This window comes from Megascapheus bottae, chromosome 24 (assembly GCF_031878675.1).
Source record: "Megascapheus bottae isolate mThoBot1 chromosome 24, mThoBot2.hap1, whole genome shotgun sequence".
Classification (NCBI taxonomy): Eukaryota; Metazoa; Chordata; class Mammalia; order Rodentia; family Geomyidae; genus Megascapheus; species Megascapheus bottae.
Window position 1 is genome coordinate 6131745 of NC_143532.1, and position 109614 is coordinate 6241358.

General features: G+C 44.3%; 1 protein-coding gene across 1 annotated transcript; it reads right to left on the reverse strand.

Moving 5' to 3' along the window:
• Positions 1–1744: 1744 nt before the first annotated feature.
• Positions 1745–92810, reverse strand: Vat1l (vesicle amine transport 1 like). Its single transcript, XM_090357253.1, has 9 exons — positions 92470–92810; positions 73496–73625; positions 69581–69796; positions 44365–44507; positions 39204–39307; positions 36906–36961; positions 34847–35041; positions 5805–5888; positions 1745–4403 (listed from the first exon to the last, which is right to left on the reverse strand). Exons 1-9 carry the CDS (start codon positions 92709–92711, stop codon positions 4305–4307), a joined length of 1269 nt encoding a protein of 422 aa, XP_090213379.1. The 5' UTR covers positions 92712–92810; the 3' UTR covers positions 1745–4304.
• Between the last annotated feature and the right edge of the window lie 16804 nt (positions 92811–109614).

Genomic DNA, 109614 nt, shown 5'->3' on the forward strand with positions numbered 1-109614 from the left:
ATGCTTCATGTCGAGTTCTCGGAAGAAACCGCAAGAACGCCTTTTTTGTGCTGAGAAGGCTTTTGAAAAACAGGGAATGGGTGATCTCAAAAGTGTTTTTTTAATTTTTATTGATTTGCAGGTCCTTCGTATTGAACTCAGGGCCTAGGCACTATCCCTGAGCCTTTTTTTTGCTCAAGGTTAGGGCTCTACCACTTGAACTACAAATCCACCTCTGACTTTTTGGAAGTTAATCAGAGATCAAGAGTTTCACAGGCTTTCCTGCATAGGCTGGCTTTGAACCATGATCTCCTCATCTTAGCCTCCTACGTAGCTAGGATTAATGACTTTAACCTTTGAATGATTTTTTTTCCAACTTGTGAAGCTGGGAATATGTGTTCTCAGTGACTTTGTCATAAGAGAGAGCTTGGCTTAACTTTCTGGGTCTAAAAAAATAAATTTTTGGAGACTATCGCTGGCTGCCTATTGAGAAATAGCTGGAGCAGGAATTCTGTGAGGTTCCAGCCACTGGAAATGCTTTTCTACGGGCTTTTCTGCTTGTTAACTTGGAGAGTGTTAGGTCATGGAAATTGTTGAGATGTATGTTTAGAATCAGTACTTCACAAAACACTTGGATGGACAGTCAGCTACAACTACAACAACAAGCTCCTTGACATACCCATCAGATGCTACAACGTAAAACCTTGGGACATAAGGCATAACCTTGAGATCCAAGGGAAATAAGAGTATGAAAAATTTCTAGCGAGCCAGGGATGATCCTTTGAAATACTCTGCGTTTCTGCCATCATTTGAAGTGAGTCTGCCCGTGCAGTTGGAGGTAGGATCTTGGATTGGACAGCTATGTAGCACACACCTGTAATCCCAGCACTCAGGGAATTCATCAGCGCAGACTACCGAGTGAGTTCCAGGTAAGACCCTGACTCTCAAGAAACAGAAAAACAAACCCATGTATATGGATTCTGGGGTCCCAGGTCTGGCTTGAGTTTAGCGCTGGCTCTGCCACTAACCAACTTGGTGACCTCAGCCAAGATTTTTTCAGTCTTGCCACCACCTGTGTCAGCTTCCTTAGCACCGCTGGGATGGGCCGTGAAACGTACCACACACGCATGGCTTTTAGTTACATATGTCCGGTGCAATAGAAATGTTTACCACTGATTGTTACTGCTTTATTATTGACAATTATACTATTACCATCATTGTCTCAATTAGCATGTGATGTGATATATAGATAGATAGATAGATAGATAGATAGATAGATAGATAGATAGATTTTTTTTTTTTTGTCAGTCCTGGGCTTGAGCTCAGGGCCTGAGCACTGTCCTTGGACTTTCTCAAGGCTAGAGCTCTACCACTTGAGCCTCAGCACCACTTCCAGCTTTTCTTCTATGTATGTGGTACTGAGGAATCGAACCCGGGTCTTCGTGCATGCTAGGCAAACACTTTAACCACTAGGCCAAACTCCCAGCCCCATGTGTGATATTTTTAATGGACAAAAAATTGTATATATGTGTGATGTACCAATGCTGTTTGGACACACTGTGGAATGCTTTGAGTTAATTACTACATTCATTGCCTTGCATGCTTACCCAACGGAATGTCTTTTTAAAGACTTATTTCATCATTCTGGTTTTCTCTTTCTCCATAGGGTCTTCCGTTGCCTTTAAGGCATTCTTTTTTTTTTGGTCCACCCATTCCTTGCTTCATCCAGTGGCCACTTGTGTGGAATAAATTCTGCCAGAGGAAATGATGCTATGCTGAATACTTTATTTATATATATCTTTTTATGTAAACATAATTTTTGCTTTGTAGGCACAATATAACAAAAGCTCTGAAGCCACAAACACATTAGACGATGTTTCAGTCCGACACCAAGAAAGCTAAACCCACAGAAATGAGTCTGCAGTTCCTTTAAGGCCAACTGAGACCTTCCCTACACTTCCTTCAGCAAACAAGCAGGGGATGGGACAGGAGGGAAGATGAGAAGGAAGGGGGAGGCTGCCCAATCCACTGGCCCCCTCTTCGAGGCTCACGCTACACAGGCTGTGGTCATGCTCTAGTTTTCTCCCCCTGAACTCAGACAGGAGAGGATGAGAGTTTAGCCAATGGTCTTAACAGATGATTACTGGATTAACTCTGCTGATTTAAAATAAAAGACTAGCTATAGGGCCATTGAATTGCAAATGTTCCCCTCCCCACCCCCCCAGGGCCTCTTCTACTTGAGGAAATGATGGTTTATACGCTGCTCCCCGGGAGATAATGTTAAGTCAGTGGCTCTTCAGACCTTCCTTTATGGAGAATGATAACAAATAATACAATATATAATAAAAGTAAGCATGCTCTCTGATCGCTAGATGACCTGGAAGTAGAATGTTAGTGTGTCCCGGGAAGGAAGAGAAGAATGGTGGATAAAATCCTTGGCTTTCTGGGTAGCTCCATCCTTCCCCGCCTTCCTATTTTATGGGTATATTTCCAATAAGGAGAGACTCCCCTCAAATAAATATTTGGCATAACTAAGTCATGGTGACCAGCTTACCATAAGAAAGAAACAAAAGCACAAGGACATGATGAACGAGGGGGTGTCTGTCACCAGAGAACTGTGACAAGCGAAGAGGTTCTTACTGGAAATGCCTTCTTTCTCATCTCTTGGGCAAAGAGTCAGGTCTGCCTCTAAAACTTGGTGGTGAGAGGCCAGGCAATGTAGAAACCTTCTCCTGCCTTCTAGAATGCAAAGGAAGGGAGCAGGGGGTGCCAAGCACACAATGCAGGAATCCTCTTAGGTCTTCCACAGAAGGGTGCGGAATGTTTGGGTCCCTGGTATTTGCAGGCTGATTTGTGAGGGAGAGGTGATTTGCTGATTTGTGAGGCCACGGGGGTGGAAAGGGAACGAGAGGCCTCTCTGTAGAGACACTGAGATGGCAGAGCAGCTCAGTTCTCCTCCCAAGCCCAGTCAGATGGAGTTTTCTGGGAGTTGGAAAAACCAAATGGGATGTGAGATCAAGCAGTTTGGACCTCGATTCCCTAGAAGCCCTGCAAAATCCAGTATCATGTCTGTACACACAGCTGGAAAGACCTCTCTTGTCCTCATATGCCTGCCAGTCACTTCCTGCGTCCTTGCGTTGGTGATATGCTGGAACATGTTTTGGCAACATGAAAGATACTCAATGACGGTCCCTCCCCCGCCCCTACCAATGTAGACCACAAGGGAGCTCTTTCAAAGTGGTTGCTTGCTTGCTTGCTTTCTTTCTTTCATGTCAGTCCTTGGGTTTGAACTCAGGGCCTGGGTGCTTTCCCCGACCTTGCTAACCCAGGGTTGCCACTTGAACCAGAGTGCCACTTCCTTTTGATATTTCATTGGAGAGTAGAGTCTCTTAGACTTTCCTGCCTAGACTGGCAGCAAACCTCAAATCTCAGCCTCCTAAGCAGCGAGGTGTGAGCCACCAGTGCCTGGCTTTCTAAGAGGTTTCTTGGCCACGAATGGAACAGAAAATTGGCCATGGTCATGGTCAGTATGCAAAAGCACAAGCGAGTTTCGGTACTGACCTAGGAGTCGTCCCGGCGGGGGCATGTGTTTTGTAAGATTAAAACAAAATACATATGGCCAGGGGAGGATTTCGCTCACAGAAGGCTTCGTAGGGAGGAAGCTGTGGCTGTTGTGACCCATCTTCTATGCTAAGAAACAATCCTACACCGGTTCCATGTATCCATGAAAAAGAACAAGGGGAAGATCCAGCACTGAAGGGGGGGCTCAAACCTATGGCCTTGAGACTGTGGCATGAATGAAGAACAGTGCCTGGCAGAGAAAGAGAGAGAAGCATGCTATAGGAATGTTTCAGCACACCAGGCAGACCTTTCGGGCCTACTCTTTTGCTGCCAGCCGAACTGTCCGAGGCCTGGCTGGCTGGTGGCTGGATGACCCACTGGGACCACATCTGGCCTGCTCCAGGCCCTGTCTTTCAGGCCTGTGGGACTTGTGTTTCATTTGCAAGGCTATCCTAGGACCAGCAAGAAGGTGGGTTGGATACAGGGCAGAAGGGAAGAGCATGTGATACACAGGCCGGAGAGAGACATAATACTGCACAAAATGGGACTGGCACTTAATTCCTCCCTCCCCCCCTTAAAAGAAACAAAAACAAAACAAAAACCACAACAGTAATCACTAGCTTCTTAGCTCGGCTGACTGCAGACAAATGCAACACACACTGGACTACAGCATTTGTTCACTGGGGCACAGAAGAGTTCTCGTCTACCATCCTCTTCTTCCAAGACATCCTTCATGGCTCCCGCGCACACGGGCAGGGCCTGGCTCACTGGATGAAGGGCATGCGCTCCTTGTTTTCCCCGTCCCCTTCGTGGTCCTCCTCTTCCTCCCCTGCCTCGCTGGTCTCCGTGCTGTCGTTGGCCATCTGGAATGGAACGGAGGATGTGACGGCAGACTCGCCTTCCCTGAGCATCCCTTCCAGCTTCCACTCGTGGGGCCTGAACTCAGAGCCTGAGTGCTGTCCCTGAGCCTCTTTATGCTCAAGGCTAGCACTCTATACTGCTTAAGCTAAGAGATAACCGTCTCACAGGGACATTTCTGTGATCCTCAGATCTCAGCCACCCGAGTAGCTAGTATTACAGTGCCCAGCCAGGAGAATTTCCTGACAGTGGTCAATCCCATAGGAAACAGTGGTTACCACAAGGCTTATCTGGGCAATGTTGGTTCAAACCTACCAAGCTAGTGAGAAACCCATTCCTGCAAAGGCCTGAGCTTCTGTTATGTCCAAATCCGACACAAGCGGTAAAAATGACCTCACTGGATCCATCCTCGATGCTCACCATTTAGCCTGACTTTCTCCCCATTTCCCCATCATCGCTTGTTCCTCTGGCTCTCCAAGGTGGAAGCCTTCCCCTCACATTCATGAGAGAGGCCCTGAGCTCTCTGGGTTTTTCAGCCTCTGAGAACTAGTTCATGGTCAGGTAGATTTCCAGCCATTTTACTTAAAAATAATAAACTGTACAGAATGTCTCCAGAGCTGGCCTGCCTTCTCCCAGTGGGGCTGTAAGAGACCTGCGCAGAAGGTTAAAGGTCACAGGATAGGGGTACAGGACAGCAGAGACTCCACCCCCCTTTTCTTTCCTAACTCCCTTCCCTCACCTCCCTGCCTTCAAACACATCCTAGCACCTCCAGAACATTTTACAACCTATATCCATGTTATTCCCCATTCCCTCCCTGCACATGAAACTGTGTGGGTGAAATGGCTGTTACACCTGAGCTCCACCATGCTATAAAAGCCGAGGAAATATTTTTTAAAATATATACCAGGGACTAAAACATGCACATAATTTTAGTTTTTTTTTCATGACCAGAATAGATGCAGCTCTATAATTTGCATGCTAAACATCCCCATCCCCAAATAAACTAAACGTTTTCCCCCTCTCAGTCTGAAGGAGTTTGAATTCAGGGCTGAATTCAGGGTTTGAATTCACTAGGCTGATGTGATACCAAACCCCCAGCCCTGTTTTTCGTTGGGTAATTTTAGGGCACGGAGCACACAAGCAGCTGGCATTATCCTGTTAGGAACGCGAGCAGCATGCATCCTGAGAACTTACCAGGAATTCTCCCATTGGTGGCTCCCTATGTCTGATTTTTTTTTCCCCCATCCACTCCTGTCTGCTCACAGATTTTCTTAACCTGCTCTGGGATTCTCTAAAAACCCAGGAGCTAACTGCCTGTGTTTCCTTCTCCCTGAGCTGTGTCCACCACCCCTGACAGACCGTGCATGAATGACTAGGCTGAGTGGTCTCTTGAATCTGTACCTACCAGTGGAGTCGGGGTCTTTTCCACATCCAGAATTAATTTCCCGATATTTCCTCTGTCATGGATACGTTGCATGGCTTCTTTCACCTGTGACATGGTGGGGGGGGAGGGAGAGGGGGAAGGGAGGGAGTAAAGAAGAAGCTCTGATCAGTGTGAGATGTTACCCAGGAGAGGAAAGGGGTCTGGAAAACTCAAGCCCCTTTCTTTCCCACCAGAGGGCGCTGCAGCTCAAGCCTGGTGACTAGAAACTTTTGAGTGTGGTGTGCAAATACAATCTGCCATTCACACGCTCTGCTCTTGTGCAAGAGTCTCCTACGTGTAAAGATGAAGGTGATAGCTTTTGTGACAAGTACATGAAAATTTCTTTAAGGAGGAAAGCAAAACAGGCAAGAAGATTCTCCAGAAGTTCCAAGAGTTACACACCACGGGATTTGGGGGTACATCAGTCAGACTTATTTATTTTTTTTTTTGCCAGTCCTGGGCTTGAGCTCAGGGTCTGAGCACTGTCCTTGGACTTTCTCAAGGCTAGAGCTCTACCACTTGAGCCTCAGCACCACTTCCGGCTTTTTTTTTGTATGTATGTGGTACCGAGGAATCGAACCCAGGTCTTTGTGCATGCTAGGCAAGCACTTTAACCACTAGGCCAAACTCCTGGCCCCAGTCAGACTTAATTTTAAGCAGAGTATTTCTGGGGGACATTTGGGACTCAGTTTCTTACATATTATATACTCTGGATTCATATTTCAGCTGAATAAACCTATTATGCAGGGATGAAATGTGTTTAGAAAAAATCCCCATGGTTCCTGCTTATTGTGAAGAAACTCTGTCCCTACCTTTCGGCAGGTTCTCTTCAGAATGGATTATTATATATCATTGTTATTATTTCTCTCTCTCTAAAATGTCCTTTGGGACACTAGGGGCTTGTAAGACCAGGGATGTCACTTACAAGGCTGTTAAAGGACAAGGGTCTGACACAACCCAGTGGCTTCTAGGCATTCCATTCCATTGCTGAGTAGAAAATGAGCTGCAGGGGGGGCTGTGGGAACTAACAGAGAGAAGGTGGCAAATCCACTCTAATGCTTGGTACGGATGGAACCTCCACATCTTGGTCAAATCCAGATAGGATGCAAGCATCTAATATCTCTTTATTTTCATTTTTTACTTTTTCTTTTTTTCCTTCTGGTCATGGGGCTTGAACTCTGGGCCTGGGCGTTGTCCCTGAGCTCTTCAGAATTGGAGATAAAGAGTCTCACAGTCTTTAGTGCCCAGGCTGGCTTTGAACCTCAATCCTCAGATCTCAGCCTTTTTAGTAGCTAGGACTACAGGCATGAGCCTGGTTTAATAGATTATTTTTTATTTTAGTCTCACATGTGGAGGAATTTTTTTGTTGTTTGCCAGTCCTGAGGGTTGAAGGTAGGGCCTGAATACTGTCTCAAGGCTAGAGCTCTACCACTAGAGCCACAGGACCACTTCAGGCTTTTTCTATATATGTGGTACTGGGGCATGCTAGGCAAACACTCTACCAGTAGCCCAAACTCCGGGCCTGGAGGAAATAGTTTTGTTCATTTATTTAATCCAGACCTATTCAGTAAATGTCACCACTACGCTCAATGCCATGATTTAAAATAATAAATAAGACACAATGCCTGCCTTTGAAGAACTTGGCCTGTGGTGATAGAGCTACGTTTGCTTGCATGAAAACCAAAGCTTTCTACTCATTTCAATATAAATTTGACAGAGTCATTAAAATGTTTTATATTTCAACTGCTTTTCTGGGACTTCATTATAAAGATCTAATTTAATTTATGGGCAAGAAAAGAAGACCACATAAAAGGTACTTTGTTTTTTCATGGCAAAACATTGAAACAACTCACATGTCACGGAGTGAGTGAACAGCTAAGTAAACAGTGGCTCTTACATTTATCTGCGGAGTGGAAATATGCTGTGCCTCTTGGAATACAGATCTACATAGCTAATTGCAAAGAAACACGATAAGATTAAATGAGAAAAACCACAATATACTATTTACATCTCTCCTTTAAAAGAAAACTATGGACCTTCTTTTAGATCTTGAGAATGATAACTTTTTTCTTTTGGCCAGTTGTCGGACTTGCACTCTGGCCCTGGGCGTTGTCTCTGAGCTCTTCAGCTCAAGGCTACTGCCCTACCCCTTGAGCCACAACACCACTTCCGAGAATAACTTTTAAATTAGGTGTCCAAATATTGATATTTGATAATGTAGAACTAAATCAATCTTGACTATGAATGAAACACATCTTTAAATGCATTTGTTCTGGGTGTTCAGTTTGTTTGCTTTATCCTTTAGTTTTTGTTTATTTCTGAGGCACGGTCACACTGTGTAGTCCAGATTGTGAGCTACAATCCTCCTGCTTTCTACTTTGAGTAGCTAGGATTACAGGCAGGACCTACTGAATCAGGGATTCCTTCTTTTTCAGTGGTGACATTGCTTTTTTTTTTTTTTGCCAGTCCTGGGCTTGAGCTCAGGGCTTGAGCACTGTCCTTGGACTTTCTCAAGGCTGGAGCTGTAACACTTGAGCCTCAGCACCACTTCCGGCTTTTTTCTATGTATGTGGTATCAAGGAATTGAACCCGGGTCTTCATGCATGTTAGGCAAGCACTTTAACCACTAGGCCAAACTCCCAGCCCCGTGACATTGCTTTTTGAAGCATTTTCTTACTTGCTTCCATATTAATCTCTGTCCGTGGGGACAGACCTGTTCTTGGAGGCTCAAGTCCCTGGTATAAAATGGTGACATGTGTATTTTCACCTGCACACATTTGCCTATTAACTTTCAGTCATCTCTGTCTTCCTCCTGGTTCCTAAGGCAATATAATGGTATGCTATTGTATGTGGTAGAGGAAATAATGACAAGAAACAAAAAGCCTGTATGTGTTCAATGCATTGTTTCTGAGTATTTTCTGCAGAGGTTGTTTCCATCTGTAAGTGCGGGACCTGGAATGAATAAGGCTCACTAAGAATCTTATGGGACATTGGCCACAAGCTTCTCTCTTGGCTTCCAGGGACCCCCACTTCCTGAGACCCAGGTTAGTGCAGGGAACCTCTCTCCTTAAGCATGGGCTGGACCTAAAGACTTATGTCCAACCAACAGAGCATAGCAAAAGAAACGGGTCTCCCTTCCCAGGTCAGGTTAAGGAAAGACTCTCATGGCCAGGAGTGTGGCCTAGTGGTAGAGTGTTTGCATAGCAGGCACAAAAGCCTGGATTCATTTGCTTGGTACTACATACATAGGAAAAGGCTGGAAATTGGGCTGTGGTTCAAATGGGAGAGCACTAGCTTTGAGAAAGCCCAAGGGCAGTGTCCAGGCCCTGAGTTTAAGCCCCAGGATGAAGGGGGTGGGGAAAGACCCTCACTTCCATCCTGTAGCTGCTCTTCCTCTGACTTTTCTCATTTCCCTATCACGTAAGCTGCCCCGTGGAGAGGTCCACATGGCGAGGTACTGAGGGAAGACTCTGGCCAGAGCACAGCATCAAGAAGGAACAACCTGAGTATGTGGGTAACCAGGCCCATCTCCAGCCAAGCCTTTGGATGAAGCCACAGCCTGGCTGACAGCTATGAGGCCACAAATGCTGATAAACCCACTATGTTTGGGAGGAGTAAATTCAGTAATCGAATTTAACATTTGTTTTTTGCCAGTCCTGGGGCTTGAACTCAGGGCCTGGGCACTGTCCTTGGGCTTGCTCAAGGATAGAGGTCTACTCTTTTGAGACACAGCACCACTTCCAGTTTTTCCTGTGTATGTGGTACCGAGGAATCAAACCATCTTATAAGAGATACATTAAATATCTATTTAAATAAGTATCTGGATGCTAATGGGAAGGGGGAAAGCAAATTTGTTAAAGATTATATGGCCACTGGTAATAAAACTGTGATTCAGAATCAGGACATTCAGCCACCCCTTTAGCCCCTGTCCTGCCCAGTCTGAAGTTTCCAGTGAATCTCCAAGGGAGAAGAAAGGGGAGGATAATATCCTATATGATGGTTTTCCAGAATTCAGTTGTCTGTCACTCTGGAAAGTTATTAAGCACTTGGAAACTCGTTGGAGATGAATGACACTTTTTAAGCTGTTTCTCTAATAAGACAGAGCCCAGCAACATACAAAATCTGCTTTGTTCCCAGTTAAAAGCTTATTGTGATGCTAGGGGGAAATAAAAAGCTGCCCTTACCGGGTTGGCCCCCCTACAAGGCTTCCTCTAATCTGTGTATTTTTAGACATTGCTTTCTGAAATGAACTGACTCCTTGAAGTTTCCCATGTGAAAGAGGCTAGGAGGCCTTTTATGGGATCCTTTAATTAGTTTGATCCTCCTTAGGCTGTTAGAATGCACATTCTCTCTTTTAAGCTTGTTCTTATAGAACTGGAAACCATGAAGGAAAGAAACTACAAGTCCGATCCATGTTCCATTGTTGTTGTTTTTGTTAATCAGGTGTCCCAGGCAGCAGTTTATTTTGGTTGCTATTTTATCTACACACAAAGCCTCTCAAGTGAAAGTCGGCATCTGTTTTTCACAGATGTGAAACGCAAAGACAAAACCATCTTGGGACTGGCCTGGCCAAGTGCTAGGGTTACCTTGTTTTCTCAAGAGTCTGGACAGAAACACAGGACAGCCACTACTAGCCACACTGCAGTTACCCCTGGATTACACTCTGGCAAGGTAAAAATCTTCAGAGTTGTTGCTCCCATTATCAGTTTCTAAATGGTACTTCTGAGGATGGTGTCACCTGGAAGTGATGGCCTCCCACAATGGAATCACACAGGTATAAGAGAAGACTTCCTCCCTTTAGCAAAACCAAACATCCTTGTATCCAAGAGAAGCTTCTGGTCTACCTGCCTTGCTAGAACCAAATGTCCTTGTATTTAAGAGAAACATCTGGTCTACCTGGCTTGCCCAATCCAGTAAATGCTAGTTACCTCTGACCTAAGCCATGGTGGCTATAAATACCAATGCGTTGTCAGCATCAAAGACAAGGCCAGGTGCAAAGTCTTGGTGGGTACTGGTATTTGAATTCAGGGCCTTGCTCTTGGCTGGACTTACAGCTCCTTTTTCAAGACTTGATAGCTTACTGGACTTTTACTGTGAGCCCAATGGGCTCAATGTCAGGAAGGAACTGAGCAGTGTTTGTAATAGAGAAAGCATAGCAACAGATTTAAAAGCTCCCGTCTCCTGTAATTTATTTGTTTATGTATTGTGCCAGTGCTGGGATTTGAACTCAGGGCCCAAACACTATCCCTTATCACAGAGGCTGCAGCTTCCTAATCGAGGTGCTCAGGAAAATTTATTTATATAGTATTTTACTGTGTGCAGCTATACTTATTAATGCCAAGTTTCCAGTTTGTTTATTTAACCCCAATGCTGTAAGCTAGCATAGTTCGTCTTGTGTCACTGGTTCATGCTCTCGATTAAGTCTGGTGCTGGTGTTCAATACTTATAACATGACCTATGGGGAAAACTTAATTGGCTCATACCACGTAAGCAGAGAAATAGTAGTTCTGGTCAAGCTCATGTGGTGGGCAATACAACTAGGAGAGGTATGAGTGTCTGGAAGTCTGAGGGATGAGGAGGGCTTCTAGGCTGTACCTGGGTGTTCTGGGTTCCTCTGGGTATGTTGTTCTCTAATTTAGACTTTTCTGTCTAGCCCTCTAGGGATTGTTAAGTACTTGTTCCCTTGTCATATGGTTTCAAATTGGATTTGGCCACTGAGGTACCAGTAGACAATCAGAACACAGAAGAGGGAGAGTTCAGTATTCCTTTCATCCCCATCAGGCCTGCTGGAAACCACAGATCCTGCCCGTGCTCACCTCCCTTCTAGAATCTGGTATTGCTTTCTTCTTCTCTGTGTCTCTGAAGGCCCCAGGCCAAGAATGTTCTATGAAGGCAGCGATCACTCAGTGTTCATGGTGTCCTTACTCCAGAGAACACCTGTACATCCTACCTTCATTCAAACATTTCCCCAGTGACAGGATACACCAAGGGGAGAACCCAATTAAAGTACCATATATGCATAAATACAGTACGTATATATTATTAAATAAGCATATGTAAAAAAGAGTGGTGGGAATGGGTAATAGATTCTGTTGGAGTGTGGGGTACTAGTAGAGGAGGGAGGATAAACGGAGAGGGTAAAGGAAGGCAAATATGGTCAAAATACTTCATGATCAAGGGTGAAAACAGAAATCAAAGCTTGTAGAGATTGGTTGGGAAGAGAGGAGCAAGTTTGAGGGAGATTGGTAACAGGGTGAATCTGATCAAAGGGCCCTAGTACAGCTCATTGTTGATAGAAATGTGAAAGCTGGGCATCAGTGGCTTGCACTTCGAATCCTAGCTGCTCAGGAGGCTGGGATTTAAGGTTCACAGTTCGAGGCCAGCCTAGGCAGGAACATCATGAGATTCTTATCTCCAATTAGTCACAGAAAAAGCCAATGGTGAAGATGTGGCTTAAGTGGTAGAGAGTTAGCCTTGAGCAGAAAGAACTAGGGACAGAGCCCTGTGCCTATCAGATGATAAAGGTTTTGATCATGAACAAATGAGTGATGCTGTAATTAAGAAACTCATCTAACCAATCTGTCTGTGGGACATCTCACATTATCAGTGCCCATCTCCCAGAGAAACGGATGATGGCTTAAAATCCAGGGAGTGTGTTTGACAGTAACACATTCATTGCAAGCAGCACTGGGCTCAGGACTTTCTGGGGCCTGTCTGCTAAACAGAAGAAGGAGCCCCTCATGTCAGTGAGCCCCAAGATGCTCTCACGGACAACTTTTGATTGTGAAAGTGAAATGGAAGGCCCATGAAGTGATCCACTGATAAGGGATCAATTCAAACATTAAAACCCTTTCTGGAATAGCTGCATGAGGGACCTTTGTAATGAGGCAGGGCAGAGGCCACGGTGTGACCAGATGGGTATAAGCAACACAAGTACAGAGTCAGTACCTGAAATGGAGTACCACCTTAAATCTTGCATGCTAATTGTCTCTCACACATGGCCTAGCCATCAGTCCTTGAAATGGTACTAAAGCTTGAACTCAGGGCCTAGGTACTCTTCTTTAGCTTTTTTCACTGAAGACTGGTGCTCTATTAATTGAGCCACAGCTCCATTTCCTGCTTTTTTTTTGCTGGTAAATTGGAGATACGAGTCTCAGGGACTTTTCTGCTTAGTCTGGCTTTGAACTTCAATCCTCCAATCTCAGCCTCCTGAGTAGCTAGAATTACAATTACTGGTGTGAAACACCAGTGCCTGACTAGGGGACTTATCTGAAAGAAGAGTGTCCACATGGTATCATAGCTCATCTCAATCCCCATAATGGGCAGGGATCTGCTCACATGAGATTTGGCAGGACAAGGATAAGAATGTAGAACACAAGCTAGGCAAGCGCTGACGGCTCATGTGTATAATCCTAGCTACTCAGGAGGCTGAGATCTGAGGAATGTGGCCCAAAGCCAACCTGCGAAGAAAAGTCCATGAGATTCCTATTTCTAATAAACTGCTCAGAAAAAGAAGAGGTACTGTGGCTTAAGGGGTAAGAGCACTAGCCTTGAGCAACAGAAGCTTTCAGAGATAGTGCTCAGGCCAGAATTCAAGCCCCAGGAATGGCACACACGCGCGCACACACACACACACACACACACACACACACACACACACACACACGAATAATATAATGTGGAACACAGCTTGAGTTTTTCTTAAATCACAGATGGAAGATTTCTTCTATTAGAATCACAGGCAGTGCTCTAAAGAGTGATTATGTTAGTTTCACCTTGGGCCTCTTGGTTGAGACTAGATAGGTACTCTGCCCACTCCTATGACCCTGGGGGCCAGCAAGTTTTAGAATCTTTGAATTCAAACACTGCTTCATGTTTGACAAACATTAAATACTCATGGTGAGTCAAGCATTGAGCTTGGCTGGCTCTCTAAGAAAGACAAGCTCCCCCGTCCTTGGCTCAGATCCTCTCTGAGGGAGAGAAGATCAAAATCTGGATGAGACTTAGTTTAATGCTTGGCTTAAAAAAAAATATCAACGCTACGCTGGAAAACAGCAGAGAGTCACAGTTACTAGTCTTTCCCTTCTGGGGCAACAGAGAAGGAATTGGGTTTCAGATTGGCTCTCTGTAAGTCAGCTTCTGTCAGATTTCTTCTCAGTGTGTGAACAAACTGCCAGGATTTTGTTTGATGGTTAATTAAACATACTCATTGACTCCATGTGAACCTTGCTTCATGTACCATGAGGGAAGATTTCCAGGATGGTGGGGTCAAACAACATAAGAGGTAAAATAGTAGTAGCAGGTACTAACTCTATGGTCTTGAGCTGGCCCTGGATTTCTACTTGTTGATGTCTGGGCTCCCAGGTAGCCAGGATTACAGGAATATACCACTGTATGTAGCCCCAAGACATCAGGAGACTGATACGAATGGAAATACCAGAAGAATGGTCTATTGGGCTGTAATAGGTGGGCCCAGCTTTTTTAGAGGGAAGAAACAAAATGAGCTAGTGTGAACCAGTGTCTGATAGAAGCACGCCCTTGAGTGAAACACAAATCAGTGTTCTGCCGAGGGGAAGAACAAAGACAGAGTCCAGAAATAAAACTGTATTTATCTCTAAATATGAGCAAGTAAAAAAAAAATGATCTGCATATCTGTAACGATCTCAACACAAACACCTTGAAGAATTACACGCAGTGGAAAGCTGAACAAATCACTTTGTTTTCCCCCAAGCTGTGAATCATGTGACCATGTTTAGGAAGAACATAAGGGGGGGGGTCTGCTGTAACAAAGTAGCCCAACTTGAGTGGCTTTATTTATTCTCTCTCCATTCTGGAGCCTAGGAAGTAAAATCAAGATGGCGGCCATGCTGCCTCCTACTGCTGGCTGAGGGAGAATCTTTCCAAGCTCTTCCTCTAGAAGAGCTTTCTAGAGGACCCTGCCTTCATCTCCAACTACTCTTTCGCCTGTGGCTTGGTCTTCTCAGGCTATTAAATCTAACCTTGGCCTTTCTTTGCCGACAGCTGTCCTCTACTGCAGCCAGTCTATGGGCTTGGTTCCCACATCTCTGTGTGTGTTGTCTCATGCTCAGCCACTGCTCAGTAGAAGGCCCCACCATACCCCTAAAGAATGCTTTCTCTCACCTTCCATTTGGTCTTGGAAATCCCTACTTTTCTAGTCTCCAGCCTGTCCCCATTGTACTGCTAGAGTCATGGTACAGTCACCTTTGATAATCAAAGATACAGTCTTATGATCTCTCATCTCTCCAGTGCTTGAGACTGAACTGTCGAAAAATTCAGTAATGCTAATGACAAGGGTAAAGACTTGGATGGCTAATCCAGGCTGCTAAGCACCTCAGTTGAGCACATGCTTGGCACTGAGTGTTTTCCATTGGTAGTCTGCTTTCTCCCTGTTATAATGCCAGGATGAATGACCCCATAATGACGCTCACGTTGCACATATACAGAATAGGCATCAGGAGGGTCAACCTGCCTGGGGTCATAGCTACAGCACGAAAAAGGGCTGAGGTCATCTCAACCCAGGCTGTTTATAAACTATGTACAGAGAAAACACGACGATAGCTGAGACTGACCTTAAAATACTCAGGAAAAAAAGTCTTGAGGATGGGAAAGACCCTAGAGGAAACACGAATGCTCATCCATGTGGAAACCAGGTGACAGTTACCCAGTATGGGGAAAAGATAAGTGTGTGCGGGAGGGGGAAGTGAGTCAGTATTCTATTGTGTGTATTCGAATATGTGTGGAATTTTCCAGTAAGTTTTATAAACTGTGAACTTTGGGCCTTCTTTCTCAAACAACAACTGTACAATTCCAACCCCAAATGTTCAACCATTATGTAAGATTGCTAGGAATTAAGTATATGTTTGGTGATTATGTTATGTGTGTGTGTGTGAGAGAGAGAGAGAGAGAGAGAGAGAGAGAGAGAGAGAGAGAGAGAGAGAGAGAGAGAGAGAGAGAGAGAGAGCACTTTGGAGTTGTTTAAAAGTTTGATGCTAGAGAAGCTCAGAGTTACTCCTATTTCTGCAGACAAGGAGAATACATCCTTTCAACCAAATAGCCCTGGCAGAGGTAAAATCTTCTACCTATTCTGAGTCAGGCGTCACATCTAGCCTCTGCCCTGTAAAAGCAATAGGCTGGGAGGGGAGGGGAGAGGAGGCAAGGGACAAGGCCACAGAGACCGTCAAGTCTCAGAGAGCGTGGGAAGAATGATATTCTAAGAATGAATGAGAAGCTATGTGAGCCCAAGGGAGGAAATGACTCCATTTAGAGAAGAATGGCATTCGTGTTGGGTTTTTGAGGAGAGAGGTGGCAATTTTCCCCTCTATGGAAGAGAAACTGTGTGCATTTAGACAGGAAAACAGTCCTGAAAGGGAGCTGATGGCTCATTTCAGAAACCGAGAGTTAGTGTGGTGGCATGGTGTGCCCCAGAGGATATTAGACTGAGCTCTGTCAGCATCTGGGGCTCGAGGGACTTGAGATGGTCTTCAGGGGACCAAGGATGTCTCAGGAAGATGGCCTTGAATGCAAAGCTATCAGGCAGGTGTTAGATGACGAGAACCAGGGCAACAAGAACTTGGGGGTGTTGGTGATATGGAGATGTGCCCTTAAATCTCACTTCATCTTTGAGATCACTGAGGTTGTATGGGAGTCAGATGGTTTCCCAAAAGGGGCAGAAGGATTCTGAGAAATGACCCAGGCTTTGTAAGAGTCTCCGTCAAAGAACAGGGAAATGGGAGATGGCTTCCTTTCCTTCCCCATCCATCTGAATCAGCATGAAAACAGATGGTCTTGCTAAGCCCTAGGTCTTCATTGTCCATTTTGCTAGTGTCAGTGGGACCACTAAAGTCACAAGATAGAACATTCCTAATTTTCTCTGTGTGCACAGAAAATGGAAGTGTGGGGGGGGTGGGGGTGGGAAGGGACACACATAAAAGAATTACCAATTTTTTTTCCCTCTGACATCTTTTCCTGATTGTCTGGAAGCTGATGTTTTTCTCTTATACACCAAGGAACATCTATTAGCTTAGAAGTTGCGTTGCCATGGTAACAAGACCAAACCGAGCCCAATATATCGATAGAGAAGGGAAATGAGCCACTGGAAAAGACCAGCAATTCTGTGGTCAAGGCAGAGGCCAATGAATGACATGCTGAGTGGGGAAAGCCACGGCTGATGGCACACACTCCTTCCACACCAGCCTTCGCCAGTGATCAGACTGGACTGTTTCAAGAGGAACAGCCACTGCACAGTCCTCAGACCCTGTCGTGAGCTGGCAAAAGTAGATCTGGAAAGAATTAGAAATTGGGAAGTGTGTGGTCATTCACCCACACAAAAACAGTAAGACACGGGAGTCATCCACTCTGAAATGAAGTCCTTTAAATCACCTGGGAAACTCTTCAAGATGCTCTGAGCTAGGAATTCTAATTTTTGAGGATGTGCCACAAAGAAATAATTCTCCCAGGGGAATTAAAAGGGGGAGACTTCATATTCAAAATGGACGGCAGCGAAGAAAAAGTAAACTGTCCAGAAACAGGGAAATGGGTCATGAAATGCTAGTATCACCCTTGGTTAAACTCCTTTGTAGCCACTGTCATTTAAAATGTATACAAGGGTATGTAAGAGGAAAGCTAAAGACTGTGTGTGTGTGTGTGTGTGTGTTTAATTTGGGGTAATACTGGGGTTTGATGTCAGCCTCTTATACTTGCTATGCAAGTGTTCTGCCACTTGAGCCACACCCCAGGTCCTTTTCACTTTTCATTATGTTTTAAACAGAACCTCATTTTCTGCCTGGACTAGCCTGGACCACAAATCACCTATTTGCACTTCTTGTAGAGATGAAAGGAGAGGCATATAGCGCTGTGACCAGCTTCATAATGGCTGAGGTGTTGTCTCATGACATTTTTTTAATCATATATTTTTTATTGTAATTAATAGAAGGGTTACATGATATTTGCCAGATAGAAGGGGCATTCATTCACATACATTGATACCCTTTCACATGTCTTGGTCCCCATTTCCCTCCCCCCCACCCCCACCCCTCATCTTGTTTTCCCCCCTTCCCTATCCAATTTCAAATAACCAAATACAAATATATCCGATATATCAGGTAACAAAGTGAGATACTGTAACAATATCTCATGACATTTTTGCAGGGATTGTGATTCTCCTGATCTTAACCTCCTCAGTAGCTGGAATTACAGGCATAAGCCACCATTCCCAGTCTTTCTTTGAGGTTTATCAATCTCTGTTGAGTATGTGTTGCTTTCTTACTAGAAGAAAATAATTATTTTCTACAGTCTGGAATTGGTCATTTTTTTTTCCAGAGAATAGGTTCCTGTTCTTGCTAGGTGCCAATGCCACAAACCACTTACTTTTGGAGGGGCGGGGGGCTCTCTGATATGCTAGGACAGTTCTAAAATGCTGTTATGAGCTATAGAAGCAAACAATCTTTGCCTGCCCCCATGGACTTGAAGACTTAACACTGTTGTCTTCTGGACAGTTCTAAATGTGAAAACTCTGAATGGACTTTGACTACAGGCAGAGGATCTACATGAACATGGTTTCCGTAGCTTTTGTGACTTTCCAGAGGGGACTTTATCTCCCCCCATGATCTCCCATCTGATCCCTGCACTCTGCTTCCTTCAAGACTGCCTAGTGGCTTGAGAAATGTTGACTGTTTGGAAAAACGGGACTATTTCCTTTCCTTTGGAATGGTCTTTTATATTCTAAATGGTCTCTGACACACAGCCATGATTTGCTAGAGCTGAGAAGTGCTGCTCAGACTCTCTTGACAAAGTATTAAATGCTGAAGGAAATTCAGCACGCCTTGACACTCCTTAGAAACAATACAAAAGCATGTACTCAAAAGCACATGCACACTGAGCCCAGGTAGCTTCTTTTTCTACCCATGCTGAAAAATGTTGTGGATCTTCCCCTCCCAACCAATCCCTAAGTAGACAAGTGAACACCCATTGTTGAACTGGCAATGAATCCAAATTAATTAATGAGAAGGACAGGAGGGGCACTGGGAAATCATAGAAAGAGGATCCATTCCACCCATCCACAGAATGCAGAGTGCACAGAAAGCATGCGGGGTACCCTGGTGTTGTGTGCCATGAAAATCACCAAGCAATCCTGTCCCCAGCCATGCAGAAGCCTTCAATACTTGTTTAAAAGAATATTTTGTGCTTTCTTGATTTCCCCATCCATGTAAGACATTTAATGCAATTGTGTGTGTGTGTGTGTGTGTGTGTGTGTGTGTTTATATAAAGTGATTTGGGTGAGTTGTATGAAACACATCATTTAAGAGGGGTTTGCTTTCACATCTTATTGCTTTAATCCTATTTCTTTAAATAAATGTCTCTTTCCATGCCAGGCATTGGTGTCTTACACCTGTCACTGTAACTACTCAGGAGGCTGAGATCTAAGGATCACATTTGAGAGGCAGTCTAGGCAAGAACGTATGGGAGATTCTCATTTCCAGTTAACCACCGAAATGGCTGGACGGGAAGTGATGGCTAGTTGAACGTTAACCTTGAGCACAAACACTCAGGGACAGCAAGTAGGCCCTAAGTTCAAGCCCTAAACACCACACACACACACACACACACACACACACACACACACACACACACACACACACACACACACACACACACACCTCTTCCAGGTCCAATGTGGAGGGATAGTTACCCTTCCAGGGAGACTGACACTCTGGATGAGCCTCTGTGTGTGTGTGTGTGTGTGTGTGTGTGTGTGTGTGTGTGTGTGTGTGTGTGTGTGTGTGTGTGTGTGTGTGAAGGAAACAAAGGCTTAGTTACAAGAAAGATCAGCTGAGAGATGAGTCCTGGGGAATGGAGTGGAACTGGGGAGGGCTGAGATTCAACCTTATTTTTGATTCTGAAATGCTTTTAGACAATCTGGACAAATTTTCATCACCACCACAGCTTTGAGCATTCATACTCCCTCCCTCCCATCCCTCCCTTCCTCCCTCCCCCCGTCATTGTCTAACATCGATGGTCTAGCAAACAAGGATTAAATGAACATGCAGCATTCACTGATCATCAGAGTTCCAAATATATCCTCCAGCCAATTTCATAGTCACAGACTTCCAAAGCAAAACCGCCAGGGAGTGTGGGGGGATTAAAGAAGGATGCTGCTTCTGGCTTTTTATGTTGTTTTACAGATTTCTCAGCATGCAGCATCCGGTGACCACACCACAGCTCTACAGGCCTCTGACACACTTGACTCTTTTAATCTCCTTTAGCCTCTCTTCCCAGATTCACATCATCCTCAGGACCATGAAAGAGCAAGAATTGAAACTGAAAAATGGCTCTGGGTTCACCTCCTTTCCCACCGAGTTCATTTGCTTATACACAGCCGAGAAAGCACGAAAAGGTGGAAAGTGGGAATTTTTTTCTTATACTGACTCCAAAGATGGAAAAGCCATGTTCCCTGAATAAAATTCCATGCACATATGGATCTTTTACTCTTTCAATCTTCCTTGTCAGTGAGGATCTCATTAGCTCAGTTTTATGCCAACAGCTCAAACAATATTTGCTATGGTGTGAGCTGCTCCTCAAAGGCTCATCATGTACTGGAGCCTTGGCCGACAGAGGATTGGGTCTGGACGGCTCTGACTCCATTCATACACTAATTCCTTGATGGATCCATGATATAATGGCATTGCAGGAAGGTGGTAGCAAACCGATGATGACACCCAGGTGTAAACAGTGTCCCAGGGGTGTGTCTTTGTCCCCTGCCTTTTCTTCCCTTCTCTCTGCTTCCTGACTGCCTCAGCCTGTCACCACCATCATGATTCTGTCTTCCCACACACCTACAGGCAACAGAGCGGGCTGGTATGCACTGTCACCTCTGGAGCTATGACACTGAATTAATGTTTCCTCCTTCAAGATGATTTTTTCCCCTCTATCTGTTTTTGTGGTTCTAGGGCTTGAACACCACAGTCACATGACTTGCTTGCCCAGTTGGAGCTCTACTGTGTGAGCCAGGTCTCCAGTTAAGCTTTTGCTAAGCACTAACAGACTTTTCTCTCCAGGCTGGGATGGGAACTACAGTCTTCTGGGTCTTGCCTCCTGAGCTGTTAAGGTGGCAGACACCAGCCCCAGCACCCAGCATGTTTTCTTGAAGGGGCTAAAAACCTAACCAGTAGTTTTCTACACATCCTGAAGCCGACCAGGTTGAAGCAATGTGTAATCTGAAAAGAAAAAACCTAACCAAAACCCAGCCTTTTCTAAAGCACACACAATTACCTGATCATGCCCGGGCTGGCTTTGAACCGTGACCCTCAGATCTTCTTATTTATTTATTGTAGTTAAATGAGCCAGCACAGGAATTGTAGTTTTCTGGCACAGGGCAGGGACTGTGTCCTGTGTACATCTTTCCGGTAGGGATGGGAGGGACAAACAGAAAATGAGGAAAGAGGAAACATGGTTCAAAAAGAACTGTGTTCATTACCTGATTTGTAACTGTAACTGCTCTGTGTATCAACTCTACAATAACAATAATTAATTAATTAACTAAAATGAATGAATGAGACAGGATGGAGCAGGCATCTCGTGCTTTGTGAATTTTCTCTCTGTGAAATCTTGCTCTGCCAATCCAGGGGCTGGGGGCACAGAGGGGGTGAAGGGTATTTCATCGTTGCTTTTTCTACTACAGTCATCCTCCTTCAGCCTTACACAGTCTCGCTTTAGCTCATGCTACTCCCTGAAGAACACGAGATGGGAGAAGGCGGCTCAAACCCACACAAGAACGTGTGAAAACCTCCACGGCCCATTCATCCTACCCCAGCCTCTGTGAAGCCGGGGAAGAGCGGGTGGTGAGGGTGGGTAGTGTTCAATTCCACACCCCACCTCTAATTCATTTCAGATCGGCTGCCTGGCAACACTGTCGCAGAACATTCTCACATTCCAGCTCCAGTCTCCATTTCTGTTAGTTGGAGAATGTTTTGTTTCAACTAATCAGCCCAGCATTCATGCAATCAAAACAGCAACCCAGGCTGGGTTCAGCGCTTATCCCTGAGGAGCCAGGAGCCTGGTGTGATCTGCCAGTCAAGGCGCACAAAGGACCCCCACACCCTTACTCCCGCCACAGGCACCTAGGATGCAGATGAAGCACTGCAGAATTGCAAAACACCACACACACACACACACACACACACACACACACACACACACACACACACACACACCTCCATAGGGACTTAAAGTCTTTTATTCACAGCCCACTAGTTTCTGTGACCGCCCCCTCCTTTCCCCACCTGCATAGGCTATAGTATAAGAGGCAAGACAGATGCCTCAGCATTGTTTATTTAGCTAAGGCTCTCTTGGAGAAGCAATAAACTAGATAGGAAGGGATGATGGATGGTTCTTGCCTTCTAAGAAACTTAATTTTAACTAACAGCCGTGCTAAACTCGTGAGTGAAAGAGAGCTTATCCCACTGACCAGACGTTAACTGGGAACTTATCTTGAGCTGGCTGTACATTTCTGAGCTCTGAGATAAATAAGGGAGTTCTCTGTACTCACAGAACTAATAGTGAGAAGGAAGAAGAAGATGGATAAAGTGGCTGGAAGCATCTCCTTCCTCTTTTGTTATAATTCGTGTGTGTGTGTGTGTGTGTGTGTGTGTCTGTGTGTGTGTGTGTATGCTTGTGCTTGCATTGGTATTTAGGTTTGAATTCAGGGTCTGGCCCTCCTCTCTGAGCTTCTGTACCCGAGGCCAACACTTTGCCACTTGACCCACAGCTCTGCTTCTGGCTCTTTGATGGTTAACTGGAGATAAGAATCTCATGGACTTTCCCACCCAGGTTGACTTTGAACCTTGATCTTCAGCCTTCTTCTATGTAAGCCACCAGCATCTGTGCCTTCCTGTTTAAACACCTCTATTTTCAGGCATGGAGCGCAGTGTTGGAAAACAGCTGGACGAGGTGGTCTTTCACTTTTCCATGGCAGTGGTCAGCCACATGTACCATGGGTAATGACTCTGCTCCCAGCAGGCCTTGGAGCCTGATAGTCCATGATGCATCAGAGCAAGACAGGGAGAGCAGAGTCAAGGAAAAGAGACAGAGGAGCAGAGGGAACAGCCAGAGAAGGAGAAGTGGAGTGGGGTCTACCGGTGGTTCTCAGATGAAGAGAAAGGACTTGAGGGCCAAGGATGTGCGCATTTGTGTCTGCAGGAAGGGAGAGGTTACATTCTCAGTTTCGGATGTGGATGAAAGTGCCATTAACTGGGATGTAATGGAGAAAAGCACAGCTCAGTGTCTGCATGAGTACTTAGCTTATTGAGCTCACCACATCACCTCTTGCTGGCCTCTGAGACCACAGCTGCCGGGCCTGCTGTGTGAGTTCCATACGGGAAGCCCTTTTCTCTTCAGCCAGTGAGCAAACGGCTTAATAACTGAGCTCTGTATCCTGAGGTTCCCCACTAACCCAAGGATATGGATTTCTTCCAAGTTCGTCTCTTGCTGGAGGAGATTCAGTCACATGCACCTGGCTCTCCTGTCTCCTGGCCTAGTTGGGTACCAAATCAATGGAGGTTTCCTAGGGTGATGAGAAGACTGAAGGAGTCTAATGTGTGCAGGATTTCAGCAGCTGGCATAAGCTGGGAGTCTAAACCTGGGGTTTCCCCAGGCACAGGGAATGGAGAAGGCTGGGGATTCAGATTTCTTCCCACATTTTCAGTCCCTGCAGAAGGCACAACCAATCACACTCCTGCTTCAGTAGTCACCTTTTCTAGTTTCTTAGGAAGGTAGATAGAATATTCTTGAACAGAATAGGAATCTCCTCCTTTCCAACTCATGTAAATCTTTTATGTGTGCTGGTATTGGGACTTGAACTCAGAGCTTCTAGCTCTTCCTTAGCTTTTGCACTTAAGGCTGGTGCTCTACCCCTTCGGTCACACCTCCCTCCACTTCCAGCTTTTTTTTCTCGTTAATTGGATATAACGTCTCAGACTTTTCTGGCTGGGCTGGTTTTGAACCACCTCATATCTCAGACTCCTATGTAGCTAGGGTTACAGGTGTGAACCACTAGAGATGAAAGCAGATTTTCTTACCTCTTGCCCTTATGGGACTGCAAACAAACCAAAATGTGACACAATTTTGGCTCATTCTTGGTGCTCCATTGACAAGTAGCTTTGTAATTGCAATGACTTAAAGTTGAATGACATCTCTGGGACTTTATCTCAGGGCCTAAGTCCCTTCACCAATTTTTTTTTAATTTTGCCACATTAAAAGTGATATAATGAAAGGCACAACTTTAATAAAAGCTAATCTCATTGTAATAATAAGCTCCAGTATCTCTTCCGTATACCTGTTACATCACGGAGTTCAAGATGCTTAGATGCCTCTCTTTATTTCTCTTTTCCCATTTCCCTCTTTTCTGCTTCCACTTCTGCCTCTGATCACCTAGGCATGAAGACAGCCTTAGATTTCCTCTAATCCCTTCCCCGACCCACCCCATCCTTCGGAACAGATTCTTAATGAATGAAGTTTGACATCCCAGGAGACTTGAGAATTCGGGGTTATATTTCAGAGTCTCCATGAAGCCAAGGAGACATATTACTCCATCTTCTCGCTTATCTAAATCTTTCACCATGAGAGGGGACTTTTCTGCCTGGGCTGGCTTTGAACCTCAATCCTCAGATCTCAGCCTCTTGAGTCGCTAGGATTATAGGCCTGAACCAGCGGTGCCTTGCAGATCCCTCACCTTTCAACATCCTCCAGCACAAAGACCTAGGATGGACAGATGAAGCAAGTGCTGCCACAAATTCCTCGGCACATCTCAGAAGTCCTCCACCCAACACTGGTGGACCATCCTGGGGTGGATTGATTGATTTGTTTGTTTCGTTTTGTCTGTCATGGGTTTGAATTCTGGGTCTGGACTCTGTTCCTGAGCTCTTTTTGCTCAAAGCTAGCACTCTACCACTTGAGCCACAGTGCTACTTCTGGCTTCCTGGTGGTTAATTGGAGACCAAAGTTTTACAGACTTTCCTGCCTAGGCTGGTTTTGAACCAGGAGCCTCAGATCTCAGCCTGTTGAGTAGCTAGGGTTACAAGTGTGAGTCATCAGCACCTGGCTTTGTAGTGGAATGCTGATATGAGGAAGACCCGTCTAAAACACAAGGATTATAATCAAGAGGAAGCAAACAATCTAGCACCCCCCCCACCCCCTGCCCATACACACCAAGTAAACCAATGAAAACTTCAGGAAAGGTAAATCCAAATCTCCTAAGCCCAACAAAACATTTAGAATAGCAGGGGAAAAAATAGTAGCCACTACTGTTTTGTGTGTGTGTGTGTGCGTGTGTGTGTGTGTGTGTGTGTGTGCGTGCGTGTGCGTGTGCGTGTGCGTGTGTGTGTGTGTGTGCGTGCGTGTGCGTGTGTGTGTGTGTGTGTGTGTGCACGCTGGGGCTTGAACTCTCACTCTTGCTTAGCGTTTGTGCTCTAGGTTAGGGCTCTACTGGTTAGCCACGCCTCCACTTCTGGCTTATGGGTGGTTTACTGGAGATAAGAGTCTCACAGACTTTCCTGCCTTGTCTGGCTTCAAATCACAATCCTCAGACCTCAGCTTCCTGAGATAAATGACTCTGTGGACGATTATTTTTTTTTTTGATGGCTACTTTTAACGAGTAATTTCTCATCCCTGTGGGCCTGTGCAGAGCTCATCAACATATCCAAGGAAGCACAACCATGAGGTATGGATGCTCAGGAAAGCACAAAACACTGAGGAGCAGTGGTCACACCTAAAGGCACTGATGCTGTAAGCAGGGGACAGCCATACCGATCCCTCTGGGAGGGAGAGAGCCATGCCAGCCTCGGGGACAGGGCCTGAGGGAAGCAGAGGACATGGAAGAATGTATCCAAGTGGAAATCAGGGTAGAAAACAGTCACGGAAATGGCTCTGAACCCAAGAATGTCTTCCAGAGATGGTTCTGGTATTTGCTCACAAGCTCTCTCCAAAAACCATCTGAAGAAACTCCTTGTATGATTTTTAAGTGAGGGAAAAAAAAAACACAAAGGTTAGAATCTTGGCACAAAGGAAAGGTCAGTAAGAATAACATCAGCCATCTCCCAGCTGTCCCCTTTTCTTTGATTTGGCCTGAAATTTTTCTTTACAATGAAGCCATGCCAACAAATTTAATAAGTACTTTTCTCTTTCCTCTTCTATTTTTTTTTTTCCAGTCCTGGGCTTGAGCTCAGGGCTTGAGCACTCTCCTTGGACTTTCTCAAGGCTAGAGCTCTACCACTTGAGCTCAGCACCACTTCCGGCTTTTTGCTATGTCTGTGGGGTACTGAGGAATTGAACCCAGGTCTTTGTGCATGCTAGGCAAGTACTCCACCACTAGGCCAAACTCCCGGCCCTCTCCTCTTCTATTTTTAAGCCATAGAAAAATTATTTCCAGCATTTAAAACTTGCAAATCACAGCTAGTAGTGGTGGCTCATGCCTATAATCCTAGCTACTCAGGAGGCTGAAATCTCAGGTTCAAAGCCAGCCCGGGCACTAAAGTCTGTGAGACTTTCATCTCCAATTAACCACCAGAAAACCCGAAGTGGCACTGTGGCTCAATGGGTAGGGCAGTAGACTTGAACTGAAGAGCTCAGGGACAGTGCCCAGGCCCAGAGATCAAGTCCTACAACCAACAAAAACAAAAACAAACAAAAACAAATCAACAATAACAACAAAAATCCCCTTGCAATTGTTCTTACAAATGGCTGAAACAAGGACAAGCAGATGGGAGTCTGGTACAGTGGAAAGTAGAGGATAATTCAACTGGCCTTTTATAATCACCTCAAGCAGGGTGGAAATGCTCATTTACTCTTTGTATTTCCAAAGACTTTCTATGCACACAGAATTTATATTATGGTGTTTTAAATTTTTTTTCCTGGGGTTTAAACTCAGGTCTTCAGTAAAATTACAGCTATTATTTTTGAGTAGCTATTAAAAATGCTAAGATATTAATTTTATTCCCACAGAAATCCATGTTCTAAGAGATTGTATTGTACATGCTTGCTACTTCTTACAAAGTATATTTCCAAAATTAGTTTAAAAAGCAAAAGTATGGGCCGAGAGTTTGGCCTAGTGGTTAAAGTGCTTGTCTAGCATGCATGAAGACCCGGGTTCGATTCCTCGGTACCACATACATAGAAAAAAGCCGGAAGTGGTGCTGAGGCTCAAGTGGTAGAGCTCTAGCCTTGAGAAAGTCCAAGGACAGTGCTCAGGCCCTGAGCCCAAAAAATAAATAAATAAATAAATAAATAAATAAATAAATAAAAAGCAAAAGTATGTGGGGTGTGTGTGTGAGAGTGAGAGTGTGTATGTGTGTGTGGGTACGTGTGTGTGTGCCAGAAGTAAGGCTTGAACTCAGAGCCTTTTGCCTTCACTTAGCTTTTCCTTTGCTCAAGGCTGGCTCTGCAACTTGAGCCACATTTCCATTTTCAGCAAAAAGCATTTTTTAAATCTTAAACTTAAAAGTAAAAACCAAAAGAAGTGATCAAAGCTAGAGCTGAAATTCAGCAGGGAAGATCATGTTTTCAATGTGCTTATTTAACAATACCTGTTGTAATTTATCCAGAACTTATAGATGAGGAAACTCTAATCCAGTGAGTAAATTTCTTGCCAAATTCTCCTTTACTATAAGGTGAGTCTGTGGAAAAATACAGGTGTCTATTAGGACCAATGATGTATCTGGTTGTTTTTTTTTCTTTTTCTAGTTCCAGGCTTTAAACTCCCAGCCTTCTACTTGCTCAGCTGCTGCTCTACCAGTTGAACCAGGTCTCCAGACTGGCTTTTTGCTGGTTATTTTAGAGATGAAGTTTTGTGAAGCTTTATGCTCAGTCTGGTGTGTGTGTGTGTGTGTGTGTGTGTGTGTGTGTGTGTGTGTGTGTGTGTGTGTGTTTATTTAAGTAGTGTTGGGCCTTAAACTCGGGGCCTGAACACTGTCTCTGAGATCTTTGGCTCAAAGCTAGTACGCTACCACTTGAGCTATGACCTTACTTCTGGGTTGCTTTGTTTGTTTGTTTGGTTGATTGGGGATAAGAGTCTCACAGACTTTGCTATCCAGGCTGGCTTCAAATCATGATCCTCAGATGTTAGCCTCCTAAGCAGCAGGGTTAAAGGCATGAGTCTGGCCTGGCTTCCAGACTGGCTTTGAACTGGAAATGTTCAAATCTCAGAGTGCTGTGTAGCTGGAAACATAGGCATGAGCTATAGACTCCCTTTCCTTGCTTGTTGGTGGTCTTGCACTCTACCACATGAGGTGACACTCTTCAAAGGACGTTTTTAAAGAAAGAAAATGCCACCCATTTGAAGTATTATACCACAAAACTTTGGGGTATGATCCTTTTGTTCCCTTGATGTCTTTATTTTTAAGTATTATTACCACTTTTGCTATATGTAGCTTGTTGAGGGCTTACATTTTTTTTACACTAACCATGATATTGTTTGGCATTTTGGTTTTAAATTTCATTTTACAACTTTTATTAGGTTAAAAGAAAAAATAACCTTAGTGATTAATTAGAAATAGTTGCTGAATGCAATCCAGTACTCTCATTATTGAGATAATTATATGATATTTTTATGGAAACGTGATGCAATATATAAATAACTCAGATCAGTATTGTCTCCTGTCATGTGCAGGTGAGGTTAATTACTGAGGTATAAATCATTCATTTCTTATTTCATTTATGGTCTCTGCTTTTTGTCTTTTTGTTTTCTGCTGAAGAAAAGATAGGGGGGAGAAAAGAAGAAGATATAATTTATGAGTGAGCAATGCCAATGGCTGAATCACAGCCTCTGTATCTGTGAGGCCTGTCTCTGTGGATTCAACCAGCCATGACTCAGAAATATTGGAAGAGCTGGGTGCAGTGGCTCACACCTGTAATCCTAGCTACTCAGAAGCCTGAGGTCTGAGGATCAAGGTTTAAAGCCAGCCTGGACACAAAAGGACCTGAGACTCATCTCTTAATTAACCTCTAGAAAACAGGAAGTGGGGCTTGGCTCCAGGGGTAGGGTGGTAGCCTTGAGCTGAAGAGCTCAGGGACAGTGCCCAGGCTGAGTTCAATCCCTATGACCCCAGCCCACATACACACACACACACACACACACACACACACACACACACACACACACACACACACACACTGTATCTATATCTATATCTATATAATACGACGAAACTTGTGTTTATACTGAAGCATACATGCAAGCATACATGTTTCCCTAGCATTATACCTTACATAGTTTAACAACCAATTACGTGCCATTTATATTATAGTAGGGATTACATGTAATCTGGAAATGATTTAAAGTATAGTGGAGGATTTGCATAGCTGTAGCATTTTCATATGAAGGACTCATGTATCTGTTTTTTTGCTATTCACAGTAGAGCCTGTTCCTCTTGGGTGTCCAGGGACAGCAATACAGAATTTGGTTTGTGTGTGGATGCATGTATATATGTTAGTCCTGTGGCTGAATTCAGGGTCTCATGCCCTTTTCTTCATAGACAGTGCTCTACTCATTGAGTCATGCTGCCAGTTCTGTTTTGTGCTGAGGTGAGGATCATATACTGTCTGCTCTTGATCACAGAGTAAGGCTTACTCTTCGTATCCCTATCCTCACCCAAACACATTCAGTGATTATACCTGTGACTATCCTGGGAAAGCTTCAGATGTGCCACAGTTTAGAAGAGAGGTGGAAAGGAAGAAAGAGACTGAAGTTGCAGCATTCTTACCCAGCATGCTGTTGACCCCCTGCACACTGCTTACATCATACTTTTGACCAGGCAGGAAGGCCAAAGTGATTCCATTTCACAGATGAGAAAGCTAGGCTTGAGAGGTAAGGCCACCTGTCTGTAAGGAGAGAAGGGGCTGAGACCACTAGGAAGACATACCCACTCTCAGGAGAGAGCCAGCTCTTATCTGTGTACCATCACCCAGGTCACTGAACCCTCAGTTTCCTCATCTGTAAAACAGCAAAAAGAATCGTTCCTCATTTCCAGGATTGCCAGGCATCTATCTGAGCTAATGCATATAGACTCTCTGTACCCTGCCTGCCTGCCTGCCTCCCGTTCCTTTGTCATTCAACCCACAGGTAGAAGCTTACTTAAATTTCATTAAATGACTAACTGGAGCCTGGCATTATTCTTCAACACCACCCCCAAAGAGCTAACGGTTTAGTAATCAGACAGGCTGGCTGGGGACAGAGAAAAGCAAACACCAGCCTGTGTTTATTGTGGGTGCTGTGAGGAGCTTCTGTTCCCCCAAAACAGCTCCACAAATGCCTTTGGCAAGGCTGGGTGGCACAAGGAAGGGACGGCAGAAAACTACTCCTCCACCTTCCCTGAAGTCCTAAGAGCTTTAGAACCGAGGTCGCTACCTCTCCCTCAGACAGGACCTTCCGATGCCCTTTGGTCCACAACCATTCTTTCCCTTTCTTCCTCTTTTTAGAGCAACTGGTGTGTGTTTGGAGTTTGGAGTTGTTTTGAATAGGGTGTGTGTGTGTGTGTGTGTGTGTGTGTGTGTGTAGTATGAATATATGTATAATCAAGCTACAACTCACATCATGGAGATACAAAAAAAAAGGAGCAATAGAAATTAAGGACCTCTGCATCAAAGAAGTGACAGCACTTGGGCAATGACCTTCACTGCAGCCCAGGCTAAGGGAGCTATACAAGGAAGGACATAAGTGATGTAATCGACTCCGAGGCATCCATGCCAGAATGCTAGCAGAGTCTGACTCCCTATCTTCCAAAAGAAGGATGAGCTCAGCTCCCAGACTGGAACTTTCTGAAGTGACCTCAACATTCTATCCTTGTCCTGGGCAAAGTCAGCATGCCATAGGTGGCTTCTTAACACGTGCCTAGGGTCAGATTTCTAATGTGACCAATTGTAACTAATTGAAATTTTAATAGCCACGTGTAATTACCAATCTCCTACTGGACAGGGAAGTCATAAACCTCTAGGTGTAAATAATAATGATAAAAAAATGCCACATATACCTTCAGGAGACGGCCTTGAAGATTATTAACCAGAACATGCATCCCCTTGGCTACCACAGAGTGGCAAAGGAGTGAAAGTGGTTGTAATTAGCCATGGTGGTGGCCCGTGTGCATCTCTGGAGTGACCATCCTCGGGGTCAAGGTGACCTTGGGAAACTGAGGAAATGAATGGTGCACTGATCCCCGATGTGAACTCAAAGCCCCCTAGCAGCACCTCCCCTTCTTGTGACTTCATTCATTCCATCTTTTTCTCACAGTACCTTTCGGGGAACTCCAACATCACCCCAATAATTTCTGCCTTTGCATCTCATCCTTTGAACGATCACTGAACAATCATCCTTTCTACAGTGTTCTCTCTCAGTTTCAAATCCAGCTGCAGTTGCAACCGATTCTCCAGAGTTAATTATCACTTGCTTCTCTCGCTGTTTCATACATTTTTATCTTGCTTCCCCAAACTAAATCATAGAGCTGGGGTGTGGCTCAAGTCATAGAGTGCCTGCATGGCAGGTCATCGGTTCAGGACTGCAAAAACAAAGCTAAATCATAAACTGGAGGGCAGGAAATATGTCTATGATTTCTGAGTATTGGCACATAGTAGGTACTCCACAAAGTTATAGTTAAGAATACTATTAGCACATAGTAGGTGGATCCAGAAAGTTAATAGTTGACAGAGACGTGTTATTTTGTCCCTTACCCCACTCTGTACTGCTTGTGTGCTTCACCTTTCCCCCAGGTTAATGCACAGCTGCACACTTGTATCTGGATGCAATCCTGAGGCCATGATACCCCTGCTCTGCTTGGTGTATTAAATTTACAGTAAAGTCAAAGACAGATGGCAAAAGGGAAACCTTAATAGCCCCTGATATTATTAAATCTTCCTGTTGGAGGACTGTAAGAGATTTTTCAGAATATTTTCTTTGAGTCCTTGTGGATTACCTGTTCCATAAATGGAGTTATAGAGCTGGTCGGAAAAGCAATTCTGAGCAATCATTTACCAACCGGGAGGGGGAAATGGTTATAGCCCGCCTTCTGAGGATCCCACGTAATGAGCTTGCTATCCTCTCCTCCTGCCACGAGAGCTGCGTGGGTTTGATAAATAGCCCCATTTGGCCCAACTGCAGCTCTAAGCAGATGTCTGTAAATACCACAGGAAAGAGCCCTCAGAAAGGGCCTGTAGACGCTTGTGTTGGCAAATAAGCTGTACCCCACTGTCTTCTTTCCAAAGAAAGTCTGCCTGCTCAAGGACTCTTTATTCCTCTGTGTTAAGTAGCTTGGCTTCTTGAAAGTCAGTAGTTGTTGACTAGGAGACTGTGCTTGTCCACCCACGGGACATGGGGTTTAATTGACACTGCTGGCATTAGGCTGATGCTGTGGCCTTTAGTGGCTGGAGGTCGAAGGTACTGCAAGCTCTCCCACAATGCACCTCACCCTCAACCAACTATTGTCTAGACCAAAGCCAGGTGGCTCCTGCCTGTAGGCCTAGTTACTCAGGAGGCGGAGATCTGAGGATCACAGTTCGAAGCCAGGTGGGCCTGGGCAGTCCATAAGACTTAGCTCCCATTAACCACCAAAAGCTGGAAGTGGAGACATGGCTCAAGGGGTAGAGCACCAGCCATGAGCAAAAAAAAGCTCAAGAGAGGGCAGGGGAACACTGAGTGGAGATGGAAGGAAGCTGATGGCAGCTGGAATCCTTATGCAGGGCAGCGAGAGCTTGCCTGGTGCTGTGGGGAGCACTGCCTGGCTCCTCCTGCTCAGCTCCCTTGGGAGACCGTCCTCAGCTCAGCCCCGGGCAGTGAAGGTAAGTCCTCTGCTGCCTTCCTCGTCCCGCTGCAGAGATCGGAGCTGCCCAGCAGGAAGCTCCCCGGTCTGCAATGCTGTTCTCATTCCTCAGTTAGGCTGAGGTCTCTCTCGAATAACCATCCATGGAGTCTGGGCAGAGGTTTGATCTCTTCCACATACATGAGTTAATCTTGTGAAGAGATGATTCCCAGCTTCCTCTCCTCTTTGGCCACTGAGAACTCCATGTAGCCCAGCTCCACCCCTGTTCTACAGAGATGCCATGGCGAATAACATATGGATGTCTGACTCATTAAATTAAAAATATTTTTATCTTGGCAATTACAGCAGAGAGCATATATTATTGCCTAATTTAATTAAACAGTGAGTACTGGCAAGAGGAACAAAAAAAGACTGGAAGGAAGCAAGGAGAAAAGTTAACCACATTAGCTTTCTCTGGGACATGGATATGTATTTATTTCCCCTTAAGTTCTTCATTAGTTTAGGAATCTCCTGTAATAATCACATATTTATTTTCTATTTCATTTATTTAGGAGCTGGTACCAGGGCTCAAACTCAGAGCCTTATTCTATTGGCTTTTCTTTTTTTTTTAAGCTCACAGCTGGCACTCTATCACCTGAACCAGATCTCAAGTCTGACATTTTGCTGGTTAGTTAGATTTGTCTGCTTGGGCTGGCTTTGAACCATGATGCTCAGATTTCATCCTTCTGGCTAGGTATGAACCATGGGTATCCGGCTGAACATACATTGATTTATTTATCTATTTATCTATTTGTGCTGGTCCTGGGGCTTGAACTCAGAATCTGGGCTCTGTCCTTGAGCTTTTGTGCTCAAGGTTAGCACTCTACAACTTTAGTTCTGGCTTTTCTGATGATGAGTTGGAGATAAGAATCCTGTATTTTCCTGCCTATCCTGGCTTTGAACCCTGATCCTCAGATCTCAGCCTTCTTTGTATCAAGGATTATAAGTATGAACCACCAAGGCTAGTTGTATATATTTATTTTATTATGTATGTGTGTGTGTGTGTGTGTGTGTGTGTTTATTTTTACTATTGCAGTATTAGGTCGACATAGAGAGGTATACTTTGAATCCCTTGATCCAAGCCTGGCTATATTTGATCATGGGAAAAAGAAGACTTTGATGAGGTATTTATATTTAGATAAAAAGACAACTCAGGGGGCCGGGAGTCTGGCCTAGTGGTTAAAGTGCTTGCCTAGCATGCACGAAGACCTGAGTTTGATTCCTCGGTACCACATACATAGCAAAAAGCCGGAAGTGGTGCTGAGGCTCAAGTGGTAGAGCTCTAGCCTTGAGAAAGTCCAAGGATAGAGTTCAGGCCCTGAGCTCAATCCCAGAACTGTCCAAAAAAAAAAAAAAAAGACAACTCAGGGTTGTGTATGTGCTTGGAGAAGCCATTCAATTTGGGCCAACTTAATCCAATTTCTAAAGATATTTGTGATGCCTCAAAGTCCAGAAAACACAAACATACAAAAGGCACCTCACCCGTGAAGAGACAAAAACAGCTGAACCCAAACACACCCACATGTTTAAAAATACTTCCCAGGAACTTCCTGACGTAGGAAGACTTCTCAGCGAGATGTCATGCCACTCAGAGCTCAGGACGCATCTTCCATCCAGTCTCACAAGAAGCCTCCCCAATCCCCTATCCCACATAAACCAATTCAAACAACTCATGATTTAGCACCTTTAGAGGTGATTCTGGGGTTTCTAGTCTTTTCACCAGCCAGGAATGCTTTCAAACACGACAACTTTCGGCAGATCCATGACCAAAGAGAGTCAATCCAACACCAGGCCCAACATTTGAGGAGGGATTACCATGCCCAACAAGATAGCGGATAACGTCTCCAAGGATTTAGCATGCACCTCACTTCCCCCTCTGAGCTCTTGTCCAGCCTGACAATCTCAGTCCCTCATAGACCAGGAGGAAGACGACAGGCACTTTGCTGTGCAGGGCTCATGGAACCAACACTGTGGAAGGGTACACGCTTTGAGCACAGCTCTGAACCCCATTAAGATGACTGTTCTATCCTCAGCTCTCTATCGTTGGAGGCGACAATCTTTAGGACACTCATTGCAAACAAACTAAGAGAAAAATCATGTAGTAAAGATGGCGTTGAACTAGCCAAATGGAAGACAGGAGGTGTGTTTGCAGGGGGATAGCCTTTCTCTTACCTCTTCTAGGGCCCATAAGGAGTCCACCACAGGCTTGATCTTCTTCTGGTTGTAGAGTGCCAGGAGTTTGTCCACTACCCCTCGAATGAGGCCTGCGCGGCCCTGTTTGAAGAGCAGGTTTAGAAGGGAGAAGCCCGCGATGACTTTATTCTCTTCGTATAGTTTGATGGGGTTCACTTTCTCCACCTGCCACCACTGGAAGAGAGACGGGTCCAGGTTACAGAGATTCCACCCAGGGCCAAGAGATCCCAGTGCCAGGAAAATAGGGGGTGACATCTAGATTGGGACTAGTTCTAAAGGAGCCACACATCTGGTCTGGAGCATCTTATCACAAAGCACAGGGAGGAATGATGAAGAAAATGACTTGTACAGTAGCCACAGCCCCTCAGTGAATGTTTGTAGAATTCATGTCACTGAGTCAACCATCCCTGCACAGTGGTGGCTGAGAGAATTCTACAATCCAGGCACTAGTGTCTCATGCCTGTAAAAACCCTAGCTACTCAGGAAGCTGAGATCGGAGGGTTGCAGTTCAAAGCCAGTGTAGGCAGAAAAGTCCAGGAGACTTTCATTGTCAATAAACCTGGAAGCAAGAATATGGCTCAAGTGGTAGAGTGCCAGCCTTGAGTTAAAAAGCTCAGGGACAGTGCCCAGGCCCTGAATTCGGGCCTCAGTACTGGTGTGTGTGTGCACATGAGCATAGACACACACACACACACACACACACACACACACACACACGCACACACACGCACACGCACGCACGCACGCACGCATGCACGCACATTCTAGAGCTGAAAAGCATTAATGATGTAATGAGTAAGTTAACGTAGGTAGGTACAGAGTCTGATGCATGCTGGACATGCTCTAAACACAAGCAACTAGTATACCTGATCATGAAATGCCAGCTTGGTGACAGTTGTAAGATACAGGATAATTTAAGACAGCTGAGTGAAAAATCTCTCTCTGCTTCTAAACATGCCTTTATCAAACAGACATAAAAGTCTTCTTCTATGGAAACCTTTCAGAGCAAAGCCATCACTCTTCTCCTTTGCCTTATCTTCCCATCTACTTATAACCAATCAAGGAGCATCAAACCAGGCCCAGAGCTGGAATGACCTCCAGCTTCAAGGTATAATGGTACCTGGCATGGGATAGAGAATTGTCTCTTCACCCTGGCTATCTTTTACAAATACCTTCACAGAGCCCCAGCTCACTGTCATGGTTTCGTTGGCATGGTGTGTTGAGACTGTGCATGAAGTGAAAATCTCCCTACAGCTGTGTGTCATTCGGAGCCAGTATGGCTCAGCAACAGTCCCCTGTGTATGTGGGGGGAGACAGAGTAGGGCCCAAGGGAGTTGAATTCTAAGTATGGACAGCTCTAGATGGGAAGCTGTGTAGATGCATAGTGGGAAGAAGGCTCAGGAATAAACCTTCTTGATCACAGGCAAAATAATCGCACATGAAGCCTGCATTTCTATTTCTAACTCAAGAGGATGGAGGCACAGCGAAGTCTTAGTCTTCATGCATTAATGCTAATTCTGTGTGTGTGTGTGTGTGTGCCGTGTATTTGTGTATTGAGGCTGGAACTTGGGACCTAGGTACTGCCTCTTAGCTTTTTAGCTTTACGACTTGAGCTACAGCTCTACTTCCATCTTTTTGGTGGTTATTTGGAGATAAGAGCCTCATGGATTCTTCTGCCTGGGCTGGCCTCAAACCATCCTCCTCATAGCTCAGCCTTCTGAATGACTAGAATTACAAGCATGAGATACCAGCACCTGGCTGGTGCTATCTCATTTTGGACTGTTGAAACAAATGCTTACATTCAAGCAATCTCTGTTGAAATCATGATAAAAATGTTTTCTCTTTTGCTTTTCCTGGACAGCATCACCTCTGTGCCTTTTCAAGGCACCAATATCCAAATGCTGGTCCAGCCATACACAATGAACTGGGCAGGAATGCAGACTTTATTGCAAATGGGTGATGCAAATAACAGACAACTGACCAGTTTTTAGATGGAGCTGACCACGTGCAGATCTCATGACCACATGTGGATACTTACTGATTTTGCAAAGCTGAAGAAACTCTTGGTCTCTCCAGTTACCATGTTGGATGAGCCTGCCAAGGAAAGATTCCCAAATCAAGCAATTGCTGATGAAGAATCAGTATCTCTCGTTACCACGCATGGGACCATGGCAGTTGTTTGGTACAGAATTGGCAGAAGCTTAAAAATGAGTTTAATGCAGTGTTGGGAAAGGTAAGGAATTAGAAATATGGAATCAGAGGTTGATTATAATGCTAAGGTGTTCCTGGGCCAAAGGGAAGTGACATTTCTCGTGATGACACTGCCATTGTTTTAGGAAAACCAGGTATGTGGCAAAAGATGATCTAAGTCAACATTTTAATAGACTGCCGAAATGCCAAAATGTCTCCTTGGTTCTGCTCTTTGGGGCTTTAGTATTGACATTCTCTAGTAAGCTCATTTGTGGATCTGAATTTGATTTCTGGGCAAGCAGATGAGAGACTCATTTGCATTAGTGGGTGAGGAATCTGAGTAGGGTGGTATTGATAGATGGAAAGATGAGGCTCAGAAAAAGTTAGATGAGGATAAAAACACACGCAGAAGCCTAAGAAATGGCATGACCACTGAGTCAAGTCCAAAGACCCTGGGGAAAGTGGGGGTGGGGGAAACCATTCGAGACCAAAAGTATGAGAAATCAGATTTTGTCAGCTAGAGCAAACAAGTTTCAAATGGAGATGGAGTTGAGAAAGAGTCTCTAGGATGCACAGAGTGAAAAGACGCCTTCGTGAGTTTTCTAAGGTGGGTGTGTGGATGATGAAAAGTTAGCAGTGCTGATGATTCACCAGTGATTTTCCAATGACTGTCACAACTTGCCCCTGAAAGAGTAGGGAGCAAATTCTTCTTAGAGAATAGTTATTTAATGAACAACAACAATGACAACAAAAGAAACCATGTGCTTTAAACTTGACTGTGTGCCTGCTTACGTTGTTGCCAATTAGTTAGTCACTATGTAGCTACGCAGTTAATCACTGCTCCACTTCAACAAGTGGCAATCATTAGCCACGACAGCATCGGCTTCCATTCCTGAGTCACCAACTCATCAATGCAACCAATTAGACAGTGGTGACACAAGCAAGTTGAAAGGTCGCTCAAATGATGTCATGGGGCAAAAAATAGAAATCCCGGTAATTGGTCAGTAAGGAGGAATCAATTGTCTATCCCCAGTTTGTTAGTCATATCCGACATCCGAACAATGCCCGCAGACTTCCTAGTACTCTTTTCAATAATTAATGTGTTCAATCCCAAGGAAAGCACACCTTCAGGATAGAAACCATCAAAACTCCCCAGAAATCAAATGGTAACTCATGCCCAGTGAGCACAATTCTTTTTCTGTTACAGTGATCTGATGATGGCAAAAAATGATATTTATAGCCATCAAATACCTCTTCTACAAGCTCTATAGCTAATAGCAGTTACTCAGAGTTAAGGCTCAATTTCTCTTGTGCCTGTAGTGTAGTGAGGTGCCAAGAATTTCAGGAACGCTATCAAATCACTCCGGTATTATTTCACTTTGGACTATGACATCTAGCCTTGTCTTTTCTGACACCATACAGGCTGATACACAACTGAGTTGCCTGCTAAGGATGGTGGACAAGGAAGAGAAGAGAAATGGGAGGCGCTAGAGTCTTGACTTTGCTTGAAAAATTGCTCCTGGTTGTTTTCATAAATGTTTTTCACACTCAAGCAAATAGAAGTATAGGAGACAGACAGGTGAGAGAAGACAGGAATAGACACAAGTGCAGAGATAGAAATAGGATTTGAGGGCCTAGCATGCACGAATACCCGGGTTCAATTCCTCAGTACCACATACACAGAAAAAGCAAGAAGTGGTGCTGTGGCTCAAGTGGTAGAGCGCTAGCCTTGAGAAAGCCCAAGGACAGTGCTCAGGCCCTGAGTTCAAGCCCAGGACTGGAAAAAAAAAAAAGAAGAATAAGAAATAGACTTGAATCCAGGGCTCACTTCTTCATTGGGACATTCAGAAGTAGGTTAGAAAAAGGGAGGTGTCTGTACTCAGCAACTTCATCATGTCTTGTGCCCTACCCACTGCCCCCATCCAATGGCTTCTTTCCTTCTAAGCCATTTCCACGTTCTAGAGTTCGAGTCCTTACATGGTTCTACCCATTCTCATTGACCACACTGGCTTTGCTCTGCTTTCACCCAAACAAATACCAGGATTAAATATCCCCAACCCTACACCCCAATGGATCAACATACCACTTCTGGTTTTGGAGCCAAGTAATCCCGGTGGGTCAGCCGGCCCCTTCTGTGCACACTCACCATATAAAATGTAGGTCCCCAGGGGTTTCAGAAGACTGAGCCCCTTGCCAGTGTTTTCCCCACACAGGCAGTCCAACACGATGTCCACGCCTTCAGCGGAGATCCTGGAAGGAGAAAAGATGTTCTGATGTCAGAACATAAGAAATACAGCTTCTCCCTTTCCTGTGTCGTATCACCTGACCTCCAGGATAAGGAAGTTAGAGCTCCAGGGGAGGCCTCGAGGGAGGTTTATCTCCAGAGTGTAGGGACACACACCCCTCGCCTTGCTTTGTGGATCCATCCCAGGGAGCCCGCTGCAAACTGAAAATGGTGTGAGATGGACACGTGTGGGCACCCCCTCATCACAGGTCAGCAGTACAGTACACTGGTCATCCTCATGATTTCTTACATAGACAGCTATGATTGAAATATCCTCCTGTCCAATCACAGAGCTGGGGACAGCCAAGCCTGCGTCTGGGAGCGGGTACCAAGGAGGAAGATGGGGAGAATGAAGTAAGGCATTGAACTCACAGGGCTCCAGTTTCTATCCCTATGCCCCATACAACTTCCCTGAGCCCTTAGCTCTCTTCTTTGCAGAGTGGTTCCTTTGTCTGTGGTAAGAATGAAATGAGGTGACAAAAAAACACACTTACCCCAGGCTTGCCATAGCAGTCATTCAGCCAATAAGTTAATAGCTAAAGGCAGAGAGAAGAGACAACTCGGGCTCTGTCCAAAGTGCTGAAAATGACTCATGGAAAAAAACCCAAACCCAAAACTCAACATTTCCTTGTCTTCACTGGCTGCTGGCCCAGTGGAGGAAGCCCAGAGAGATCTAACTTGCAGGCTTCTGGTACAAACTGGTTGTTACAAAGAAGGAATAAACAGAGAGGCTCTTTCCTTTGGTGATGGAAAAGTGAAAATCCACCTCTGTACTCCACTGGACCCATGGAACAACCATTGTCCTACTCATTTATCCATCCTTCAGTTCACTTGAGGGGGGGCTTGAGAGTGGATGAAGAAGGGACTCAGCCTGTGGCAATTCCTGCTCTGTTCTGCAGTGGCCTTTCTCAGTTCTGTAAATGTGTGAGATCATCTTGTCTTCACCTATACCTCCAGTTTCCCAGCCCCATCCTTACCCTTGGTGAAGTTCAGGCATCACAGTGCATAACCAAGATCTGGACGCAAGATCCCAGCCCAAAAATGGCAGGGAGAAGTGGAGCTGGATGGAGGCCCCACGTCACGGGTGGACCACCAGGCTAACAAGGACAAACGCTGGAGTTTACACCTCAAGAGGACCCTTCTCCCAAATGTTCCAGTCCAACAGCCACTTGAAGAGGAGCCTCCCTCACCACACCCATGGTGGAAAAATACTTGAGAATCACCAGCAGAGTCAGCTGACTGTGCGGAGATACCAGCCCACCCTCACGTCCAACCTCTCATTTCTAGGCGTATGTGGCTGCCTCTTATGTCTGCCAATGACCTCACTGCAGAGTGCAGTGGGGTCCAAGTACAGTGGTTTGGATGTCTACTTTCCCAGCTGCCATAAATCTGCTGATTGAGAAAGCAAACATGAATAGCCCTAGCTCCAGGCCAAGTTCAGCAGCAAGGTATTTTGGAATTGCTGACCCATGGTCTTTGTGTGTCTCCTTCCTTTGCCTGCTCCTGCCAATTCTAGCCCCTATGGGATACATCCAACCCTTGCCTTCCACCCTCACAGGTCAGGGAAGAATGTGCTAAAGAGAAAGTCCCCAGTAGTCACTACTAGAAGAACATCTATCTTGCCAGGAAGTAAACTCCTCTTTATTCCACGTCATTTCTACTAGAACTACTGGCTCCCCTTGCTGTTTCTGAGTGCCCTCTCTTTTTCTAAGAAGTTACCTGTACCACAGATCTGATCATCTTTGGCACATAACAGGCTTCTCACAACAATGACATGCAGTAGGCTTTTTACTAAATGTTTACTATGGATGGTTGCCAGGGGTACTCAGCCAGGCCACCTCCAGGAAATCTTTTCTGGATCTCTGTCTCCCTGGTCTCTCTAGGTGACTCAAGTCTCATTAATTTCCCCTGATGTTTTGGTAAGCACCTACTATTCTCTAGTCACTCAGGGTGAGAAGAGAAGGCAGCAGAGACGATGCCTGCTTTTCTGAGCTCACCCTCTCAGCCTCGCCTTTGACCTGAATTGCAGACTTGGGTACTTTAGTGAGAGAGTCCTCCTACAGGAGGGGGTGCTTCCCTGCAGAGGCTTGGTGATAGCCACCATGGCTCTGTCCAGTCTGTTTCTCTACCTTCCAGGGCTGACAGCAGGGCAGGTGATGCTTCCGTGCCAGTTCCCCCATTCTCTTGCTCTCTTGCTGTGTTTATGGCCTCTAAAGGAGATTATCATCCCTTCCAAGGCCCCACCACCTGACACCAGCACACAACCATCTTGCTCTCTGTGTCACAGGTCACTGTGTCTTCTTCTCTTTCAGAATCCCCATGGCTCTGCCTTTCCTGGTGCCCAGCTTGCCAGGTACCCTGCCTGTGGTCATCCCTCTCCTACTCTCCCCTATGGAGGCAGAGAAGGCCTGACGTACACTGGCTCGGCCCCTGCCTCACCGTTTCACGTAGCCACAGGCTTGAGTCAGGCAGCTCCACGGTCTCTGTGTGAGTGCCTGGGGTGGGAGGACAGCAGATCCCAAGCTGGGAACCTAGGACTGACCTACACCTCAGCTCCCTTCTCTGAACAACAGGGGCAATGTCTACTTTGTACAATGGGTAAGGTGCCAGTGACGCATGCCTGAAATCCTAGCCTCCTCATCGCAGGAGGCGATGTGTCATCTGGGCTTCTGTTTGGATATTGCTGACCTGGAACTCCCCGATGTCCAGGCCTTGAGGGTGAACCCCACTGTCTTGCTCATTAAGCTATCAGTCCCCACAACTTTGGATTTCAGAACATGTGTTTCTAGCTCATGGATGTGTCTGTGTGGTAAATGCAGCAACAATGATTCTTGAATGAATGAAGACCAAAATCTGAAGCCATGCTGTGCACCATTTACCACCAGCTGAAATTTCAAACACATGCTTTGCACACAGCTGTGGATGCAAGAAACGGTACAAGTCTCAGGTGTGCAAGTCAGTGAGCTGTGACATTGGTTTGCTCCTGTGAAACCATCACCGTCATCTGGGTATGGGAAATATCCTTCCAGCCTGCAAGTTTACTTGCGTTGTCTTGTAACCAAAAAAAAAAAAGAGCTTGGCGGAACAGGGAATTCATAAACTCACTTCAGAGGGGCATTTAACATCTGTGAAATGAGAATTTTGTTGTTGTTGTTTTTACCTTTTGTACGCAGGGCTGTAAGTTGCACATAAAATGGTCTCAGCAAGTGGTTTTGGGGTTTTTTTTGGCAAAGAGGGGTAAGCCAACAGAGAAAGTATATCTTACCTGACTTGCTCTGTCTCAGCTCCCCTTGCCAGGGATTGTTGTCCACTTGACCCTTCTGTGAAACCCTTCCTTACCATTCTAGGGCCCCCTACAGGCTTGTTTGCTATGACCTTCTCTCTGATCTCTCTATTTCTGAAGTCCTATTTTTTTATAGTCAGGTGCACAGGACTTGTTTGGTTTTATCCATCATCATCTGTTTCTTCTCCAGCAGACACAAAGTGTCTGGATGTAAAGGATGAGTCTGCATCATCATAACTATTATTCCTTTTATGACGCATGACTACAGGCTGGGCGTGCATTCAAAAGACGATTGAGGATCAATTGGATTATAAGAGTTTTCATCTCAGTAAGGTTTATTTCATTATCTTCTTATTTGCTGTACGTGGAACTATGTCTATAATCCAAAGGCAAACAGGAATTTCTCTGAATAACATGCCAATTGCATGTTAGCCAATGGGTATTTTGCACTAAGAATTTGCACAAAGCTGTGATTACAATGGGATGGAAATTGGTATTCTGCCTTTATCCCCCTTACTATGGTAATTTTTTTTTTTGCCAGTCTTGGGCTTGGGCTCAGGGCCTGAGCACTGTCCTTGGACTTTCTCAAGGCTAGAGCTCTACCACTTGAGCCTCAGCACCACTTCCAGCTATTTCTATGTATGTGATACCAAGGAATTGAACCCGGGTCTTCGTGCATGCTAGGCAAGCACTCTACCACTAGGCCAAACTCCCGGCCCACTGTGGTAATTTTTTAAAAGGTAAACTGCTACATTGTCTTTCTAAAGATCATTTTTAAGGACTGGGCTATGGGAGCAGCATGTTCAATCACAGTTTTCCTTTCTGTTAGTGATGGGTACTGGCCCTGAACTTCCACTTAGGGACCAGGTTGTAATTCACTGTCGGCAGACACTGAGCACTGGTGACCAAGAAATATGACACAGACACAGAGTTGGCTCTGCAACAGGCAGCTCTATATGGGGAGCTTTAAGCTGAAATCTGGGCTGTTTCCTAAAGGAAGGATTCTAGAGTGGGTAGGTTCCTGGATTTCTCTATAGAAGATCATGTACTTTGAACTGTTTGCAAGTGAGTGGGAAAAGAGAGTTGTAAAGAGTTTAAGGCTACAGCACTAGCTAATAAAAAGTCAGCATATTCACTAAGGTAATTACTTGCTTCATTCTGTGGGGATGACAATATCTATTTATCATTATTGCTACTTAACCTTTTTTTTTTTAAATGTATTTATGTATTTGCTGGTCTTGGAGCTTCAGCTCAGGGACCTACCCCTGAACTTTTGTGCTGAGCCTGGCACAGATGAGCCACAGCTACATTTCCAGCTTTTGTGGTGGTTCATGGGAGATTAGAGTCTTCTGGACTTTTAGGGCTGGGAGTTTGGCCTAGTGATAGAGTGCTTGCCTAGCATGCATGAAGACCTGGGTTCATTCCTTGGTACCACATATATAGAAAAGCAGGAAGTGGTGTTGTGGCTCAAGTGGTAGAGCTCTAGCCTTGAGAAAGCCCAAGGACAGTGCTCAGGCCCTAAATTTAAGCCCCAGGACTGGAAAAAAGAAAAAAAAGGTCTGGAATTTCAAATCCAGGCTGACTTCAAACATCAAATCCTCAGATTGCAGCCTCCTGAGGAGGTAGGACAGCGGGTGTGAGTGACTGGAGTAATGGATGTTAGCCATCTTTTATACACATGCAATGACTTATTGAGACGAGAAAGGGCTGGCCTGGTGCTAATGGGAGCGAGCGCCTTACCTTTTCACTTCTTGCACGTAGTCTGCATTTCTGTCAAACAGGTGAGTCACTGAGTCTTTGATTGCTTCGTGCTTGAAAGTAGAAGCTGTCCCAAAGATGGTCACGTTGGGGACAGTGGAGCACAGCTGGGCTACCGCTTGACCCTGCAGATGACACAGACAGGCAAGTCATACCCAAGAGCCAGGATGTTAAATGAGGTATCAGGTGACCCAAGTCAATGATGTGAGACAGAATGCACGCTTCACAGACTCTCAATCAGTCTTCACTATTTCACAACCAGTCCTGTGGAAGGCAGACAGAAGCCCTCGGCTCTGGCACTTTGAATATTTGTCAGGTCAGGTCAGTCTTTGTGGCGTACTGATTGTGCATTGCAGAATGTTTAACAGACTTCCTGATCTCTGCTACAGCATCTTTTCTTTTTCCAGTTGTTAACACCCAAAAATGTGTATGCATGTTGCAGCATCACAAGAAAAGTTGTCTTGGGTAAAAGCTGCTGGTGCTGAGAAAACTCACCAGAAATCAAAAACTCAGCAATAGACTCAACTATTTTTTTTTTTTTTGCCAGTCCTGGGCTTGAGCTCAGAGTCTGAGCACTGTCCTTGGACTTTCTCAAGGCTAGAGCTCTACCACTTGAGCCTCAGCACCACTTTCAGCTTTTTTTTTTTCTATGTATGTGGTGCCGAGGAATCAAACCTGGGTCTTTGTGCATGCTAGGCAAGGACTCTACCACTAGGCCAAACTCCCCGCCCAAGACTCAACTATTTTTATGTGTGTGCTACTGGATTCAGGGACTTGCATTTGCTAAGCAATGACTCTAGCACTTGAGCCACATCGCCCAGCCCTTTTGTTTTTATTTACTTATTCTGAGATCGGGTCTTGCAAGTAGCTGGGATTACAGGTGTGTAACACCAGGCCCCATCTCAGAAAATGGCACAGTATTAAGACCAAATAAGAAGATAACAAATAAAGGTGGTGTTACCAAGTCCACCTCTACCATGGGTAACTCTAGCTCAAACCTTGGGAGGACTTCATGAGAAGGTGCAAGGACACCTCAGGGTGGTTCCAACCAAGAGATGATGAAGCTGCAGTATTATCCAAGTGTTTCTGCCCTATGTTGGAGAAGGGCTACAGTAACCATGCACACATGTACCTTACTCTACTGAGCCAAAGATGTCACATGGCAGAATCTCGGAGCAAGCAACTTTCATCACCCCTTTGTATAATTCATGGACCTGGAATAAAAAAATGTGACACTCCATAGGTACTATCTTTCCCCTTATGAGCTTATTATTTCTGGGACTGAATGAAGGTGCTCTGGCATATGAAGAAAAGAGCAACACAAGGTTTTAAATAGGAAATGATCTAGGAGGAAATGACAAGTGGAGTTAGAAGTCGTTTTCTGTACCCTCATCCAATATGGTAGAAATTCAGGATAGCTGGGCTCTTCCAATAAAAATCATTCAGTTGGTACTGAAGATGCATTCTAAAACCACTGTCTCTGGCATTTCATTTCTCATGATAAAGGAGGAAAATTATACTACCAAAGCCATCTGCCATGTGCCTTTCTGCCTCTCATCTTATTTTCATGTCTTCAATATGGTAGATAATTCCAGTTGGCACGTCAATTTATGGAAATGTTATCTTATTATGGATTGCAATTAGGGGCAACCTGGAGAGACTCACAGAATGTCAGAATCAGTGTCCGTCCCCATCGTTCTATAGATGAGAGAAAGGATACCCAGGAAAGGTGAGAAGCCCCAGTTTTTCAGAGGAGAATTCAAAGCAAGGCCTTCTGATTGAGCCAGTGCCGTTTTCTATGATTCTGTGCTGCCAACTTATCCGGACATTTCAAGCTAAGTAGACTTTCAAGTTGCTGTCTAAAAGAGACATGTCACTGGTATGGTCCTTCGGTAGCCACATGATGAGTGTGAACCTGAGACCTGACAGGTGACGGGTCTCTGTGCTAAAAAGAGTTGGGAAATTCAGAGTAGTCTATTCCTCCTACCTAGTGAGTGTAAATCCCAGCAACCAATGTAAACTCATTAGCCTTCCATACACCATTCATGCAGCTCCAGAGTCCCAGGGCTCCAGCTAACTTTGTTAGTACAAGGGCAGGACATTAGCCACTGTGGGCTCCCTTCTGTGTCTGTGCTCAGGCAAATGGGGCCATTCCTCATGTTCCTATTTTACAGAGTCCCATTATGTGGTACTGTGCTATAAGATGACAGACTTGTTGGAGGTGACTGCAATATCCTCATTACTAAGTCCTGAATCCTCATGCGTGGCTGCCACTTTGGCCTTTAACGCTACCTGACTGTCTCCAAACCTACACAGAAACTCAACAGTTCCAAACCAAAGCCCACAACCATGCCCAAATGGGCTCTTCTCCGAATTCATGTGCTAGAGTGCCACAGCTAGGTTGTTTTAACAATAGAAAGCTCTTCTCCCGTGTGGAGTTCAAAGATCAGACTTAAAGTATAGGCAGAGAGGGAAAAGTGTGTCCCAGGTCTCTTTCCTTGGCGTGGAGATATCCACGCTCTCCTTTCATCTCTTCTCTAACAGTTCCTTGTCTGAAGTTTGTACTCTTATGAGAACACCGGTGCTTTAGCTTAGGGGCCATTTCTGTGTGACATACTTGACTAATGTCTTTCCATTTCATCCATGTTGGTTGGTGCAGATGGTAGAATTTCATTCTTTTTTTTTTTTTTCTGGCCAGTCCTGAGGTTTAAACTCTGGGCCTGGGCTCTGTCCCTGAGCTGCTTTGGCTCAATGCTAGCACTCTACCACTTCAGCCACGCTACCACTTCTGGCTTTTTCTGAGGAGTTTATTGGACCTCAGAGTTTCACAGACTTTCCTGCCTGGGCTTGGCTTTGAACTTCAATCCTTAGATCTCAGCCTCCTGAGTAGCTAGGCTTAGAGGCATGAGCCATCGGGGCCCAGCTAAATTTCATGCTTTTTAATGGCTGGATGTTTTTCCATTTTGTATATGCACCATTTTTAAAAATCAATTTATCAACAGATGGGCATCTTTGTTGAATCCACAGCTCAGACACCATGAATACTGTCCTGATGGGAGGACAGATGTGAATTCAATATATTGATTTCAATCCTTTTAATATAACTGCTGGATCATATAGCATTTTTATGTCTGGTTTTCTTTTTGAGAAACCTCTTTCCTATTTTCCATAAATGCTGTGCTAATTTAGATTCCCATCAACAGTATATGAGAATTCTCCTTGCTCCACTAAAGCATAGATTTAATTAGCAAATGCCACCTCTCTCAGAAGCAGAACTTTACCATTTCCATTTGAAAGAGGGAAAGTCATAGTGAAGAGAGACAGACAGACAGACAGACAGACAGACAGACAGACAGACAGAGTGACATAATAGGTATCTGGGTTGCTGATACATAGTCATATACCACTTAATGGTTGAGATACATTCATTTGATGACTTCATCACTGTGTAATGTTACTGTATGCACCTGTCCACCTGGATGGCAGAGATAAATCACCTGCTTCAGCCTCTCCATGCAATATAGCAATGAAGAGATGACAAGGCCACTCCCCAGGTCCCACAGCATACTGTGTGACAGTACAGTTTATTCCATGGATAGAGTAAACATATACACCAATTCACAGACATTTGTTATCATCCTGTTCTGGTCTTTTTTTTATTTTAGGTCACTCTTTTGTTCCATATATTTTTTATTGTAATTAATAAAAGGGTTACATTATATTCACCAGATAGAAGGTGCATTAATTCTCATACATTGATACTCTTTCTCATGTCTTGGTCCCCATTTCCCTCCCCTCAACCCTGTCCCTCATCTTGTTTGCCCTCCTTCCCTATTCAATTTCAAATAACCAATCAAGCATATATACAATATATCAGATAACAAGGTGAAATACTGTAACAATATGAGATAACCAAGGGACAGCAAAAGAGATGACAGAAAACATAGTACATTAAGGACAACAATCACTCATTATATGGCTTTTGTTTCTATATCCTGGAGGTCCTTTCATTTAGTGTCATACTATATGGCCTTATGCATCTAGATTTTTTTCTATTGTAAATCTCTTCTAGGAGAGCCCAAGGTTTCTACTGATTATGACAAATGAGGGAAACCATTGAGCCTATGTTCCTTTGAGTCTGGCTTACTTCACTTAATATGATTTTTTTCTAAGTCTTTCCATTTCCTTACAAATTCCACCTCACTCCAGTTAGAATGGCCATGATCAAGAAATCTAATAACAACAGATGCTGGCAGGGATGTGGCCAGGAGGGATCACTACTACACTGTTGGTGGGAGTGCAAACTCGTTCAACCACTATGGAAAGCAGTATGGCAGTTCCTCAAAAGACTAAACATAGGGCCGGGAGTTTGGTCTAGTGGTTAAAGTGCTTGCCTAGCATGCACGAAGACCCGGGTTCGATTCCTTGGTACCACATACATACAAAAAAGCCAGAAGTGGTGCTGAGGCTCAAGTGGTAGAGCTCTAGCCTTGAGAAAGTCCAAGGACAGTGCTCAGGCCCTGAGCTCAAGCCCAGGACTGCCAAAAAAAAAAAAAAAAAAAGACTAAACATAGAGCTCCCCTATGACCCAGCAATTCCACTCCTTGGCATTTACCCAATCATCCAGAAACAAGGACATACTAAATCCACTAGCACAACCATGTTCATTGCAGCACTATTTACCATAGCAAAGATATGGAACCAATCCAGATGCCCCTCAGTTGATGAGTGGATCAACAAGATGTGGGATTTATACACAATGGAGTTCTATGCTGCTGTTCTGGTCTTTTCTATGGTTGGCAGAGTGATATGTTGGTTTACACTGACCACACCACAGAAATGAGCAATGGGTGATACTATGCTGTTCCAATGCTGTGATCTCATTGGGTGATAGGAATGGGTTGGCTCTTTTATATATCTCATGAAGCCATTTCATATGCCTGTTGTTAACTGAAATATGCAAATCTGACTCCAAATGATATCATATAGTATACACTATATATCTCACATGGCATAGAAGCATTACATATAATAAATATATGTGTAGAGTATGCACTGTATAGTCACATGTAGTTAGAATCACGCATAGTATGTACATGTTGGTAACATGTGCACAATTAGAAGTTACTATGTATAAATCATGAATTCATAGTATATAATTATGTGTCATATTAATATATACCTATAATTCATTATAACTATAATTTACATTGTTAAATATTTCACAGTAATATAGTGTTATAGATAGCATTATAATGTATAATCAGCAGTATGCTAATATATAATTATCAGTTAATTACACATACACTTAATCTATAGTATATAATATTTAATTAATAATAGACAATTAGGACTATACTAATGATATGCTGTGGGAGCGATGCTTGGGAAACACAAACTCACAACACATCTATGTGCAGCCTTCTAGCTCTCTGCCCACTTGCACAGACAGTAGGAGTCCTCACGGAGGTTTTTTTTTTAAATAGTAAATAATGCTCAGATTCTGCATTTAAAGTGCTTTCCTTATAGTCATAGGACAGCTGTACCCTTTTCTCACCCCCAGTGTGTGTACTCTCATGCCTCCTCCTTGTCTAGTAAATACCATGCACTCGATAAACACTTGGGGGAGATGAGATGATTTTTCAATAGAAAGTACTTTGCGCTGTACCTACAGACCCAGGACATGGAATGCACAAGGCGATCCCCTCCCTCTCCCTGTGGCTGCGGCAAAGGGAGAGTTGTGTGCACCGGTTGTCATTGACTTGTCTTTCCTTGTGAGTTCACTTCCTGGCATGGAGCTTCCCTTCTCCTCCCGCTGGCTGAAGTTATGCTGGAATAGTAGCTGTGCATCCTCCCGCTATGAGCAAGTCACTATGATAAACGGGTCCACAAGCCCTTAACCCATCTTTTAAGTATTATTTTAGTTCCCCACTGTTACCTAATAATGGGGATTGTGAAAACAAGAAGAACTTGAACAAACTAGTGTCCCTGACTCTAAGGTGACATTACGATCATCTTCCTATAGGTTCCTCTAAGCACTCAGGTAAGTGAGCTGGGACTCAGAGTGGTAGAGAAATCCATGTCCCCAGACTTGGTGCAAAAGGCTTCATGGGTACACTCTTCGGAGAGCTTTGTCCCAGGGTTATGTGAGAGAACAGATTTATAGCCAGATTTCCATTAGCCCAATCTGTATTCCGGAGCTTACAGAACCAGAGCAGTGACAGCAGGAAGCCTGGGGACAGTCGATGAACAGATGTTCTGGGTCCCTGCTGTACAACTCTTCATGAAAGACAAGCAGTTCAAAGTAAGATCTATTGCAGAAAAGCCAAGTACAGTAGACAAACGATCAGAGGTAGGGCTGCATTTGGGCTGCGTTCCTATACAGGCTTAGCCACCGTCTGGTCCACACGAAGTACTGAAGACTGGCAGGCTCTAGCTGTACCCATTTGGGAATTGGGATGGAGCCCAGCCAAAAATTTCATCACCCACTAAATGGGAGTTTAAGGCAGATGAGTCCATCAGCACAGTGAGATTCAGGATTTGTTCCACTAAAAGTGAAATGGGAGGGTAGCGTGCTGGTCGGTATGGCCTTCGTTATGATTCCACCGTGGCCATAAGGAACAGAAGATGATGATGCAACCCACCACGCTGCCCTTTAGATATTCACGAAAGATCTCGGAATCAGGTATGGCTCTAGAAGCAAGCGCCTACGCGGAGAGAAGCTGCATCGTTGGTTTTGATGAATATATGAGCCTTGTGTTAGATGATGCAGAAGAAATTCATTCCAAAACAAAGTCAAGGAAAGAACCGGATGGGATCAGGCTAGCAGGAGATAATATTACTCTAGTATGAAGTGTCTCCAGCTAGAAATGATCCGTGAAGTGAGACGTTATTAAGAATCTTATACGGCTGGTTTTTGTCTGTTTTTTGAAGAGTTCTTGGAATCTAAGAACACACTCGTTCATATTGTTTAAGGAGCTCTGTTGTTCAGATGTAGTATGCATGGTTCTGATGACCCGGTGTTATCATCTAGTGACAATAAATGCCTTAGGATTTTTTTTATTAAAGAAATAATGAAAGTAGGGCCGGGAGTTTGGCCTAGTAGTAGAGTGCTTGCCTAGCATGCATGAAGACCCAGGTTCGATTCCTCAGTACCACATAAATAGAAAAAAGCCAGAAGTGGTGCTGAGGCTCAAGTGGTAGAGCTCTAACTTTGAGAAAGTCCAAGGACAGTGCTCAGGCCCTCAGCTCAAGCCCAGGACTGGCAAAAAAAAAATAATAAAAATAATGAAAGTACAATGGCATGCCTAGGCCATGGAGACAGAAGCCCCAATTTCAACCATGCATAAGAGCCCCTGGGTGCAGTAGGATTTTGCTATGCAGAGCATTGAAGGTGTGCATTACGGTGGCAGGAATGGAAAGGACACTCCTGGGCCAGGGTACTGGGTCTCAAATGGGTCTTGTACCTGAGAAAGGCTCTCTAAGACAACAAAAGTTAGCTCAGTATTCACAGTTTGATTTTTTTTTTTTTTTTTTGCCACTCATAAGGCTGGAACTCAGGGCCTGGACACCATCTCTGAGCCTCTCTGTGCTCAAGGCTAGCACTCTACCACTGGAGCCACAGCACCACTTCTGGCCTTTGCTATGTATGTGGTACTGAGGAATCGAACCCAGGGCTTCGTGCATGCTAGGCAAGCACTCTACCACTAGGCCACATTCCTGGTCCCTGATTTTGTTTCAAAGGGTATTTGTACTGTAGTCCCACCTGCTTCTATATACTTTAAAGAATTCCATTTATCTTTTCCAAAAGCTTGTGGAAACCATAGACCATTGGCATGGTCACAGATGGCAATGAATCAGCAGAATGAGCTTAGGATTATACCAGAAGAGTTCATGGAGGAAATAATAAGAGATTCCCCCTGGACCCCAAAAAAGATTTTGAGTTGAATTTATCTTCATCTTTATCAGTGCATAGAGGCATTCACATTTGCAGAAGACAAGTGCATGCTGTCGTCAAACCTAACACTTGGGCTATGTGCATCAACTGTTACTTTGTTTATGACAATACCACCTCCCACACTGGGATTCTGATAGAGGGTCAGAATCTTTTTTTCTCAAACAAATGCTATCATTTGCCTGGCTCAACAGGCAGTTCAGTCAAGGTCTGTAAAAACAGGAAATTTCAAATCGCCACAGTGCAAGATGATCCCTGTAACCTCCTATCTCAGGCCGCAAGGAGTACTCTAGTTCTCCCTGGTTATGCTCTGAGAACCAGTGGCTTTATTTTTCCTGTCTTGCTTGTCTCTGGAAACCTAGTGACTTGCTCTTATTCTAATACATGGGTGTAGATAATTTCAGTGGCAAGAAGCTGCTAGAAAACATGATCAAGGTAAAAGGGTGAGAAAAAAGTATAAGATGGGGGAGGCATTTTTCAAGTGTTAAGATATATATATATATATATATATATATATATATATGTATCTGGACAGCAGTTTCCTTCTTCTGTTATGCCAGTAGTGAGTCTTGAACTCAGGGTCTCACACTCTCACTTGAGTTTTTCTTCTCAAGGTTGTCATTCTACCACTTGAGGAGCAATACCTCCATCCACTTCTGGCTTTTGAGTGGTACACTGAAGAGAAGAATCTTTTCTGCCATGGCTGGCACTGAACTGGGATCTTCAGCTCTCTGTCTTCCAGAGTAGCTAGGATTACTGGTATGAGGGCCACCAGCACCCATCTTTTTGGTTTCTTAATCCAGATGAGCAGTAGATACGTTCAGAATACAAGCAGATAGCGTCTCCCCACCCCCTGGCCTCTTTGATTCATATGGATCAGGGCATTGATGCTTACATACTGTGTCCAGGTCAGGGTTGCCTTCTGTCACACTTGGTTGAAATGCAGATTCTCAGGCAGCGTCAAAGTGGGGTTCCTGCTAGCAGAGTTTAACCAACTTTCTAGGGGATTCAAACACAGCTCAGGATGGAACTAATCTTCATCTCATGGCAATTAGAAGAGAGCTCCCACAGTGCTCACGCAGTATTGTATTTTACTTCAAGCCTGTGCAGGGTGTGATTATTAGCACCCACGTTCTTAGTCTCCCAGGAAGAGAGGTTCTAGGTAGAGCCTCCCTCCACCACATACCAGGTCTGGTCTCTTGACAGTCCCACCTCTGCTCTGTCATGTACCTGCGATGGTGACAATACCCACCTCTCTCTCTACCCAAACTTCTCTGCGCTCCTTCAGCAATGTTGGATTTGATGCATTGACAAAAAAGTGAAGAATACAGAGATATTGATCCCTTCAGCCTCATCTGTACAGAACTGATGGCGTTCTGGGCAGGACTCTAGAAAGAAAGCTTGGTCTTTAGCATGGCCTCTGTTGTGCAGATAACTTGTCATTTTCCAGGTGAAGGAAATGAAGCACCGAGAAAAGTGTCAGAGACAAGATTCAAACCCAGATCATTTGTCTCCAGCTTCCACAATCTGGCTTGGCAGAACAGCAGGGGCCCCACAGAGGAGGAGAGGAAGGAGAGCCTCTGGCTCTTCCTGGCTGGTCACTCTTTGTGAAGCACTTACCACCGACCCATCATGTGCTACCTCCTAACACCAATCCCCAGCATGAAGATTAACAGGCTGTCCTCCCAGAACTGTTCACAGAGGCTCAGAAAGTCTGAGAGATAATAAACTGGATGCAGTGAATTTTAACTCATGCTCTTTATGCCTTGATACTGACTTCCTAACCACGAACTAGAAAAAAAAAAAGATGATGTGGAGGTGGCCCGGTAGGGAAGATGAGGCAAGAGGAGAGGAAAAGCAAGAGGAGGTAGAAAGGAGGGTTGCTATGATTGTAGTGGGTTGCATGCATGGATGGGAGCATCATCATGAAATCTATTAACTTACAGAATTAATACATATTAGTAGGTATAATAAGTCATCTCTAATTCCATCCTGAACTGTCATGGCCTAGTGGGCTTTGGGCAAGTGGAGCCAGGGTGCTGATGAGTCTAGGAGCCCCAAAAGGCCAAGTGTGGGTGTGGGGTCCATTGCAGACCAACTGCTCCATCAGCTGGCCTCTTTACCTGAGGCATGTGCTAGGATCCACCCCAGCAGATGGCCAGATCCCCTTTGCAGGGCTCTACAGGGCTGAGGGTCAGATCACTGCCAGGCTGGCTGTCTTCCACAGGGCGGATCCGGCTAGATTTCCTGGATGTCTGCAGTTGCCTAGTGGGATGCCGGATTTCCATTTCCAGCCAAATGCCAATTTGTCCCCAGTCTGAGGCTGTGGTTTTCACAAATAGATCCTTTTCAACAACCAAAAATAGATTTTGTTTGTTTGTTTGAACTCCTATTAGGCCTGGCGACTATGTGTGAACTATTTAATTGACTGCTCAAACTGACTGTCTTTCAGACAGTGAAAGGAGATGCTATTATTAATTGTCCTTGATCAGCTGCCATAAACTGCATATCCCAGGGAAACTGGGTCCTGTGTCCATCTTCTAGAGACATAGGAACCATCTGGTTCTCTCCTTCAGTTTTGCTTCTTAGAGCTGTGCTCATCACTGGAGAGCATTCCATCACTTCCACCATTACTCTGTTCCTGCCAGCTCACAGAAATCACACACAGGGACTCTGGGACTTCAAATCCCGCCACTGAGGTTCTGAATGGAAAGGTCAGGGTCCCTCACAGCTGGAAGGTGACACCAGAGGCTCTAGATCAACACAGTTTATGGGTCAGTCGTGTAGGGAACAGAGTTGACTCAGACAAGTCCCCAGACAAGAGCTTCCGCTGTGACTGAGGCCTGCTCATGGTCACTTCACCTTTCTACCTGTCTGTCTGCAGATCTGCTCTTGTGGGAGTTTCCATGTGTCCCCAACACATTATCCAACCATCGCATAATGAAGCACTTTCAAACTTAACTGGCTTTCTTTGTGCATGCAACAAGCAATAAATGATTCTGCTCTTGCTGTTTCCTTTTGGTTTTATTTTGTGGTGCTGGGGATTGAAAACCAGGATCCTGCACATAGTAGGCAACTGTTCTACCACTAAGCTACATCATCCTCAACCCTATTTTACTCTTAATAAATTAATTCATTGTCCATTCTGGGAGTGTTGAACTCAGGGCCCCACTCTTGCTAAGCTGGTGATCAATCCCTTGAGCAACACCTCTAGTCCAACTCTTTTGCTGGTTATTGTAGAGATTAAGTCTCATGGACTTTTATTCCCTGAGCTAGCTTTGAACTGCAGTCTTCTACATCTCAGTTCCCTGAAGTACCTAGAAGTACAGGATTGAGGTAGAATTACAGTGCCTGGCTCTTATTTCACTCAATATTGTCAGACAAGTTATTTCCCTTCCTTAAACAATGTCACCAACGACTGGTCATCAGTAACCTTTATCTGAAGCCCTAGCACAGTGTCAGGCACATATAAGGTATTCATTAAACATAGAGATATAGGAATGAATGCAAAACTATGCATATGTAAACAGGGTGTCATACTCTGGGTGGGTGGAAGGAAGGAGATGGTGCTTATAAACAGGGCTCAACACATGGATGGCCTGGCCTATCAATATTGACAATTAAGTCCTTTCCCTGTCGTTCCAATAAAATCTTGACCAGGTACTTAGACTTAGCTCTCCCATTGGGAGCCAAGGAGATCTCTGAGGAGCACTGAGAGCAGAGTCACAGAGTGTCTCAACATTCAGGGATATTCTTGGGTCATCCATTCCAACCTTCCCAGTGCAGGGGGAAATTTCTGACTTGACTTCTTCCTGTAATCTCTCCAAGATGATAATACAAAGTGGAAATGCATAAGTAATGACCTCTCAAGTGGGACAATCCTGTTTAGAGGCTGCCCAGTCGATAGCCTCGTGGTAAATCTGGCTCTAAGAGAGCCTGGCTCATGAAACAGCTCCCTGTTATCTCACTCCTTCATCACTGCCCTGTGATATTTGCAATGCTACATCTGCATCTGGGACCTTGTCTTTTCCAGCTCTTTGCCAAATGGAACTGTGCTCCACAGACAATAAGGTGACAATCCTCTTAACTGTGGCATTTACCTGGGCATGTCCAGATAAGTCTTTGTTTATGCCAGACATTTCTTGCATGACAGGATTTGGATTGCCACATTTGAATGGATCAAAAAGATCAGAATAATAACCCTAAAAGCACAGAGGGAGTCATGCATAGCATCATGCAGTAGCACTTGTCTTATTGGTCCCTTGGTTTTGATACTGGCTGTAGAACTGCCAGGGGGCTTGACTGGGCCTTTTATGGTCATGGGACTTGAACTGTCCCTGAGCTCTTTCATTCAAGGCTGGCACTCCACCACTTTGAACCACAGCACTTTTCTGGTGGCTCATGGACTTTCTCGCCCAGCCTGGCATCAAACCATGATCCTCAGATCTCAGTCTCCTGGGTAGCTAGGATTACAGGCGTGAGCCACCAGTGCCCACCTTGGGCCTTTTTTACATAAGTGTGTGAGCCACATTTCCAGCATAGTCCTGTCAACAGTAAGATCTTCCATGGGCAGCAGATTCCATTTAGTTTTCTTTTTCACTCACAGCCCATGGCACCCACATGCTATGCTGCATTTTGACTTCCCTCATGATCACACCCTGACTGACAGGCAGGACATGTGTCCTCAGGTGTACCAAACACCAAATGTACACAGAGGCTGGACTATCGTGATTGGACTGTCTAGGGGCTGGGGGGGGGGGTGGCTCAGTGGTAGAGCGCTTGTCTAGCAAGCATAAAGCTATTAATTGGATTCCCTAGCACAGTCCAATATGTATAATGAGCCGAGATAGACTGATAAATAGATAGATATAATATTCACATTTTCATATATTATATGTTCACTACATATATTATATGTGTCATAGATAGATAGATAGATAGACAGACAGATAGTAAGCCAAGACTTGGGATGCAATGATGGAATAACTCCAGGGCTTCCAACATCCTCTGACTTGACCTCTAAATATTCAGAGGTCACCATCACCAAAAAGAACTCAAGGTAAATTACTCAGTTTCCGATATCTGTCAAATCTTCTTTCCTAAAATTTCCTGGCATTGAGAGCAATGATTTCTCCAAGCATAGCACAAATTCTGAACACACGAATAAACTCTCCTGATGAACATTAATTACCAAAGAGTGAAACACCACATTTCTTAGTTCTATGACCAGCTCAAAGCTCTGTTAAGCTCATCTTTAAAAGCATCAGTGTGCATGTGGTGCACGTCCATACCCATTGTAAAGAATGAAATTCAGAAAATCTAGGACGTTATCTATACAAGGCCAACAGTACTGCTGTATCTCAGAGATAAACCCTCCACATAATTTGATGTATTGTGTTGTGGGTTTCTGCAATGCAATGCATTTGGTTCTCCACAAAATTGGAATCCCAGTGAATAGCACTGTATACCCTGACTTTTATTTTTCTTTCTAAGCTTATATTGGGAATATTTTTGGTAGATTGTGTCAACATTTTTAACATCATGTTTTGAATGCCTGCAGGATATTCTATTGTGGGGATTCTACTCATTTATTATGTGATATGATTGTATTACAGTGAGTATTTTTGCACACTGTACATCATAAAAGGCACAGTCTGAACCTGTTTTATCCACAATTGTTAACTTAGTCTCGCTAGAGACTAATTCAGCCAGGTCTATGTTTGAATAGAGATTGGTTGTCTGACTGTAATTTCTTTAGGAGATATTCCAGAAGTTAGAGTTTGATCCCTTATTTTATTTTATATTGTTTTGCTTTTTGTTACAGGGCTGGGGCTAGAACTCAGGGTTTCTTGTATGCCACACTAGTTTCTATCACTGAACTATAACCTTAGCTCTGCAGACTACATTTTATATGCAGTGATGTGGCCATAGACTCACTCATAAGGAGATTTGGGGGTAGGAAAGTAAGAATTTCCATCTCTGTGGTCCACAAAGGGATAGCGTAAAGAGCCTGCTGAAGACTATTTCTACTTTAAAGTCTGTATTTTAGTAGTGGCAGATCAAACATGGTCACTGGGTTGGTGGCTTACAATCTGTTTTAAACCATGAAACTGTGTCTACATGTAGCTCTCTTTTGATGATAGCATACACAATTGTTAATTCCAAATCATTCACTCTTCTGTAAATAAGAATCTCACTATCACCACACAGAGGCTGTCTGCCTAGAACAGGGGAAGTTTATCAATTTAATTGCCTAGCATTCCCTCCATCCTAGATCCTGTGCTATACTGGACATAGAGAAATATCTAATACACACCTCCCCCAATTTCAAGAAGAACAATCTAGCACAGGAAGACTAATGGATGGTTATAGAATACTAGTAACCACCTGGTTTATGAAGACAATATATAGCAAATGGATGAATGGATGGACAGATGGGTGGATGGGTGGGTCAATGGATGGATAGAAAGAATTTGTTGAAAGGAATATAAGAAAAACAATGTAGAAGGTGTACAGAGATAGGAAAGGCACAAAAAGGCTTCCAAAAAGAGTTAATATTTAAACAATGAATAAAAGTTTGTCAGGTAGAGAAACAAGGAGAAATAGCAAAGGCATTCAGGTTGAAGTTTATAGGTACAGAGGAAGGCCAGAGAAGTATAGCTGTAGAGAAAATTTGGTGGGTTTGGTGGGAAGGCATTACCAGAAGCAATGCTTGTATTAACCTTTGGTTTCTCATGAAAGGTTTAGTTATGGGTTTGAAGTTCCCTCAGGCTGGATCATGATACAACAATTTGCATACAGATAGTATGTATTTGAAAGTTGATCTCAGGAAGTAATTTGAAAGTCTACCAGCCTCTCCTGGACATTCTAGCAGAGGAAAACCTGGCCCCCTCCATAATCCTCCACGGCCTCCAATTCTAAGCCTCTTGTCCTTTGACTATGCATCTGTGACCTGTGTTTGTTCATGACTGTGGGGTTGCATAGCTGGGGAAAGGTCTGGTATAATGGTTACAAAGACTGGCCTTTACTTGGTCCTGTAGAGTAGGGCAGAAGCAGGGGGGAGCCCAGGCCTTGCAATAAACATACACATTGTTTTTCATCATGGGGAGTGCTCAGGAGAACAGTACTCTGTTAGTTGCTGCTGTGGCTTAAAATATTTGCCTTCTTTAATGCACTCCTGACTGGATGTGTCTTCTAATCACAGCAAATCCGGGCTTTCGGTCTCACTAGCACAAATAATCCCCTGGAAGGTTTAGAACTCTCTGTGGGAGAACTCAGGGGTCTTGGAAGTAAGGATTGCCAATTAAATTTGTATTTGCTCAGTCTAGCAACCCCACTGGAACTGCCCTCTCTTGGGCTGAGTGGTGAGGAAAGTTCGGAGCTTTCCTCAATGAGCTGGGATAGCTTGGCTCAAACCCTCGACTTCATCTATCCTTCTGGATTTCTTCCTTGCCCTCTGTCCATCTTGCCTCTGAGAGGCCAACACATATCATCAAAAGACATTTGGCATAAGGCTACTTTGATGCTCCAAAAATAGGTGAGAGCAGAAACCATGAGCAGATGGGTTGACCTGGATTTGCTGTCTCCTTTCTCCTTCCACACCTAGTATTTATCTAGTATTTATGCACTAAAGCATTAGTTTTGAGGGGGAAAAAAATCCCAGTATAGATTTTACCTGTTCCTTTGCCAACTATGTGATTCTATGTTCCCGACTCCTCTTCAAAACTTCAGTTCTAAGTTTTAAAAAAAAAGTCTCAAAATTGCTTGGTGATCACAGTATTTGCCTTACGAATGAATGTGGGTGAATGCAGATAAGTTTCTCCTAACAGAGGACCATAATAGCTCAAAAGTTGTGTATATAAGGTCATATAGAATGAGACTAAATGAAATAAACTCTAGGTTAATGAAACAAGAGGTTTATCTTTGTGATTGCTGTTCTTAATGTACTATGTAAAGCTATTCTTTTCTCTTTTTTTTTCTTTTTTCCACTTAGGGTTAATCTCATGCAGTTACTGTATCTGAATTTGTATACTGGTATGCTGTACACACACTTATTGGTTTATTTGAAATAGGGAAGGGAAGGGGGGAAACAAGATGACTGGGAGGGAGAGGGAGGGGGGAAAAGGGGGACAAAAACACAAGACGGGATATCAAGTTTCAAGAAATGATGTACCCACCACCTGGCGAATGTAACTGTAATCCCTCTATATATTATCCCAACAATAAAATACAATGAAAAAAATTTTAGAAAGAAATTCAACATCCTCAGTAGCATGCTTGTGACAAAAAAATTGAGCATGGAAAGTATATCGAATGCTTAATGTTATGGATGTATTACACATATAAATGTACCTACTAAATTGAAAAATCACTACTTGGTTTTATCTTGAAATGAATCCATCCATTGATTTAAGGCTTATGAGTAAAACCTTGGTGGAGGTGTGAGTCTGGGCAGTAGAGAGGTTTGGGGAAGCTAGCATTACAGGGTTCTCACAATGCCCCTACCAGTCCTACCACCACCTGCCCTTTAGGCCCAGCCATGTCCAAATTTGAAGCTCTCTCTCCAAAGATCCCGCTCTCCTGGGTTTTGTGGCACGTTTCCTAGCTACCTAAAGAACTATGCTATTCAAGCTGGCCACTGCACTGGCTTCTGTGTGTCATTCTAATGACACAGGAGGCTAGGAGTGGAAAGAATATGGAGAGGAAGAATACGGGGTGGGGAGAAGCAGTAAGAGAAAAAGCAAATAAAGAAATGGACAGAAATGGAATTGGAGGAAGAAGGGCTAGGCAGGGAGGTTTGGTTAGTAGGGAGTCCAGCTTGTGAGAGGAGTAGCCTGGGCTCCAACTTCCTGCCATATATTTAAGGGACCCACCCCCTAGTTCGAGCTAGGAGTGAGCCACTGGAAAAGGGCAAACAGCATCTACCATGAAGTGAGCTGAAAAAGCCACCATTGGGATAACCAGTAGTTAATCTGGGACACAGAGAGCCTAGGACTGAGGCCAAAAGCCTGACAGGAGTCAGGAGGTACAGGGACCTCATAGCTGCTGTTTTCTATACCCTCATTTGTCTCCAGTGAAGCTTATTCTTCTTAATATGGCAATCACATTCATAAAAGCAAGCGTGGCCTTGCCTGATGTGTTATAGAGGAAGTAGATGGATCTCCAGGGTCGTATGACCTCAGCCAAGATTAGTGCACGTGCTTTGAGTTCTTAGCATGTATTCAAAGGGCCAGAACTCCAGAGCACAATTTTCCTTAACATTTAATTACATCTCATACATTCAGAGCAACTGATGCTTGAAAAGGGACATGTGAGAGCATCCCATTAATCCATGAGATCGCCTGGCAGCCAGTTGTGAGATAGACAGAATGTGAAGCAAGGTGATGTGGATCTCAGCCACACTTACTTCTAGGAAGCTGAGATTGGTTTCGCCTGCTCCCACTCCAGGTTTCAACAGCTACTTACCCTATCTTGGACTGTGTGATGAGCTGCTCCCTTGTTTCGAGCTATAAATGTCAAAGTACCGCTGAATAATATTTTCTAATTGGACAATTATAATAATAGGAATAATAATAGGATGGTAATGGTGGTGGTAATATAGCAGCTAACATGTGACTTTTCTATGAGCCATAGAGCATGTTAATCTAATTACATGGTTCCCTTTATGAAATACCACATAAAGATGAGAATATGGGTATATGCCTATAAAGAAACAAGGTTACACAAGGTAAAAAACATGTCTTGGGTCTCTTACATGGAAACTGGGGAAGTGAGGGTAAACTCTAGTGCTAGCTCTAAAAGTTAGACTTTTTTTTTCTGGTATGGCAGTTAGAACTCAGGGCTTCATATTTGATACTTTGAGGCTCTACCACTTGAGTCATTCCTCTAGCTCTGCTTTTTGTCTGTTTTGTTTGTTTTCTGCTGGTTATCTTTTTTTTTCATATATTCTTTATTGTAATTAATAGAAGAGTTACATTATATTCACCAGATAGAAGGTACATTAATTCACATACACTGATATCCTTTCTCATGTCTTGGTCCCCATTTCCCTCTCCCCCCCACCTCCACCCCTCATCTTGTTTTCCCCCCTTCCCTATCCAATTTCAAATAACCAAATACAAATATATCCAATATATCAGATAACAAAGATACTGTAACAATATAAGACAATCAAGGGACAGCAAAAGAGATGAGAGATAATATAGTACATTAAGGACAATAATCACTCATTATATGGCTTTTGTTTCTATATCCTAGAGGTCCTTTCATTTAGCATCATACTATATGGCCTTATGTATCTAGGTTTTGCTCTATTGCAAATCTCTGCTATGAGAGCCCAAAGTTTCTACTGATTATGACAAATGAGGGAAACCATTGAGCCTATGTTCCTTTGAGTCTGGCTTACTTCACTTAATATGATTTTTTTCTAAGTCTTTCCATTTCCTAACAAATGGGGCGATGTCATTCTTTCTGACAGCAGCATAGAATTCCATTGTGTATAAATACCACATCTTGTTGATCCATTCATCAACTGAGGGACAACTGGGTTGGTTCCATATCTTTGCTATGGTAAATAGTGCTGCAATGAACATTGTTGTGCTAGTGGATTTATTATGTCCTTGTTTCTGGACAATTGGGTAAATGCCTAGTAGTGGAATTGCTGGGTCATAGGGGAGCTCTATGTTTAGTCTTTTGAGGAACTGCCATACTGCTTTCCATAGTGGTTGAACGAGTTTGCACTCCCACCAACAGTGTAGTAGTGATCCCTCCTGGCCACATCCCCTCCAGCATCTGTTGTTATTAGTTTTCTTGATCCTGGCCATTCTAAGTGGAGTGAGGTGGAATCTTAGAGTTGTTTTGATCTGTATTTCTTTTATGACCAGAGATGTCGAGCATTTCTTCATATGTCTATAGGCCATTTTTGTTTCTTCTTCAGAGAAGACTCTCTTTAAGTCTTTGGCCCATCTTTTAATGGCATGGTTGTTACTTTGGAGATTAGTTTTGGAGAGATTCAATTTTTTGAGTTGTTGATATATTTTAGATATGAGGTCTTTGTCCATTGTATGGTTGATGAAGATCTTCTCCTATTCTGTAGGCTTCCTAATTAATTTACTAGCTATGTCCTTTGCTATATAAAAGCTCTGCAGTTTAATGCAGTCCCACTTATCCAGCCTTTCTCTGATTTGTTGTGATTCTTGGTTCTTATTAAGAAAGTTTCGACCTGTGCCAAGGAGGCCTAGTGTATCTCCTATTCCTTCCTGTAAAGTTTTCAGTGTGTCAGCTTTTACCTCCAGGTCTTTGATCCATTTGGAGTTAATTCTAGTGCAGGGTGAAAAAGAAGGATCCAACTTTAGTTTTCTGCAGGTGCTTAACCAGTTCTGCCAGCACCACTTGTTGAAGAGGCTGTCTTTCTTCCATTCTATTTTTTTGGCTCCCTTGTCAAAGATTAGGTGGCCATAGGTCTATGGGTTAATATCTGGGTCCTCAGTTCTATTCCATTGGTCTTCAGGCCTGTTCTTGTGCCAGTACCAAGCTGTTTTGCTAATTATAGCTCTGTAATAGAGTCTGCTGGTTATCTTTTTCAAGAGCTCTTCTACCTAGTTGGTCTTCCACTCTTAGCCTCCAGAAAGCTAGGTTTTAAGTCCCCTCATGCCCAGCCAAAACGTGGGTGACCTTTAAGTCTTCTGCCTTAAATATAACCTAAATAAATTCCTTTGTTCTTCTTTCCTTAGTACCTTCATTTGTTTACAAGTATTTAGCAAGCCACAATGACCTCATGGGTCCTGGGCTTAGAGTTTGGGATACAGGGATAACACCATCCTTGCTTTCCAAGATATGGAATCTGGAAAAAGTTAAGGGCCCAGATAGTTCCAGCACTGAATCTGCCTGGCTTGGAAATCAGCTGGTCAAGCAAAGATTTTACCCTCCCCCAAGAACCTCCTGGTCCTTGGTCACTCCAATTTGTCCTCAGAGAAGAAAGCCTGCCACCAAAACCCCATCTTACTCCAAGCATAAACAATCTTCTCTCAGCACTGTATCCCCCACTACCCCATCTGCATCTCAGCACTTAAAAAATACAGACTCCTGATTCAACAAAAGTCTCCATGCCAGCTCTTCCTCTTAATGCAGTGTGCCCTGTGGTGTGTCACGAAACCTTTTTGAATCTCCTTTTCCTCAGCTAAAATGGGGAGGCAATCTTTTCTACCTCACAGAGAATATATGGAAATGGCTGGGGTTAATTTTGTTTTAGCTCTTTGCCTCTTAAGCGCTGATATATTTATTCTGCTGATACTGAGTAAATGAATCCTGTCTCAGAGGCCAAATTCAACCTTTACAATATTCATGATGAAGGTGGCTTCTTCAAGCAACCATGATTTACTGTGGAGTTAAAGAAAGATCAAGGGAAGCTTTGCTGGGCCCAGATGGGGCCCAGAAGTGGTTTAGACATAAACTTTTACCTGGCAGCAGACTAGAAGTATGAGGAATGCAATATCTGGCTTTAGTGTCAGAAAATTCTAGACATGGGGGGGGCAGCAATGGCAGGAACCTGTATCATGACATGTCTGACAAGAGCATGTCTGACATTTTGGAAGGCAGATGCTTGATTCCTAGGCTAGCAGTTAGAGAAGCAGGGTCATCTAAACACACAACTCCCCCAGCCATGTCCCAAGGAAGTTAATTCTTGTCCCTTTGATTATTCATGAAGGACATGATCGAGCCATTTTGTTCTCTTTAAATTGTCAGCAGTTCTGTTTCCTATCGATGCAGGCCCCTGGGGGGCTGAACGTCTGTTCCGAGCAGAATCTCCCTATGCTGTAGCGCATGTGGCTGGGCAGGTGGAGGCAACTAGGGAAGAGGTAGGTGTGCCAAGGCCACTGCTGGGGCAGTGTTGGCCCTACCCCTGGATGTTCGGGTTCCAGTTTTCCCCTCTGACTAATTAACACTGCGGCCTTGGCATAGAGACACAAAAACTGTTCCAGTGAGGAATCATAGCAGTTGAATTCCAGTGGGTTCCATCAGAGGTGTGCCAAGTGCTTGTGCCAGCTTCATCTGGGTGGGAAGTTGAGACTTATGGTGATCAAGAAGAGAGAGCCAGGACTCTAAGCTCAGGGATTCTGACTCGCATGCTCATACTGTGGCCTCCTCATTGCTCCGTATCCTCCAGCACAGAGGACTTCATCCTAGTTAAATGAATAACGTCTCCAAAGGGCCCAGTGCAGAACTGGTGATGGATGAGTTGGTGATGTCTTTGCTTGCTTCCAGCTCTGCATTCCCATGCTTGTGTATGTATGCTGAGTTATTCCATATGTGGCCATGGAATGAGGGAGGAGTGATGGGTAGCACTTCCACCTAGAACCATCTACCAGACAGAGAGCAGAAACTCTGCTCAGAATGCTTCCTAACATGGGCAAGAGCCCCAAAGATTGCCTGTTAGTGCTTTACTGAGATTAATCCAGTAACAGGACCCTTCTTAGCATAGCAAATGGCTTTTCAAGAACATTCTAGAATGGCTCACGACAGCTTTGTGGATATACAACTAGATACCTTGCTTGTGTGATAGGGAAGAAGCTCAAAAAATAGAATGAGATATAGATGCTCTGATGAGAGGCTTCTGGGTTGAGAATAGGGGTAAAATAAGCAAATCAACACAGAATATAATAATAACAATAACAATAATAACAGACATTGGCACAACACAGCAGCACAGGCCTGTAATTTCAGATACAAAGGAAACATGGGTAGGTAGATTATGGTTCAAGGCAATCTGAAGGTATATGCAAGATTTTACCTGAAAAAAGTAACTAAAGGAAAAAGGGCTCATATTTCTCTCTCAAGTGGTAAAGTACTAGTGTAGCAATTGCAAGTTCCAGAGTTCAAACCCCCATATTGTTAGACAGGATTGGCAACAAAACCACTCTGTTGCTTCTTCCATTCCTTTCCCTTTAAGTTTCAGCCAATCACTGAAGATCTAATTAGGGGCGTTACCATCTCGGGCCATCTGGTGAAGATATGTCAGAGGGAAGCCATGCTTTCCATGGTTTAGAGGGCTGAGAGGCACTTGGGGAACGCCAAGTGTTCTGGATGGAATTATATCCCAACACCAGATGAAAATTCCTCAAAATCCCAGCTACGGTTGTCAAGCCTCAGGTACCATCTGCAAATCCCACATCCCCCCTTTGTCCCTGCCTTTGATGTGCAGTAGACAGCGGCATTAGCAGGGATTGGTTTTAGAAACCCAATTTAGACAGCTTTATCCTAATTAGGCTTAATCTTTTTTTTTTTCAAAGTATCTCATCAGCATCAAGTTAACAAATGTACACCAAGGCTATAATCTTGTGGATGTTTAAAATGTCTATACTTAGCACTGGGTAGAGGTTGAATAAATATGTATTGCTTGAATGAGTAAATGGAGGAATGAAGGTTTCATGTCCTCGATACTGTTGCTGGGTATTGAGTGGAAACACAATAGGTTTGGAATCTGCCACGTTAGAGGAGACTTTTCTTCCTGTCTCTCACAGCATCTAGAGGTCACAAAGCCTCTTTAATAGAGCACCTTCAAATCTTTCTGCCTCTTTTGCCTCCCTCTTCAATCTTTAAGGAACCAAGTGATCACCCTGGGTCCACAGACAGGCAGATTTCTCAAGGTCCTTATCCCAAACGCATCTGTGTGAGCTCTTTTGCCTAGTGAGGCAACACACTCACGGGTCTGTCTGCAGGACGCCATTATCCTGACTGCCACCTCAACCTCCTATGCAGTCGTTATCTTTCACAGAGGCTAGCAGAGATGGGAAGTGTCTTCGTTCCTCCCTATGGGTATTATTAATCAGTGGGGCTCCCCCATCTTGAGAACTTAGGAAGAATCTAGTTCTAACTGGGGTCACCTCACTGTGCTGTCCAGTCCAGAGTGTGGGTACTAGCTCCCCTCCAGATGGGATGCCTGCAATTCTGTAAGACAGCATCGACCGCAGCCTAGTTGAGTGGTCACATACACGAGTCTGCACCACTTGGACAAAACTCCATTTTCGAATGGTGGATGCCATGTATTCCTACCAAATCATCTACTTTGGGAGAAAAGCTGCTCAAGGAAAGTCCCCTCCTCCTTGGTAAGTCATTGGACATAAGAGTGGCCCAGCCCACCTTTAATCTCTGTTCCAAGATTAAGCTGGTTCACCCCCTTTTGGCCCCAGTATATCTGCTTTGATGAAATTTTACTTTACTCTGATGCTAATGAAACAACATTGGAACAGGGCATCAGAAAATGTTTACAGAGGTAGTTATATTTACTGGAACAATTCCAATGAGAACGTGCAGTTTTTCATCCATCTCTTATGAGAATGAGGGGAGAGGCAGGTAGCCCTTCTGTCTTCCAACCAGGAGGTAGGGTTTTCTCCACTGAATGAACATTATTTCAAGTGGATGACAGGTTTTCTCTGTTTCAGTCACTATTACAAAGCTAAGAGGCAATGCTATTGTCCATCTCCAATAAAGCTTAGGACACCATAGCCTGGATTTTGCACATTAGCCTATTTTCTTCCCTATTTGTCATCCCTGTTTCCTTCACCTGTTTTAGTTCCTATTGTCCAACGTATCTCTAAGCTTAGACTAAGGAATGCTAAAAACAAACGGAAAAGAACTTCTGTTAGTTCCCAAGATTTTTCTGCCCCCGAAAATTCTTTCTTGTCACAGGAACAAACACAAGAGAAAGAAATGAAATGAAATGAAACATCACCAATGCCAACATAGAAACTCTTGGCAGGATTGAGTGCGACAGCACTGTAAAGACTGGAGTTTATGCTGATAATATGAAAACACGACTCTTAACACTTTATAGGCTGAGCACGCTACAATAATAAACGCCAGCATTCTAAATGGCTTGCTTGCTGTGAGCAGATTGCTGGAACTGAGATCTATCTCTTTTCTAAAGGATTTTTAGCTTTTATTACATCTTTATTCATGGTCAAAAGACATCAGTAAATTTGCTAAAGTGATTGAATATATTCTTCATACGACAGACATCTCTTAACATTCATATCTTTGCCGCCATCGTTTTGGATGTGAGCTTGTTTCCTTGGAGACGAAATATAGAAACGTACTTTACAATGCATAGGGTTTTGATAGTTGTGACATAGCCAGCATTTTTTTTTAAATCAATGTTCACAAAATGTTCACTTAAAATATATCTGATCTCTGGTGGCCCATGCCTACATAATCCCAGCTACTCAGGAGGCTGAGATCTGAGGATTAAGGTTCAAAGCCACCACAGGCAGGAAAGTCAGTAAGACTCTTATGTCCAAGGAGACTTACCAAAAGGCTAGATGTAAAGCTGTGGCTCAAGCAAAGAAGCTAAAGGACAGTACCCAGGTCCTGAGTTCAATTTTTAATACCCATACACACACAAAAAAAAGGAAACGCAAAGAAAATATACTCAGTTATAAGAGTTCGCCGTGGAGGACATGAAACTACAGAATCATCAACTCTTGAGGGGCTCTCAAACCCTGTTAGATGATATAGTGGGACATTTTCTTACAAATCTCTGTACAATCTAAAACAATACATGCTCAATATGGATTTACTGAGTTGGCTAGTGATTCTTCCTGCCCTGGCTCTCAGAAAGCACAACCTATAATGAATGAGAGGAACACAGACAGTGCAGTAAAACCATGTGAGAAACATCCGCTTTCCTTGAACTCCCTCATTCTATCTCCTTGGCAAAGACATCCTTGAGTGACAACACAAAATACGCTATGTGCAATGACTTCTTTGGGTGTTCTTTGGTCCATGTACATTTCCTAGTGTGCCAATCTCATCTCTGTCACCTTTTTCCCACTCAAGAAAATACACCAGCTCACAAAATACACCAGCATACATGTCATAAATACAGGAGCTGTCTGGAACACGGTGTCATTCATTGAAAAAGTGAGCTGGCCACCATTGTGGCACTTCAGACATGGCTTGTGAGACAGCCCACGACGACGATGCAACTATTTTATTCCATTCATGATGGGGATTACTTCCATCCAGAAGCCAGCTGAGATCCCTGTGCCCTCTCATGCCACCCTGGTGACTTACCTAAGCTCCAGAGAAACTGTCCCTGGGATTGACTCTATCCCCGGCACCATCCTAAACAAAGCTTGTGCAAGCTACTGCAAGCACCACCAGAATCACACCCCACTCCAAAAAATCCACTTTGTGTCAATCCACTTCCATGACCTTCTGGAAGCCACATCAGGGCAGGCAACTTACCACTCCACCGCCAGCCGAGTGCACGAGCACTGACATCCCTTTGCGGAGGTTGGCGACTTCAAAGAGCATCATGTAGGCGGTGACAAAGTTCATGGGGAAGGCAGCCGCCTCTGAGAAGGTCATGTCATCTGGGATCTTGTAGACAAACTCGGCCGGTGTACACACCACCTCTGCCCAGGCGTTATAATTGACAAAGGCCATGACACGGTCCCCGATCTGAAAATGGGGAAACACAGGGTTAGTGGAAGCTCTCTCCATGAGGAACAAAAAAAAAAAAGTCAGCAGGAACTGTCCATGGTACAAGAAGAGTAGCGAGCACCATTGTTTCCTGTCTGCTCTACCCACATGCTTCTGAATCTCACAGTGCTTTATTCTTGGAGGAAACAAATACGTTTTTGTATAGTTGTAGCAAATGCTCTGTCCATGGCTAAAGCTTCCTAAGTTTTACACCTTATTCAAGAGACCACCCACAGTTCTATAGGTCCTGCCTATCTAACTTTACCTCATCTTTAGGAAGTTGGTTGGGGAAACATCTGTTCTATCTGTGACATGCATTTTAGGTAGCCACAAGAGGCTACCTAACCCATGAAGGAAGAACCTTCCTCCATTCATATAAAACCACCTTTTCTTGTACTGATGAGCTGTACTCTCCTTTAGGTTTTCTCAGGCTTTAGCCTCCAGATCTGAATTATTCTTGGCCTTACTGGCTGGAGAATTGATCACTCTTCCTTGGAGAAGTTCCTTTCTTCACATTTGTTTCCCCACAGAAAAAGCTCCTCTTTCTTGGACAGGAATGATGAAGCAAGCCCTGTGATGTTCAATGGATCTAAACTATTTAATCCCATGGGCGTGAAGAACACCAAGGGTCTAAAAGGTGGAGTCTGCTCTCTGCTCTAAGATCATACGAGAGAAGGCTGTCTGATTCCAGCCATTTTTACAACATCCCTGTTGAGACTGTTCCTTAAACGCCCTTTTCAATCTGAAGGTTTGGGGGCACTGGAGATGCCATTGTAAATGAGGTACAGCCTACGCTTTTTCAATGTTTTTACCAACCTAGAAAACATTTAAGTGTCCAATACTGCCAGTGACTGGGCGTAGGAGGCAAAAGCATTTAGAAAGTATATTTCAGTAAAGAATAAAGCTTTAAGCCAAAAGCAAGAAGCTATGATGAGAATGTGCAGACATTTGGTCCAAAGATATTAAGGCCATTCATTGTGTGGGGAAGGGCGGGTAGGCAGGCCTAGGAATTCCAGAGAGGCCTGGAGGAAAATTCTCAGGCACATTGGGGATTTGCCAACCTGGCCAGTTCTGTTTATTTTGGAATAGGGTTGTCATAATCTTGGTGTGTGACTGGCAGTGTGCGCCAGGACCCACTTGTCCACCCAGCCAGGAAACGAAAGACAACAGACTGGCCCTGGCCCCTTTTGGCGCTACATAATGAGAAATCCAAGCAGAGGAGGCAGACGGGGAGAATATCAACAACATTCTAAGTGATTCTAGGCCTCTTTGCTTTGGGTTCTGGAGTGTCCTTAAGTCAGCGTGCCCAGCTAGACCCACTGCAGGAGAAACGTTCCAGTCACAAATAGTTCTGTCACAGCCACAGAGGCAATGCAGAGCTAAGAATATTTGCTCCCAAAGAGAGAAAGGATAAGGGTCAACATTCAACCACTGTGGTGTGGGGAACTTGTTTGAATCCCAGTCTCCTTTCCTTATCCGCTAGAAGCCTGGCCGAAGGTCAAGCACGAGCTTGCTTGCCTAGCTCCTTCTGAGGCCTCAACAGGGAGAAGTCTTTGCTTAAGAACTGTATTGTGTTGGGCACTGGTGGCTTGCACCTGTAATCCTAGCCCTGGGGAGGTCTGAAGAGGAGCGTTAAAGCCAGCCCAGGCAGGGAAGTCCAGGAGACTCTTCTCTCCAATTAGCCACCAGAAAGCCAGAAGTGGATCTGTGGCTCGGGAGTGTGTTCAGCTTGAGCAAAAACACTCAGGGACAGCACCCAGGCCCTGATATGCACGTGTGTTATCTGGGGCTTCCATTCCCACTTGCCTTCTCTCCCTTCCCCGCTCACCCCCCCCAAACACACAGAGTGGAAGTCTGTGCAAGAAGGACCAGGCTTTGAGGGAGAGCGCACACAGGTGTGAGGAGCAGCAGCTAGCATTTATGGCACACATCTTACACGGCAGCCATTTCCCCAAGGATTTCACGTCATCTTCAAATGTGGGCACTGAGCTTCTTTTCTCACTTGAGAGCACAAATGCTGGGTGGAGAGTGGGGGAGGGGGGAGTCTTCTCTTTAAAAAATCCTAATGGGTTTTTTTGTTCCCCCACAACCTATCATTATTGACAATGAATACAAATAAGTGAACAAATATGAATAGCTTGCATGAGTGGCCAAGTATTCTTTCCATGAAAGCATTCTGGTGCTTGATGTCGGATGCTTCTATGAAGATTTCTGAATGTGATAACCAAACTTCCTGGGGTCAGAATAGTTTCTTCAAAAATTCATATCTTGTACACATAAGTCTGGATACATTTTCTTATCATTGTTTTTATTTCCTTCCTCCCTTTTGAGGTGCAAGAGTTTGAACTTAAACCTAGAATTGCTAGGCAGACACTCTACCACTTAAGTTATGTCCGTTTTCACTATATTTCAAATAAGCTAGATGGACTGTAATTCCCCTGTTTATGCTTTCTTTTGTGGACTGCACATGCCATGTACCCAGCTTCTTATTGGTTAGGATGGCAATCTTATGAACTTCTTAACCAGGTGTCTTTGAACAATAATCTTTCCAATATCAGCTTCCTGAGTAGTCAGAATTATAGGCATGAGCCACCCTGCCCAGCTTACTTTTCAATTAGCAATAATCACATCACTATCACAAAGCTTGTTTTATTTTCTTTGTGGCTTAGTAATTATCTTTTACCCTTATCCTGCCAAAAACAAGCAAAAATGCATTGAATGGCAAAGACAGACTAAGTCACTTACCAAAGGCCACTGAGCAAAAGTGACAGAATCAGGCTTGTGACATCAGATACAAACAACTGGTTCATTACAGCAGACATAATATTACCAGTGAAGCATATAATTTTCCAAAGGAAGCCAGCTGGGTGGTACACACCTATCTTCTAGCAGTCAAGGGGTTTGAAGGATCACAAGTTTAAAACCAGACTAAGCAACTTATCAACTCCTTGTCTCAAAATAAAAAAAAGACTGGAGTATAATTCAGTGGTAGAATGCCTTCTTCTGCCCTCCAACATTACACACACACACACACACACACATACACACACACACAGAGCAAACATGTAATTTTATGTAAGTGTACATCAGGGAACTCCGAACCAAACCCTAAGTTTTTTCATCACTAAAATGCATGCCTTCACTGAGTCATAGAACACAGAATATGAATTTGACCCAAGCACATTATGTACATGTATTCAAATATCATAATATGACCTCTTTGTACAAGTGACAAATGTCAATTAAAAAAAAAAATCATGAAGACACACCCTTAACAGCATAACTGATAGCATCTAGTGTAAATACAGCAAAACAAAAGTGAAGTGTTTTTGAACCACTCTGAAAGTTCATCTCATTATATAATGAGTCTACTGAGAAAGAGATACCAGCCCTACACAGATAAGCTCAAATCATTTCTTTACTGTTGGGCCTCTGGAGAAAGATTTTCATTCTCTACTGCAAATGATCAAGGCAACTGAACAGTCAGCTGGCTCCTGCCTGGATTCCATCTCCAGCAGGACTGTACAGAAGGGCCTTGTGAGATTCCTGAAGAAGTCCTGTCATTACAAATGTAACCCATAAAATAACGCATGTTTCAGATACATGTTGGCATAGTCTGTCATTATCCCAACGGGTTCCCCATGAGTCTCACTGTTTAAGTCAAAATCAACACATTACCTCATATCCTTTCACACCGTCCCCCAGAGCTTCAACAATCCCAGAACACTCAAATCCTGGCACCAGGGGGGTCTTTGGCGGATTGTCAATATTTCCTTGTCGTACCATCAAGTCAATGAAGTTCAATCCACTGTGAAAAAGGAGAAATTCAAAATGAGATACAAACAAAACATTAGCCTGGTTTTCTTCCCTTCACCTTTCTTGTCCTTCCATCCTTCCTTCCTTCCTTCTTTCCTTCCTTCTTCCTTCCCTTGCTTTGTTCTTCTTCTTTTTAATTTCTTTCTGGCCTATTGTCTCTGATAGTAAGGCCACTTAGCTAGATGTCATCAATATAAAACAAAAATTCAATTACTGCTAGGCAGATAAATAATGGACTTCTGGCAGAGAAAATAGTGGCAGTTTTCACTTTAATGTGAAATTGAGCCCTTTTGTCCTCTCTTGGAACCTGTTTACTTTCATTCTGCAAACACATATTGACTAGCCTAATCATTAGACAATCTAACACTTAATCAAGAGCAAAACACACACACACACACACACACACACACACACACACCCCAGGGAGAGGTACAAAGGGACATATGGAAAGCAGCCAGACACTATGGCCCCCAGCCAAACTACAGAAAAGAGAAAGGAGACCTAACTTAATTTAAAAGTTCTCGAAAGAGCAACCTACCTCCCCTCCATTATCACACTCATCTATGCCAGCACCGTGCAAACAGACAACACCCAAAAAGATGAAGGGGAACCACCTATGTCCTGCAGGAGGACGGTGGCTCCAAAAGAAAGACCAAAGGGCTGGTCTGATGAATATGGGAATGCTGGAGCTAAGTTATCTCTGGATATATTTTAACACATTACTTTAAGAATGCTATGAAAATATATCCAAGTCATCACCAAGGGAAAGCAGATACTTGATTCTAATGCACCATTTTCTTGAATTGCCCTTGAGAATCACATTTAAGACCCACTTACCAATCGCATAGTATAGAACACATCCATGGGGCATCTATTTTACCTCCCAAGGATGTGGCCCTAATGTACTGCTTAGCTTCATGAACCATCATTTAAGAAAGACTCGAGCTACAGAATCCAAACTCCCCAGTCCATCCCATGACCCACATTATCCCATGGTTACTACTTCTTTCCCAGACAAGATGACCCGAAATATTTTTAAGCCCATCTAGCCAATTTTTCCCCTCTATTTCTTTGGAGCCAAGGAATTGTCTAATCCTGCTTGCTTTCCCCAGTCTAGCTCATCAGCCTTATCCACAAAGTGAAAAGGGGATGTCTTCCTTTGAAAGATGGGTTCAAAATGTACTACCTTCTGAAGGTGTCCCTGATTGAACTGCCAGATGGTACAGCTCTTAAACATGCTCTCCCCCACCCCCACCCCACTCAAGGCAGCTTGGCTTCCAGAGTTCCTAGGCATACAATAGATCTAAAGTAATACAGTGGGTTAGGTACTCATCTGCTGAGTGAGGCAAGGAATAATCAAGAATATTCAAATGTATGTCTCCAGTTTGAGCTGAATCTCAGTTCTATCACGTCTACCTGTGCTACCTAAGGAAGGTGGGAGAGATTCTTTCGGCTCCAACATCCTCATCTTAAAAAAAAAAAAAAAAAAGCAGGGACTAAGCTGGGCGTGATAGCTCACACCTATAATCCTAGCTACTCAGGAGGCTGAGATCTAAGGATCAAGGTTCAAAGCCTGGGGGGGGGGGGGCACAAAAGGACCTGAGACTCTTATCTCCAATTAACCTCTAGAAAATTGGGAAGTGGGCCTTGGCTCAAGGGTAGGGCTGTAGCCTTGAGCTGAAGAGCTCAGGGACAGCTACCTGGCCATGTTCAAGCCTCACGACCCACAAAAAAAAAAAAAAAAAAAAAAGCAGGGATTACCCTACCTAATGGGCTTGCTGTGTGCAAATAAGTAAAGCAATTAAACCAGCAGGGCACAGATACAGAGAATATTCAGTCCAGGCTGGTCCAGTTACAAAGGAAAGTATGTGAAGCATTTGGGGAAGACTCATTGAAAAAGGATTAACCATAGCTACAGAGCTGACTCAGGAAAACTTGAGCAGACCATAATAAATTCATTTCTATGAAACACAATCAAAGAAACAATACAAGAAATGTCTACATTCTCAAACAAACACTTTAATGCATTCCAAGCATTGTTTAGCTCCCTGCATCTCCCTTTGTGTGAAAACTTACTGTTTCCCAAGACCTTGAGGAAGAAATGCCGCCAGAAGAAATTACTAGACAGTTCTGCAAATGCAGAAGATTCCCCCAGAGAAGAAAGCCTTCATCCCAGAGCTGATTAACTGTCAATCACCATCCAGCATGCGCTGGGCCTGGGGACAAGAAGCTGAGAAGAGCTAGGGACTATCTAACAGACCATGGTGCTTCCTGTTTCTGCAGAAAGGCAATCAGTGAGTCTGTATGGTTGTGGTCTGTCTGCTTATTTTGCTTAACACAATAATCTCCAATTCCACTTGTTTTCCTGCAATGATCTAATCCTATCTTCCCTAGGGCTGAAGAAAATTCCATTGTGTGTATGTATATCTATTATGGGAAAAAGATATGTAATGTGATATGTATAGATGTACGTATAGTGATATTCATGATTGATATGTTTCACATTATATATGTGTGTGTATGTGTGTGTGTGTATATAGATGTGTGTGCATATATATAATCACATTATTTTTATCCACACATCTGTTGTAGGACACCACTCAGCCTGATTCCGTAACTTGACGATTGTGAATAACACTACAGTACAGGAGAGTAAAAATCTCTATGGCAGGCTTACTTTTATTCCTTCTGGTATATGGCCCAAAAGCAGTACAACCATATCGACTTCTTTATGAAGACAGAGGAATTTATCCTGAAATTTCAGCACAAAGTTAAGCTGTATGGGAGTTCCAGGCCTAGTACAGAATTTATAGACTAGTTATATGTTTCTTGCTTTGTGTTGGCAGATTGGACGCTGTCAGCCAAATCCCAGGTCCTCTCTTCATTTTCAATACCATCCCAACTTTAAAGAATATTTTATCTTCTATCACAGAAGTTGGCAAACTTAAGCATGTTATCAGAATCCCCAGGAAAGCTAGATGGTTGAGCCTGACCCCTGACTGGGGAGGTGTGAGGTAAGGGCAGAGATTTGGCATTTGTAATGAGTTTACAAAGGCTTCTGGGACCCAGGCATTGGAGAATAAATGGTGTATTATCTGTTTTTAAGCTAGTCCAATTCTATCTTTTCTCTCCATTCTTTCTTACTTTCTGAATGAGTTCCGATTAAAAAAAAATTAATAGACGCTGATTAGATACATATGAAAATAAAACATTCTCCCATTATCCTCTAGGGCAGTGGAAGTTTCTGATTCTAATTCAGAGCAATATATTTACCCTTATTAAATGTGGTCTTATTAGCTTAGGCTTATCATTCCAATTGGCCTGTCTCTTCCTTGAATCTTTCAATCTTCCATCAAAAAAAAAAATCTGGCTCACCTTCTCCTCTGAAAATGTGGCAATTATGCTATTGACTTCTGCACATAAGTTGATGAAAATATTGACAGGTTGTTACGTTGCTGTGGTAGAGGTATATATGAAGACAGTGAAAGATGCCAGGGAAGAAACTGAAAGCATACAATTAGCTGCACGTGAAATTAGATCAGGTCGTGTGTTCTCACAACTCTATGAAATATCCCCAGGACACACAGAGTTCACGTGTATTGTGAGAAGTGTGAAGTCTCAGCCTTGGTGAATGACAGCTGTGAGTCCCTGCCCCCCAGAGCAGGAATTACTGAGCAGAGAGGTGAATGCTGAGTACTATTATGTTGTGGCTGTATGTCAGAATCATTATGGTGGTGGTGTTTTCTCCTATATATGCACATACATCTTGATATGGAATCTTGGGCACCAGGGCTTCCTTCAGCTGAGGGCAACTCCTGGCAAGCTGTGAGGTCCAAAAATAATATTCTGCTGTTGTGAACTAGCATCCATGACAGAGGGGTTTTGTGATCTCTACTTTCAGGGGTTTCCCCCCACCCCTCCGTGGTCACAGAGCGAATGGCAGTAACTGTTTATGGGGCTTCTTTTGGGAAGTTGAGGTGACATCAGGAAAATGCTTTCTGAGTCGGAATGGAAACTCACCACCCTTCTGCCCAGTGGCATAAAGGACCCCGGTCTCCATGCCAGCCTCTTCCAGCTCTGAGAAGAACCAAGCAAACAAACATGAGGCTTTGACCAAACAACAAAAACATCCAAGGAAAGTGTGACTTCCCTTCTTCTGCTCTTGTCATTGCAGATAACATGTTCATCAAAGCACTTAACTCCAATCCACATGAGGCCAAAGAAACAGATGTTTGATTCATCTCCCAACAACTGAAGTTTTTATTTCTGGTTACTTAATCCCAATTGATAGCTTGACTAAGAAGCACTGATTGATCTAAAACACAAAAATCGTGTTCACATTTCTTTTTCTTTTTTGGGGTTCAAAAGCACACATTTGGTCTCAAGATTGTGAGAAGACTATTGATAATCTATTCTGGAAGGAAAAGAATGTCTAAGACAAGGCCACCTTCCATGCAAATCTCAAATCACTCCATATCTAAACTGTCAGCCAAAATTGTCTATCCTGAACTGGACCGTGGGCTAGAAAGGAACCCCTGTGTTCAACCAGAGGATGCAAAGAATAAGCAATGGGTATCTCAGCTTCCTTCTTCCTATTGCAGTGGTTTCCCCCTCCTGAGATGCCTCCATAAGACCCCACCTAACTTTCTCTAGCCACTATTTGTAGATATATTAATTAGTCCCTGCAGCCATGTGGGACATATGATACTCTGTAACTCAGATGATGATTTTCATGGTCTACCATTTCTTAACTGAGTATGTGAGGCTGCTATGTCACCACCACCACCACCCCTGCCATACTTTTTTCCCATAATATACACAGGAATGAAGAGGGACAGAGAGTTCTAGATATATATTGCTGCTCAAGTTCTTTGTGGTTACTGAATGTGAAAAAGGAAATCAATGCAGACAATATGTCCACATTAGTATTCAAAACACACTCAAGCAGAATTTCCAACATGGGATATAATGGTCAAGGAGATATATTGAGAACATAAATATTCACAGCCAGGTTTCAGCAGAACCAAAAAAAAAAAAAAAAAAAAAAGCTTGTACAAATAGAACCCAAACAAGTACCCCTGATGCCATGTCTTTTAATTTGGAGACATGGAGTTATTTATCTATACACAGCCACTCCTGTGGAGGCGGCAGGAAGTGTTTACTCCCACCACGGTTTTGACAAAGGTTAACATCTCTATATTCCTTGTTTGATGTTGACTGAGGCTTCAGCTTCAGACAGGAGCTTGGCAGTCACTGGCTGCATGGAACACTCAATCTCATCCCATTTAAATGCAACAGATCTCTCATGCCTTAGGGCTAGGCTAGGCAATAATGTTACAACCATGACAATGACATCCAGTGCCTCCCAGGGGGTCAGAGATCAGCAAATAAATCAGTACAGGGGATGACAATCCCACAAGAGCAAATCACATAAGGGTCACAGCTAGCCAGAGCATGAAGTGATTAAACTCATTGCCCTGGGATCTTGTGCTTCTCACAAGGAAAGAATTACTTAGGAATTAGTATTCCCATTCTCTAATCTCTCCTGCCCCAACTAGTCTCTACATAAAATGGATTCAAGACATCTAGAGTGACCATAGCTTGATTTCTCCTCGAAACCACAGAGGAGGCAGGATCCCCACAGAGGACACTGAGTAAAGAGTTGTCTCCATAGAAGGCGGAGGCTGAGGGGAGGATGAAGGCTGGAAGACCATATCCCAGTGGATACTCTGATGCTAGAAAGGATTTGAATCTGTGCCACCCAGAATGGCAGCCACACATGGTTACCAAACACTTGGTGAGGATAGCTGGGGAATTGGCCTTCAAATTTTGGTGAAGTGATATTTAAGTTTAACCTTAGAAAGAGACAATAACAGAACTGTTAACCTCATGTCTCGCCTGTCAATTATGAGGAACTCTAGAAATCCATCTGTTTCGTTTTTTTTTTTCTTAACAGTACTGGGTTAGAACTCAGGACTTCCCCTTACTAAGCAAGTGCTCTTCAGTTTAAGTCATGCCTCCAGACCTGGTGATTTTTAAAAATAGGGTCTTGCTTTACCCCTGGCCTGGCCTGTTGTAAAGACAGGCACTCATCACTATGGCCCAACTTTTTCGGTTGAGATGGAGTCTCACAATTTTTTGCCTGGGCTAGCCTTGAACTGCGAAACCCTTGATGTGAATGGCTGGTCTTCAGCTAAAAATCCATCTTGCAATGTTGAATGCTCAGAGAGAGAGAGCAGTATACATCAAAGGCTGACAAATAATGATTCCTCCGCTGGAAATGCAAATGGGAAAATACCTAGAAACAATTTGAGCTCGCTTCCTTCCTTCCTTCCCCTCTCTCTCTCTCTCTCTCTCTCTCTCTCTCTCTCTCTCTCTCTCTCTCTCTTTCTTTCTTTCTTCTTGTTAAAGAAATTATCTCTCAGCTCTGCTTGCCTGGCAGCCTTTTGTTCACCCAGGAGTATCGTGGTGTAGTGGTAAGGAAAAGAACTAAGAAGATCAAAGACATGCTTGATTGATACACTTTGGAAAGAGCAAAGATTTACCCCCTGGAGGGTAAAACAATAAACATGCAAGTGAGCAAACCTAGATACAAGATGGCCAGAGATGGCAAGTGTGTGAGAGTTTGAAGAGGGGGGGGAGGGGGAGGGAGATCCTGCAGGAAGCAGAAGATACTGCAGGGGCATAAACAACAACAACACACATAGTTGTGGAGACATTTTCCTCTGTTGCACTGATGTAATTTCCTGATGGGTCCCATGGTTTGACACTGCTTTGCAATTCTGTGGTCTCTAATCAAGAGTGACGGAAATGGGAGGGAACCACTAGGTAGAGGAAAGGAAAAAACTGAGAGCACACAGTCTCCCGTAAGTGCTACTGGCTGAGCACAGAAAGGCTCAAAGGAGAAAGACTCAAAGGCTGAAGGGAGAAAAACAGCTGTGTGCCAATGGCTCATACCTGTAATCCTAGCTACTCGGGAGGTTGAGATCTGAGGATCAAAGTTCAAAGCCAGCCTTAGCAGAAAAGTCCCTATGAGACTCTTATGTCCAATTTACTACTCAAAAGCTGGAGGTACTGCCGTGGCTCAAGTGGTAAACTGCTAGCCTTGTGCCCAAGGAGGTTCAGAGACAGAACCCAGGCCCTGAGTTCAAGCCCCACAACTGACATTTAAAAAAAAAAAAGAGAGAGAAAGAAGGTGGCAATGGCATTTGCTGCTCGTTTTCAGGGACCCGGGGCACCAACTGTGTCTCTCTATAGTGCTCCAACACAAAGATGCTGTTTCAGGAAGGTGGGCACACGGATGCCTTTATCCTGCATTCCCAGCTCTGGCTGTAAAATACTGAGTCAGACTTTATCATGAGTTCCCCAATTGGAACAATTTTAGCAAGTAGCGCCGGGCAGATAAAGTGAATCCAATTGCAAATTCATTCAGACCAATCATAGGAATGGTGGGTTTACTAGCTCCCCATTAGATGACTGCAGTAAGTCTAGCACAGGTAAATGCAGAAGCCTTTTTTTTTTTCTGATCCGAGACAAAGGATGTTTTATTTGTTGTTGGCAAAGAAAGTCTGTAATTTAACAGATAGTCTGTTAAAAGATGCATGCCTGTAATTCCAGCAAGTTGCACCGTGGAAGTAAGAGGGTCGTGGTGTAAAAGTGGTATAGGAAAAAGTGCCAGACCCTATCTGAAAAGCAAACTCAAATCAAAAGGGCTGGAGATGTGGCTGACGTGGAAGAGGCCTGGTATTCCAATCCATGTGTGTCTGTGCTGGGAAGAGAGAGGCAGCATGGTGACTGAAGGTCTCACAAGAAGTCTCCAGAATCCTGAGACAAGGGGAGCCGGCTAGGCATGGATTTGCCTGAACAGCAGCTGTGAGTTCTGGGGACAGAAAACCCCCATGGAGAGAAGGATGGATGGGGGAATGTAGACTTGGATAAAGAGCAGCAAAAAAGACTAGATTCCACTTGTCCCATCCTGGGACTTGTATTGAGGACACACTAGTGAGTGATGGGCAGAAAGAAGGGGTGAATCCTGGAGAGAGATGCACATAGACTCAAATCCCAGTGCTCATTCTTTCTCTCTCTCTCTCTCTCTCTCTCTCTCTCACACACACACACACACCCATTAACTGTGTAATCTTCAGCAAATGCCTCTCCCTCTCTGGTCCCAGTTCTTCATGTGTGACATTCTTCGTATCAGAGCGATCTCTCGAGAACACTCAGCACAGTGCCTGTGGCATGGCAAGTTCTCAGTGAGAACATTACCATATCGATGACAGAGTGCAGGTTATGAAAAATACACTTGGATGAAGTCTAACCACCACCCCAGCCAAGACTGGATAAGAAATGGGGACATCCTCTGAGCGACCTTAGCGAACATTGAAACAGAGCAAAGGGAAAGGAGCAGAATCAAAACTAAAGAAGAGGAGCTGTGTTTCTAAGCACCCACACACCACCCTTAGCAAACACTTTCAACTATCTGCAGGTTGAAGGAGCCCAGTCTGGAGCCAGATGCCAACCAAGAAAGATAGGGACAGAAATGTGGAAATGCTGTTTTGATTTAAAATTTGGCTTTGGCTCCAGACTGGGGGGAGGAGGCAGGAAGAGGCCCCCTGGTGTGCAGAAATGACTTGTTGTTAGATGCAACACTGTAGGTTCTCAGGGACAGTCTTGGCCTCCAGCACTCAGGGAGCCAGATGTCAATAAGGAGAAAATTCCGGTGCATAGTGGGGAGACCCCACTTTCCTAGCCTAGAGGAAGTAGTGAGTAGATGGTAAATGCCTGGTTGAACCGATTATGTTTGGGAGATGTAACAGAATCCCCTGTAAGTTCATCCAAGATCTCACTTAAAGACCAGCACGAAGTAGACTGGAAGCCATCCTTGCGTGAGGGGCCACTGGTTCTATTCAGGTCCTACTTACGATCTGGAGGAAGTCCACACCACGAATTCATTCATCCTGCAAACACTAAAGGGGACCTGCAGCCCTAGCCCCGTGCTGCAGGTCCAATACTCCATTGGTAATGAAGTTCCTGGCACTTCCAAGATTGCCGAAAAGGCGCCAAAGTCTGTGGACCTTGATATGAGCAACATCTACGTTATTTAAGGGGATTTGGTAGACCTACTGTGCTATGCTCTGTCAACGCCTGCCGTGGTCTTTTGCCTGTTTCTCAATCTCATCTCCATCTTATCGCCAATGCAATATACCAATTTTTGGAGTATGTGCCCTTTCTCAACACACACACACACACACACACACACACACACACACACACACACACACACGTGTTGTGTTCCTGATGAGCTGTGACTCCTGATGCCTTGCTCTTCTAGGCTAAGGTAAGAGAGAATAAGACCAGATACTGTCAGTTTTAGCTCTTCATTCCCTTGGGATAGGGGACAGAGATGGCATATAATTCACTAAGAGACAGATCAAATTTCTTCCTTGATCTACGAAAATGAGGTGAAAAGAGCTCCATTTGCACTAGGGGCTTACTAAAATTGTGTGGGCAGCTGGAGCTGTAGAAGGAAGGGATATTGGGACAGGAGCATAGGAGAAGGTGACAGGGACAGGGGAGGAGCAAAAAGAGAGGCAAGGCAAGGAGGGAGATACAGAAGTTCAGGGCTGCAGGCATTATGATGCTAGAAAGGATGAAGAGAGAGGAGTCAGAGGAATGGAGTGGTCTTTCCTTTGAAGGTTTCTCAGCTTGGTCAAAGTCCTGGCATGTAACAGAGGCGCAATACATAGTAACTCTATTTCCTTTGGTGTTCTTTAGGGAATTCATCTTCATCTACTTGTACCTGGCAGAGGAACGGCGCTGCCTCTGGCCTATTGTATGTGTACATGTGTACATGTGGCAGTACTGGGGCTCAAACTCAGTGCTTAGGTGTTATTCCTTAGCTCAAAGCTGGTACTCTACCCCTTGAGACACAACTCTACTTCTGGCATTTTGGTGGATAACTAAAGAGAAGAGTTGGACTGCTTTTCCTGCCAGGGATAGCTTTAAACTGTGATCCTCAGATCTCAGCCTCCTGAGTAGCTAGGATTAAAGGCATGAGCCACCAGAACCTGCCTTTTCTGGGCTACTTTTGATGTCGGAGTGTCATACCTTTGCAGGAAGGCATGTGGCAAAGGAATGGTTGGCCTTGTTCAGAAAACTTTCAGAAATACTAGTGGACTTTCTAATCTGCTATTTCTTTGTATCTCCCTCTTGAGATTACCAGAGACACCGTATATGACACAGATGTTATTCGCTCAACAAATATTAAATTTACCAATCTTATTGCTAGGCATTTTAGAGAGAACTGTCTTTTTTTTGTGGGTACTGTTATTATACCCAAGTTGCAGATGCGCCTGCTGAGGTTTCAGAAGAGCACAGCATTTTCTCAAGATTATGCTAGTTACTAAAACAATCAGAGGCAAGATTTGCATCCAGCCTATTTTACTTCAGGCATGCTGCTTTATAACCAAAGAGTGCCTATGTGCTTTGGAGGTAATAGCCACCACTCTAACAAATGCATCATTTTCATCCTTGCACAGAAGATAATTGTCCTGCATTGTATTGTGGGAGGCCACAGCCACTTAGGGAAATCAAGAGTAATAAGACCCAGACAAGAGCCTGTGGCTCATGCTATAATCCTAGCTGCTCAGGAGGCTGAGATCTGAGGAGCCCTCTTTAAAGCCATCCTGAGCATACAAATCAGAAAATCTTATCTCCAGTTAACAGATAAAAAGCAAGAAGGAAAGGCATGGTTCACATGGTATAGAGCGCCAGCTTTCAGCTAAAACAAAACAAAACAAAAAAGGAAGAGGACCAAATGCGCTTGCTTGCTAAGGGGGTTCTGTTTGGGAAAGCACTACTGAGTCTGTTCTAGATGATGCTGGGGATGAGATTCGGCTGCAGGGCCAGGGGTCCTTGGCTAAGGGAGATTGAAGCCGGAAGCTCTAATGAAGAAGAGACCACATGCAAAGATAAAGCATTTCTTTTGGCTAGATGCATTTTTTTTTTTTTGCCTCCTGAGCCTTCTATCATAAAATTCAACTTATTTGGATACCATGACTGCGATCGACGTCCTGTATGAGATCACACACACAGGAATCAGGCTAATTGGAGACTGCGTGACTGCTGTCCTGGCCATGCAGAGTTTCATCTCGCCTCTAATTGAACTTTTGTCATCTCTGACAAATGCCTACATGATCAAGAAGGTTCCCTCTCAGGAACCTTGCATCTTGGAGGCATGAGGGTGCTATTTCTCCATGCCTGGGTGAGCTCTGTGGGTCAGGTTGAATCCAAAGGTTATGAATTTTTCTTATTCCTTTGAACTATAGTGAAGGCTCCCGTGGCTGAACAGAGAAATCCCTGCCCCCACCCTATGGTGAGCTGAAGTGATTGCACCAATAGTTTGGCCCCGACTTATTCCAGTGCTGGCACTCTGTTGGGTTCCTGCTATTTTTCTGAGAAGTACCCAGAACTAAGACATGCTCATTCAAATCTCGGCCTGAATGATGGAGGAAGGCAAACCATCTTTCTTTGTGCACCTATCATTTGTGAGGCATTTGTAAGGCACAGTCAGTGCTTTCACTGGCTCTGCAGATCTTCTTAAGAACAGTTACAGGGTGGGTGTGACTAGCAGTGCAAGTTGAAAATATTATTCATTTACAGTCACAGCCACAGTGAGGTCAGTCCAGGCAGGAACCCTAATCTATTGTAGCTCCTGGTCCTCATTTGTCTCAGGGCCCCAGTTTCCTCTCCTAGGAAATACAATGGTAAAACCTGTGCTCCCTGCCTCGTGGAGTCCTGAGGCTCAGAAGGAAGCTGAGGTGTGCGGTGGGTTTTGTGATGTAAAGGTGGTGTAGTAGGTGGGAGGGGTCATGAGTGATTATGTGATTGTATCATCATCCCCTTTGCCTGCCATGAGCCACCTGCTATGGGTTTCTCCTGAGTGTCTATTTAGTTAAGATCTGACTGCTGTTTGGGGGAATCTACTATCTGCCAGATGTTCTATAAAGTTCAGTGTAAAACGAATAAAGTTCATGTAACTGAGCAACACATAGGATTATAAAGGACAAAGCAAAATTCTAACGTATGGCTGCCTGACAGGGTTAGGACCAAAAGTGCAGGCACTTTCCAAAGGCTAGACCATTTCCATTCATCTTCATCTGCAGCGTACCAATCAGGCTTGCCACTCACCACTGAACTTTCAACAGGCTGAATGAATGAACCTTTTCTGAATGGTTCTTCCATCTTTAGGATCCTTCCTTCCTTCCCTCTCTCCCTCCCTCCCTCTTTCCTCCTCCCTTCCTTCCTTCCTTCCCTCCTTCCCTCCCTCTGATCCCAGGCCATTTTTAATTCCATAACTCTTTGACTATCAACAGTTTTCACCCTCAGGACATTCCAATTACCAAAAAAGTAATCAGAGTTAGGACATCATTAGCAACTATTTTTTTATTTGCCAGTCCTGGGCTTGTGCTCAAGGCCTGAGCACTGTCCTTGGACTTTCTCAAGGCTAAAGCTCTACCGCTTGAGCCTCAGCACCACTTCCAGCTTTTTTTCTATGTCTGTGGTACCATGGAATCGAACCTGGGTCTTGGCACATGCTAGGCAAGCGCTCTACCACTAGGCCAAACTCCTGGCCCCAATTAGCAACTTTTTAAAGCAAATTTAAAAATCCTGGATGGCATTATTCAGTGAAATAATGAAGTACATTGCTGGTAGCTTCAGTTATTTCCACTTGGATGAATGCTAGTCCACATAAAATATGAATATAACGAATTTTAATTTCTTAATCTTTTCTCCCCCTCCACTGTAAATTTGCCCAACCATTGCTTCTGTTATTGGGGTCATTCTTTGGGGTCGAGTAATTAAAAAAAAATAGTATAATGAGAATATTGAGAGGAAAAGAAGTATATGCAGAGATACAGATTCTGGGAAAGAGATGCAGAAAAGAAGGAAAAGACAGGTTTCTTTATTGATAATGAGATTCCTAGAGTAAATCTCTCTTTCCAGAGAGCAAGATAGCTAATTACAAACAGTAAGTCCAAATGATAAGGGATAAACATATTTCTCTTTCTCTATAAAGTAAGAAAACCACAGATTCTGGGTTTGTTTTCCTTCTTGAGTTACTGGGAATCAAGTACGACTGTTTCACCATCCACCACCTCATCAGTATGGACACAGCAAATGAGAAAATATACACTTCAGTAAACAAGCAAAGGCCCCTAAGCTAGTGCATCCATCTTCACATCACCAAAATGAGGTTCAACGCTGACTCATGAGAATGTCAGCCTTTTCTGCCTAATTCTGATTCCCCTATCCAACACTTTGATGATTCAGAATCCTTGGTTTCAATTTGCTTGTCAAGGGCCCTCCTGGCTTGGGCATTAGAAATTCTCAGAGCAATTTCTCAGATTTACCAACATCTGTGTCACTTAACCTCACAGGCGCCATTGGCTTATTTGAATAAGCACTAGCCATATTTCATTGCATTAACCTTATTAGTGACAACTTAATGCTATGTTGTTCCAGGACATCTTGTGTCTAAGTTAAAAAATGAAGCAACGGCCAGCAATACCCAGTCAAGTAAAGGAAGCAGGGGAAGGAACTCTAGTATTCTCTAGGGCTTGTAAGAAGTAATGGCTATGTTGGATCAGAATGCATACTCTAGGTCAATGTTCAAAGCAACCTAAGTACTAAACGGAGATCGAGAGCATCTTCTACCCCAGAAGTCTAGAGGAAGGGATGAGATACCGAGCCACGTGGTGGGAGGCAGGCAGGATGGCACTATGCACTTTGGAGTCTTATCCAATCTATTTTAAAGCAATGAGATGCACCCATGGTTCTGTCTCTGTCTGCCCTTCTGCAGGTCTGTCTGCCTCTCTGTGCTTCCTGGTGTGTCATTATCTCTATTGGTCTCCTTTTCTCGGATGCATATGTCACGATGGTGTCTGAGTCTCTGGCCCTTAATTTTAAAAAGGCCAGGAATTTCCACGTCACTGTTCCACTGAGAAGTCTGAGATCCTGACGTGCTTCTCAATACCAGTTTCTTTCCCTTTGAAATCAACTGTAATCCTGATCTTGGTGCATTGCTGTTAGGATACAACTAAGCAGAGTCCGTACAGGCCACTCCGTTCCTGGCGCCTAACCATAATGCCCGCCCCTCCTCCCGTCCCTACTTCACCCTCATGACGTCCGAGAATGCCACCCATCTGATGGCTTTCCTCTAGTGTGGCCTGCCCTCAGCCCACTTTCAGATCAGCCAATGGAGCCATGACTGGCAGAAATTATTTTTCAACCAATTGGTCTCTTTCCAGCAGTTTCATATGTCTTCTCGCAGTAAATCACTCAGGGAAAATAAATGTCCCCAATCCATTAGTGGCTTTCTACCACAGGCCAATCTGAGACAGAAACTAGACAAGGCTTGTTAATGATCACTTAAATATCTTCCTATGGGTCAGCCTAGAGTGCCACAGCCACCCTCCAACCCAACCTGCCCCGTGGGACAGGACAAACAGCAGCAAGGACATAGACGCAGCCTTGATCAGGTCAGAAGGGCTCCACACATCCTCACGTGATACCCAGTCCCATTTCTTCCTGAGATCCCTGAGCAATGACCAATAGTGCACTTTCCAAACACAGTTCCAATTTGCCTGGTAAACTATCTTGGGTCTCTATGGCAACCAAGAACAATAGTTTGGATAAGAATAGCTATCTCATAGCCACCATCACCTGTGTGCTAGGCATCACCCTACAAGTCTCACATGCAAACAGCAGTGCAAGGAAGGAAGCAAGGCCCCACACCCTCATTTTGTAGATCCAGAAACGGACCCCCCCCCCCGTGTTAGCTACGGAGTGTTGTCTGCTCCTACTCCTCACCTTGCTGAAAAGGTTGGCAAATCCTCACTCAGAGCTACCATAAGCCCTGTCTGCTTCAGAGATGCCAGACCCTTCCATGGAAGCAGCCAAGCCGATGATGTTCAAAGGCTTGGCCTGTTTCTTGCTTCCAGAACTGACTGAGTGGGGGGAGCCAGCTGGGGGGGGGGAGGGGGCAGTTCTTACTGAGCTCTCTCTTCTGTCCTACTCTGCTGCCTTTGTTCTCATTGTCCTGAACACACACCTTAAAGGGGACCATTTAGAAAGGATCTCTGTGGCAGGCTGTATTTCTAAGGAGACACACCTACAGTTCCCAGCTAGGAAGTGTCTTGTCTAGGAAGTCTGCCCTCTAAGGCCTAAGTGTCCTGTCCTAAGGCAGCACACAGGCTATATAGCACGCATGAATCACTCGAGAGCCTCTTCACCGTATCTCAGAAGCAGAGCACCTGCCTGGCACGCTTGAGGAGGCGCTGGGTTCTATCTGTGCCTAACCATGTAAAACCCAAAGGCTTCCCAGTTGTCTGGTCACCAACAAATGTATACCATAATACGTCTAGATGTGACCACAGCTGCAGAAACAACAACTACTGCCTCGCGAGTGTGTGCGTTACATTGAGCCTCCAACCCCACCACAGCTTCGTCCCAGTCATCTGTATTGTGTCTACAGAACCCAGGAGTCCTGGAGAAACTGAGAAATGCCACTGTGATCAGGTAGATAGGAAGAGACTAACTCAGGCTTACATCCAGGCAGGTGCTACGGTGTATGACCAGCCGGGAGCATGTCTGTACTTTCCAGAGAAAGACATATTATCCCAGGAGTAGCCCAAAAACGTCTTTGAGTTACCCATAAAAGGAACAAGGGATCTATATTGATTTCTTTAAGGGAAGAGAGGAAGGGAGGGAGGAAGGGAGGGTTAAGAAAGCAACATACGTGCCAGGATCCAGACAGTTAAGTCACATTTCTTGTGACCTTCCCCACAAATGAAATCAAAATGGAGTAAAAGGAAATCAGCAGAGCAAAGTACAAGCAGATTCAAACCCTAATTCAGCTTTTTGTAAGCTGGCTACTCACATAACCTCCCTGAGCCCCAATTTGTTCAATTAAAAAAATGCTGATCCCCTTCGTCCATGAATGAGAGAGTAAATGAAGTAAAACAAGTATTTCTCTGTATTGCTTCTCTTCCATTTCCATAAAGTACATAGAGTAACCAACCTGATCCTTCACTCCAGCTCTGCCTAACCAAAATTCAAACGTATTATGCTTTATTTCCAAGTAAAGAGAGTATCCTACTTGATGATGAAAAAGGTTTTTTGTTAAAAAGAGCGAGCAGATAAAAGAGGACCTTCATCCCAGACGCCATCCGTTGATTCATAAAAACACAGAATGAGTCATCCTGAAACTCAAGGCTAAAACTTACAGTCAATGGGCCTCTCCAGCCAGCCAATCCCAGCCCAGTGGAGGAAGAAGGGCCCTGAGGGCCATCCTCACAGTCTGGACCAGTCCTCCCTTGCAAAACTCATTAACTCTGCTCCCAGCCAGGCAAAAGGAAAGCCATTTGGGACCCAAGACAATATTGCATGCAAGTGCTTTCCAGGCCTGGTGGCTTTCTGACCAGGTCGGGGAATCTGCCCAGCTCTGCTAGAGAAGAATGTATGTGTCTAAGTCTGAATCAGCTTGCCTGGCCTTCTACAATTAGTCTAAGATGCAAAAACTAGAGAGCATAGACTTGCATGCACTGTAGTTGAAGCCCGGTTCTTTGAAAAGTCATTGCAACATTTTCTTCTCTGAATATTTTCTTATAGAAGTCCTAGAACCCAGTCCTCAGGGTCATTAATTGTGTGTGCATGCATATATATATATATATAAATATTAATGTAATCTGCATGTACATGTACATATAATTGTATACACATACTACAATCAGCAAAATAATGGGGTGGTAAGAGAAGAGTTATCAGTGCAAGGTCTTCCTGGGACTAGACAAAGACTCTGCCACCAGCAAGAAAAATTACAAGTGAACTGTCACTCAGCAAAACTCTCTCCTTGATCCATTCACTTAGCAATCACTCCCTCTGACCCTCAGTGCATGACACTGGACATTGTGATGGACATTGAGGATTAGGTTCGGAGAGAGGCTTCAAGGACTGCCTTCCAAGAGCCATCAGCCTGGCTCAGTTAAGTGTTAAGAAGAACTCACAACCCCTGGACTTGCAAAAAGCACCTTCCCTTACTGGGAATCCTCCAGCGACACCAGAGATGAGTTCAAAGTCAGACACATTAACTAGCTGCACGGACAAAGAGTGAACTAGAGCTCAACCCCACCAGCTGCCTCTTCAACTGGCTGTCTCTTCAGTCAGCTGCCTCTTCTACCAGCTTCCTTCTGACCTTGGCAAAGGAAACTGGCCTCTGCTCCCAGGGTGGGGAAGGGGGCAGAGAGGAAGGATGGATGGCTGGATGGCTTTTGTGTTTTTCTTGTCTCTTGATCTGGATTCTGGATTTCTGATCTAACCTGAGAACCTAGGAGGTGGCTGTTGCTTTAAGAAGCAGTGTGTGCTGGATCTTCAGAAAGTGGAGATACAGCCAGCTCACCTAACAAGCTTCCCCCCCTGCCAGGGTCAATCTAGCGACCCTCCTATCAGGCCTTCCCAGAACATCGGGGAGGCACAGAGAGATTTACACACGCCTGGGGATCCCAGCTGAGAATGCGCCTGGAGAAATTGCTGGGGGAAATGGAGAAGGGAGGGCTTGGTAGGCTTCAAGACAGAAGCAGGAGGAAAGAGTTCAGGCAAAAATTGATGAGAGTTGCTTTGCCCTGGGAGAAGGAGGAGAGGAGGAAGGAGACAGGGCGGGCTGTGGCCCTGACCTCATCTTTGGTCTATCTCAGGTAAAATAACCCTCTGGATTCCCAGTTCCTTTCCTCCTACCTGTCTTGAGGAGGAAAATGAGAAATGTGTGGGGGGGGGGGTCAGCAAGCCACCCCCAGGCTCCATCAGGACAGCAGACAGAAGTGAAAAAGAGTCTCACCAGGCATTGGCCTTAGCTACTCTGAGGCTGAGTTCTAAGGATCACAGTTCAAAGCCAGTCTGGGCAGGGAAAGTCTGTGATAGTCCAATTAATCACCAAAAAGCCAGAAGGTTCAGGTGGCAGAGTACTAGCCTTGTGCCAAACAAGCTGAGGGACAAGGTGCTAGGTAGGGCCCTGAGCTCAATCCCCAGCACGTGCGCGTGCGCACACACACACACACACGCACGCACACACGCACGCACACGTGCACACGCACACACATACACACACGCACACACGTGCGCGCGCACACACATGCACGCACATGCACACGCACACACACATGCACACGCGCACGCACGCGCGCGCACACACACATGCACATGCACACACGCGCACACGCGCACACGCGCACACACTCACGTGCACACACACACACACACACATGCTCGTGCACAGCCAGTCCACTTAGTGGCTGACTGTGTGGAGGTAAGAAATGGCCCTTCTCCACCGAGCTGCGGTTTTCTCTCCTGGAGGTCCGTCCTGGGGTCGGGGCCCCGGGAAGGATTACTCAGCCTCCGCGGCCCACCCGATGGCACGCGGGGGGAAAACTCCATCAAAGCTGACAGACGACGAGCCCGCCGCGATTCTGGTTGGGGTATTTAAATAAATAAATAAATGCAGCCTGTCAACCGCCGGCCCCACCCCGGCGCGGCTGGGGCGGAGCTGCTCCTCCGGGACCCCGGCCCCGACGGCGCACACGGCCCGCCGCCCCCCACCCACCCCAGGTGCAGGGCGCCCTCCGCCTCCCTCGGGATCTCCTGGCAGCGCCCTCCCCGGCGCCCGCCGGCCCCGGGGGCGGCTCTGGGAGCCGGTGGGCACGGCGGGGTCCCCGGCCTCGGGGTGCCCGGCCTCGGGGTCCCCTCCCCTCCCCGGCCCAGCCCGAAAGGCGCGGATACTGGACCAGGCTTTGACGCGGATCTTGAGCTCGCCGTCCTGGGGCTCGGGCATGGCCCTCCTGGTGAGCCGGAGCTTGTTGAGCCCCCCGAAGCCCACCAGGACCACGGCGCGCATCTCCTGGGCATCGCCGAGGCGGTGCGAGCCGTCGCCGCCGCCGCCGCCGCCGCCCTCCGCGGGCTCCTGGGTCGCCTCCTTCTCGATCATCTGCTCCGTCTCCTCCGCTTTCTCCACGCCTTCCTTGGCCATGGCGCGTGCGGGGCGCGGGGCGCTCGGGCAGCCGGGGGATCGCGGCTCCTCGCGCGCGGGCTCCTCCTGTTGAATGTGCGGTGCCCGGCGGCGCGCGGCGATGGCTGCAGCCTCCGCCAGCCTGGGGAGCCGAGCGGAGCGGGGCGGGCGGGCGCCCGGGTCGGCAGACCCCGCCGTAATCCTCCGAAGAGCCGCGCGCGCGCGCCCCGACCGCAGCTCCTCCCTCTCGTCCTCGCCACCCAAGCCCGCCTCTGCTCCGGCTTCCCACACCGGGTCTGCGGGTCACCCTCTCCACCTGCCGAGGCCTCCGAAGTAACAGGCGTCCGCCGCGGCGGCCCGGCCCCCGCCCAGCGCGTCTCTTCGGCCGCCCTATTCGGTTATTTACGGCGCCGGGGCGGGCGGGCGCTGGGAAAGGGACGGACACAGGGCGATGCGCGGTCCCCGGCCTCCCTCCACCACCGGAGGCTTCCAAGGAAGCCAAGGAAGACTCGCCAGGAGGAAGAATGGGGGCCCAGCATGGAGTCTTGGTCTTGTTCTGACCCCAGAAGACCTGGTACCTCTCCCCCACCCCACGCCCAAACACTCACACTCTCACACCACAGCATGACACCCTGCAGCTAGCCTTCCTCTTCTTTTTGCTATCAGATCCCTGGAAAGAAAAGCTCATAGGAAAATAATAATAATAATAATAATAATAATAATAATAACTGCACTAGAGATGGAAAAAGATGGTAACCAAAGGAGGCTTGCATTGTGGCACTGGATGGAAAGAGATGCATTAAGAGTACTGGGTGTCGTGTGTGAGAAGCCGGTGACTCATTCACCCTCTCTGAGCCTCAGCACCCGTGTCCATGTCATGGGTGTGTTAGCTTCCTTCCCCTCCACCTGTGAAGGGCTGGGGGGATCTGATTCCAGTGATGCCCAGAGGTGTCTTTGAGGAACTAGATTTGAACAAATGAGTATTTCCCTCCATTCTCCCTCTACCGCTCCAATTTCACTCCCTTGCCTCTCGGGGCCTCCGGCACGTTCATATGGCCAGTGGTGGTGGGTCTAGCCTGTAAGCCTAGCTTCTTGGAAGGCAGTTCCAGGCCAACCTTGGGGTCAGAGAAGAGGATTTTAGGAGGCACCATCTCAACCAATGGCTGAGTACAGTGGTGCAAGTTGATTAAACCAACTACCAGGGAAGCACAATTGATAGGTGTTGTCTCACCTACAAAAAAAAAGAAAATATAAAGTTCAGTTTACCGAACTCTGTACACGATTGAACAAACACTGATTGTGGAAGTTGACTTCCTGATGCTTCCATCCTGCCTCCTGCTACCTGGGCAGGTAGCTCTCCATAAGTATCTGTTATTTTGTCCAGGTACCATGGTTCACACCTGTAACCCATGCTACTCCAGAGGTGATGATGAAGAGGAAATCTTGGCCTAAGGCAAGCCCTCAGGCAAAAACTGCAAGATCCTACCTGAACAATAACTAAAATTTAAAAAAATAAATAAAACTATGGGGGGTTTCTAGAGATATGGCTCACATGGTAGAGTGCTTTCCTTAGCAAATCTAGATCCTTGAGTTCCATCCCCAGTACCTCAAGTGGAAGAAAAGAAGCAATAATTTTGGAGTAGACAGGTCTTTGGTGCTGATAACCTGTGCAATGTATTCTATTATTTTGGCTGTGTCTATAATTCTTGATGTTTTGAGTAAGTTATGAAACCTGATCCTCAGAATAATCTTATAAGAATTACCACTGTTCATACCTTACAAAAGAGGAAATCAAGTCTTAAAGTAGGTGAGGCATTGTGCTGAGAACAACATATGAGTTCTCTCAGCTGTGGTGAGATACAGACTGGCTTCAGGTCCATGTTCATCAAGCATGTTTGTTTATAGGGAAGCTCCATCTCTGACTGACACTACTATATGGAATTTTGGGGTGTTTCCTGCTCTTTCCTTGGCTTTCTAATATTTCTGCTCTACCAAGATCCCTTACCTTGTTTTTCTTTGATGTTAGCAAGGTAAATCCACCGTACATTCAGCAAAAACCACATTCAAAAGAAAGGCTCTTATGTGGTATACTAAAAGCTGCATAATTATTCCCTCTAAGGGAATCTTCTGGCTACACACAAGCCCCAGATTATAATTGGCAGACAGCCCATTGTCAACAAGCCAAAAGGAACACACTGTACTCTTTGCTGCTTGGAGAAGAATATCCTCCTTGAGTCCTGTATAACACTATCATTAAGTATCCCAAAGCTGGATCCTTGCTTGTGGCATGTATCAAGAGCTATATGGGAGGCATCTCTAAAATTAAACACAATCGATCAATTTTTAATTTATAAAATGGATTCCTGAGGCACTGTAGGGTGATTTCAAACAGCGACAACTGCTGGTGAGGCCTAGTATTACAGCTCAGCTCTATGACCTTACCAATGACTTCAAGAAAGGGCCCTTACACTTATTTATGAGAGAGAAGAGACAGAGAGACAGAGATAGGGACAGGAATAGGGAGAGGGAATAAGAGTGGAGGGAGGAAAGAAAGAAGGATAGAAGGATGGAAGGAGAGAGAGAGAGAGAACTTCTTAAGATAATGGACACCATGGGCCAGGAGTTTTGGCCTGGTGGTTAAAGTGCTTGCCTAGCATGCACGAAGACCCGGTTCAATTCCTCAGTACCACATACATAGAAAAAAGCCAGAAGTGGTGCTGAGACTCAAGTGGTAGAGCTCTGGCCTTGAGAAAGTCCAAGGACAGGGCTCAGGCCCTGAGCTCAAGCCCAGGACTGGCAAAAAAAGAAAAAGAAGATATTGGACACCTAAGGAGAGAATTGCACGATAGAGATGAGGTTTTTGAGTAACTGTGGGAGACAATATTGTTTTAGAAATAAGTAATTGGAAATATCTCAATGATTCCCCAGGCCCCGTGCTTGTTCAACTACATTCTTTAACAGTCTTTATCATATTAGACAACTTCAGTATTGTTAGAATTATTTATCCCATGCATCATATGATTTAATCCTGAAACAGGAAATATTCGCTCTATGCTACAGAGGAGAAACTTCAGTATAGTTGGTATTGCTCCTGCTTAGCTGGTAGTAGACTTGGCATTTGAAGTGGGAGGCATTCAAGTCTAAAATGTGAATTCTTAAACTTTATACTGTAATATCTGTGGGTTTATAGGCTTCCTTATCATTTGGACATAAAAATGCTACAGAGTAGGCTGAGAAGAAAGGTGACAAATTTATAAGGTGAATAATAGGAGATTCTGGCCCATGAAAGATCCTGGTAAAAATCAGAGAGCTGGTATTAAAGAATGCCATGATTTCTTATAATTCAGTCAGATGCTGTTTAAAAAGGTAATAGAATACTACTGCCAGAAGCACTGTGCTGCTCGGTGGAGAACTGGTGAGAAAACACATTTTCTAGCTCCATCTTTGAGGACCACTCCTAAGAAGAAACTCCAGCAGCAGCAGCAGGAGTATTGTTCACCTCCTTTTGAATGCTGACCTTGGACTCTTGTGAAGTGCTAGAGATGAAATATTACACAAGGCTAATGTTCTCCTATCCAGTGGAGCTCACTGTCTGGCCGAGTAGACATTTATGAGGTTAGGTTGGGTTGCCACGAGCAAACCTTTCTTCATTCACAACTTTGAGTGCAACTGGTTATCCCACTGGTGAGGTGATTTTAGGAAACGCCAGCAGGACTTTGTGACTTGAGACGGAGGGGAAATAAATCGAAGAAAGTTGCACTCCTCTCAAAGGTCCCTTCACACCCCCAATTAAGGTATAAGGAAGATGGAGGATCCATCAACTCTGATCAGCCTGTAAGAGCTTTTGGTCATCCATTGCTTCTGCTCAACCTTGTGCCTGGCCTATTTGGGGCCTGGCAGCCTGACAGAGCTGTCCTGGAAGAGTTAGGTATGTGTGGAATTGGGAGAAACTTAGTCATTTATTGTGCCTGGCTATGCTGTGTGTCAGAAAGGTAGAGGCATGCACAGTTTCTGCTACAGATATTTTTAAAAATCACATAATAATCTGGGTGTCAGTGATTCATGCCTGTATTCTTACTCAGGAGGCTAAGAAAAGGCACCCCAAAAAACCCTCCAAGAGACGCATCTCCAGAAGTAGAAGTGTGGCTCACGTGATAGAATACCAGCCTTGAACAAAAAAGCTGAGGGAGAACACAAAGCCCTGAGTTCAAGCCCAGTATAGGCACACACAGAAAAAAAAATCACATAATTTGATAAATTATGCATTTGATAAATGGTGCAATAAATTGCATCAGGGAAGACTACACCATGAAAACAACCTTAAAGCATTAATCCAATTACAATCTTCAGTCAGGAAAGCTTGGTCTCGTTCTCACGGCTGAGATACAGCCATCACACAGATGTTGACAGGGTCTGCCCTACTTATTTTCTGTTGGCGTAGGTGCTTTCCTGTTACAAGAGCGGCTGGGAAATGTAGTCTTTTCATAATTAAATGACAGTGCCTTAGTGACAATGTTTGAGTCCTACAACAAAGAGTGATTGTGTCAGGAGGTACAGTGAGGACTTTCCTGAGATAGTGCTGCAGGGCTTTAGCAGCATGACTGATCCACCATGTGAAGAATGGAAAGGTGAGTCTCAGCCTTCCCTTGCTTAAAGCCTAACACTGTCCAAGGATCCTAGGATTTAGTGTTATCTTCCAGCAACTTACCTAAGATATTACTTATCCTGGTTAACTTGTTTTTTTTTTTTTTGTTCTCCATAGAATTCAACTGCAGTTTTATGATGGAAGATATCTTGAAAACCCAATCATGGATGAATAAAATCAGTGCCATTTCCTCTACTCTTACCCTTTTCTTCGCAAGCAGCTCTTTCCACAGAGAGGTCACTTGCTGGATGGTTTTGTATCACTTGGTAAACATGGCTGACCAAGTGTGGAGGAGGCTCTAACCACGTAGGACTGAGGAAGGAATTTTAATGAAGCACTTTACGGTTCGGAAGCGTCCTCTGGGCTAAAAGATCCCCTCAGAGAGATTTCTTATATCCTAGGTCCCTGCATAGGATGCTCCCTAGGGGGCTACTGTATGATATCTGATATGAATCATTGCACCACAATGCCGTCAGCTTCTTTCCAATGCTGCGCAGAGCTGTGTTTTCCCCAGAGTATTTCGATATAGATCACTGCCAGTAATGGCAGGGGGATGGCGATGTAAAATTCAAGTTCAACAGCAAAGTACTCACTCCTCAGAGCAGGTCCAATACAAACTAGACAAGGGAGAATTCTCCCTTGCTGTTTGTTTTTTTATCTTCCCTCTTTCTCTCCTACAAGCTCAGAGCATGCTATAAATCAGGTTGAACCAGACCTCCAGCAACTCGATTCCTTATTTCCCTGATGTCTCCAGTTTGAGCTGAGAGATGGTTTTCCTGAGAGCTCCGCTTCCTTTATTATTTTATTGGCCCGTATCCAATTTGTTAAGGCTTTCAGAGTCATGACAGTGTGAAGCTGAGAGACCTTAATGTAACTGGAAAGGTTCAATTTGAGAAGGGCACAGTTTGCCTTTCTTTTTCCTTCCTTTCTCTCTTCCTTCCTTCCTTCCTTCCTTCCTTCCTTCCTTCCTTCCTTCCTTCTTTCCTTCCTCCTTCCCTCCCTCCTTCCCTCTCTCCCCTTTCTCTCTCTCTCTCTCTTTCTCTTTCTCTCTCTCTCTCTCCCTCTCTCCCTCTCTCTCTCTCTCCTTCTTTCCTTCCTTCTTTTTTTGAGGTTAAATGGTTTAAATCTTGGGAGGTAGGGGTGGGGTATGTCTTTTGTGGGAACTAATCCCTTACTATTCCTTTTAATGTGTGCTTTCTCTTTGCACAGAACAGTATAGGGCATGAGTAAATGATAAAGCATTTTATCCACTCATCCATTCATCATCCATCTATCCATCACCCATTATCTATTCATCCATCTATCTATCCATCCATCCATCCAATCATCTAATCAATCCATCCATACAATAACATTCATTCTTTCGAAGCCAAGTGGAGAGACACATTTCATTTTTCCAGGTAGGTCTTGTTCACATTCAAGCTTACCTACTTTCTAGCTAGGTTGGTTTTAGGCTGCTATAAAGAATGAGTGGGTGAGTATCTCTGAGTGCCTGCTCAAGGTAGATATGGAAGAAACACCAAAAGAAAATGGCCCTACCCTCAAATTTCTGAGAGCTTTCTTATGCAAAAATAGACCCACCGGATAGCTTTGAGGAGAATGAACTCTAAATTAGAAACCAAGAATTATGAAAGAAACACAGCAGGGAGTGGTGAGGTCTTTGATGAACAGGTTCTGTGGATGACTTTCCACAAGGGTTACTGTAATATCAACTCAACTTTGAACCACATTGGAAATGGGAAGGAACCCATTTAAAGAGGAGGGAAGGTTTAATTGAGGTCATGGTTTGCTGGCTCCATTGTTTCTGAGCCTCTGAGAGACAGAGCATCACGGTGGAAGAGTTTTCTTGAGCATGGCTTCTCACTTCAGAGTGGCCAGAAGCAGAGAGGAAGAGATTGCAGGAGGGGGCCAGCTGCAAAATGTCTTCAAAACACAGGGTCCCGGTGACCTATTTCCTCCAGCGTGGCCACACCTCCTTGCCTGCTGGGCACAAAGCTTTCAACAGAGGCAGCTTCTGGGGTTTTGTATTTAAGGCATCACATCCACCCTGGCTTTGTAAGGATGTGACCTCAGCATTTCCAGGTGCACAAATGCTCATGAGAATTCAGAAGCCTGGATTGGCCCATGAAATGCGCCAGATTTATAAAACCCTGACAAGCACCGCACATCACAAACCAAGTGTATCCTGAAAAGCCAGTGGAGCCACAATGGCTCTGGTTCACCATCTTTGCCGAATGTCACTGATTCTCAGGCAGGAGTAAGGCCCTTTGGGACCTTTTTGGTTATCATATCTAACACTACAGGAAATTAAGGGACAGGCCAGCGGTGTCACTAAATGTCTTATCGTGCATGGGATTATGTCATAACCTAGTCCAAACTTCTACCAGTCTACAGCAGCACCCTGACATATCAGGAAGTAAACGGGAGGGCTGTGGTTTTGACTGGCTGTATGACCTTGGCGGATGTCCTTGTCCTGACTGGTCAAAGAAGATGTTTGGATTAATTGATACTCAGGGATTTTCCAGTCCAGAGGCTGAAGTCTCATCTGTCCTCATGCTTACAGTGGCCAGGCACAAAGACTCCCTCTGCAAAAATGACATTGATCAGAAAGGAGAGTTACTGGTATCATCCCACGTCAAAACAATTATCCCGACTCATCTTCCTGTGGACGGGTTCAGGAGCCTGTTACATGCAGCTCTTATTTTAAATACTCAAAAGCATGTGAAGCTGCCATCTAAAAGGCTACTAAATCATTCTGGACAACCTTGTTTTCGAGACAATCATATTTTATTGAGAGGAAAAAAATCAAAACGATATTCCTTAATTTACAATGCCCTCAGCCTTTCTGAATAGAGATGGATTTTTAGAGATTGATTTTGAGTTTGAGTGTTGCCCGTGCCTGTTTATCTAAGAGGTTGTCAGGCGTAAACTGTCCCTTTTTAGTCAAGATTTAATCCTGTCATGCCGAAAGTGACACTGAGGCAGGCTGAAAGATGGAAACATGGGAGAAGGAAGGATATTTTGACCTGGGGATGCAGTGACAGGAACAAAGGAAGCAGGTGAAGGAGCTACAAGTTGAACTTTCCAGTATTTGCAGATAGTACATTAGGATGAATGCCCATCTTCCAGGCAGTGTCAGTCATTCAAGTTATTGCCATGGTTTGGGCCACTGGAACAAAATGCCAACAAAATGATGTATGTCTTCCAGTTTCGGAGGCTGGAAGTATAGAATTTAATTATCAGCAGGTCTGGGGAGGGCAATTTTTCTTGTTCCCAGGCAGCTTTCCAGTTGTGTCTCTCACAGAAATCAGGGTGACCAGTCCCCTCATGGGACTTATTTTTTCTTCTGTAACTTATTTTTTCTTCTGTAAATTCCCTAATGACCCTTTGGATTTCACTGGTATTGGTCGTCATATCTGTTTTTCTTTCTTTTTTTTTTAAATACTTCTTTTTAAATTTTATTTATTTATTTATTTATTTTGCCAGTCCTGGGCTTGAGCTCAGGGCCTGAGCACTGTCCTTGGACTTTCTCAAGGCTAGAACTCTACCACTTGAGCCTCAGCACCACTTCCTGCTTTTTCTATGCATGTGGTACCAAGGAATCGAACCCAGGTCTTTGTACATGCTAGGCAAGCACTTTAACCACTAGGCTAAACTCCCGGCGTCATATCTGTTTTTCATCTCTAACTTGATTTGTTTGGATCTTTTCCTTCCTTCTTTTGGTCAGTTTAGCTAAGAGCTTAGCAATCTTATTTATCTTTTCAAAGGACCAATACTTTTTATTTTATTGATTGATTCTTTGTATTTTTAAGTCTCTTAAGTTCTCCCTTATTCTTTGTTACTTCTTTCTATTTACCAATTTGGGCTTTGCTTGTTCTTGTTTTTCTGGGAGCTCACAGTGCATCAGTAAGCTATTTATTTGAGATCTCTCTCTTTTTTTAAAATTTCTCATGTAGATGCTTATTGCTATTAACCTGGCTGTTAGCAATGTTTTCTGTTCCTTAGACTCTAGGAATATTTTTTCTTTCTTATTTCTTTTTCTTTTTCTTTTTTTTTTTTTTTGCCCCCTTCTCTCTCTCTTTCTGGCCCCGCTCGCTCTGGCCCCGCTCGCTCCGGCCACCACTCGGTTGGGCTCCGCTTGCTTGCTTTCGCTCTCTGTCGCTTGTTGCAGTCTCGTCTCTGCCACTTCCGGCTTGGTTGTGTATGTGGGATACCGAGGAATCGAACCCGGGTCTTTGTGCATGCTAGGCAAGCACTTTAACCGCTAGGCCAAACTCCCGGGCCCCTCTTTCTTATTTCTTTAAAAGACTTATAATAAGGCAATATAATATTCAATCTGCACATATTTAAACATTTCCTATAGCTTTTTTGGTGGTTGAGTTCTAGTTTTATTCCAAGTGTTCTGATAGAACATTGTGAAGGCGGGCTCTAGCTTCTCAAATAGGAGAAAGTTTCATGGTCCACTTTGGTCAAGTGACAGCACTAATGAGAGCTCTGCCTCTATGACCCTGTTGCCTTCTGAAAGACACAGTGCTACCATATCACCTTGAGGCGGAGAATTCAGCAGAGGACACTCACAACCCCTTTTACCATTGACTTCTTTCACTGGATACTATAACGTTTCTCAACCTTAGGTTCACTGCTAGGATAAACATGGCTTTCTGCAATCCTGAGGAGGGGTGAGCAGAAATTGTTCAGGGATTTCTGAGAGCTGACCTTACACCCATTCTTAGAGTGGGTATGAAGTTGTCGATGCTGTGTTTCATCCAGTGCAGTGGCTTTGATAGCAGCATGTAGATTCTGCAGGAAGTCCTTCTGCAATGGTGATAAGAGCCTAAAGTCCTAACGTCTTAGCAAGGTCCTTTGCCGTGAAGAAACAGTGTGATGCAGTCCTGCTTATCAAGTCTCTCTCTCTCTCTCTCCCTCTCTTTCTTTCTCTCTCTCTCTCCCTCCTTTTTGTGGTTGTGGTGAACTCTGGACCTGGGCATTGTCCCTGAGTTCTTTAGCTCAAGGCTAGCACTCTACCACTGGAGCCACAGTGCCACTTCTGGTTTTCTGGTAGTTAACTGGAACTAAGTTTCATGGACTTTTTATGCCCAGGCTAGCTTTGAACCTTGATCCTCAGATCTCAGCCTTCGCTGTACTTCTAAATCTTTACTCAGAATGTTTTTCTCTGTGCCCGGGATCCCTAATGCTTTCCATACCCTTTCCTGTAATAGTTTTATGGTCTCATGTTTTCCTCCATATGTGGAAGCTAGATTTAACTTATGAACGTACAAGTAAATATATTGGATGGTGCACAAGTGCGTACCACAAGTGGTGGATTTAAGAAAGATCTCAAGTGGTGTGATTCTTTAAAAAGGCAAAGCCAAAGTTCAACAACAACCACCACACTTACCAGGAAGCAGGTACTTGAAAGGAGTGGGGTGGAGCCAGGGGGTACAGGAAGGAAAAGAGAGGGGAGAATGCAATCAAAAATGCCTGTATACCCGACAAAACCAAGAGTGAGCTAAAGGGTGTATTGGTGAGATGGGTGAGAACCTTGAAATGGGAGGCATTTATTTTGGTATTGTTTATTAAAGAATTTATTAACATTGATTTTTACATCATATTTCAAAGGTCATGTTTAACAAATAAGTATTCAAGAAGGGAATCTCTATATACAATCACTGGCACTTAGGTTTTAGGAGACACTGATCATAGATGAGCTGTGTTCATAAATGCTTTGTACAGCTACAAAATAAATTTAGAAAACAAAAAAGACCAGTAGTAAAACAAAGCCCTGTGTGGAGATTGTTCCCTGCCCCTGTGTCCGTGCTAAGGGCTCTGAGACCTAGCTCAACCACACAGAAGTCTACTACTATATCTGCCTCTCTCCAATACTTGGTTTCTCAGGTTGGGAAATCAATCTGCCTGAACAGTGGCTGTAGGAAAGAAAGCAGGTAGCCGTGGCGCGGCCCTTGAATGTGGAAATGCAGGTACATGAGGCAATGCTGACGGATGGGTTGAGGGCTGAAAGGAACTTCTCACAACTTCCTGCTTGGCCTGTTGTCAGAGCTGCAGTTCTTGGGTCGAGAGTAACAGGTGGTTGCAGTGAACAGCTTGGGGAGACATACAGATTGAAATTGTTATTATCATCAAATGACTTGTAGGACTGCAAGCCACTGTAATACCCTTTCGCTTATAAGCGCTTATGGATAACCCTAAAAAACAAACCATGTTTGAATTTTAACGCATTTTTAAGGCATCAAAATGCAGCACAGGTCAAAAACAGTCACTCAATATGATGTAGGATGTCAGAACCAACAGTGCAAGTCTTCAGGCTCACCAGTGCTCTATCACTTGAGCCACAGCTCCACTTCAGAGTTTTTGTGTGCTTAGTAGGTAAGAGTCGTCTCAGGAATTTCCTGGCATAGGCTGGCTTTGAACCATGATCCTCAGATCGTATCTTCTTGAGAAGCTGGGATCACAAGTGTAAGCCATCAGTGCCAGGCCTAAGAGAAATTATTTTGAACCCAACACAGGTATAGTACCTTGTGGATAACTAGACTCACTAATTTTGTTGGTTTCTTTTCCAGGTGTTGCAAAAAGTTATTTCTGTAGCTGTGAGACCATTATGTTTCCACTCAACCCAATACATCATTGTATATTAACTTTCTTTTCTTGACTTTCTTTTTAACCAGACAAGATTCTTAATTGAAACTGGCTTATTTAGTGTGGTAAGGAAAGAAATCAGTTTCAAGGATATTGGATAGCAGCTCCAAGAATCAGAAATCTGCAGACAGGTTTAAAGGAAGCCTAAATGGTTAGGAAACCACAGCAGGCCAGAAGTATTTGCTATAATTGCACATGGTTTGAGTATGTTCCTTCATATGCACCTGAGGGAAGCTAGACCCCCAGTTTGTGGTGGGAACCTTCTGGAAGGTCATTAGACCAGGAGGTATTGCCTCACAAGCATGAATGCTCATCACACAAAGTAAGTTCTTTCTCACATGCCTTAAAGACACCAAAAGCAGAGGAATGAAGGACTAATGGGAATTTCCAGAGGGAAGCAGTTTTAACCTTTCTAACCACAAAAGAGGTGATATCAGAGCCTATGCCTGTTCTGCTAGTTGGAGGGTTGCAGGCCCTTGGAAGGAAACAGGAGTCATGAAACCAGGCTTAGCATATAGCACGGCTTAGATGGCATCACTCAAGTTTAAAAACAGGATGGGTGGGCACCTGACAAATCTGACGTAACAATAAAGGAACCATGAATGCTTAGTTTTCCAGTGGAAACTAAGAAATTGGAATGGGACATTGCATTCTTCCCTCCCTGTCTGTGATGGTTTAATTCTCTTTTAACATGGAGATATCACTACATTTCTAGAAGTCAAGATAACCTGGAAGACTTCTCTCCTTTACCTTTCTGCCACCCTCTTCCTCTTACCCATGCCAGTAGGTAACCAGCTTCCTTCTTACCTGGCCTATCTTTGTGCTTGCCTTTTTGAAAAGATCAACACATGTGCAGGGATATTTTCTTTTCTCTTCCTTCTTGTAACACCAAAGGTGGTGATCTATATCCACCTTTTTGCTCTCCAATTTTCTTTTCCCACCCCCACAAAAATCACTCCTGGAAATTGCTCTATCATTCTTTCATAAAGATCTTCCTTCTCCCTTCTGTTGTTGCCTAGTAACCCAATATGTGTGTACCCACGTGGATTCTCCATTCTTAATGCTTGGCAACTAATTCAATGTTTCAAATAGAATTAACCGCATCAGTAAGTGTCTGGTCGTTGTCCTCAGAACCAGCATAGAGTTGGACATGTCATCAAGAAACGGGGAGGGGAAGCAGAGTGCGCTGGGGTCAGGAGACTGGAGAGCAGAGGCATCTCTCCTGGATTTGGGTTGTTGAGACTCCTTCCTATGCCTCAGAAAAGACTAGGACATCTGTAAGTGATTGGATTCTACACCTGCTCTCCAGTGCTGTTGGAATCAGAAGAAAGCCTTTTGGTTTCCGACAGGAATGTCACGGCTTTCATATTTACTTTCTTTGAAGAAAGGATAAGTCTGAGGGCTTTGTATCATTCTAACTTCTTTACAACATGGTCCTTGCAAAAAATAATAAACAAGGAAAGAACTGACAGCTTTGTGGTCCACAAAGGGTTCTAAAAGCTTTGATCTTTACTAGAATTGTTAAGAGGGACATACGTGGGACCCAGTGACTCATTGATCTCCAAAGATGGCAATGTAAGTAAATCGAAATTGGGTAATAGGTGTCAGAGATGAGAACTGAGCAAGAACAAAACTTGTGGTCAGTGGGCACGGGTGAGATTGGACTGCACTGCCAGGGGCCACACCATCATGTAAACTTGGGGACACGTGACACTTCCATCTGACACCATGGGGGCTTTCCAAGTATGGCAGGGATGTGAAGGGACTGGAACTCAGATCTCTTTGGCTGTAAAAGCAATGGTGCAACTTAATAGAAAAGAAGATGGGGGTCACAGGAAAGATTACATGTAGAAGTACTTCTGAGGATTCATACCAAAGCATTGGGATCCAGATATGAAGAGATACTTGTGTTCCTGGCATGGGTGCATTCATTATTCACCATAGGCAATCTAACAATTCACCAACAGAAGAATAAATAGAGAAATGTATCATCTGTATGCAATAAAATACTGTCCAGCCTTTGAAGTAGAAGTCAATTTTGTAAGAGGATCTTGGAGGAAATGAAGCAAAGTGAAATTCCCAGACACAGACAGACAAATACTTACTGCAAGATTCCCCCCTCTCTGTGGATTCTAAAGCAGTCACATTTACAAAGTCAGAGGATAGAATGGTGGTTGGCAAGTCTAGGAGAGGGACAATGGACAGTCAGTAATTAATTGGCTTTCGTAATGATTAATAATTGATAATTATCACTTAATACCATTTATTAATTATCAATTAATAAAATTTCTGTAGTAAGTCCTAGAAATCTGTTCCTTTAGGCAACAACACTGCATTGTCCACTTAGAATTGTACTAAAAGGGTAGAACTCATTTGAAGTGTTGTTACTATAAGAAAACTAGGTAACGTTGTGAATAAAGTAAAAGCATGTAAAATTTACCTGACATTAATATAAAAATTAATTATTTTATTATAAATACATGTAAAAAGCTAACAGTATGTATATATGCATATGTAGTTATATATGTATTCACATATATATGATGATATATATGTATATATACATGTATATTCTGTTAGCTTTTTTTCACGTTGCAGCTGGGATTGTCTTTCTAGGCTGTTCCCATATGGTTGTCTCAGCAGCAGAGGCTGTGTGACTGGGGATGAAGGACGCCAGGGGGTGGCATATTTGGCATACCTGGGATAGAATGAAGTTATGAGACTTTGGACCAGTGATAACAGTAATGGTAGAAGAAGAGGAGGATGTGGAGGAGGAGGGAGGATGCGGAAGTCCACCACAGCCCAAGCTAGCTTGCTCTGTTTCACCATTTGATGCCTTCCATAGTAAGACCCTTACCGGACCCAGAAGCTATGTCAGCCATGCTTGCAGATACCTGGCAATTTCTGAATGGTCTTTTCCTATGTAGTCAGCTTTTTATTATTTTGGTGTTATTTTATTTTGTATTGCTTATTGGTCTTGGAGATTTATGGAAAGTCATGAATGTTTCCTAATTTATAAAGATTACCAGAGATTACATGGAGAAAGAAAACATTAAATGTAGGCAGAGAAATACTCATCCTGTGAGTGCCATCTTTGCAGTCTGCCTGGCTTTCATAGAGCCCATCATAGAGAAAGAGCCATGTGTCCAACGATCCTATCCTAGCACCCAGAGGTACTTTTCTCACCTGGGAGATAGACATTACAGGGCTTTGGAGAACTGGTAGTAAGAAAGAAGAATAGTCTTGGAGGAATCCAGTGTATAGCATGGTAGGAGTGGAGGCTCCCAGCCTAGAGCCCAAGTTCTAGAAATAAAGAGAAATGGACTAAAACGCAGCTTTCCTTGGAATTACTTTATTCTCTTTCAGATCTCAGTTTACCATCTACAAAATGGGAATATAATGAGCCAACCACTTAGTTTTGGTAAGGGTTAGATACCAAAGTGCTAAAAGAGCATGCGGATTAGGGTTCATCCAATATTTTATGTAAAGGCCTAAGTAAATATTTTTGACTTTGCAGTTCATGGATTTCTGTGGCAACTTCCGCCCTGTCCCTAATAGCAGAAGCAGCCAGGCAGTATGTAAATGAGAGGGCAGGGATCTATGCTAATGAACTTCCATTCATTCATCTGGATTTGAGCTAAATCTGCATAACTCTGCTTTAGAACAATAGTAGGAAGCTTTCAAATGTGAAAGTGATCGTTTTTAATTATGACCCTATAATTGTTAGAATATTGTCATATCAAGTTAAGCCTTATTATTGTTGTTTTTATTATTATTATTGTCAATCCTGGGGCTTGAACTCAGGGCCTGACCACTGTCCTTGAGCTTTGAACCACAGCTTCACTTCCAGTTTGGGGATGCTAATTGGAGACTAGAATCTCATAGATTTTTCCCGCCCTCTGGCTCAAACCATGATCCTCATGTCTCAGCCTCCTGAATAGCTAGGGTTACAACAGACATGAGCCAGCAGTGCCCAGCTAAGCCTTATTCTTGTAGTTATCAGGTCCTCAAAAACAGACTGACAATATTCTTTTCTATGCTCCATGGAGAATTGTGTGTGGCTAGAGAAGGCAGACTCTTTTCTCCAAGCTTTAAACCTGCCAACAGAGTTTTATGATCTGTTTTAGTATTGCTTTAAAAAAAAAAAAGTTGGCTCCTTGAATTTAATTTTTATTGATCAAATTTTAGAGAGTGAGAAGATAATCATAGAAATAAATAATACATAGCACAGTTCATTTCTCATTAACTTGGCCAAAATCAGCTACAGAGCGAAAGAGGAGAGATTGTATATGGAAAAAATTAGCAGCAATCTGCGAGTAAATCAAGACAATAATTTGTTTGCTTTTAGTGATCCCTGAAGTCTGAGTAGTTCTAACCAAGAGAATTTATTTGATGAGCTTAGCCCAGGATTTACAACTTTATTCTCACCATCCTAGCTAAGCATAAGCATCAGTTTTTACAGTGTTGTCTGCCTTGAAAACATTGGCAGTCTCCTGTTCGAAATGAAAAAGTTCATTAATGAGCTTATCTCCTGATGTATTATCAACTGGAAGCCAAAAATTAATGAATTTCGTTCAGATGGCTTCTAGTAGAAATGGGAGGAAGGGCTAGAATTTGTCAGTGACCAATTTCCATTCTCTTGTGTGTTTATTATTTTGCTTTGCTTTGTCTTGTTTTTAATGGCACTTTTGAAAGGCTATGAGCTTAACATGGCCTAGAATTTTCAGGGCAAGATAGCAGGTATATCCACTTGTGTCATAACCCTTGAAACGTCTCCAAATCCATCACCTAGCCTGTCAAAGCAATACTGGGTTTGGCAATCAGAATGTTGAAAGAATGTTGTGAGAAGAGGAAGCTGTCCGCAGTAAATGCATCTGATGTTTGGTCCCTTGGGTTGCAAGAATTTGGCATCACTCGAAGAGGAATGCAGTCTGCCTTCTGCACACCAGGGGTCTTCCTCTGTGAGTCAAAAACTTTTTTAATATTATGTTTGATTGGGCACTAGTGGCTTATGACTATAATCCTAGCTAGGCTGAGATCTGAGGGTCCTGATTCAAAGCCAGCCTGGGGAGAAAACGCCATTTAACCAGAAAAAAGCTGAAAGATATAAAGTTTCTGTGGCTCAAATGATAGAGCATCAAACTTAAGGAGAGAAAAAAGTCAAGGGAAAGCATAAGGACTTCCTCTGGACACACACACACACACACACACACACACACACACACACACACACACAGGCTCATGCCTATAATCCTAGATAAAGTCTATAAAGTCTGTGAGATTCTTACCTCTAATAAACTACTCAGAAAAGTCAAAAGTAGCACTGTGGTTCAAGTGGTAGGGCAGTAGCCTTGAGCACAAAGAGGCTCAGGATAGCCCTCAGGCCCTGAGTTCAAGCCCCAGCCATAGCAAAAAAAAAAAAAAAAAAAAAAAGTTTTTCTAATAATAACAACAGTAGTGGGCCGGGAGTTTGGCCTAGTGGTTAAGGTGCTTGCCTAGCATGCACAAAGACCCGGGTTCGATTCCTTGGTACCACATACATAGAAAAAAGCCAGAAGTGGTGCTGTGGCTCAAGTGGTAGAGTTCTAGCCTTGAGAAAGACCAAGGACAGTGCTCAGGCCCTGA

Excerpts from the sequence above, each read along its gene's own strand:
- Vat1l (XM_090357253.1), bottom strand. The coding sequence starts at position 92,711 with ATGGCCAAGGAAGGCGTGGAGAAAGCGGAGGAGACGGAGCAGATGATC. Across the intron at positions 39,308-44,364 it reads TACGTGCAAGAAGTGAAAAG|GATCTCCGCTGAAGGCGTGG; the intron begins GTAAGGCGCTCG and ends TTCTCCTTCCAG. Across the intron at positions 36,962-39,203 it reads GGGGACCTACATTTTATATG|GCTCATCCAACATGGTAACT; the intron begins GTGAGTGTGCAC and ends TTTCCTTGGCAG.